Source organism: Littorina saxatilis, linkage group LG8, assembly GCF_037325665.1.
Source record: "Littorina saxatilis isolate snail1 linkage group LG8, US_GU_Lsax_2.0, whole genome shotgun sequence".
Classification (NCBI taxonomy): domain Eukaryota; kingdom Metazoa; phylum Mollusca; class Gastropoda; order Littorinimorpha; family Littorinidae; genus Littorina; species Littorina saxatilis.
In genome coordinates, this window is record NC_090252.1 from 37,200,292 (window position 1) to 37,344,470 (window position 144,179).

Here is a 144,179-nt window from a genome sequence, read left to right on the forward strand (position 1 = left end):
AGAACAATATAAAGCTCCTTAATAATTTGCCAGAAATAACTAACACCATTTCAGTTCTAAAACTAAAGTACACATTTTTTTAATTTTTTTAAAGAAAATTTACTAAATGTGCTATTTTTAGTAACATGAAATATGGATTTGGTTTTGACACAATATTTTCACACACACTCACTTTTAATTTTAGTTATTTTTTTCTATGGTTGATGATTTTTGATCTTGATTCTCAAGTGAAAATATCCAGTAGCCTATAAAAAGTGATATATGTCAAATAATCATATAATATTAAATATGAAAATAAATATATAAAAAGAAACAAAATGGGGTTCTTCATTAATTTCAATCTGTAAAAATCCATATAATTACAAGACTAAACAACATGCAACATTTAAAAGCTCTTTTCATACAAATAATATAATTACAGTGTAAAAAAGGAGCTCATTCATGTATTTTTGGGCAAACTTTCCATACCCTCAAATATTGGGTTTCTTACGTTACTGAGGCTCTTTAGTGACCTGATCGGTGCCAACCTGGTATGGGAAGCCCTCAATTTCAGTAGAAACCGGAAGGAAGTTTGTAAATCAAGGCAGCTTTCATTACTTCATACAAAGAATAATAATTATTTTATGTATGATGCATCTAAATACTCAAAGCAGCAAACTATGTACATTCGTGTCAATAAAGTGATGTTTGCGGAGGCTGACCCACCCACTTCAAAGTAGAATGTAAGAAAAACTAAATCAAATAAACAAAAACGCTCAACTATGTGTGAAAATATAGACATTTTTCTACACAAAGGTAATTGTGTTATATAAAAAAAAGAAAACACGTGTTTATGGTCAATTTTCAGGTAGCACTGGGGCCTTAATATAACCCTCTCTTCAAAAGTGAACTATCTCTGACCAGAAAAAGGAAAAAAAAGTTCAAGAGGACGTCATAACTTAAATGATGGCGTCACATAAAACTTCTTTGGACATGAACGACCAAAGACATTATCATAAGGCCAAAAAAAAAAATTGTCTGTTTAGGGTAACCCGACCGACCCTATCGATTTGGCGCCGACCCAAAAACTTTTTTTTGATTTCAAAAAAAAAAAAAGAAAAAAAAAGAGGTAAAAATGCTAAAAAGAGACATTTGGCGTTTCTTTCTCTCCCTTTCTCTCTGTTTTATTTATACGTTAGTTTTGAAACATGTATTCATCAAATATAAGAAGTGAATGTTCAGCCAACATAGCATTTACAAAAAAAAAAAAAAAAAAAAAAAAAAAAAAACCTACCTACCTACCGACCCTACTTTTTTTGGTCATGTTACCCTAAACAGACAATTTTTTTTTTTTGGCCTAACTAAGTTTGTCAATTCAGACTTTGTCATATCAACAGCAGAAAATCACTGGTCGGGTCACCGCCAGGCTGTGCATGTATCCGCATCCTAAATCATTATTTCTTTGACGATACAGTTGTCAAGCCACCCAGTGTTCTTTGTTTGTTTGTTTGTTTATTTGTTGCTTAACGTCCAGCCGACTACGCAGAGCCATATCAGGACGAGGAAGGGGGGATGAAGGGGGCCACTTGTCAAGCGATTCCTGTTTACAAATGCACTAACCCATTACTTGTGTCCCAGCAGGCTTTAGTAAAACTAAATTAATACCTACTGGAAGATTACCAGTTTCCAGTATGTTAAAATAGGCTTAACCTATCTACTGCTGGACTTACATCAGAACACTAACAGATTAAACTATACATGAATCGCGAGACAAGCGGCAAGAGAAGAGATTTTTGGAAAAAATACAGGTGAATGAGCAAGAAGGCAGAAAAAAGAAAAGAATTCATGAAGAAAAAGAGAGCATGACAGGAAAGAGGAACCAAAAATCTACCTAACAGCAAACTAGAAAGCTCCTGCGGTTCCAAAAACAGGAGGGGCCTTTAATTTCATAACCGCAGTGCCCCACTGCGGGAACCCAGTGTTCAGTATTGTACAAAGAGAGAGAGTGTTTGCTGCAACATCGGGAAAGTCTATCACACAAAAAAGGTAGCAGTGCTCGTTTATGGGACGGGGAGGTAGCTCAGTCTGTTGTGGTGTTGGCTGGAAACCAGCGTGTTGCTACGGGCGTGGGTTCGACCACCACGTTCGGCGAAAGATGTATTTTCCTTAGCAAACTTTGTGCAGACTCTCCTCGGTGTCCGAACACCGCCATGTGCGCACGTATGCGCTCGATAAAGATCTCAAGTTTACAGCGAAAGTCTTCGGGCTTGGACACATGAGTACACACATGCAGACATTATAAAAATCTGAAGAAAACAGATAGCGGTACTTTATGGCAGCTCGTTTTCCCAAGTGATAAAGCAGCTCGATTTCCCATGAGGGTTACCTCACAGGACTCTATAATACCTTATCATTATCGCCCATCCCCTTACATTATGTTATTAAAACAGAGTGCTTCAGCAGTGCTCTTTTAAAGCCCAAACGCTTTTTTCGCAAATTCGTAAAATTGGAACAGAGTTGTAGAGACGTTGATCTTCCCCTTGATCCGACCCTGTGCAAACAGCTCCATCACTTTCATGGCGTCAGGACCGGAGAGGAGGTCCTCTAAGTGAACCGTGATGACAACTGCACATATTGTTGCGCCGGTCCACTCACCCCTTTCCACGACCCCGTAACCTAAATAAAGAAGAGAAGAAGATCTGATAAATAAAGTAAAGTATGCACTCTAAATGTACGACATGTGCACTGTGCACATGTGGCGTAAATGAAAGGATTGTGGAACCAATCTACTTGCACCTGAGAAAACAACAAGCATTGACAATGAAATAGCAACTTTCAGCCTCAGCCTTAGGAAGAGGGAAATTCCAGCATAAATAATCCATCACACCTTAATTGTTAAAATGAAACAAACACAAATATATCTGAAATACCCAGCACATGACGGCTTCAAGCAGACATCATTCTAGGCGCATTTTAATAAATACAAATTAGTGATGAGTCGGCTAAACATATGGGTCTGATCTTCCTAGCAGATGTTGTCTATGCAGGGCTATCTCTCACTCAAGGGATGTTTTACCTCAATCCCCCCCCCCCTTAACATTCTTTCCTTTCGTCTCTCTTATTCCCACATTGAAAACCACAACGCATAAATATGTGACAGAAAAAGCAAGGTGAAAGAAGTGAGTGTGTGTGTGTGTGTGTGTGTGTGTGGGGGGGGGGGGGTCCATTTAGCAGCAAATGGCCTCTCAATTGCATTGCAGTCAAAGACCCACTCAGCAGTATACCTTGTCTGAGGTCGACGAATATGGGATGTTTAACTTCTTCTCCTCCCATGTTCTGCAGAACGTAGATTTGCAGCACACTGTTGATTTCACGGGTCATCTCTTCAGTAATGTGGTCCCGGGCACACTGCAGAACTTTCTCTTCCATTTCCTCGTACGATGCACAGCCTTTTATTTCTGTAAGAGAAAAAATGGGCAGCTATAGGGACGCTTCAACCCTTAATCGCAAAATCAAATTTTGTTAATTCATGGAATTGTCTACGTTATGCTTTTTGTTCTTGGGAATGTTCATTGCATGAAACAAGCACAAATATGTCCGAAACGCCCAGCACATGAAGGCGTCAAACAGATATCATCCTAGGCACATTATTTTGTGACCCTCCACCACGGAATGAGTCGCATGTCACCTTTGCATGATTTTCATATTTTTACATTTTCCTGAAGAGTGTTTAACTTTTATGCTCTATCCAGTGGTGAAAACCGTTTTAGAAAAGAGCGAAAACTTTTCGAGTTATAAGCTAGCCTGTGACTAAGGTGACCCTCACACTGTTACCACAGTCCCCCCGGACTTATATTAAGCCTAGCGCAGAACCGCGCGAGGTGACATGTGACTCACTCCGTGGTGGAGGGTCACATTTTACAAAGTTATTTCTAAGACATTTTAGTTTCATGGCAGCATTAAACCAATAATATCAGATTGTTTGGGCCATTTTTATCCACATTGGGAGATCATGAATTTACTTTTTAGATAGTTCAATTATTCTATTTGAGCATTACGAATGTTGTTGTTTGATGACATGCCTTTTGATGTACCCTAAGCCCTTGTAATGTTGCCGTAGGGTTTAATTTCTGTTACATAGGTGTCAAGTGAAAAAAATCAGCATTTAGCCTAAAATTGCGTATACGTTGGTAAGACTGAAACTTTCATGAATCCTGAAGAATTTTACGGGGTGTCTGGGGGCCCCCAAACGCTGAAAGATTTGTATAATTAACAATAAAAAAACGTCACCAAAGTCTTACGAACCCGGATTTCCGGCATATACCGGAAGAATCCTACCCATGCCTATACATGTTTCAACACAAACGATTTTTACAAAGGCAGCGTACCTTACCTTACTGAAGAGTATTGCAACAATAAACTAAACGAAAGCATTCTGTCGCACGTCAATTTAATTCGACCTTCAATGCCATGTATACACTACGCCAACATATTATTGCAACATTTGTGCACCCAAATAAATGCATGCAATGACAGGGGAATGCATGCTTTTATTTGGGTGCGAAATTGGCTGCAATAATGTTTTGGCGTAGTGTAATTCTCAATTTGGCTATCCTGCACCCTTTTGGAATCAGATACTTTTACAGGGGTCACGTGATAACCGCTAAAAGAGTGTCACCCCAAAATCGACCCGACAACAATGTAATAAAGGTATCACCTAAAAATCGACGAAAATTCAGAATAGGTACACCTTGGCAAACTTTACATACGATGGGAAACTAAATTCCATTGTCTAGCTATCTTGTTTAGATATCTCGTGGGGTCCTGATTTGGCCTATTTAGTCCGCTGGACCCAAAAAGCAACAACTATCAAATCAAATCAAATCATAGATATCTCGTGTATTGTTGTGTCATGCCATTCCTACTGCTGCAGGTACTCATAAGTGGTCGACAACGGGAGGTTTTTGCATCAATGTTGAAGGGTACCACGAGAAAAAGTAGTGTATTTCAGCAAATAACCGCTGAAATGCTTTCAAACTTTAAGGAGTTTATGCCCACATACGTGACGTTCTTTCCGATGTTATTCATCTTCCAGAATGAGTTTTAAAAACGCTTGTAACATTTTTGACCTGCATCCAAAAGTATTCATGACTCTGCATACGTACAGACATATTATTAAGAAAAGTACTGCCAAAGTTTTATTTGAGTATGACTACAGGAATACCGATGTCCTAGGCACTGAGCTGTCATGTCCGTCCGTCTGTTTGATCAATTTGAAATTTTAGCAATTTATATTGCAAAAAGGAGTACTAAAGAAGCGTCTTTCCATTTGTGTCTTACCTTCTAGCGAAAACCTTGGATTCTGCACCTGTTAAAAGACAAAACTGAATAAGTTCAGAGAATGTATTGTTTAAATTTCATCTTGGCATACAACCGTGCTAAGTTCTGAGACTTCCAGCCCCATCCACATTCATCCAAAGCAACCCTGTTTCTTTCTCAAGCAAATGATTTACATACATTGTATTTTGTTCAGACTCTCTTAGCCAAAGAAGGCACCTTGTTGTTGGGCTATTGCTCACCCACTTCAAATTGAGCACTACTGTTACAAAAGAATCGTACATAATGGTGCTGCAATGTACCTATTTTTAACTGTCTTAGACGCCCAAAAAGGTACACAGTTTGGTTTGCCCTTAGACAGATTTTTTTGTATAGCAAACGAATATATCTCAGACCAAAGCTGTGATCGTGTATTCTTTTAGTTTATAAATCTAATAGATTTCGCAGAAATACTAAGATAATGAATTGAAGCCACCTGAGAGATAGAAAGAAAGAAGAGAGAGAGAGAGAGAGAGAGAGAGAGAGAGAGAGAGAGAGAGAGAGAGAGAGAGAGAGAGAGAGAGAGAGAGAGAGAGAGAGAGAGAGTTGGAGAAACTTACAGAAAGGCAGCTAAAGAGAAAGAAAGTGTTGAAAAAGAGAGAGAGAGAGAGAAACAAAGATAGACAGAAATAGAGAGACACAGGGAGAGAAAAGGTCATCCAACAATTGCTGACCGTTGCTTGTTCTGGTCCTCGTGGCGTTGTGATGGTGATCAGCTGGCCGGAAGTCCTGGAGAGAGCGTACAGCCTATCGTAATGCACCAACAGTGAGTCATGTTCTGCAGGCTGTATCCAGGCTACAATCTGAAAAAGTGTGTCATCTGTGAGATTTAGCAAATACTATCCAAGCGCTATGTAGATAATTCGTCTGCTTGTGTGAAATACTTCCGGGCTCCCTTTTTTCAAACGTTCAAAACTTTGAATTGTACTGATTAGCCCAACGAATGGTTGTGTGATGCGCCCGCAGCGTGTTGGCGTACATACATGTGCTTGTCACATCCCGCTTTCAGCCTTCACCGCCGGCTAGCCAAGCTGCTTGCAGCACCGGCGAAAAAGAGAGCAGCCTTGCGTAAGTCTCTCCCTGCCAGTAAGCCTCTCCACAACAAGTCCTATGCAAGCTTTAAAGCAACCCTCCACGAGGTGTTGGGTGGTAACTGGGGGCCTTATGTCCCCAGGCAGAATTGCAAGGGCGCGGAGGAGGTTTGGCCCCGAACATGCGGCAGTGCAGGCCCACCGGTGCGTGGACACGCCCTGGCGCCCATGAACCAAACCCCCAGGTATGGGTTACCTACAAAGACTCTACGTCCCAACGGCTGACCAGGCGGACGAGGAGAGTGTACTCCCAACGGCTGTGAAGGCGGAAGAGGACCCTTAGTCTCACATCCCAACGGTAAAACAGGCGGACGAGGAGCTCCCAACGGCTGTTTTAGCGGATGAAGATGCCCCATGTTTTGCTGCTTTCACAAGCGCCGGGTTGGAAAGACTCGTCAGCCCTGATAGGCAGCTTTCCTAGGAGAAGGACACTCGGAAGTCAAACCCGGCCAGATGAGGGCCGATAACCGTGTGAGGAAACTTGTCTAGGACAAGGAAAAGTCCAAAATCACACCCACGAAGGCCTACCGAAGACGGAAGACACTGACCTTCAGGGTGAGGTGAGAACCGAGTGTCTACGCATCACCGACAAATATGGTTGTGTCTACATCTTCTCATCGTCGAACGCTGAAGAAGTACTGATTATGATTTAAGAATGTTTATGTAACAAGCTGTCAGTTTATTATTTAGATTTTAAAAGTTAGGTCTAGCGCGATTGTAAATCCAGCTGGCCATGCAAAAATAAATTCTTTGAAAAATGCTCGCTCTTTACCGAGGGCACCTAGGATGTTCTCAAGCGGTGACTGTTTAACCGAAAGGCTGTTTGTACTGTGTGTAAAAGCCTGACAGTGTCTGTGACCAGAAACTAATGTTTTACGTGACGCTGTGTGTGCCTTCAATCAAACTCGATCGCCTGATGTCTGGAGGGTAGTAAACCGCGAACGTGCATGGAATTTTAAAGCTCTCAATTTAGCAACGCCCAAATAAAATCCATGTACATATTTTTGTGATTGTTTGGTTTTATTGTTTCGGTGGGTTCTTGTGTGTGTGTGGGTGGGGTTGCTTTTTTTCTGGGGGGGGGGGGGGGTGGATTCTGGGTGAATCATATTTAATTGCAAAACTGTTTCAAACTAATTTTGCAACGTGATTCCAATGAGTTTACAAAGTGTTCTGTATTATTCGCATACATGCATACATGCATACATAAAGACAAAGGGACAGACAGACAGACAAACACGCACCACACCTGCTTACCCGAACCTTTCAACTGGAAGGATAGGGGAAGGGCTCCTAATATGGACCACTTTTGTTTTCATGCTGATAACTTGCTTGATTTTTTGCAAAGAAGTTTAAATTGTTGTTTGGTAGTCCTTCTATTTTAGGTTACCCGTTAGGCCTATAATTCAAGTGAATTAGCTTTAATAGACATTCATCAAAAACTAAATACAGAAAAAAACAGTCCATAAATTATTAACTACCACAAAAAGAAGACTATTTGATATATTTATTTGAAATCTTGCAATGAGGGCTAGTTAATTATAGGTTATTTTTAGCAAGCTTCTTAATGAATTGATGAAAATAGCTTTTAGCTTTTATTTTTTTGATTTGTTGAAGGTGGTCCATATTAGGCAACATACATGTACTTTGAGATTTTGCTTTTATTTGTGTTTGCAGTAGAAACTTGGGGTGAACACTGCTACAATGTAACAAATACGGTCTCAGTTGTCATACATAGCAATGTTTGTGTGATCAAAGCTTTGGTTGTGGACAGAAACGCAGTGGCGTGGTGGTAAGACGTCGGCCTCCTAATCGGGAGGTCGTGAGTTCGAATCCCGGTCGCTGCCGCCTGGTGGGTTAAGAGTGGAGATATTTCCGATGTGCAGACCTGCTAGTGACTTAACCCCCTTCGTGTGTACACGCAAGCACAAGACCAAGTGGGCATGGAAAAGATCCTGTAATCCATGTCAGAGTTCGGTGGGTTATGAAAACACAAAAATACCCAGCATGCCTACCCAACGAAAGCGGAGTGAAGCTGACTATACTCTCAGAGTATAGTTTGGGGAAATCAAATGGGCAAATGAGTTCACACGTAACCAGAAAAAAAATCTGGAACACTGAAGAAGAAGAAGAAGGACAAAAACGAGTCCATTTTAGGCGGCAAATTTAGAGTGAACGCTGCCAAAAGCGAAAAAAAGAGAAAAAGCCTAAGCGTTTTGAGGTTTGTGTATGCGCAAGTTATCCAGAGATAGTAAAAACAGCGAATGAAATAGTTTTGAGCGCTCTAGCGCCGTTAGTTTGTCAGAACAGAAGGTGGTCCATATTTAGAGCTGGTCCATATTAGGAGCCCTTCCCCTACAATGTAGTCCAAGAATACATACACTCGTACATACTTACATTGATACATGTATAAGTTCATACATGCCTGTACATTTTAACACAAATGCACAGCTAACTACAAAAACATATAAAAACATGTATAAACCTAAGTCTTCACTTTAGTAATGTCTGACCTTTCTCTCCAATCCGGTGACATAGCGAGAGTCTGCAGCAATGACACAGTCATCTTGCATGGTTGCCACTGACGTCACAAGTTTGCTGGCCGTATATGTTGCCTGGATACTGCGCAGAAATGTTTTGATCAGGGGCCATGCAATTCGCTCATTTAATGCGCTTTTCGGTGGCCCGCCTCGAGCAACCACGGTCACTTGACGAAGCAGTCGGTCGACTGTCAGTATGTTCACTGCGATCCTATGAAACTGCATTTTGATAGGATCGCAGTGAACATACTGACAGTTGACCAACTGCTTCGTCAAGCGACCGTGGTTGCTCGATGGGCCACCGAAAAGCGCAATTAATGAGCGAATCGCCGTCATCCGCTGACAACCGCAGTCAATAATCGAGATGGCCATGTCGAGGGTTAAATTTACCACTTCTGTTTGCTCAGTCGCACGTGAAAATGATTTTGAAGAAGAAACTCTCGACCCGCTCAAAATAACAATGACAGAGACTTCATCGTCTAGTAATTCCTTTGCGTGACGTCGAGCCCTCTTACGCCATAATGTGACGTCTTCAATACATAACCCTGACTTGTCTCCTAGATAATTGCATCATGATAGATAAATGTAGAAGAACAACCACCAGGTATAATAAAAAAAAAAGAGTGTGAGCATTCTGTCATTGGCTGTGCGAATAACTGCAATTTGTTTCGGATTACCGTGGTAATTCGAACACGGTGTTGGGGGAAGGGCAGCATCGTGGTCGGGCGACTTGCCCACGTAACGACCCGCCGACTGAAATATTTTATGAGAAATCCGATTTGGGCGGATTACTGTGATTCTCTCGGACAACTGCAGTTGATCGACTGTGTTTCGGGCTTGTGAAGCTGGCCCATGGTCATGAAAAGTATTGTACCTAAGCTATGAAACCGTTATGTAGTCCAAACACTCACATAGGTCTATAACTATACAAGGATGAATGATCCTGTCCAAAAATCCTGATTCCAGATTTTGAAAATGTTTTCCAATTGTTCACACACACACACACACACACACACACACACACACACACACACACACACACACACACACACACACAAACGAAAAAAGCTTACTCCAACACAGTTACTGGGACTCCCGCTTGCCGAAGACCAGTCATAATGCCAGGCTTCCCCTCGATGAAACCCAACAGACTCAGCAAGAACACGTCGCGGTAGTGTAAGGGGTCTGGGCTGTCAGATGCTGACGTCTGTTGGTTTGCTTCTGCAGTGGATATAGTTGTGAACCAACAACAATAGTGGGTTTTCACATAAGTCTCTTGGAGTGAAATAGCATAAGATAATATCACAATTGAATGAAATACTATCGACGCCCGTTTTTAACCGCTTGCTTCCCTTTATATGTTAAACCGCCCATAGATCGTCGTTCTCTAACTCCTGAGTATGTCATCGAGAATAGAGGATTTTGGGTAGTTTCAAGCAATGACGTCAGCGCCTTTCGGCGATTGGTCAATGCATTTCGTATCAATGATAATGTCGGTCACGCTTGAAAATATCGCTACTTGATAAAATGTTGCTTTCCAAACTGATACAAAGAGACAGGGAGCGTAGGGTCAGTTATAAACAGTTATAGCCCCGAACAGTGAGACATAGAGAACAGTACACAAATACGAACGGAGAGACTTGGAAACTCGAGTCAGTCGTCGCTACGCTCGAGAACTCAAGTGTAATATTTGAAGTTAAAATCTCCCTCGCCTACAGTGTGACAGAATAGCTCAGTTGATAAAACGCTCGACCATGCCGGCTAGTCCTTACTTGTGTTCGATCCACTTCGACTGCAATTTCATTTTTTATTTTAGTCTGAACTCGTAATCCTTGTATTTTATTCGTTTGCTTCATTCCAAACGTTTTGGATAATGAAATGAATCGAAATAATAAAAAGTTACAAAATTATTAAGTTCTTCCAGCGGAACAATATCATCATCCCCCGAATTACCCATTCATTTTTTTAACATCGGGTTTGGTGAAAACCGATTGCCCTGTAGGCAACACCGCGACGTACAAAACATAACAAGTCGCGTAAGGCGAAAATACAACATTTAGTCAAGCTGTCGAACTCACAGAATGAAACTGAACGCAATGCAATTTTTCAGCAAGACCGTATACTCGTAGCATCGTCAGTCCAGCGCTCGTGGCAAAGGCAGTGAAATTGACAAGAAGAGCGGGGTAGTAGTTGCGCTGAGAAGGATAGCACGCTTTTCTGTACCTCTCTTCGTTTTAACTTTCTGAGCGTGTTTTTAATCCAAACATATCATATCTATAGGTTTTTGGAATCAGGAACCGACAAGGAATAAGATGAAAGTGTTTTTAAATTGATTTCGAAAATTTAATTTTGATCATAATGTTTATATTTTTAATTTTCAGAGCTTGTTTTTAATCCAAATATAACATATTTATATGTTTTTGGAATCAGAAAATGATGAAGAATAAGATGAACGTAAATTTGGATCGTTTTATAGAAAATAAAAAAAATTAAAAAATTTCGAATTGTTTATGACCAAAGTCATTAATTAATTTTTTAGCCACCTAGCTGAAATGCAATACCGAAGTCCGGCCTTTGTCGAAGATTGCTTTGCCAAAATTTCAATCAATTTGATTGAAAAATGAGGGTGTGACAGTGCCGCCTCAACTTTTACAAAAAGCCGGATATGACGTCATCAAAAGTATTTATCGAAAAAATGAATAAAACACGTCCGGGGATATCATTCCCAGGAACTCTCATGTAAAATTTCATAAAGATCGGTCCAGTAGTTTGGTCTGAATCGCTCTACACACACACACAGACAGACACACACACACACACACACACACACACACACACACACACACACACACACACACACACATACACCACGACCCTCGTCTCGATTCCCCCCTCTATGTTAAAACGAACGGAGAAAACGACGAGTCAACAAATGCTCAATTCGAAAACCCGGTGCGCGCACGTGGCAGTTATGTGGGCAGTAGAAGTCTTAGTTTTCACGCCTGTAAGTTGTAAACGTTGTGGCGGAATGGTAAGGCGTTTGCCTCCAAAGCCCGCGGTCTCGACTTCGAGTCCCTTAGGAAAAGACTTTTGTAAAACATGATTTTTCTACTTTTTACATTTAGTCAAGTTTTGACTAAATGTTTTAACATAGAGGGGGAATCGAGACGAGGGTCGTGGTGTATGTGTGTCTGTGTGTGTGTGTGTGTGTGTGTGTGTGTGTGTGTGTGTGTGTGTGTGTGTGTGTGTGTCTGTGTGTCTGTGTGTGTGTGTGTATGTGTAGAGCGATTCAGAGTATACTACTGGACCGATCTTGATGAAATTTTACAAGAGAGTTCCTGGGTATGATATCCCCAGACGATTGTTTTATTTTTTCGATAAATGTCTTTGATGACGTCATATCCGGCTTTTTGTAAAAGTTGAGGCGGCACTGTCACACCCTCATTTTTCAATCAAATTGATTGAAATTTTTGTAAAGCAATCTTCGACAAAGGCCGGACTTCGGTATTGCATTTCAGCTAGGGGGCTCAAAAATTAATTAATGACTTTGGTCATTAAAAATCTGAAAATTGTAATACTTTTATTTTTATATAAAACGATCCAAATTTACGTTCATCTTATTCTACATCATTTCCTGATTCTAAAAACATATAAATATGTTATATTTGGATTAAAAACAATCTCTAAAAATTAAAAATATCAAAAATTATGATCAAAATTAAATTTCCAAAATCGATTTAAAAACAATGTCATCTTATTCCTTGTTGGTTCCTGATTCCAAAAACATATAGATATGATATGTTTGGATTAAAAACACGCTCAGAAAGTTAAAACGAAGAGAGGCACAGAAAAGCGTGCTATGCAGCACAGCGAAACCACTACCGCGCTAAACAGGCTCGTCAGTTTCACTCTGTTTTGCACAAGCGGCGGACTACGGTCATTGTAAAAAAATGCAGTGCGTTCAGTTTCCTTCTGTGAGTTCAACAGCTTGACTAAATGTAGTAATTTCGCCTTACGCGACTTCTTTTTCTTTTCTGAACTTTATATGCTTGTATATTATTCCCAAACCCAGACCTCTGGGTTATGCGAAGGCATTTTCCTGTGTGAACGGTGACATTCCGGAACTAATTTTCGGCAAACTGAGTTGTTTGCAGCAATATATTTCTTTTTTTTTCATTCTTTCTTGAAACTGTTACAGCATGATGCAAAATTACACTATAATAGGTTATATAATACAAAAAAAAACCAAACGATCTCAGATCTCACACGCTAAAAATATGACAAAAACCAGCAGAGCGACATCAATCGCAAACCATCTAGCTTCCGGTGGTGTTATGCCGCTACGGTAAGCGCTTAGTGTGCAGACTGGAGCAGACGATACAACAAACACAGAGTAAAGCAGACGACACAGTGTTACAGCATGATCAAGGCAGCTACGATTTTATTCCCATACCACTCAAGAATCTTTACTTTCGGTTAGATTCTTCGACAGCATGGACACAGCATTCGCAGAGGTGATTGCCGTTGCAGAGGTGAGTAAATCTGACCATCAAAAGGAAAATAAGATTCATATTGGTAATACTAATGACACACTTGACAAGTCGCGTAAGGCGAAAATACAATATTTAGTCAAGTAGCTGTCGAACTCACAGAATGAAACTGAACGCAATGCCATTTTACTCGTAGCATCGTCAGGCCACCGCTCATGGCAAAGGCAGTGAAATTGACAAGAAGAGCGGGGTAGTAGTTGCGCTAAGAAGGATAGCACGCTTTTCTGTACCTCTCTTTGTTTTAACTTTCTGAGCGTGTTTTTAATCCAAACATATCATATCAATATGTTTTTGGAATCAGGAACCGACAAGGAATAAGATGAAAGTGTTTTTAAATTGATTTGGACAATTTAATTTTGATAATAATTTTTATATATTTAATTTTCAGAGCTTGTTTTTAATCCGAATATAACATATTTATATGTTTTTGGAATCAGCAAATGATGGAAAATAAGATAAACGTAAATTTGGATCGTTTTATAAATTTTTATTTTTTTTTACAATTTTCAGATTTTTAATGACCAAAGTCATTAATTAATTTTTAAGCCACTAAGCTGAAATGCAATACCGAACCCCGGGCTTCGTCGAAGATTACTTGACCAAAATTTGAACCAATTTGGTTGAAAAATGAGGGCGTGACAGTGCCGCCTCAACTTTCACGAAAAGCCGGATATGACGTCATCAAAGACATTTATCAAAAAAATGAAAAAAACGTTCGGGGATTTCATACCCAGGAACTCTCATGTCAAATTTCATAAAGATCGGTCCAGTAGTTTAGTCTGAATCGCTCTACACACACACACACACACACACACACACACACACACACACACACACGCACGCACACACGCACGCACATACACCACGACCCTCGTTTCGATTCCCCCTCGATGTTAAAATATTTAGTCAAAACTTGACTAAATATAACAAGTCGCGTAAGGCGAAAATACAATATTTAGTCAAGTAGCTGTCGAACTCACAGAATGAAACTGAACGCAATGCCATTTTACTCGTAGCATCGTCAGGCCACCGCTCATGGCAAAGGCAGTGAAATTGACAAGAAAAGCGGGGTAGTAGTTGCGCTAAGAAGGATAGCACGCTTTTCTGTACCTCTCTTTGTTTTAACTTTCTGAGCGTGTTTTCAATCCAAACATATCATATATATATGTTTTTGGAATCAGGAACCGACAAGGAATAAGATGAAAGTGTTTTTAAATTGATTTGGACAATTTAATTTTGATAATAATTTTTATATATTTAATTTTCAGAGCTTGTTTTTAATCCGAATATAACATATTTATATGTTTTTGGAATCAGCAAATGATGGAGAATAAGATAAACGTAAATTTGGATCGTTTTATAAATTTTTATTTTTTTTTACAATTTTCCGATTTTTAATGACCAAAGTCATTAATTAATTTTTAAGCCACCAAGCTGAAATGCAATACCGAAACCCGGGCTTCGTCGAAGATTACTTGACCAAAATGTGAACCAATTTGGTTGAAAAATGAGGGCGTGACAGTGCCGCCTCAACTTTCACGAAAAGCCGGATATGACGTCATCAAAGACATTTATCAAAAAAATGAAAAAAACGTTCGGGGATTTCATACCCAGAAACTCTCATGTCAAATTTCATAAAGATCGGTCCAGTAGTTTAGTCTGAATCGCTCTACATACACACACACACACACACACACACACACACGCACGCACGCACACACGCACGCACATACACCACGACCCTCGTTTCGATTCCCCCTCGATGTTAAAATATTTAGTCAAAACTTGACTAAATATAAAAAAGCATGTATCTTACAAAACTGTATGGGAGCACAGGGTTGGAAAGGCGTGGTGAAGCGATCGAATCGAATCGTCCGTCTCAGTGCACTGTCTGTATTTAATGTTTTGTATGTAAGCAGAGCTTCCAAACTAGTTAAATCCTGATGTAGTTTACAAAAAGACCTATCTCATTCCTGTTCCATTGTTCTTGTAGTTGTGATATTCTAGTGAAACTGAAAGTAAGTGTTAAAAGCAGAAAAGCCGGACTGAATCAGGTAATTGGGTTGGGAACGTTTTGCTAAAAAATCACCTGTTATTTCCCTGTGTTAATAAGCATCTCTTTGTCCAACTATATTGACACAATTTATTTTACTAGTTTGTGGTTTCAATTGAAAGTATTAATTGTTGTATTTATTTCTAGACTACAAGAACTTGCAGTTGCAGATACATTCATTCATCATTGATTGCATTTCATTGCCACAGCACAAAACACTGAATGACACATACTGATTGACGAGCATGGCAAAAGCCTTCTCGTTTTACAGTATAAGTACTGATAGTTACATGCAAGTGTGAATATCACTTTGAACACTGCCGCATTCAGTTCTTCTCATCATTGAATAATTTTGTTTCAGGAAGCAAGCACCACTTTTTTTGTCAGTTGATGAAAACCCAATAGTCAGAAGTGTGTCAAGCTCAGTGTACTATTTCACAAAAGGTGAGAATTTATTCGTTACATTTGCAACATTTATTGTTAAAAATTATTAAACATGAAGGCAGAATTTGTTTGTCTTGTGATTGTGATGCCTACAACTACACCCGCTTGTGATTTCTTACTGCAGATTTGTGTATATTTCAGTCTCATGTGGTATTTGCCATATTTTTGTGTAAACATGTGTATTTTTTCAAGACTTAGATTCTGTGATAACATAAAATACCATAACACATTTGACACCAGTGCATCATATATATTTTTGGATAATTCTCATTACGCATGATTTTTTATTGTGCCACTGTGTGTACATTTACATGTGTTTTTAAATGTCAACAGGTGACGGTTCCACTTCTGGAAGAGGTGTGCAGTGAGATTGCAGAAAATTAATGCTTGTCAGCTGATCTGCGTACCCATGTTGAAACCTTGGATTGTAAGTGTTCAGTGAAACACTGTATAAATGAATACAATTTTGTTGGAGTAGTGTTTTCGCTTTTGTTTATTATGTAAAACAATTTCAAGTTATTCAGTTACGCTTAGAATAAGCTGTCATATATATACATGACAAGTAAGCAGTGCTCCCTGTATGGCATACGTGTAATTATTGTTGATCATTCGCGTACACATTCCAGACTTGTCAATGTGCAAGTGTTCTTTTTTGATACAATGGTGTGTGTGTTTGCCTTTCTTTTAAAGTTACATGTATATACGAGGCAGGGAATTATCCCAAGATATGGACAAATAAAAATCTATTATTGCATATATACAGTGGACCACCACCCCCCCACCCCAATTTGATAATCCCTCCCTTTTATTATAGTTTTAAGACCTTATTTTGTCAGTTTGTCTGTGCATAACTTCTGTAAATTTGCCTTCATTTTAAGACTGCCTCCTTTTAAAGACCCGCTTTCTCAGATTGTTTGAGGTAATAAAAAGGGGGTTCTGTTGTATGTGTTCAAGTGTAAGACTTTGTGGTCTGTTTGACAGGTGCTGTTCTTCGGGAAAAACTTCAGGTGTTTGAGTCATGCCTTGGTCCACGAGGGAAGTTCCGGAACTCGGCCAAGGAAAAGGCTTACTCAAAGTATTTTGCATTGTACTGCGCAAGCCATGCAAGCATTACAGGGGTCACCAAGTCGACTCATGCATCAGCTTCCATTTGCCTCAGGATGTTTGAAAGGCTGGTCGAAGCAACCTATGGGGTGCAAACAGGAAGACAAAGCGAATGACCGACCGCTGCCAGTGTGCGAGGAGGAGAAGGATGTGATCAGGTATGTTGCTGGGAGTGTGGTGAAGAAACTAAAAAAGAAAGTTTGGGGCCTCAAGAAAGGTGCATACAGAGACGAGAAACTGTGCTGTTTAGAAGCACTGAGCTTCAGTGAGCTGTCAGAAAGTGATTGTGGTTCTTCAACTGACATGACAATGGTGCTTAACCGAGGAGGACTGACATTTGTCAAAGACAACATTGTGCAAATGTTCCTTGACATGGAGGGTATTTTTTGTCGGACTGTGGGTGTCGCTTGCTCTGCCAAAATGAAAGCTGATGACAAGGACTTTCTGCAACAGTGCCAAACCAATGCATGATACAGTGCCTGTGCTTTTTTATGACACAGTTTATGCATTTAACATTTCTTTGAAAGTGCAAGAAGATGTTTTTGAAAATGCTGTCCTGCTTTTTTTTTAAAATCCGAGTCCACCACAAGCTGAGGACAATGATGGACAAAGTGCAGCGCGGGTGGAAAGAGAAGAGCATGAGGAAGAGGTTGCGTACCAGTGACACTAACATTACCAAGGTGTGAGACGGGCAAAGTTAGCTACATATGCAGTTGATCATATCAATTATCATTAGTGCCAGTCCACGGATGCTCCCCCTTGTTTGTGTGCATGTGACATGTATGTGTGCAGTTTTGCATTTCAGTCTGCATGAGGTGAGCGAGAGTGATTTTTAACTGTTGGTGCTCAGTGATTTACAAGCATGTTTTCTGTTGCTATGTAAATTCTCCTGTCTTCCATTAATCCTATCCATGTGTTGCATTGTTGTGCAAGATGACTGAGTGTGTGCAAGAAACCACTTTGACCATTCACCTAAAAATTACATGAAGGAACGTCTGGGAACCTGCTGATTTGAATCAGCAAATTTTCTTGTTTTTACATTTAGTCAAGTTTTGACGACGGTCGTGGTGTATGTGTGAGTGTGTGTGTGCGTGTGTGTGTGTAGAGCGATTCAGACCAAACTACTGGACCTATCTTTATGAAATTTGACATGAGAGTTCCTGGGAATGATATCCCCGGAATTTGTTTTTCTTTTTCGATAAATACTTTTGATGACGTCATATCCGGCTTTTTGTAAAAGTTGAGGCGGCACTGTCACACCCTCATTTTTCAATCAAATTGATTGAAATTTTTGTGAAGCAATCTTCGACAAAGGCCGGACTTCGGTATTGCATTTCAGCTAGGTGGTCATTAAAAATCTGAAAATTGTAATAAATTTTTTTTAATATGAAACGATCCAAATTTACGTTCATCTTATTCTACAGCATTTCCTGATTCCAAAAACATATACATATGTTATATTTGGATTAAAAACAAGCTCTGAAAATTAAAAATATAAAAATTATGATCAAAATTCTGAAATCGATTTAAAAATAAGTTGATCTTATTCCTTGTCGGTTCCTGATTCCAAAAACATATAGATATGATATGTTTGGATTAAAAACACGCTCAGAAAGTTAAAACGAAGAGAGGTACAGAAAAGTGTGCTATGCAGCACAGCGAAACCACTACCGCGCTGAACAGGCTCGTCACTTTCACTGCCTTTTGCACTAGCGGCGGACTACGGTCATTGTGAAAAAATGCAGTGCGTTCAGTTTCATTCTGTGAGTTCCACAGCTTGACTAAATGTAGTAATTTCGCCTTACGCGACTTGTTGATTTATCCCAAAGATTTTGAGTCGTGTATTGAAAATCGAATATAGTGCGTGAGTGCCATTGAAGAGCTTTCCCACAATCCCGTATTCTATTTCTAGTACAGGATATTCCCAAGGAAAGGTCAAAGGGCATATATATATGTGTCATCGCGTGTCGACTGCTGGTTATAGTAGTTAATTACTTCTAGTATAATAGACTTCTGATAATATAGATACGATCATTTAGATAACGATTATTAGATAAGATAAGTTAGATTAATCCGGGATTTTCATAGGCAAACAGTTTTTTTTATTACATCCAGCCCTCGCTCATGAAAAAGACTTTTATAATGATTATATAATACTTATATACTGATATGAATGTTTGAAAAGTCTATAGGATAAGCGCACAAAAGCTTATACAAGTTATATATGTTTTTGTAAAGAATACACATAATAAGATGTGTGTGTGTGTGTGTGTGTGTGTGCGCGTGTGTGTGCGTGTGTGTGTGCGTGTGTGTGTGTGTATATATTTGTATGTGTGTGTGTGTGGGCGGGTGTGTGTGTTTGAGTGTGTGTGTGTGTGTGTGTGTGTGTGTGTGTGTGTGTGTGTGTGTGTGCTAGTGTTTACGTGTGTGTGTGCGTGTGTGTGTGTGCTAGTGTTTACGTGTGTGTATGTGTGTGTGTGTGTATGGGTGTGTGTGTGTATGGGTGTGGGTGTGTGTGTGGGTGTGTGTGTACCCCCGTTTCCACAGGTTTGGTTGCCTAAATCACCATAAGGCAACCATCCACACGTGGATGGCAACCTAAACTCTGGATGGCAACCTAATTGTGTGGATGGTCGCTTCATTTAACACCGTTAAATTGACTTTTTTGACGGAAAGAATGTCATAACAATGTTCAAAATGACATTCTTTCCGTCCTCTATAGGCGACGAAATAGGTCAAATTTTGTGCATTTTTTAGTGCAAAATTCTTCGATGCCGGAGCGAGTACTGCACCCAGTGCTGTTGTAGTGCAAGTGCACTAGAAAGGCACTACACCCAGTGCCGCCTCTTAGGTAACCATCCACACTTTAGGTACGTGTGTGTGTGTGTGCGTGTGTGTATATATTTGTATGTGTGTGTGTGGGCGTGGGTGTGTGTGTTTGTGTGTGTGTGTTTGTGTGTGTGTGTTTGTGTGCGTCTGAGAGAGGGGGGGGAAGGAGGGAGGGAAGGTAGCTACAGAGTGCGAGAGGGAGATGTAATTCCAGCTTTTGCAATTATTTAACTCACCACCAACATGTAGTTCTTTTTTCAGCACTGACGCCAGCTGAGTTCCACAGGCCTCACAGTCACGTGCCATGACGTCATCACGATGACCAAGTCCTTCGTGACGTAATTCACGGATGAGAGGCCCGTCAGTGTGGGGGAAGGCGTTCTGCTGGTACTCCCTCACCTGACCGTACTTGTTGATTATCTCGGACATCAGAATCTGTGGAGGTGATGGGAGGTGAAACTGAGCTAGCATGGAAAAGTATAACTTCAACCGGTCTCAGAGAGAGACAAGACAAGACAAGACAAGACAAAATCGTTATTATCGAGGGTAATAGATAAGCAAGAATATTTGCTTTTTTTGCATCCAGCCCTCGCCCTAATATAGGGTCAACAAGAGCAGAAAAAATATAATCAAAGAACTATCACATCAAACTTAACACATTATATCTGTATAGACAGATACAAATTTAAAAATAAATTGTCATACTGCATTTTAAGTAACATTTTCAATGATAAAAAGTGTCAATTTTAAACATAACTTAATCTAGATCTGAATATTATTATAATTTTGTTTAACATGCACATACATTTTAAATGAATTGATGAAACATTCAGCACATGTTTAGTGTGACATATATATTTTTTTTGAAGCTGTATGTGTTTGTTTTATGTTTAAGAAAAATAGGCAGTGAGTTCCATAGGACCGCACCTGAATAAAGAAGGCTTGATTTGAAAAGGTCAATACGTGGAATCGGTGTTATGATTTTTAGTCTGTTATAGTTCAAAATAAAATTATCACGTAATGTCTCCGGTGCATACCCTGACATCACTTTATGCATTATAACACCTTTATTATACATCAATCTTTTTTGAAATGGTAATACTTGCAAATTTTTATAATCAGATTCTGAAGGAGTGTGATTTGATAGCATAATTAGACTGGCTAAAGGTTTCAATACATTAGCACTTGCACAATCCCATACAGTGGATGCATAATCTATATTTGACAAAATGTGATTGTAAAAAAAGATCTTTCGCAAGTGAAGATAAGAAGTGTATCTTTTTTGACAACTGATTTTTTTTTAAGCAATCTTACAGATGTAATCAATATGGTCATCCCATGACAAATTATTATCAATCTTTACACCAAGTTTTATGGTGAGACACTTCTTCCAATACTTGATTTTTAATATAAAGGGGTGGAATGCTCGATAATAGATTTTGTCGTTTTTGTCTTGTGGTTATGAGCATAAATTGTGTTTTTGTATGGTTAAGAGACATATGGTTTATATATAATTTTATATATATAATTGTTTATAATTAGACATATATATATATATATATATATATATATATAAAGAGAGAGAGAGAGAGAGAAAGAGAGCGAGAGAGAGACAGAGACAGTGAGAGAAAGAGAGAGACAGACAGAGAGAGACAGAGAGAGACAGTCGGTGAGAAAGTGACAGTCAGTGAGAGAGACAGACAGATAGACAGACATTGACAGACAGACAGACACACATAACAAGAGAATGATGAAAATAATTATCAGTGGAGACAGACAGACAGTTGAACTGTCAGACGGTCGTAGGAGCAGGATGGGATACGGCGAAGGAAGCAGACGGTATGAAGAGCAAAGTAGAGGCATAGAAACAAATAGTTGTTTGATGTTTGTTTGCTGTTAAGTTTGCGCTTTTGGTGAATAAGAGTGTGCATACATCGAAAACGCCTCACTTATTGGTAGTTGATGTTTCTGTGCATGCCGATGTGGCATGCATTCACCTACTTTTTGTTATATTTAGTCAAGTTTTGACTAAATATTTTAACATCGAGGGGGAATCGAAACGAGGGTCGTGGTGTATGTGTGTGTGTGTGTGCGTGTGTGCGTGTGTGTGTGTGTGTAGAGCGATTCAGACTAAACTACTGGACCGATCTTTATGAAATTTGACATGAGAGTTCCTGGGTATGAAATCCCCGAACGTTTTTTTCATTTTTTTGATAAATGTCTTTGATGACGTCATATCCGGCTTTTCGTGAAAGTTGAGGCGGCACTGTCACGCCCTCATTTTTCAACCAAATTGGTTGAAATTTTGGTCAAGTAATCTTCGACGAAGCCCGGGGTTCGGTATTGCATTTCAGCTTGGTGGCTTAAAAATTAATTAATGACTTTGGTCATTAAAAATCTGAAAATTGTAAAAAAAAATAAAAATTTATAAAACGATCCAAATTTACGTTTATCTTATTCTCCATCATTTGCTGATTCCAAAAACATATAAATATGTTATATTCGGATTAAAAACAAGCTCTGAAAATTAAATATATAAAAATTATTATCAACATTTTTTTTTGGAAATCAATTTAAAAACACTTTCATCTTATTCCTTGTCGGTTCCTGATTCCAAAAACATATAGATATCATATGTTTGGATTAAAAACACGCTCAGAAAGTTAAAACAAAGAGAGGTACAGAAAAGCGTGCTATCCTTCTTAGCGCAACTACTACCCCGCTCTTCTTGTCAATTTCACTGCCTTTGCCATGAGCGGTGGACTGACGATGCTACGAGTATACGGTCTTGCTGAAAAATGGCAGCTACTTGACTAAATATTGTATTTTCGCCTTACGCGACTTGTTGTAATTACGTTTGCTCAAGCCATTGCACGATGTAAAAAGAAGTAAACCGTGTTTTTATTGTGGCACCTTGTTGTGACCCGTTTTGTGGAGCGTTAATATTTTTACGTGAGATTCACGTGCTCCTTGTTCAGTTGTTGTGACCTGGTTTTGGTCGGAGCGTCACAAACTGCGTCGTTTAGTTCTAGAACACCGTGAGATTCACGTGCTCTTTTCCGTGTCTTGATTTTGGGGTGAGCCCTGCGAATCTGCGTTGCAAGTTTTAGAATACGTGTGACTCACGTGTTTTTAGCTTTGTGATGTCAGCTAGTTCCTTGGTCTTCTTTCTGTTAAATATACCGTTTTAAGTTTTGAGCATGCACGGAGTGCGTGATCGGTTACTGATTGGTTGTAAAATAGTAGTTTCACCCGATTCTGTCTTAGGAATGTTGTTGGTTGGTCAATACAGTGACCTTTGAATAAATATTCCATGTTAGGTTTTTGTTTCCATAAATACCACTGCTTGACTCCTGTCTCGTCAGTCGATCTGAGGGTTTTAGGAAGTGTTTGGTTTTGATCTGTAAACGTATGAAGGTTAGCAAGTGAACCAACGGAGTGTTTCTTGTTATGTTTTAACGTCAACGTAATGTTCTTGGAGAGTTGTTTCTCAAGTGTGAATCGTTTTGTGCCCTTCGTTTGAGAGGCAACACGTTTTTGGTACTGCTGGTCAACCCACACAGCGCATAAGGTAATTTTGTTGTTACTTGTTTGTGTTGTGTTTTGGTCGCCATTTTGTAATGACTTTGTGAGTTGTTTATGTATAACGTGAGTTGAAAGTCTGACTTGTTGTAGTGTTTCTTTATTGTGTGTTCAACTGTTCTAGTGTTGTGAACGTACAGCAATGTTTTGTAGACGCTAGAAAGTCGCTAATGTTTATAATGATAACTTGTGTTTTCTGTGGTTAACGAAGTTCGAAGTGAAACGTTTTCTCCGACTTTTTCAGCCTTACGTTAAAAGAATTTAGGTAAAAGAAGCTTGCGGTCTGTGGTGATCGTTTGTAAACGGGCTTATTTCTTGTAACGTTATTGAGGGAAAGTGGATGAGTAAATATCTTGTTTGTGACTTTGATTAACGCAGGAACGTTGTCGTTAGACTTTTTTGGTATGACAGTTTGCTTTGTATTCCTGGCCTGATGAGTCAACGTTTTGTATTTTTCTGAAAGTAGCCATTCCGGTTTTAAACGTATGTATGCTAAGTTTCTTGAGTATTCCTAGTGCTTATGGTATTGTTGAACGTACGGAACGTAACTCTTTATTGTTGTTGAAGGACTAACCAACGAGTGTTTGGTATTTGTAACTTTCTTGTCTGTTTGTCTTCGCCTGTCTTGTGATTGTTTATTTTTCTTGTTTTTACTTCTCGTGTCTTAATGCATTTCATACTTTTGCCATGTCTAATAATTTGTTTTCTTTTCTCTTTTTCTTTCTGTTCATAAGTTTTTTACCGCAATACGTAGTACTGTAACTATATATATGCATTACTGATACCTAGTGTCAGATGTAAAATAATAAACCAGTACTTTTGCGCGTTATCGCTTGTAACCTGTGTTTGTCATTTCGTATGAACAATATGTAGTACCAGCCTCGGTCACGAAGGCGCGCACAGTTTCACTTTGTTTGTTTGTCAGATGACGTTTTGCTGAACATATACTCTTTTAAAGAATAGGAGTTTGAATACATCAAACACGCCTTACTTCCCGAACGACAGCAGCCGGGGAACGAAGGGGAACACTAAGGGGGAACTCCTTGAAGTACTGCGGGATCATGGTGTGAGTCACTTTGGCTGCCCACAGATGGAGGTTCTTCACACGCCTCACCAGCGTGTCACAGAACTCGCGGAACGCACTGTCAAAATATACAATGTAGAATCCAGATTATTTTGTGCTACGGAAGAAAAAGAAGAAGAAAAAGAAGAAAAGAAAAAGAAGAAGAAGAAGAAAAAGAAGAAGAAGAAGAAAAAGAAAAAGAAGAAGAAGAAGAAGAAGAAGAAGAAGAAGAAGAAGAAAAAGAAGAAGAAGAAAAAGAAGAAGAAGAACAAAAAGAAGAAAAAAAGAATAAAAAGAAGAAGAAGAAAAATAAGAAGAAGAAAAAGAAGAAGAAGAAAAAGAAGAAGAAGAAAAAGAAAAAGAAGAAGAAGAAAAAGAAGAAGAAGAAGAAGAAGAAGAACAACAACAACAACACCACCACCACCACCGCCAACACCGCCACCACCACCACCACCAACAAGTAGGGGAAGCTTTTCGCAAGACTCAATGAAAACACTCATGACGAAAAATTAAGTTAACATGCCGCCATGGAAGAAGAAAAAAGGTGATATAATTATATTGCTGCCACAAACACCTGCTAAAGAACTTGGTCCGTCAAATTAGAAAGAAATGCCTCTTACCTGCTATCCACCTCATCCACTATGACGTACAGATGATCGTCCTTAGTACGCGAGGCTAAATTATTCACCAAGTCATCCATTTGGTGAAAATGGACCTTGTGCGCCTGTGAATAGATAAATAAAAACATAAGATGTTTGATGGGTTGTTGACAGACCAGCTTTTTTGTCGGTCCGAGGGGGAGCAGTCAATAAATATGAAACAAAAGTCGATATGCCCCCTTCGGACCGACAAAAAAGCTGGTCTGACAACAAACCACTAAACATCGTTTTTGTCATCATTTTGGTAGAGCAAAAATAAGTGCAAAATCAACACAGGGAGCTTAGCTTTGAAACGCGAGTTCCGTTATTATCATACATGTTTGGGGGCCCCAGCACGTTGTTACAGTCAAAGCTGGCGTGTGAAAGCAACTTTCTGTGATTTGAGTCTATAAAATGTTGAGACAAGTGTGAGACGATGACTGTCTATTGCATTGTTGATGTTGCGCGCCTGTTGGGTTGTTTGGGGCTTTTGCACTAATAAGACGCGTGGCAATGTATGATCACGTGAGACCGCGAGACTCGAGAAAGAGCTCAGCAGTCGAGCGGAAACCTTTGTGAAGTAAACACCAAGAACTGACTTCGCTTGCTCGACTCCCTTTTATTGCGTGTGACCAGTTTGACTGAGAAGCATTCAACAACCACCCGAGCATAGAACAACAACACCACACAAGTATGTCAGGTTTGATGATGCGAAGTTCTGTAGGTTCCGATTACAGAATGGTGTGTGAAGGCAGCAACTAGTAAACGTCTTTGAGACAAGAGTGCCTGCATCTTGCATTCGAGCGATGGGATTGTCTTATTTCAAACGAGGTGATTTGCTTGCCCGGTCAGCGTTGACATCTCACAACATATCTGTTGATTATCGTGCGACAATCGAGTCGGGGGCAAGGAATAGCAGAAAGCAAAGATGAGTCTGTTTCTACTGTTACCTTTCTTTCCTGTTGCTGGTGCTTGTAATATTGTGCGGACAGATGCGACTGCGAGTGAATTTTGCCCCCAAGATTTTGTGTGGTGTGGGTATTGTTTTGCTCGTTTTATACCCACACCAAAACCTGACAACACACCCACCCCACCCTCTCCCTCCCTTACAATCCACGAACACATACACATCAATGATCAAACTCTCACCCCCTTCACTTGCAGATCACAATTCACACGTGCAACGCAGACGATCATATGACGATCATATTATTGATTAAATATTCATTGCATGGTGTGTCATAGGTCACTGTTGTTTTTACATTTAGACGAGGGCGTGGTGTGTGTGTATAACGAGATTCCGAGAAACTACTGGACCGATCTTCATGAAACTTAACATGAGAGTTCCTGAGTATGATATCTCCATCACTTTTTTCATTTTTTTGATAAATGTCTTTGATGATGTCATATCCGGATTTTTGTGAAAGTTGAGGAGGCACTGTCACGCTCTCATTTTGAAATGTTGGTCAAAAATGCAGTGCGTTTAGTTTCACGTGTCTCTCCATTACATTGTCATCGCCCTACCACCCTGCCCCTCTCAGTATTCCACCCCAACCTCTCGGTTTTATCCATGTAACCTGCTTCCTGCAACTATGGGATCCGGGGATTTATTGCATGGGGAACATGCGATTAATTTCCCAGCTGGTTGTGAAAGAAAACTCGTGAAAAGGATGACAAATACATTTATTAACCATTGATGAATGGATAGATGCATTGAACGATTGGTTGATTGATTGATTGACTGATTGATTGATTGATTAATTGATTGATTGATAGATTGATTCCGACAAAAAAGGAAATACATACAGGTGAATACTTAATTAAGCAATGAAGTTAAGTGGAAATAGAAAACGAGTTGAACGAAGAAAAAATAACACATTTAGTCAATCTGTTCAACTCACAGAATGCAACTGAACGCACTGCAGAATTTCCCAGCAAATTTGCCGATTACCCGCTGATCGCTTGAAGTGGCAATTAAGCCAGTATAGCGCAGTAGTGTAGAGTGCTTCAGAAGAAACCGCACTCTATTCTTTTTCACTTTGTGCGCCCATGTGTGAATTGAACGATATTGTTATCTCATAACTCATAACTCATAACATTTTATTGATCCAACAAAGGAAATATTAAATTGGTCATCAGCACATATAGGTCATTAATTAATAATTATAAAAGAATAAGAGAAGAAAATTCATAAAACCCATGATAACAAAAAAATATCAGTGCTGACAACAAGAGGAGCAAACAAGGGCAGCTCACTCTCAACACCCATCTCATGAGTGGTCTCTCTCGCGTATGTAGGATAATCATAAATAGTGCACTCACAAGTGAAGGGCATTTATTCTGTAAGCTGTGATACAACCAGAGTGAAGCTGCCATGCTTTCGCTGAACATGTTGACCACACAAACATCATGTCCATCTCTCAGCCACTTTTCCGCTTGGAGCATTAATATGACTGTCTTCCCCGTCCCAGGAGGTCCTGAAATGCAGAGATGTGTTTACCACTACCACCCATCTACACTGCCATCATCATATTCATTCCCATCATCATTATTTCATATGAATATTTATTGTCATTAGTGCTCATGCTTAAAAATTAGAAGGCGTTTTGTCAGTTATGTTGTTGCTTGTTTGTTTCCATAAAAACAAACTGAAGAATTTGTTAGGACAGACATAGCTATTTATAATAGCCAAATACTAGACGTATTCATAAAAATGAAGAAAAAAATGGTTCTCGACATGAAAATCAGATAGACAGACAATATATGTTTTTTGTTTTATAATGTTAGCAAATGACGTAATATGTGACAACAATATAAAAACAGATAATGTCCTGAGGACCTTCGTTGATCTTTGGAGAAACACAGCACTTGGGTATTGTTTTCCTTTCATTTCTTATTATATGATTTCAGTTAAAAATACAAATTATAACAAAGTATGACTTTATACCAAAACTGAAAAAAGGGTCTCCACGGGAGGCTATTATCTTGCTGCAAATGCAAAGGGTAATATATAGCGGTTTGATCTTTCTTTAAAGTATGGACCTGATAGTTATTGTGGCAGTCAAGGGGGAGTTTGTCTGAAAATATGTAGGACATCAAATGGAATGTCATCCTGCCACAAGCAATTTGTACACGTTTAGCTTAATTGAAAGAAGAAGAAAAAGAAGAAGAAAAAGAAGAAGAAAAAGAAGAAGAAGAAAAAGAAGAAGAAGAAAAAGAAGAAGAAAAAGAAGAAGAAGAAAAAGAAGAAGAAGAAAAAGAAGAAGAAGAAAAAGAAGAAGAAGAAGAAGAAAAAGAAGAAGAAAAAAAAGAAGAAGAAAAAGAAGAAAAAGAAGAAGAAAAAGAAGAAGAAAAAGAAAAAGAAGAAGAAAAAGAAGAAGAAGAAGAAAAAGAAGAAGAAGAAGAAGAAGAAGAAGAGGAAGAAGAGGAAGAAGAAAAAGAAGAAGAAGAAGAAGAAGAAGACGTAGGGAAGAAGGATCCGAATTCAAGAGGATATAAGAAGCCAAATCAATACCTATGTCCTCTACTATCCAAGGAAATACTATTCTATTTGATTTATCTAAGGGTCGGAGAAAAAAGAGGAAAACGCAGAGGAGTTTGAGTCGGAACAACAATAACAAGAGCAACCAATACCTGTGAGGTAGACGAGACGTTCACCAGAGTTGAGAATCTGGACCTGCCCCTGGTGCAGCACAAAGTCCATGAAGCGAGCAGCAGTCTCCGACACCCCTTCCCCCTCAGTGCGAACCACCTTGGAGGCTTTGCTCACTGCTGACGGACAGAACACCTCCACTGTTGTGGCTGGGCCTACAAATCTGAACAAGCATCGACTGATGTGCATAAAGCCTCAAATTAACGGAGGGAAGTCGACTACGCGAAGTATACTTCACGAAGCTGGCAACCCCTTCCCCTCAGTGCGAACCACCTTGGAGGCTTTGCTCACTGCTGACGGACAGAACACCTCCACTGTTGTGGCTGGGCCTGCAAATCTGAACAAGCATCGACTATTTTGCATTAGCTTCATCTCTTACTAATTTCCCATACGTTACATATTTTCCCGTCCTGCCTCTCCTCTTCTACTAAGCATGATTGTTCTCCGTCGGGAGTCTAGTACTTGGAAGAAGAGGACGCAATCTCGGGGATTTAGCCAGAGGTAGGTCTATCCATACGCGGCAGTCAGCATAATTCTGTTTGAGTTGCAGGTGAAAGAAAAGCTAGGCTCCGGATCTAGAATGTAAAGGGGATATAATTCAAGTTTAATCCTGTGTTTCAAAGTCTAACATGTAGTTTTGTTTAGCAGTTGACTCCCTGCTCATGTAAAAAAATCTACGTCACAAGTATTTGATCGACCTGTAATTGATACATGCTTGGCAGCGTTTGCTTCTGATCGCTTCGTTCAGTAGACTTATTGCTATCACGTATTGTGTTTCTACCTATATTCTACCCTGTTTTTAACACAACTTTAATAAAGAACACTTTTTTTCGGACGTACTGCAGTTCATGTGAATGTACACATACACATACATACGTCAGGATCTGAATTATATTATCTAAACATGTCCAATTCGTTGTTTATTCTGTATGCTACTCTTACACTGTGCCGAATTGCCCTTGCAAATATAATTTTCCAATAATTCGCAATGGTCGCAAGACATTCGTAAATGTTCGCAAAGAAGTCGTATTCTTAACTTGTTCTTTTTGCAAGACATTCGTAATCATCGCAATGTATTTTCGTAACGCTCGCAAGGCATTCGCAACCATTCGTCATGCCTGTCTTACACTGCATGTGCCGAATATCCTTGCGAATATGAACATGTTGTATTTGGCAAAGAAAAGACAAATTCACATGAAAAATATTGACCATTCGAAGCCTTACGAAACCTTGCGAATGTCTTACGAATGGTTGCGAGTGCTTGCGAATGTCTACCGATCATTGCGAATGCATATGCACATTTCTTGCGATTTTTTTGCTAATGTCCTACGAATGGTTGCGAGTGCTTGCAAATGTGTACCGATCATTGCGAATGCCTTGCGATCACTACGAATACCATTACGATGATTACGAATGGCTTGCGAATACTTACGAGTACGTTGCGAACAAGTAAATAATATGCCTTCCTTGCGAATATTAGGAAAACATTTACGAATGTTTTGCGACCATGTCCCGATCAGTACGAATTATTGGCGAATTCTAATCGCAAGGGCAATTCGGCACAGTGTAAGAGTAGCATTACGAACAATGCGAATTGTAAGCACTCTCAACACTCGCAAGGCCACTCGCAACGTTCGTAAAACATCCGCAAGAAATACGTATATGGATGTGTATATGCATTCGCAATGATCGGTAGAAATTCGCAAGCACTCGCAACCATTCGTAAGACATTCGCAAGGATTCGTAAGGCTTCGAATTTTCAAAATGTTGTTCTGTCCATTCGTCTCTTTTTTTTTGGCCGAATACAACATGTTCATATTCGCAAGGAAATTCAGCACAGTGTAAGACAGGCATTACCATTTATGATGAAGAAAAGACACATCACTGCTTATTTGACTATATTCTTAAATGAAAGAATCGTAATTGTCATTATTCATCAAAGACTGTTTAATCACTTACTTTGCCACAAGTTCTTCATACACATCCTTCGTCATAGCGGGGTCCTCGCGTTTGCTCGTCATTAAGGCCTTCCACCACTGATCCATTCCCTTCATGACGTCATCAGTGACCTCCCAGAAACTGTCTCTGTCTGATACTTGGTCGGACGTCAGACACAAACACACGGGGTCTTCCGTACTGGCTATGCCAAAACAAGCACACAGCTCCTGCCATAGAAAGTATATGACATTGTCAAAGGACAGAAAACCAATAAAGCACACTATCTTGTGACAATGCGTGTCGATCTGCCAACACTCTTTGAACATCCCATGTGTCTCACCAAAAACCCTTCCAGTCAAGGAAATAAACTGAACTGATTTTCGAAGGTGGCTCCGGTGTCCAGTTTAATAAAAAGTCTTTCATACTTAACTACCGTTCCTTTGGAGTTGTTGAACTGTTGGATATCAGTGAATATTTCTCATATCTTAGACCTCTTTCTGCCTAAAAACAACACACACAAATCTATGAATTTACCTTTTTGATGGCGGGGTTGTCCTTCAACACCCGCTGTAGCTGAGAAGTGGTGATGTTGGGAAGCATCAGGGTCTTGGTCACCCGAGGTTTGTTTTGCATGTCTCCAGTCACGTGCTTCAGAACGTCCTCAGACTTGTCCAGCTGTTTGATGATCCGCTTGAGTCTGCTTGCCAACGTCTTGTCCTCGCTTTCCTGGGACTCCGGCTTCCCAGTGAACCGAGTGCCCACAGACTTGATCTCAGCGGCCATCAGCCCGTAGCGTCGGTGGATGATGAGGATGTCAAAGTCTCCTCTTTCTTTGTTCTCTTTCCTCAGGTCCTGGGGTCGACGCATTTTCTTGGCTGCAGTAGCGAAGCAAGGCTCTGCCAGGTAGCTGGTGAACTGGAGCTGGGACAGGACTAACATCACCTGCGTCGCGAAGAAATAGATTCGGTGACAGAGACTTCCTATACCCCCCCCACCTCCCCACTCCCGAAGATTTTAACTTTTCAAAGGTGATCGAGATTTTACGTAAAAAGTGTGAATGGACATGCGCTTTTTAGAACGTTCCTTTTACAGAGATAAACCTAAGTGTAAATAGTTTCAAACATAGAGACTCCCGGGTGAACTGAAAAGAGAAACATACTTGCATCGATATATGTATAGTAAATGTTTCAATGGTGTGTAGATGTTTTGTTTTTTCTTGCCAGTTACCTGCTCAAATCAATACCTGACTTAGCCAATTAATAATCTTACTAACATACTATCGATAAAATCAACTATCTAACCAATTGAGTTGCGAACTAACTAACCAACAAACAAACAAATAAACTTACTTCACTGCACCTAGCCTGCAAGGAAAACATAACACAGCAGACCTGGTATGGACTTTAAAAGACATTTCCCTCTTCCTGTACACTATTCTGTAAGTTACCAAAGATCCCTCCAGACATTTTACCCGGGATAAGAGCTTCCGGCTACTTTTGCACATACCAGAAATCAGATGTCAGTTATGAACTTGACACAGAAAAACTTTCCCATTGGAAGCAGCCAAACTCTAAACTTTTGGCATGTGTCTGGTATGTGGAAGGATGCGCGTTTCCCAGATGGACGGATTTATCACGATATACATATATTGGTTAATCCACGTTCGGCGAGGGATTTATTTCCCAGAGTCAACTTTGTGCAGACTATCCTCGGTGTCCGAACACTCCCGTGTGCAGGCATGCGCATGATAAAGAACCCAAGTTCACAGCGAAAGTCTCAGGGCGTGGAAACATGAATACACGCGTGCAGGAAACAAAAACAATTAAAAATGGGTTGCGCCGTATACTGTATGGCATCTCGATTTCCCCAGGGAGAAAGCAGCCCGAATTTCCATGTGGGTAACCTCAAAGGACTATATGAATCTTATCCTGATCCTTACACAGTATAGGAACTGTTTCTTTAATGTTAACTTTGTTTGTGTGCTGCAACTCTCCCCCACACTCGTCGGCTTTTCGGTGTGTGACTATTAAGGCCGTCATTTTCCAGTTTTTTGGGGGGGAATCGAATGCGAACTGAAGCATTTTTCTTGATACGTTATGTGCTGTGTTGTGTTTTCAATGCAGCGCATGCCCATAACAGAATTACGTTGGTAATGTTGATGGTGAGTTGATTGGTTCTCTAACCTTCTCATAATCTGCGTTATCTCCGGGCGCAGATGCGCTACCTCGCCCACAGAACTTCTTGAGACAGTGAAGAATGCGCTGCTGTTCGTGATCCTCCAGCTCGTCGCTCTCGCTCACCTCGAAGGATCCTTTGTCCGCCTCTTTGACGGCTGCTCTGGGCACAGCCACTTGCTGCTGAGCGACGTGCTCCACGTCATAGTTGATGCGCTTCATGTAGACAGGGGGCACGAAATACGCCCGTGTGTCCAGATCTGGGTACCATTTGAGAACGTCTTGTCGCCATTCCTGTGACGGAAAGATTGATTGATTGATGGATGAATGAATGGATGGATAAATGGATTGATATTTGAAGGTTGATTCATTTATTTATTGATTGATTAATGGACGGACGGATGGATGGATGGATTGTTCTTTCTGAATTATCATGCAAAGATACATGTTCTAGGTAGACTTAAATACTATTCATACTTTATATCTGACCGCTCAGAGGGCGTAATTGGCAAATTTGACGAATCTGAAGAATCTGGGGAATACACTTAATCTAGACGCACACGGCACGATTTGCTCGAAAACGCACCACAAGTATGGTAATTATTTAAATCAATGTGAGTGAATGCACTTCAAGACGCTGCTTTTCTCCGGCGTTGGAAACAAAATGTAGTTCAGAAGCGGCGCATGGCGACAAGATAACCGGCGCGATCTATGACCCGGCCCCCCAGTAACCACATCACGTAAATAAAGAAGGGAATTAAATCAGTGGAAGTAACCCAAACATCACTAAGAGTGCTCTTTCTTTGTCTATTCATCGATAGTGGATTAAGCTTTTGAAACACTTACTTGCTTTGTTCAAGTAAAGACAGTCCTCCTGCACGGCAGTATTTTATATATAACACAATATCTTATAGTATAACTTTAAAAACAATCTAAGGGTATCTTTTCTTAGGTATTTTCCCTATAAAGCTAAACAAAACACGTATGTTGGATAATCCACAGTGGAAACAATCAAACAAAGGAGAAAAAATCCATTATCATCAGTGAAAACGTTAATGATGGCTGTGAACACACACACACACACACACACACACACACACACACACACACACACACACACACACACACACACACCTCTACACAACATCCTCATCCTAACACTAACATCATTTCAGTTGTTTAAAGATAGTGTACCTAAGGCGCCATTTTGGAACGTTTTCTGATGAGTTGGACATGTACACATTAAAGGGACATTCGTTTTACACAAAACTTGCCAGAAACTAAGACAAAAAAATTAAATGAATTTTAATCAGCGAGCTGTTTGCTTCGCCCAGCTCTCCTGTCAGGAGTCCGGACTTCCGGTCGTCATTATTATTTTTTTAGTCTTCAAAGATACCCATTCGTCAAAGCAGACTAAGACCGTTGGATTGAGGAAATGCGAGCTTTAGCGAGCTTTTTCATGATCTCGAATTGAGACCATTATTTTTAATATTCACTGAGACGAGGTATGTAACCTCTTTATTCCTCCTTTCTTCAGTTATTAAAAGAAAAAAGAAGTGATACCTTTTGTGAATCGGTAAGTAGAGGTTACATGCCAAGTCTCAGTGAATATTACAAATAATGGTCTAAGTTAGCGGATCATGAAAAATGCGAGCTTCAGCGAGACGAGGTATGTAACCTCTTTATTCCTCCTTTCTTCAGTTATTCAAAGAAAAATAAGTTTTTGTGCTTAAGTTTGATTGAATCCAAATCACTCAACCAGTCTACCTTCGCAGGCGAGTGATTAATGCGCGGTTGTATAGTTCCGTGAAAATCATTCAATTCTGTTAACACTTCTTGTCAGTTTCCCTGTTTTGGACTAACATCAAGTACACAGTTATGTCGTTATACTGCTGTGGCTGTAAAGGCAGATATTTTGTATTTTATTCATGTTTTGGTATCGGTAAAGAAATTGTCTCTCGTTGAATTCAGTAGCAGAGGAACTTTTGCACCAGTGTTCCGACGTTAAATACTGTATGAAATTCGATTTTCTGGGGCAAAACAGTGTTTGACACCGCTTTATGTTCTTTAAATTGGTGGCATGCGTGCATTTAGTTGCGTGTGACCTGTTTATACAATGACATATTGTTGAAAACTGACCGTCGGATTGCAGTCTTTTGTTGATGCAGCCGAAATCTGAAAGGGGAACTACTCGTGTCGCTAGACAAAGTATGAGAGTTACTTGCTATCGATGAACGATTGTGCACGGCAAATCTGAATTCAGAAAACTCGTGGATTTTATATTGAGATTCATGAGTTTAAGCCTGTAGTTGCTGGTTTAAATGCAGTATGTTTGTATTGTTTGCTCCAGAAATGTATATTTCGTACAGTAGAGTGTTCGAAACTTTTGAGTCGCAAAAAATAGATCCACAATGTGTACATTCTCTACCCATGAGCTATCGAATATTCAGGCCCGTTGTTGGGTAAGTGATTTTGGTTGTTGGGTAAGTTACCGAAAAATAACTAGCCCTACAAGTTTACAGAGAGAAAGAAGCAGAGGGGGGAATAAAAAGAAATAAATGCCTTTCAGCGCTCAGATTTTCAAAGGACTTGAATGAAGGCTTACACACCTCACCGACAGATTATAGGACGTAGTGCTGTAAACAGAATATCGAAACAAGTCCCGTGAAGCGATATCAAGACATTTAGTCAATTAGATCAACACCACAAACCAATCATCGCCGAGACTACATTCAAATAGACGGGTCACGCTCGCCGCCGCGAAGCACGCGTCCGTAGTACTTACTGAACCTATTTCCTTTCATTCTGAGGATAGTTTTAGAGTAAATATGACATATATATATCTATATATTTTTGAATTCAGGAGAAGACGAGGAATACAATGCAATCAATTTAAAATCTGTTTGCGTAAAATCGATTTTCATGACAACGTTAATGAGCAAACTCATTAATTATTTTTTAAGCCTCCAAGCTGAAATGCAATACCAAAGTCCGGGCTTCGTCGAAGATTACTTGACCAAAATTTCAACCAATTTGGTTGAAAAATGAGAGCGTGACAGTGCAGCCTCAGCTTTCACAAAAAGCCGGATATGACGTCATCAAAGACATTCATCAACAATAAAAAAAAACCCGGGTGGGGATATTATACTCAGGAACTCTCATGTAAAGTTTCATGAAAATCGGTTCGGTAGTTTTCTTTTAATCGCTGTACACACACAGGCACACACACACACACACACACACACACACACACCACACACACACACACACACACACACACACACACACACTCAACTCAACTCAACTCAACTCAACTCAACTCAACTCAACTCAACTCAATTTTATTAATCCATATGGAAATTAAATTGTAACAATACTCATTTCCAACCAAAGAATAAGAATGCATAATAAAAATAAAAACATCATAAGAAAATAAGTGAGTATGATTATTATGAGTATGATCACAGTCTCACTAACGCAAACAGTCATCCGTCAAGTCAAGTCTGCCAACACACAACTCACTCACACAACAACAATAGCAAAAGCAATACAATTTAACAAAAAACATAATTCCGACAACAAAAAGACGTCCAAGAGTCCACCTCCACATCCACGCACACACAAGGTATACAAAGCACCACATGTCGACTAGAACACCGCACATTTGAACTACGGTAATACAGTTACTAAAAATACATACATTACAGATAACCCAGCAACGGAGTACAGTAATCCTGTACAGTACGACCCTCATCTCGATTCCCCCTCTATGTTAAAACATTTAGTGAAAACTTGACTAAATGTAAAAAGATGAATACAATGGAGGAAACCCAATGTTTTCATTTTTATTTATATCAATAACTTGAGGGTTTTGCAGCTTCAAAACATTTCAACTTACTACATGTATCTCAGAATATAGCATGACTTCCATTCTTTGTCTCTGTTATTCTAGTGAGAAAATATCCAGCGATATTTCTCCGTAGGCCTAAAGTTCGGCCATGACCAAATCAAAATAACTTGCGCAGCCGCAGAAACAAGAAAAAAATAAATATTTTATGAAATGATTGGGAGCCACGCAAATTTGACCTCTTGATTCCGACCATGAACCCGCTGTTGATAATCTGGAAGGTCGTACCAGAAATGCAGATCTATCTCTGGCCGATTCATAGATTCAACCTACAAACTGCGACCTCATCTGTGATCAGATGGCCAAGCAATGCGTGAAATCTTTTATTCTAAAGCCTTATGGCTCGTTTCGACAAGCATTAAACGGATGAAATTAACCACATGCAGTTTATTTCTTCAGAAAATTGCAAACGCATCAATACAGCCTCCTGTTGGGTTCGGTGTTTTGTACAGAAATGTCTTCCACACGATAGATTCGCTGATTTGTCTTTCGAAGCCGTCATCAACACGAACACAACGATTGCAGAAGCAAACTCTGTACCTACACGACCGAGACACAAGACTGGTTATTTCACAGCTGCAATGCGAACAGAGAACTAAAAGACGTTTTGGGTAAGCTTACTCACGTCAAGTCTTCACTGACAAGCTAGGAACAGACGGAAAAGTCCGAACAAAAGTAAATGACGTCAAAGTCTCTTTTGTTTTGCGTGTAACTTTGTCATGACGTATTTTTGTGGCAGTATGCGCGACAATTGTTTTGCTTCCGGTGTCATTTTAGACTGATAAGCAACTCAAAAGAAGTAGCTGAGCCTGTGTCTTGAAACAGCTGAAACACTCTTTTGGGTTGCCGTTTCAATGTTAACCAAAAAGTTAAAGAAAAAAAAACAATGTTCAGTTAAGTTGCGAAATGACAGCGGACTGAGCATTTATTCCGGTTGATGAAGGTACGATTGAAGCTTCTCTTCACTCCGTCAACCAACAAAGCTAGATTTGTAGCAGTCGACAAACAAAGTATGCGTTTTTCCTGTCTTGTGATGACGATTATGCCGTTATAAATTATCTGTACGTTGTGAAAACATTTCAAAACAAAATTTAGCTTTGATGCGTCACGGGATATATACGTTTTCATCCATGGAATTGGTATTTTGTCTCGGCAGGGTGAATGAATTCATGATGTCTTTTCCGGCCAAAACTGGCCTTGCCAAGACTGAAACAAAATATAGTTCTACAACTTCTAGGCTTGCGTTGATTATTCTGCCCATGGTGAATTTCCCATGCTTTGTTTCCACATCCCATGACAAATTCTCCTTACTTTGGTCATGCCATATATACTTTACAGCTCCGTCCATCCATGGTATCGCGTGATATTTTTTGTCTCGACGGGGTGAAAGAATTTCAGGCATGGGAATTGAAAATTGTAAAAAAGGCTGAAAATGTATAACTAAAGACGCGAAGCGTCAAGTCGGCGGCGCGAAGCGCCTAGCTTTACTAGGGGGGTCCGGGGGCATGCTCCCCCGGAAAAAAAATTCTCCAAAGAACCCAGATGGTGCAATCTGGTGTCATCTGAGCTCCAAGTTTGCAATTAAATTCTGTTTTTAGAATCAGAGTTTTTAGTACCAATTTTTGCTTTTTTGAAGAAAAGAAATATATACATGTATTATATGGTGTGCTTGCCCTTGAGTAACTGAAAGATCCTGAGATGACTTATGTGATTTAATGGAGGATGTTATTTGGATGCTGCAAAGAACCGACGCGCTCACAAAGCAAAACGAACACTAGGATTGAAAAGTTAATCAAAGTTATATTGTAGATCTGATCATACAGTAATAGCGAGCAGTTCATCAAAATTATTATATAAAGGGCTAAACAAGCCTATGGAGAGTCAATGGTTTTGTATAGGAGTGTGGCGGAAAAAAGCTAATCTAAGTTTGGAAATTGGAATGATGCTAGGGCGTAGAGTAGACATCACTGGCTTGGGCGGAGTGGGAGCGCGGAGCGGTGGAAACTGATAAAAGAAAAAACTAAACTTAGAATTTGAAACTTCAAACTAAACCTAAAACTGTCCTAAAAACATAAATATCACAGATGGATGCCAGAACTAGAAGGAACCGGAACAAAATGGCGGTCGAAACAAGATGGCGGACCAAAACCAACATGGCGGCAAATCAAGAAAAAATCACTAAAGCTATCATGAAAACCAAGGAAAAATATGTTAGAAAACCAAGGCAAAACTACTACAAAAAATAAACGTATGACATACTAGGCTAACTAGACAAGAAACAACACGCAGTGAAAGGAAAGCTGACCAACATTACAGGACGGAGAAAAACAAATACAACTCACAAACATGAACCAAAATCTTACAAATTGTTAGCAAACAAAACCGGCTCAAGGCCAAATCATAATAAAAAAGAAAAACCTCCTAGGAAATGAGGCCACTACCAACCAGTCTCAGCTCGCCCCTCACATGGATAAAACGTAAGACGAAGACCGGGCCCCGTAGCGCAGTGGTTAGCGCATCGGGCTGCGGGCCGGGAGGTCGTGGGTTCGAATCCCATCAGGGTCATGTGGGTTTTTCGGGCTACAGTCGGCTCCTACCCAGAGTGGAAGTGCTATGGTTCCTATGGGAAGGCTGGGATCACACAGCCGAGTGTCATTCACTTAACGAATGCGACTTTGAGGGTGCTCAGGTTCTGTATACCTGACTAACACCGCAGGTGCGGCAGTTCTCGGGCCTGGTTGACGCCAGGATATATTATGACAGTAAGCGTAGAGTGCTGCCCTGTCACGTAGTCTCAAAAACCAAATTGGAAATCTAAAGCATCATAATAATCATCCTCATCTCATTAATCATCCAAAATATAAATTATCCTTGCTCGTGTGGCCCTTCATGCCCGGAGCTCTCATGGTGACCTTGGTCTCAGTGTTCCTGTTCGATCCTTCCCTGAATAGTAGTTCTGCTGTCAGTCTTCAACGTGTGACGTTCTAGGGGGTCGACGGAGGGACGTGGTGGAGGTCTGCTCTCTGGAGGAGACGCTCACTCAGTCTGGCTCCACGACTTAAAGTCAATGTCGTTTGTAGGGGGCATAGTAGGTAGTGGGCTGCTTCCGTTAGCTCGGGACAGACCCACTACTGAACACCGTCGAAGTGACTCAGCAGAAGTGCAGTGTCATCTTCCGAGGGTAGCCTACCGCAGCGACCCGACATCCCCCCCTGGAGCGTCTGTAAAATCGACAAGTCTGGCAGCGGAACGAAATTCAGATGTGGATGGAGCAGCGAGTGCAGGGACGGGGCGGTGTGAGAGCACAACGGGACAAGGCAAGGACGAAAAAAAAAAAAAAAAAACTAATACAAAGAGAAGGAAAGAAGTCAGACAAACAAAGATTCGAATCGAAATTTCGCGAATTTGGTAAATAAAAGAGCAGAATGGAGACAGAAATGTATACTCGCCTTTGACAGCATTTTCCTACCCTAAACAGGCTCAAGGCGAGCAACTAACGTTAAAATTACAAATTAAACTTCATAAAAACTGGAGGCTGGCAGAAAACTGGGTCCAGGAACAGAGCAAAAAATAATAAATCTATTCTAAAACATGTTGATCCTTCAACGGCTTCCCAGCCGAAGTGACCAAGAATAGAGGTGGTCAACCGCGAAGGTGAACAAGAAATTACTACGCGTGACAGCAAAAACTAGGCTTACAGTTACAAAGCGTGCGATCCGGCCGTGCGCTCCGTGGGGAAAATCTCTATAGGCTTGCTAATGGCGTCTAGCGTAAGCCATACAGCCACATGCAATTACTATCAAAATAACGTAGGCTACACACTCGTTTATAAATTTGTTTGTTACGTTGTTTAACGTCCAGTGAACTGCAAAAAGTCGTACCAGGACGCTCATAATTTATTAAAAAAAATAAAAGATAAAGAGCAAGCTAGACCCGCACGCGAACCTACAGAGGTGGCTGCAAGATGGGAACAAATAGGGGCAAAAATGAGATAAGGAAAGAAAAGTGAAAGAAAGGAGAGGTGAGAAGGAGATCAAAAAAGGGGAAGCCACCACCACGGAAAGTCGCATGCGAGTCAAGCTAGAAGCATGACCAAAAACACAAACAAAACAAAAAGAATCTAAAATACACGAAAGGCTCCTTAGCAGGGGCATTCACATATGGTTTAAATTTGTTAACAATTTGATCTGTTGAGACAAACAGGAAAATGTAACTTGTAACACAATCTGTGCAATCTGGTTTACTTTCAAACATAAAAGTTCAAGTAACTGAGGCGGGCGGTAGCAGTGCGTGAGCAAAGTATGGAAAGTTTTCGCGGGCTTTTGCGCAAAGGCAAAAGTAACCGGTGCTTTTTTTGTGTGCCTCCCCCCTATATTTTTTCGGCGGACACCTTTGCTTTTTCGGCGGAACAAAAAAAAAATTCGGCGGAAATCCGCCGTTCGGCGGACAATTCCCATGCCTGAAGAATATAATGACGTCACTCTCGGCAGAGCCTCGAGTGACGTCATCATATTCATTGACCCAGTCTCGACAAAAAATATCACGCGATACCATGGATGGACGGAGCTGTAACTTATACTTATGTCCACACGTATGTATGGGCTAATCAAGGCAATCCCTCCACTTGGACACCTACCGACTTGACAGCTTTCTGTTGATCTTAGGATTTGTTTATGAATTTAGTTCGACTATTGACACGAGTGTTCGCTTCGAAATTATATCTTCAAAACACTTCCACCCTGCACCAAAAGCACCCGGTTAGTTGATTGTTGATATGTGTCAAATTGGACGGATGGTCGTGTTCGATGTAAAAGCCTGACCAGACCTAATATGGTAAATCAAGTTGGATTTGTTTATTTGTTGCTTAACGTCCAGCCGACTACACAGAGCCATATCAGGACGAGGAAGGGGGGGATGAAGGGGGCCACTTGTCAAGCGATTCCTGTTTACAAATGCACTAACCCATTACTTGTGTCCCAGCAGGCTTTAGTAAAACTAAATTAATACCTACTGGAAGATTACCAGTTTCCAGTATGTTAAAATAGGCTTAACCTATCTACTGCTGGACTTACATCAGAACACTAACAGATTAAACTATACATGAATCGCGAGACAAGCGGCAAGAGAAGAGATTTTTGGAAAAAATACAGGTGAATGAGCAAGAAGGCAGAAAAAAGAAAAGAATTCATGAAGAAAAAGAGAGCATGACAGGAAAGAGGAACCAAAAATCTACCTAACAGCAAACTAGAAAGCTCCTGCGGTTCCAAAAACAGGAGGGGCCTTTAATTTCATAACCGCAGTGCCCCACTGCGGGAAATCAAGTTGGAAGGACTGCGCCTTTCATAGCACCAAACTACCTTTCACACACGAAAATAACAATTCACACTGACAAAACATGCAGGCATGCAGTTTTTAAGCGACCATGCAAAATCAACAAAACAGTTTACTTTACTAAGTACAGATAGACAGCATACAAGAGTCAAACAACAAACTAAAACAAGAAATCAGTTATGAACATGGTCGAATCAATACGGGCGAAATATTCGAATACAAAATAAATACATAAATAAACACAGAGAAGTGGAATCTTTCATTTTGTTGTTTGCCTGTATTTCTGAATCTTGCACGTATTTTGTACAGACACTTCCGCTAGCAGATTGAGCCTACAAAACGTGTAGCTCTGCCGTCTGTAAGTAACGTGGTTTGGTATCGAATCGATTCGACAGGTGTTTTTTTTATTGTTCGTTGTGATTATTGAATGCATGAATTCATTATGAATACACGAAAGAACGAATGTATGAATAAATGAATCAATAGATGAGTGAATGAATGGTAAACTAATCAATCAGCAATTCATTTTCTTTAAAATAAGATACAAAAAGATCCATTAAACAGTCAATCAACCAATCTATTAATACATGTATGTACCGTAAACTACCTTGTAAACGCCCCCCCCCCCCTTATGCACCAAATTCGCTCAAAAGTAGGGAGTGGTCGTTTACTAGGTACTGTCCCCAATGCAGAATCAATTCCTCGTGAGAAATCTTGGTATTTGATTACTTGGTATACAAATGTCAATAGGATGTGTTTCTGTTCAAAATGTCTATAGCTCTATATAATTGTCTTTGTCTGTGACACACAAGCGTCCGTGTGCAAGTGCCTTACAAAAATCCCTGTGCGTGATGGTTAAAAACACAATGTCATGCTCATATCGTGAATGCAAACTGAATGATACTGACTCAGGATCTGCTTTGTATAACCGGCATTGCAGCTCAAGTGTCTGAACAGAAATCCCAAACGTGCACAAAATGAATAGTGTCATAAATGTAAGTTCCCCAAATTCCCCAAAGTCGACCTCTTCAACCTAAGAGGAGTTTCCTAAATCTTCATCCTGTTTAGCATGGCTATTCAGAGACTGCAGTGACAAACGGTATGACCGCATCGTAGCATCTTGTCATTATGCATCGGAATGCTATGTCCGTATTGCGTTTTACAAACAATTAGAACAAATCATTTTTCTCCTGCCATCCTTGATCCAAATGTGGTCAGTGGGAACAAGGTACTATACCGTATACACAGTTTTTGATCCATTAAAGTAGGGGCCGGGCAAGCTAACACTACAAAATGTACTAACCAAAAAACAGCAACAAGAATACAAAAACAAGACCCGGTTTTGATTTATCGTCTTCGTCAGCACAAGTTACAAAAACAATAAGCTAAATAGAAGAGTTGCTGACGAAGACGATAAGTCGAAACCGGATCTTGTTTTTGTATTCTTGTTGCTGTTTTTTTGGTGAGTACATTGTCATTGTTATCTTGTTCTATTTCTCTCACATACAGTCCCTTGTTCTATTTCTCTCACATACAGTCCCTTGTTCTATTTCTCTCACATGCAGTCCCTTGTTCTATTTCTCTCACATACAGTCCATTGTTCTATTTCTCTCACATACAGTCCCTTGTTCTATTTCTCTCACATACAGTCCCTTGTTCTATTTCTCTCACATGCAGTCCCTTGTTCTATTTCTCTCACATACAGTCCCTTGTTCTATTTCTCTCACATGCAGTCCCTTGTTCTATTTCTCTCACATACAGTCCCTTGTTCTATTTCTCTCACATGCCGTCCCTTGTTCTATTTCTCTCACATACAGTCCCTTGTTCTATTTCTCTCACATGCCGTCCCTTGTTCTATTTCTCTCACATACAGTCCCTTGTTCTATTTCTCTCACATACAGTCCCTTGTTCTATTTCTCTCACATACAGTCCCTTGTTCTATTTCTCTCACATGCCGTCCCTTGTTCTATTTCTCTCACATACAGTCCCTTGTTCTATTTCTCTCACATGCCGTCCCTTGTTCTATTTCTCTCACATGCAGTCCATTGTTCTATTTCTCTCACATGCCGTCCCTTGTTCTATTTCTCTCACATGCAGTCCCTTGTTCTATTTCTCTCACATACAGTCCCTTGTTCTATTTCTCTCACATGCAGTCCATTGTTCTATTTCTCTCACATACAGTCCCTTGTTCTATTTCTCTCACATGCAGTCCATTGTTCTATTTCTCTCACATGCAGTCCCTTGTTCTATTTCTCTCACATACAGTCCCTTGTTCTATTTCTCTCACATACAGTCCCTTGTTCTATTTCTCTCACATACAGTCCCTTGTTCTATTTCTCTCACATGCAGTCCATTGTTCTATTTCTCTCACATACAGTCCATTGTTCTATTTCTCTCACATACAGTCCCTTGTTCTATTTCTCTCACATACAGTCCCTTGTTCTATTTCTCTCACATACAGTCCCTTGTTCTATTTCTCTCACATACAGTCCATTGTTCTATTTCTCTCACATACAGTCCCTTGTTCTATTTCTCTCACATGCAGTCCATTGTTCTATTTCTCTCACATACAGTCCCTTGTTATATTTCTCTCACATGCAGTCCCTTGTTCTATTTCTCTCACATACAGTCCCTTGTTCTATTTCTCTCACATACAGTCCCTTGTTCTATTTCTCTCACATACAGTCCCTTGTTTTATTTCTCTCACATACAGTCCCTTGTTCTATTTCTCTCACATGCAGTCCCTTGTTCTATTTCTCTCACATACAGTCCCTTGTTCTATTTCTCTCACATACAGTCCCTTGTTCTATTTCTCTCACATACAGTCCCTTGTTCTATTTCTCTCACATACAGTCCCTTGTTCACATACAGTCCCTTGTTCTATTTCTCTCACATACAGTCCCTTGTTCTATTTCTCTCACATACAGTCCCTTGTTCTATTAGTTTAGGGGATGGGCGTTTTCTCGACACTGGGCGTTTACAAGGTAGTTTACAGTACTGCCACAGACATGCACAGAATAAAGAATATCCTCCAACACATCCCTCCAAGTGGACCTTTGTTCTCGTAATTTTGGCTAGAACAAGGTATTTGTGCTTTGATTTTTAGACATGCTCATCCCATTGACATTGTTTGTGACAGCAGCAAACCTACGAACTAGAGTGCATTATGTTGTTAATATGTGGGTCAACCAGTAATGACAGCGTAATTCCACAAAAATAGATTTGCATTATAAAAATACATACTTAGAGTTATATTAATCACCACACTCGGAATAACCAGAAGTCAGTGAAGAGTACAATGACGAAATGATGACGGAGCAAATACAAAAACTTGTTTTTGATGTGTTTTATTTTTGTAGAGAAAGATTATGTGTATTTAACTTACCTTAATGCTGTCTATTGATCTCTTTGCATTCAAGTAATTGGCACTACAAGAGAAATGGAAAAAAAAGTAGTGTATTTACCTTCGAGCGTCGACGTTTTTAAAATGTGCACAGCGCAAATTAATAAAACCATCTGCATATCACAATTTCACAAGACATGAATTCTCTCGAAGGACCGTGCTTCTTACATAATTGCTGATATTCCATCAGGAAACACCTAAGTGGGGCTGGTCTAATAAGCTTAATTGTTACGCCTATGCTGCAGTAGGCACTTGAACGTCAGAATCACACACGTACAATCTTGCAAGTGTTTGCACACTTGGACTTTCGTTAAGCTTATGGTGAAATCGTAAGTAAGTGACATGGGCTGGGTCAGCTTATGCTGTATTCTGCTTTTTGTGTCATTATGAACCATAAGGGTTGGTACATAGAGCTTAACTCTGATTTCGCGAGCAATTCTGCCCGTCCGTCCGTCCGTCCGTATGTCTGTCTGTCTGTCAGTCAGTATCTTTGTCTGCCTCTCATTGTCTCTGTCTGTCTGTCTATCTGTCTGTCTGTCTGTCTGTCTCTGTCTGTTTGTCTGTCTGTCTGTCTCCCTCTCTCTCTCTCTCTCTCTCTCTCTCTCTCTCTCGTGTGTGTGTGTGTGTGTGTGTGTGTGTGTGTGTGTGTGTGTGTGTGTGTGTGTGTGTGTGTGTGTGTGTGTGTGTTTATTTACATTTTTTATTTCATGTTATGGGGAATCTGATATTAATGTCGACCGGCCAAGCAATGTGCTAAACAATGTCAGAATATAAACTTCTTCATTTTAAAATTGTCTCATGCAACACAAAAAACATAAAAAAGCTAACATAGACTAAACGCAGAATGAAAATAAGAATAATCACGGTGCTAAAAAATGTCAAATGCAGTTTCACAAGTCCTCAAGTCCTCCCTGCTGAGGAGCTTTCAGCAAAAACAACAAAATTGCAAATATCAAATACAGAATTGAAATAACATTGACAGTGTTTGTTTGTTTGTTTGTTTATTTGTTGCTTAACGTCCAGTCGACTACGCAGAGCCATATCAGGACGAGGAAGGGGGGGGGGGGGATGAAGGGGGCCACTTGTCAAGCGATTCCTGTTTACAAATGCACTAACCCATTACTTGTGTCCCAGCAGGCTTTAGTAAAACTAAATTAATACCTACTGGAAGATTACCAGTTTCCAGTATGTTAAAATAGGCTTAACCTATCTACTGCTGGACTTACATCAGAACACTAACAGATTAAACTATACATGAATCGCGAGACAAGCGGCAAGAGAAGAGATTTTTGGAAAAAATACAGGTGAATGAGCAAGAAGGCAGAAAAAAGAAAAGAATTCATGAAGAAAAAGAGAGCATGACAGGAAAGAGGAACCAAAAATCTACCTAACAGCAAACTAGAAAGCTCCTGCGGTTCCAAAAACAGGAGGGGCTTTTAATTTCATAACCGCAGTGCCCCACTGCGGGACATTGACAGTGTGAACAGAACTAATCTATCATACAGTGCAATAAATTGAAGATGTCAAGCCTTTATTTAACATGAGCGAAAGTTGACAGATGTCTGAATATAGTAGTCAGGAAATGTTTTTCATACCAGAACAGAGATTAACAAGTCGCGTAAGGCGAAAATACAATATTTAGTCAAGTAGCTGTCGAACTCACAGAATGAAACTGAACGCAATGCCATTTTTCAGCAAGACCGTATACTCGTAGCATCGTCAGTCCACCGCTCATGGCAAAGGCAGTGAAATTGACAAGAAGAGCGGGGTAGTAGTTGCGCTAAGAAGGATAGCACGCTTTTCTGTACCTCTCTTTGTTTTAACTTTCTGAGCGTGTTTTTAATCCAAACATATCATATCTATATGTTTTTGGAATCAGGAACCGACAAGGAATAAGGTGAAAGTGTTTTTAAATTGATTTCGACAATTTAATTTTGATAATAATTTTTATATATTTAATTTTCAGAGCTTGTTTTTAATCCGAATATAACATATTTATATGTTTTTGGAATCAGCAAATGATGGAAAATAAGATAAACGTAAATTTGGATCGTTTTATAAATGTTTATTTTTTTTTACAATTTTCAGATTTTTAATGACCAAAGTCATTAATTAATTTTTAAGCCACCAAGCTGAAATGCAATACCGAAGTCCGGGCTTCGTCGAAGATTACTTGACCAAAATTTCAACCAATTTGGTTGAAAAATAAGGGCGTGACAGTGCCGCCTCAACTTTCACGAAAAGCCGGATATGACGTCATCAAAGACATTTATCCAAAAAATGAAAAAAACGTATGGGGATTTCATACCCAGAAACTCTCATGTCAAATTTCATAAAGATCGGTCCAGTAGTTTAGTCTGAATCGCTCTACACACACACACACACACACACACACACACACACACACACACAGACAGACACACACACACACACACACACACACACACACGCACATACACCACGACCCTCGTTTCGATTCCCCCTCGATGTTAAAATATTTAGTCAAAACTTGACTAAATATAAAAAGCAGGCACTTATTGGCACAGACAAAGTGTTGGTAGCGATAATAACGGTAGTGGTACATGTAGCAGAAGGAACGAGGTGGAGAAGGAAACACAGACTTGTGTGAACACTACTGGTAAAGATAAGGATATGGAAGACGAACATTGTATCCTCATCTGTCAAAAGGAAGGAGAAGGTGGAGGATGAAGATCAGACTGCTAACACTGTTGTTATGGTGCAAAGAAAGAAGCGTATGAAAAACAGAATAGCTGTGAAAGTAAGAGGGATGTGGAGAAGGAAAAACAGACTTGTGTGAATATTAGGGGTATATAATTATAACGATATGCAAGACGAACATTGTATGCTCAGATGTCAAACAAGTAAAAGGAATGAGAAGCTTCGAGATTCGCTGACTGTTGTAATCAATAACAGTCAGAATATTATGGATGTATTTAGAGACAGGCAGAGTATTATTTGTTCTGATGAAGATACAAAGGTACTGAGCTCAGAAAGTGTGTCACACAGCCAGCCTGTGATGCGTTGCGCGGCCGTGTGTGGGCCAGTCCCTCTACACTGCGACAGGGAGAAGCAAGCAACGACGTCAATGATAACATGATTATGCGCGTGTGTATGATTGAGGAAAACGAATGTTGTGAACGTGTGAGTGTGATGAAAATGCGCTTTGCCTGAATGACTCACATCCTTCTTTGTACTACATCCCCGTTAAAAGGATGTGAAAGCTGTTGATTTATTTCATGTTTGTTGAAATTCCACTGTCATTTGCGACGCTAACACATGCAACGAGGAAGAGCAAGAATGTAATGCTATTGCAACTGTTTTGTGTGATCAGCAACAGGCACATGACAGTAGTCTTCTACGAACTGATATTGTCTGTGATCAGGGACAGGCACATGATGTTAACATTTTAAGAATTGTCACCCAACGCCCCTTCAGACAACGCCCCTCAGGACAATGGTCCTCAGGTTGCTGGCAGCGCTGAGTCATTCACAGGCAAGGCTACCCACATGCACAGCGCTCCTAACATTCAGCCTGACCAGCCTAATGTGGACGGTTCCGAGGCCAGTGGAGCCACAGAGAGAAGTGCTTCAGAAGTGTCCAGAGGATGAGATGTTGCCTGATAGAGCTATTGTTTGGGGCTCACTTGAGTACTTGTGCATTGAGTCATAGTTTTAGCAGAGTTTGACTGTATGGACGGGTGGGGTCCTTACATTAACCTTCGCCAGGCCGGGTTATCGACTACACACGGAAGGCATCGTGGGGCCGTGTGGACCCATGCTTCTCAAAGAAGGAAAAATATGCATACCCCTCTGTAGACGTCGATCGTGGGTCCGCACGGCCCCACGGCGTCTACGGAAGGGTATGCTTATGTTTCCTTCTTTGAGAAGCATGGGTCCACACAGCCCCAAGACGTCTACAGAAGAGTATGCACGTTTTTCCTTCTTTGAGAAGCATAGGTCCGCACGGCCCCATGGCGTCTACGGAAGGGGATGCACGTTTTTCCTTCTTTGGGAAGCATGGGTCCACACAGCCCCACGGCGTCTACGGAAGGGGATGCACGTTTTTCCTTCTTTGAGAAACATGGGTGCGCACGGTCCAACAATGTCTTCCGTTTGTCGTCTAAATTTGACCTTTTTTTTTTAAATACTTCTCGCTGAAATGTAATGATCTTTTAGGACATAAGAGCTTTTTGGGTGCCAGAGGCATTCTTAAAAGCTCATTAAAAAATTCCAACTAGTTTAAGAGATATTTGCAATTAAACACCCTTCTGGGTCCACACGGACCCACGACCACCGGCGAAGGTTTACAAAATATCTAAGAATTCAGGTATGCACATGCATTATTGACGATACAGCTTTGAAACGTCATAGACTTCCACAGTTAGAAGGCCTCAATACATGGTATGAGACTGGTTGACCCTATAGTTAAATATGAATGTCACTGCGAATGTCCCGCAGTGGGGCACTGCGGTTATGAAATTAAAGGCCCCTCCTGTTTTTGGAACCGCAGGAGCTTTCTAGTTTGCTGTTAGGTAGATTTTTGGTTCCTCTTTCCTGTCATGCTCTCTTTTCTTCATGAATTCTTTTCTTTTTTCTGCCTTCTTGCTCATTCACCTGTATTTTTTCCAAAAATCTCTTCTCTTGCCGCTTGTCTCGCGATTCATGTATAGTTTAATCTGTTAGTGTTCTGATGTAAGTCCAGCAGTAGATAGGTTAAGCCTATTTTAACATACTGGAAACTGGTAATCTTCCAGTAGGTATTAATTTAGTTTTACTAAAGCCTGTTGGGACACAAGTAATGGGTTAGTGCATTTGTAAACAGGAATCGCTTGACAAGTGGCCCCCTTCATCCCCCCCTTCCTCGTCCTGATATGGCTCTGCGTAGTCGGCTGGACGTTAAGCAACACATAAACAAACAAACAAACAAACACTGCGAATGTGAATGTCAATGACAGTCACATAATTATAGATATATTGAGAGACAGACAGAGTATTATTTGTTGTCGAAATTACAGGTATGATTATGTGAGCACTTACGATAAGTTTTAAACTTGTTGTGCTCCTTTGTAAACATATTGTTGTAGTATCATGTGTGTGTTTATGAATAAAATACTGTTGTAACCAATGTCACTGTGAGAGATGTTTAGGGGATTATCACAATACAATTCTCTGTTTAATTCCATTTGGGACATGACCCACAATATCCGGACTGTGTTGTTCACTTTACGCTATCGTTTGTTTGTTTGTTTACAAAGAGGATTCCTCACAAAAATAGTTGATGGGAAGGTTCTATGGTGTTTGAGGATTACATGAAGTCTCAACCAAAAACTCCAAATTGTTTTTAAGATAAAGCAACTTCTGTGAGGATCTGGGTCGTCCACGACACAGGAAGCCCTTTTAAGGTTTAACAGAAAGGAGTGTTCCTTTAAATGTATTTTAATAAAGTTTCCGAAAACAGATATTCACTTGAAGGAACTATAAACATACGCATAATGTGAAAAAAGCTAGCAAACAATAAACATTGTAACTGCAACACATTTATTTCAAACTCTGATTAATTATTTCCGTTATGATCAAGGTCAAAATTCCAATTCAATTCAATAATGTTTCTTCTGCATTTTTAATGAAGGAGATCGACACCATAACATGTATTACATGGCAAAACGGAGTGTACATGAATAAAACTATACCAAAGGTTTGTAATTGAAATGCATTACCAAGGCACAAAAGCAGACAACACATTTTAACAGAAATGAATGACAAGGAACATCCACTACAGTGTACAAGCACAACAACAAAACACACACAAACAAGCAAGAAAACAGTTAAATTGGCAAACACTCTCAACGCATCAACATACAAAAACAAAAATCAACTAACTCGAAAAACCATTGCTACAGACATGTTTCACGTCTTACATTATCCCGGCCAACGAATAATCTGTGTTGTCTCCCTTCCTCCATTTTTAGCCGATCTTATCGATTTAATGAACAACCTAAAACGTTAATTTTTTTCTCTTATTTCATCCAAAACAGAATGTGCAGTTCTGAGTTGGATAACATTCGGTTTTCTAGTGTTATGCTAAACACACCGTTCTGTGCTTTATTTCTCGAAAATATGGACATTAGAATTCACCAGCTTCACTTACATATCTAATCAAAGAAGAAAAGAAAAACCACGAGAAGTTATTATTATATACTCTTTTGCAATACAACTGAAAAATCACAAAGAAATAATGCTATAAACAGTATGTGTAATAAATTATTCATAAAGCAAACTGACGAAACGACAGAATGACATGTTTTGTACATCTCAAAATATCTCATTTAGGTTCGATCGGCTAGTTTCATATATTCTCCTCAATCAGAATCACAAAAGAAAGATCAAATGCTGTATGTGCTTTTTTTATGATTGTACAAAAAGCTACCAGATATTTAATTAACTCTTCGAATGTTAAATAAACAATGAACGTTTTTTTGTATACATTACATTAGTAGTCCTAAACAAACCATCTCTCCCTTTCTTTCTAGGGTAATTCCTGAATGTCATGTCTCAATTATGATGTTCGGTAGGGGGGGGGGGTGTCTCTCTAGATAGTTGCCTGCAGCAATACTTTCGCCGTTTATAGTGGAGAACGTACATCTCAACCAACCACTCATTTCGGTTTCTTGAAATGTCGGCTCAATACTTACGTATAGTGTACATTGTAACTCAATTAGGTTTTGGTTGGGAATGAAACAGATTTTGCAATAGGTCAGAGCACCCAAAATCATTAGAAAGTACATGTCACGAATTATGGTAGCACCCCAACCACTGAACACATGCTGGGGTTGGACACATAGATACACACAAGCAGAAATAAAAAGAAACTGGTTGCGCGGTGCTGTATAGCAGCTCGCTTTCCCCAGTGATAAAGCAGCCCGAATTCCCATGAGGGTTACCTCACAGGACTCTATGATACCTTATCCTTACAGCCCATCACCTTACATTCTTTCGTTACAACAGTGTGCTTCAGCAGTGCTCTTTGAAATTTGAAATTTGAGCAACAGCAGACCACCTCGTTCGGCAAGGGATTTATTTCCCAGAGCAAACTTTCTCATCGGTGTACGAACACCGCCCCGTTCACGCATGCGCCCGATAAAGATCCAAAGTTTACAGCAAACAACTCAGTATGTAGACATATGAATACACGCATGAAGGGAGAAAAACATGGGTAGCGCCGTACTGTGTGGCAACTACCCCAGTGAACAATTCCCCAATTCCCATCAGGGTAACTTCACAGGACTATATGATTCCTTATCCTTATCCGCAATGCCCATCCCCTCACATTCTTCCATCACAACATCCCAAATGCTTGTTTTGCAAATTCGTGAAATCTGAGCAGAGCTGCAGAGTTGTCGACCTTCGCCTTGATCCGACCCTGAGTAAAGAGCTGCATCACCTGCATGCCGTCAGTGCCCAAGAGGGTGGGTAAGTCATCTGCATGAAACGTGAAGACACCTGCACATCTTTGTGGCAGGATGCCCTCAACCCTTTCCACGGTACCGAAACCTGAATACAGAAAAGAAGACGATCTGAGAAACAAAGGCACGTAAGGGCTCTAAATGAATGTGACACGTGCAATAGAGTATGTGAGAGTTATTAGACCAATTCTCCTGACACCTGAGAGAGTAACAAGAATTGACAATGAACAGCGACTTTCAGCCTCAGACAAAATGAGGGATGTGGATTGGATATCCTGCTCATAGCAAGAGGGAAAATGCCAGCATAAATCACACTTTGTTAAAATAGAACAAGCACAAATATGTCTGAAATGCCCAGCACATGGAGGCTTCAAGCAGATATTATTCTAAGCGCATTTTGCAAAGTGATTTTTTTATAATAATTGTATGTGATGAGTCGGCTAAAACGGGTTTGATCTTCCCAGCAGACTGTGCCTATGCAGGACTCTCTCACATAAAAGGGATGTTCCATCTTCTACCCCCATCTATCCCACCCTCCCCTTAACTTTCTTTTCCTTTCTACTACCATATTCCCACATTCAGAAACACAACGCATACATATGTGACAGAAAAAGCAAGGTGAAAAAAGTAAGTGAGGTGGGCGGGGAGTCATCTCGCGCCAAATGGCCTCTCATTTACATTGCAGTCAAAGACACACTCAGCTGCATGTTTACCTTGTCTAAGGTCGAGGAATATGGGATGTTTAATTTCCTCTTCTCCTATGTTCTGCAGGATGTTGACTTGCAGCACACTATTGACTTCACAAGTAATATCTTCAGTGATGTGCTCCCGGGCAAGCTGCAGAATTTTCTCTTCCATTTCCTCGTACGATGCACAGCCTTTGATTTCTGTAAGAGAAAACAAGTCGCGTAAGACGAAAATACAACATTTAGTCAAGCTGTCGAACTCACAGAATGAAACTGAACGCTCTGCATTTTTCAGCAAGACCGTATACTCGTAGCATCGTCAGTCCACCGCTCGTGGCAAAGGCAGTGACATTGCCAAGACAGATATAGCACGGTTGTGGTTGCGCTGAGCAGGATATATAGCACACTTTTCTGTATCTCTATTCTTTTTAACTTTCTGAGCTTGTTTTTAATCCAAACATATCGTATCTTTGTTTTTTTTTAATCAGGAACCGACAATATATAAGATTAAATTATTTTTAAATCCATTTGAGAAATGTTATCTTAATCATAATTTTCATATTCGGTTTTTTAGAAACCAAAAGCAAGTTTTATGTGAGACAGACTACATTGCTCCAGCTATAATGAAGCATACCCTCTGGACTAGAAAGCATAATTATCAACGGGAGTATCAGGCAGTGGTAGACTAAATAAGAATGCATACCTACTGTTTAAGCGTGTTATAGTACAAATTATAACAATATAACTTCTTTTTTTTAAGAAAAAAAAGAATTCATACCAATTGTACAGCTTTTTTTAATTCAAATAATATTTATATGTTTTTGGTATAAAAAAAAAGGGTAAATAATAAGATGAAATTGTGTTTCGTTCGTTTTATAACAAAATAATTTTAATTATAATTTTCCGATTCTTTTTTTTTTATTTTTTTTTTTATTCTCTTTTGGTGAATTTTTTTTTATTTTTTTTACATACAATGATACATATAATTCTGTACATTACAGGACATCACTTAACCAAAAGGACAGATCCATATAACCGAAAAACACTTGAACAATTACAACATACATGGGGTGGGAGGATGGGAGGGGGGGGGGGATGTTCAGAGCTTGGTGGTCGCAGTATCAGAAGGTTTTGAAAAAAAAAAACCCCAAAAAAAAAAAATATATATATAAAGGGGTTACATCAAAACATGCATATACAGGCGCCAATCCTTGTAAAATTTATCTACTGTATTATTTACAACTGCGTTATACTTTTCACAAATAAATCTTTGCTTCAAATTTCTACTAAACGTCTGAAAATGAGGGGTCTTTTTGTTCATTTTGGAAATATATACATGGTGTTTGGCACAGATTACTAACACATCAAAAGCTTTATCGGTGACAACATTGTTCGCAACTCCAAGAAGAACCAGTTCTTTAGACAGTTTTAAATTGTCACAATGGGTGCAGTTCGCCTTTAGCCAATTTACAAATTCTATCCAAAAAGTCTGCACTTTATCACACTCCCAAAACATATGTAAAAGGGTTTCTTCATTTCTACCACAAAATGTACACAATGACGTATCCACAATTTTTCGCAAAAATAGAAACCGTTCTGTGGGCAAAATTCTGTACAATAGTCGGTACTGGAACCATCTCAGACAAGTGTCTTTTGTTGTTTTAAAAACATGTTGAAAAATAGCCTTCTTATCTAACAAACAGTCTAAGGATTCAGACCATTTTTGGATACATTTTGGGACCGTAACATGTTCATTCAGCTTTTTGTAAATAAGTTGTGTCTTGCCTTTACAAATACATTTCCACACATTGGGCTCTGTCATAATAAAATGTTTATCAAATTCTAAGCCGATTTTTCTCTGATATTTTTTAACAGCCTGGATTACACCTTGGTACAATACAAAATCTCCTCGCACATTTGGATATTTAATTTTAAATGCATTATAGGATAAGTATCCATTTTGTCCCAAAATATGACCAATCTGAGCAATTCCATTGTCGATCCAGTTTTGAATGTACACTGTCTTTTTATCTCTGCGAATATTAACATTATAATGTAAACATTCTGATACAAAATCGTTAAAGGTTGTAGGGTCACATTTTCCGTGTAGTTTCTTATAATGTTTAAAAACATCGGTCCAAAACGGGTTTTCTATTCTCTGCATCAAAACATTTGCAAATTCCTCTCCTTTCGTATTAATTGTTATAACAGATGGACATGCTTTAGCCAATAATCTTGATATTAATCCAGTAAGACCAACAACTCTTTTTAACCAAACAATTTTTAGAGATGACAGAAAACTTTTCACGTCAACCATCTTTAATCCTCCGTCTTCATAGGATTGGGTGACCGAATTTTCCGATTCTTAATTACCAAACTCATTAATTCATTTCTAAGCCTCCAAGCTGAAGTGCAATACCAAAGTCCGGCTTTTGTCGAAGATTGCTTGGCCCAAATTTCAATCAATTTCATTGAAAAATTAGAGTGTGACAGTGCCGCCTAAACTTTTACAAAAAGCCGCATGTGACGTCATCACAGACATTTATTAAAAAATTGAAAAAAAGTATGGGGATATTATTCCCAGGAACTCTCATGTAAAGTTTCATAAAGATCGGTCCAGTCGTTTACTCTGAATCGCTCCTCACACACACACACACACACACACACACACACACACACACACACACACACACACACACACACACACACACACACACACACACACACATATATATATATATACACCACGACCCTCGTCTCGATTCCCCCTCTATGTTAAAACATTTAGTCAAAACTTGACGCTTCAAACCTTAATCACAAAATCACATTTTGTTAATTCATGGAATAGTCTACGTTATGCTTTTTGTTCTTGCTTGTTTTATTTGGTTGTTTTGCGTTGTTGATTTTTGTTGTTGATTTTTGTTGTTGATTTTTGTTGTTGTTTTGCGTTGTTGATTTTTGTTGTTGTTTTGTGTTGTTAATTTTTGTTGTTGATTTTTGTTGTTGATTTTTGTTGTTGATTTTTGTTGTTGATTTTTGTTGTTGATTTTTGTTGTTGATTTTTGTTGTTGATTTTTGTTGTTGTTTTGCGTTGTTGATTTTTGTTGTTGTTTTGCGTTGTTGATTTTTGTTGTTGATTTTTGTTGTTGATTTTTGTTGTTGATTTTTGTTGTTGATTTTTGTTGTTGTTTTGCGTTGTTGATGTTTGTTGTTGATTTTTGTTGTTGTTTTGCGTTGTTGATTTTTATTGTTGATTTTGTTGTTGTTTTGCGTTGTTGATTTTTGTTGTTTTGCGTTGTTGATTTTTGTTGTTGTTTTGCGTTGTTGATTTTTGTTGTTGTTTTGCGTTGTTGATTTTTGTTGTTGATTTTTGTTGTTGATTTTTGTTGTTGATTTTTGTTGTTGATTTTTGTTGTTGTTTTGCGTTGTTGATTTTTGTTGTTGTTTTGCGTTGTTGATTTTTGTTGTTGATTTTTGTTGTTGATTTTTGTTGTTGTTTTGCGTTGCTGATTTTTGTTGCTGATTTTTGTTGTTGTTTTGCGTTGTTGATTTTTGTTGTTGATTTTTGTTGTTGTTTTGCGTTGTTGATTTTTGTTGTTGATTTTTGTTGGGAATATTCATAGCACGATGGAACATGCCAGTAACAAATTACCTATCACAAGTTTGTTAAAATGAAACAAGCACAAAATAATATGTCCGAAATGTCGAGCACATGAAGGCTTCTATCAAATGTCATCTTGGGCACATTTTACAATTAATTTCTTTATTAAGACATTTCAATTTCATGACAACATTAAACGAAGAATATCAGATTGTTTAGGCCATTTTTATCCACAAGTGACAGATCATGAATTTACTTTTTAGCTAGTTCGATTATTCTATTTGAGCATTACGAATTTTGTTGTTTGATGACAAGCCTTCTTATATACCCTAAACCCTTGTAATGTTGGCGTAGGGTTTAATTTCTGTTGCATAGGTGTCAAGTGAAAAAAAAAATCAGCACTTAGCTTACAATTACGTATACGTGTTTCAACACAAACGCTTTTACCAAGACAGAATATCTTAACAAATAACAAAACTGAGCGGTATTGCGACAACTTTCTTACCTCAACTAAAGCATTCATGTCATTTATAGTTCTCAATTTGGCTATCGTGCACCCTTTTTGAGTCAAATACTTTTACAGGGGTCACATACGTCATAACCGCTCAAAGAGTGTACCCCCAAAACCGAATTGAAAAAATGTAAGGTAGCACCTAAAAGTCGACGAAAATTCCGAAACCGTACAACTAGGCAAATTTTACATACGAGGAGACAGTCAACTCAATGATCTAGCTATCTTGTTTAGCTGTATTACGTCTTGTTGTGTTATGCCATTCCAACTGCTGCAGGTGTTCAAACATTGTCGAAAACGGGAGGTTTTTGTATCAATGTTGAAGGGTACCACGAGAAAAAGTACTGTATTTCAGCAATAAAATAGTGGATTGCTTTCAAACTTTGAGGATATTATGTCCACATACGAGACGTTCTTTCAGATGTTATTCATCTTCCAGAAAGAGTTTTAAAAACGGTCATAAGATTGTTGACTTGCATCCACAAATATCCATGACTCTGCATACGTGCAGATAACTTATTAATACAAGTACTGCCAAAGTTTCATTTGAGTATGACTACTTGAAGACCGATGTCCTAACCACTAAGCTATCATGGCCGTCCGTCTGTTTGATCAATTTGAAATTAAAGCAATTTACATTGCAAAAAGTAGTACTAAAGAGAAGTCTTTCCATTTGTGTCTTACCTTCAAGCAGTGACCTTGGATTCTGCACCTGTTCAAAAACAGAACTGAATAAGTTCAGAGAATGTATTGTTTAAACTTCATGTTGGCATACAACCATTCTGAGATTTCCAGCCTCCACACCCCCACCCCCTCCACCATTCTCACAAAGCACCCCTTTTTCTTTCTCAAGCAAATGATTTACATACATAGTATTTTGTTCAGACTCTCTTAGCCAAAGAAAGTACCTTGTTGTTCGGCTATTGCTTACACACTTCAAATTTGGAACTACTGTTACCGGGGAATCGTACATAACGGTCTGGCAATAACAATAACAATAACAATAACAGCACTTTATTGTCAAAATACATTAAAACGGAAAAATTTCCTAATCTGACTGTCAACGATTATAAAACACAAACCGGTATAGAATTACAAGAAGAACATTCAAAAGAGGCACATAAAACCCGTATGGTTATTGTATTAAGAATATTGTTTACATGTGCCTATGTTCAACTGCCTTAGACGCTCAGAAAGGAAGACAGTTTGGTTTGTCCTTAGACATTTTTTTTTTTTACAGCAACCAAATATATCTCGATCAGACCAAAGCTATGATCGTATATTCCTTTTAGTTTTTAAATCTAAAAGATTTCGCAGTAGAAATAATACGATAATGACTTGAAGCCACTAAAGAGAGAGACACAGAGAGAGAAAGAAAGCGAGAGAGAGAGATAGATGGAGAGAGAGAGACAGGGAGACACAGACAGAGAGAGACAGAGCGAGAGAGAGAGACGGAGAGAGAGAGAGAGAGAGAGAGAGAGAGAGAGAGAGAAACAGACACAGAGAGAGAAAGACAGAGAGAGAGAGAGTGAGAGAGAGGAGAGTGAGAGGGAGGAGAGAGTGAGAGAGAGAGAGACAAACAGAGAGAGAGAGAGAGAGAGAGAGAGAGAGAGAGAGACACAGAGACACAGAGAGAGAGAGAGAGAGAGAGAGAGAGAGAGAGAGAGGGAGACACAGAGACAGAGAGACTGACAGACAGTTGGAGAAACTTGCAGACAGGCAGAGAGGGAGAGAGAAAAAAGAGAGACAGAAAGAGAGAGAGAGAAAAAGGGTGGGAAAGAGAGAGAAAGAGAGAGAGAAACAAGTCGCGTAAAGCGAAAATACAATATTTAGTCAAGTAGCTGTCGAACTCACAGAATGAAACTGAACGCAACGCCATTTTTCAGCAAGACCGTATACTCGTAGCGGGGTAGTAGTTGCGCTAAGAAGGATAGCACGCTTTTCTGTACCTCTCTTTGTTTTAACTTTCTGAGCGTGTTTTTAATCCAAACATATCATATCTATATGTTTTTGGAATCAGGAACCGACAAGGAATAAGATGAAAGTGTTTTTAAATTGATTTGGACAATTTAATTTTGATAATAATTTTTATATATTTAATTTTCAGAGCTTGTTTTTAATCCGAATATAACATATTTATATGTTTTTGGAATCAGCAAATGATGGAGAATAAGATAAACGTAAATTTGGATCGTTTTATAAATTTTTATTTTTTTTTACAATTTTCAGATTTTTAATGACCAAAGTCATTAATAAATTTTTAAGCCACCAAGCTGAAATGCAATACCAAACCCCGGGCTTCGTCGAAGATTACTTGACCAAAATTTCAACCAATTTGGTTGAAAAATGAGGGCGTGACAGTGCCGCCTCAACTTTCACGAAAAGCCGGATATGACGTCATCAAAGACATTTATCAAAAAAATTAAAAAAACGTTCGGGGATTTCATACCCAGGAACTCTCATGTCAAATTTCATAAAGATCGGTCCAGTAGTTTAGTCTGAATCGCTCTACACACACACACACACACACACAGACACACAGACACACAGACACACGCACATACACCACGACCCTCGTTTCGATTCCCCCTCGATGTTAAAATATTTAGTCAAAACTTGACTAAATATAAAAAGAGAGACAGAAAGAGAGAGAAAGAACAAGTCGCGTAAGGCGAAAATACAACATTTAGTCAAGTAGCTGTCGAACTCACAGAATGAAACTGAACGCAGCGCAACGCAGCAAGACCGTATACTCGTAGCATCGTCACTCCACCGCCCGTGGCAAAGGCAGTGCCAGTGGAATTGACAAGGGGAGCGGGGTATTCGTTGCGCTGAGAAGGATAGCACGCTTTTCTGTACCTCTCTTCGTTTTAACTTTCTGAGCGTGTTTTTAATCCAAACATATCATATCTATATGTTTTTGGAATCAGGAACCGACAAGAAATAAGATGAAAGTGTTTTTAAATTGATTTGGAAACAAAATTTTGATAATAATTTTTATATATTTTATTTTCAGAGCTTGTTTTTAATCCGAATATAACATATTTATATGTTTTTGGAATCAGCGAATGATGGAGAATAAGATGAACGTAAATTTGGATCGTTTTATAAAAATAATATTTTTTTTACAATTTTCAGATTTTTAATGACCAAAGTCATTAATTAATTTTTAAGCCACCAAGCTGAAATGCAATACCGAAGTCCGCGCTTCGTCGAAGATTACTTGACCAAAATTTCAACCGATTTGGTTGAAAAATGAGGGCGTGACAGTGCCGCCTCAACTTTCACGAAAAGCCGGATATGACGTCATCAAAGACATTTATCAAAAAAATGAAAAAAACGTCTGAGGATATCATACCCAGAAACTCTCATGTCAAATTTCATAAAGATCGGTCTAGTAGTTTAGTCTGAATCGCTCTACACACACACACACAGACAGACAGACACACACACACACACGCACATACACCACGACCCTCGTCTCGATTCCCCCCTCTACGTTAAAACATTTAGTCAAAACTTGACTAAATGTAAAAAGGGTGGGAAAGAGAGAGAAAGAGAGTGAGAAAAAAAGGTCATCCAACAATTCCTGACCGTTGCTTGATCTGGTCCTCGTGGCGTTGTTATGGTGATCAGCTGACCGGAAGTCCTGGAGAATGCCATCACCCTATCGTAATGCACCGACAGTGAGTCATGATCTGCGGGTTGTATCCAGGCTACAATCTGAAAAAGTGTGTCATCGGAAAGCTGGTTTCACAAGGTCAGTTGCCGACACGATTATCATCTGTGCGGGTTATAGCAAAGACTATCAAATAAGTACATTTCAAAGCATCTGATACTCCCCCCCTCCCCCCTCTTCCGTTTTTTTGAGGGGAGGGGGAGGCCAGGGGGGGAGGGGGGGGGCAATACGATTCCGCCATAACTTTGAAATCTGATCAAGGTTAATAAAACTCGCCTGATGTCTGGAGGATAGTAAACCTCAAACGTGCATGGAATTTTAAAGCTCTCATTTTAGCAACGCCCAAGTAAAAATTCATTTAAATCTTTGTGTGTTTGCTTGTTTGTTTGTTGTTGTTGTTGTTGTTGTTGTTGTTGTTGTTGTTGTTGTTGTTGTTGTTGCAACGTGATTCCAATGAGTTTACAAAGTGTTCTGTATTATTTGAATACATGCATACATAAAGACAGAGGGACAGACAGACAGACAGACAGACACTCATGTTCACAGACCGAAAACAGATCTATTCAGACAGAGCTCCACACCTGCTTACCCGAACCTTCCACCCGGAAGGCTACATGAATACACACTTACATTGATACATATATAAGTTCATACATGCCTATACATGTTAACACAAATGCACAACTAACTACAAAAACATATTTACCGAACATATACCTAAGTCTTCACTTTCATAATATCTTACCTTTCTCTCCAATCCAGTGACATAGACAGAGTCTGCAGCAATGACACAGTCATTTTGCATGGTTGCCACTGACGTCACAAGTTTGCTTGCAGTCTTTGTTGCCTGGAAACTACGCAGAAATTTTAAATCAGGTCATCAACAAATCTTGTACCTAAGCTATGAAACCGTTCTGCAGCCGTCCACACACTCGCATAGACCTAAAACTATACAAGGATAAAAGATCCTGTCCAGAAATCTGGATTACAGAATTTGAAAATGTGTTCAAATTTGTTGGACTTGAAAGACAGTCAGGTGGAAACTTGTGAGGTGTGTAGATTTATGACATTTATTTGCATGCAGTGTCTCCAGATTGTGTCAAAATCAATAAATTGCTATATTTTCACGGGGATCTTGTCCCCTACATCCTAACAAGGTTGCTGCACCCTGATCCCCCCAATTAAGGACCAGGGCTAAAGTATACGAGAAAGTTACAAACCCGCTGAGTGGTTGGATTGGTTAGAATCACAAAACTCATTTTCAACCAATCCGACCCTTGAAGCCGGTTAGTAACTTTCTCGTGCACGTCAACCCAGGTGGCCATCAAGGAATAATTCATTCAGGATTTAAAACACACACACACACACACACACACACACACACACACACACACACACACACACACACACACACACACACACACACAACTTACTCCAACAAAGTGACTGGGACTCCTGCTTGCCGAAGACCTGTGACAATGCCAGGCTTCCCCTCTGTGAAACCCGAATGACTCAGCATGAACACGTCGCGGTACTGTAAGGGGTCTGGGCTGTCAGATGGGGACGTCTGTTGGTTTGCTTCTGCAGTAAATAGTTGCCAAATGAGTCTCTTGGAGTGAGATAGCATAAGGTAATTATAAATACGATAATTTTGATGCAGATTGTTAGATAAGATAAGTTAGACTAATCAGGGAAACTTTATAAGCAAACAGATGTGTTTACATTTAGTCAAGTTTTGACTAAATGTTTTAACATAGAGGGGGAATCGAGACGAGGGTCGTGGTGTGTGTGTGTGTGTGTGTGTGTGTGTGTGTGTGTGTGTGTGTGTGTGTGTGTGTGTTTGCATGTGTGTGTGTGTGTGTGTAGAGCGATTCAGACCAAACTACTGGACCTATCTTTATGAAATTTTACATAAGAGTTCCTGGGAATGATATCCCCGAATGTTTTTTTTTCGATAAATACCTTTGATGACGTCATATCCGGCTTTTTGTAAAAGTTGAGGCGGCACTGTCACACCCTCATTTTTCAATCAAATTGATTGAAATTTTGGCCAAGCCATCTTCGACGAAGGCCGGACTTCGGTATTGCATTTCAGCTTGGTGGCTTGAAAATTAATTAATGACTTTGGTCATTAAAAATCTGAAAATTGTAAAAAAAAAAATTGTTTTATAAAACGATCCAAATTTACATTCATCTTATTTTTCATCATTTTCTGATTCCAAAAACATATAAATATGTTATATTTGGATTAAAAACAAGCTCTGAAAATTAAAAATATAAAAATTATGATCAAAATCAAATGTTCGAAATCAATTTGAAAACACTTTCATCTTATTCCTTGTCGGTTCCTGATTCCAAAAACATATAGATATGATATGGTTGGATTAAAAACACGCTCAGAAAGTTAAAACGAAGAGAGGTACAGAAAAGCGTGCTATCCTTCTCAGCGCAACTACTACCCCGCTCTTCTTGTCAATTTCACTGCCTTTGCCACGAGCGGTGGACTGACGATGCTACGAGTATACGGTCTTGCTGAAAAATTGCATTGCGTTCAGTTTCATTTTGTGAGTTCGACAGCTTGACTAAATGTTGTATTTTCGCCTTACGCGACTTGTTATTACATCCAGCACTCGCTCATGAAAGGGACTATTATAATGATTATATTATACTTATACTGATATAAATGTTTGAAAAGTCTTTAAGATAAGCACACAAATACGTATACTTATACACTCTTTTGAAAAGTATATACATGTATAAGATATGTGTAAATGTGTGTGTGTGTGTGTGTGTGTGTGTGTGTGTGTGTGTGTGTGTGTGTGTGTGTGAGAGAGAGGGGAGGGGGGGAGATAGCTAAAGAGAGCGATAGGGAGAGATGTAATTCCAGCTTTTGCAAATATTTAACTCACCACCAACATGTAGTTCTTTTCTCAGCACTGACGCCAGCTGAGTGCCACAGGCCTCACAGTCACGTGGCATGACGTCATCACGATGACCCAGTCCTTCGTGAAATAATTCACGGACGGGAGGCCCGTCAGTGTGGGGGAAGACGTTCTGCTGGTACTTCCTCACCTCATCATACTTGTTGATTAGCTCGGACACCTGAATCTGTAGAGGTGTTGGGAGATGAAACTGAGCTAGCATGGAAAAGTATAACTTCAACCGGTCTCAGCTCAGAGAATTGAATTGAATTGAATTGAAATTTATTTTACGAGGGTAACAGAATAAGCAATGTATACATGCTTTTTTTCATCCGGCCCTCGCCCATTGAGGGGTAACAAACAAGAAGAAATAGAAGATAAGTTTAACTATAGTACAAATGACATATTTACCATAATTAACATGTCAAGCAACCATAAGACATTTTAAGATGCATTGTGATTCTTTAGCAATGCTTGAAAATTATATATAACAGAGAAATATTTGTTTGAATAAAAAAAATATCCTTCATGCATTATATATAATCATGTTTTTCAATATAATCAGAGAGTACAGTTATATTTTGCCAGCTGCTTGATAATATTTCTTATAAGTTTTGTAACAGAAACAGCATGTAATATTCCTTGAAAGATGTTTCATGAATTCGTAATTTAATTATATTAGGAATGGCATTCCACATAATAGCTCCAGAATATGATAGACTCGACTTGTAAAGTCAATTCTTGGTGTTGGGGTAATTAATTTGTTACATTTTCTATAATGATTTATTTTGATATTTGAGGCAATAAGTGTAGGTGCATTCCCTGACATAATTATATACATCATCACACCTTTGTTATATGCAAATCTATCTTTGATAGGAAGAATTTGCAATCGTTTATAATCAGTCATGGAAAGAGATGGAGAGAGAGAGAGAGAGAGAGAGAGAGAGAGAGAGAGAGAGAGAGAGAGAGAGAGAGAAAGACAGAGAGAGAGAGAGAGAGAGAGAGAGAGAGAGGGAGAGAAAGAGAGACAGAGAGAGACATAGAGAGAGAAAGAGGAAGAGAGAGAGGGAGGGGGAGAGAGTTAGAGACAGACAGACAGACATTGAGAGACAGGCAGACATAGACAGATAATGATGAAATTATCAGTGGAGACAGACAGACAGACAGACAGGACAGACAGGCAGTTGAACAGTCAGACGGCCATAGTAATGAAGGAGCTGGATGGAATACGGCGAAGGAAGCAGACGGTATGAAGAGCAAAGTAGAGGCATAGAAACAAATAGTTGTTTGATGTTTGTTTGCTGTAAAGTTTGCGCTTTTGACGAATGGGAGTGTGCATACATCGAAAACGCCTCACTTATTGGTAGTTGATGTTTGACTTTGTTTGTTTGTCAGATGACTCTATGCTGAAAAGATACCCTTTTAAAAAATAGGAGTGTGTCTACATCAAGCACGCCTTACTTCCCGAACGACGGCAGCAGGGGAACGCAGGGGAACGTCAAGGGGGAACACCTTGAAGTACTGCGGGATCTTGCTGTGATTCACCTTGGCGGCCCACAGATGGAGGTTCTTCACACGCCTCACCAGCGTGTCACAGAACTCGCGGAATGCACTGTCAAAATATACAATGTAGAATCCAGATCATGTTCTAGTACGGAAGAAGAAGAAGAAGAAGAAGAAGAAGAAGAAGAAGAAGAAGAAGAAGAAGAAGAAGAAGAAGAAGAAGAAGAAGAAGAAGAAGAAGAAGAAGAAGAAGAAGAAGAAGAAGAAGAAGAAGAAGAAGAAGAAGAAGAAGAAGAAGAAGAAGAAGAAGAAGAAGAAGAAGAAGAAGAAGAAGAAGAAGAAGAAGAAGAAGAAGAAGAAGAAGAAGAAGAAGAAGAAGAAGAAGAAGAAGAAGAAGAAGAAGAAGAAGAAGAAGAAGAAGAAGAAGAAGAAGAAGAAGAAGAAGAAGAAGAAGAAGAAGAAGAAGAAGAAGAAGAAGAAGAAGAAGAAGAAGAAGAAGAAGAAGAAGAAGAAGAAGAAGAAGAAGAAGAAGAAGAAGAAGAAGAAGAAGAAGAAGAAGAAGAAGAAGAAGAAGAAGAAGAAGAAGAAGAAGAAGAAGAAGAAGAAGAAGAAGAAGAAGAAGAAGAAGAAGAAGAAGAAGAAGAAGAAGAAGAAGAAGAAGAAGAAGAAGAAGAAGAAGAAGAAGAAGAAGAAGAAGAAGAAGAAGAAGAAGAAGAAGAAGAAGAAGAAGAAGAAGAAGAAGAAGAAGAAGAAGAAGAAGAAGAAGAAGAAGAAGAAGAAGAAGAAGAAGAAGAAGAAGAAGAAGAAGAAGAAGAAGAAGAAGAAGAAGAAGAAGAAGAAGAAGAAGAAGAAGAAGAAGAAGAAGAAGAAGAAGAAGAAGAAGAAGAAGAAGAAGAAGAAGAAGAAGAAGAAGAAGAAGAAGAAGAAGAAGAAGAAGAAGAAGAAGAAGAAGAAGAAGAAGAAGAAGAAGAAGAAGAAGAAGAAGAAGAAGAAGAAGAAGAAGAAGAAGAAGAAGAAGAAGAAGAAGAAGAAGAAGAAGAAGAAGAAGAAGAAGAAGAAGAAGAAGAAGAAGAAGAAGAAGAAGAAGAAGAAGAAGAAGAAGAAGAAGAAGAAGAAGAAGAAGAAGAAGAAGAAGAAGAAGAAGAAGAAGAAGAAGAAGAAGAAGAAGAAGAAGAAGAAGAAGAAGAAGAAGAAGAAGAAGAAGAAGAAGAAGAAGAAGAAGAAGAAGAAGAAGAAGAAGAAGAAGAAGAAGAAGAAGAAGAAGAAGAAGAAGAAGAAGAAGAAGAAGAAGAAGAAGAAGAAGAAGAAGAAGAAGAAGAAGAAGAAGAAGAAGAAGAAGAAGAAGAAGAAGAAGAAGAAGAAGAAGAAGAAGAAGAAGAAGAAGAAGAAGAAGAAGAAGAAGAAGAAGAAGAAGAAGAAGAAGAAGAAGAAGAAGAAGAAGAAGAAGAAGAAGAAGAAGAAGAAGAAGAAGAAGAAGAAGAAGAAGAAGAAGAAGAAGAAGAAGAAGAAGAAGAAGAAGAAGAAGAAGAAGAAGAAGAAGAAGAAGAAGAAGAAGAAGAAGAAGAAGAAGAAGAAGAAGAAGAAGAAGAAGAAGAAGAAGAAGAAGAAGAAGAAGAAGAAGAAGAAGAAGAAGAAGAAGAAGAAGAAGAAGAAGAAGAAGAAGAAGAAGAAGAAGAAGAAGAAGAAGAAGAAGAAGAAGAAGAAGAAGAAGAAGAAGAAGAAGAAGAAGAAGAAGAAGAAGAAGAAGAAGAAGAAGAAGAAGAAGAAGAACAACAACAACAACAACAACAACAACAACAACAACAACAACAACAACAACAACAACAACAACAACAACAACAACAACAACAACAACAACAACAACAACAACAACAACAACAACAACAACAACAACAACAACAACAACAACAACAACAACAACAACAACAACAACAACAACAACAACAACAACAATATGCCGCCATGGAAGAAGAAGATGAAAGGGGATATACTTATATTGCTGCCACAAACACCTGCTAAAGAACTTGGTCAGTCAAATTAGATAGAAACACCTCTTACCTGCTATTCACCTCATCCACTATGACGTACAGATGATCGTTCTTAGTACGCAAGGCTAAATTATTCACCAAGTCATCCATTCCGTGGAAATGGACCTTTTGCGCCTATGAATAGATAAATATAAAAACATGTATGTTAATCACTGATTGAGGAATGGATGGATGCATGGTAAAATTAATTGCTTGATTGATTGAGTGTTTGATTGAATACTTGATTGATTGATTGGTTGGTTGAATGATTGATTGATTGATTCCGACACAAAAAGGAATTTCTACAGGTGGACACTTAATCAATAAAGTTAAGTGGAAACAGAAAACAAGTCGAGCGAAGCAAAAGTAATACATTTAATCAATCTGCCGAACGCACAGAATGAAACAGAACGCACTTCGGAATTTCACAACAGATTTGCCGATTACCCGCTGATCGCTTGAAGTGACAAGCCAGTATAGCGTAGTAGTGTAGAGTGCTTCACATGATCTAAGAAAGCGTGCTCTATTCTTTTAAACTTTCTGCGCCCACGTGTGAATTGATTGATAGTGTTGTCTCATGAGTGGTCTCTCTAACCTATGTAGGATAATCATGAATATTGCACTCACCAATGAAGGGCATTTAGTTTGTAAGCTGTGATACATCCAGAGTGAAGCTGCCATGCTTTCGCTGAACATGCTGACCACACAAACATCATGTCCGTCTCTCAGCCACTTTTCCGCTTGGAGGATTAATATGACTGTCTTCCCCGTCCCAGGAGGTCCTGAAATGCAGAGATGTGTTTACCACTACCACCCATCTACACTGCCATCATCATTTTCATTCCCATCATCATTATTTCATATGAATATTTATTGTCATTAGTGCTCATGCTTAAAAATTAGAAGGCGTTTTGTCAGTTATGTTGTTGCTTGTTTGTTTCCATAAAAACAAATTGTAGAATTTGTTAGGACAGACATAGCTATTTATAATAGCCAAATACTAGACGTATTCATAAAAATGAAGAAAAAAACGGTTCTCGAAATGAAAATCAGATAGACAGACAATATATGGTTTTTGTTTTATAATGATAGCAAATGACGTAATATGTGACAACAATATAAAAACAGATAATGTCCTGAAGACCTTCGTTGATCTTTGGAGAAACACAGCACTTGGGTCTTGTTTTCCTTTCATTTCTTATTATATGATTTCAGTTAAAAAAAAATCAATACAAATCATAACAAAGTATGACTTTATACCAAAACTGAAAAAAGGGTCTCCAGGGGAGGCTATCTTCTTGCTGCAAATGCAAAGGGTAATATACAGCGGTTGTTTCCCTTGTCAGCGTTTTGATCTTTCTTTAAAGTATGGACCTGATAGTTATTGTGGCAGTCAAAGGGGAGTTTGACTGAAAATATGTAGGACATCAAATGGAATGTGATCCTGCCACAAGCAATTTGTACACGTTTAGCTTAATTGAAAGAACAAGAAGAAGTTGAAGAAGAAGAAGAAGAAGAAGAAGAAGAAGAAGAAGAAGAAGAAGAAGAAGAAGAAGAAGAAGTAGGAAAGAAGGACCCGAATTCCAGATAATACAAGAAGCCAAATCAATATCTATGTTCTCCACTTCACAAGGAAATATATTTCTATTTAATTTATCTAAGGTTAGGAAGAAAAAAAAAGAAAACGCAGAGGAGTTGGAGGCGGAACAAAAATAAGAACTGCAACCAATACCTGTGAGGTAAACAAGACGTTCGCCACAGCTGAGAATCTGGACCTGCCCCTGGTGCAGCACAAAGTCCATGTAGCGAGCTGCAGTCTCCGACACCCCTTCCCCCTCAGTGCGAACCACCTTGGAGGCTTTGCTCACTGCTGACGGACAGAACACCTCCACTGTTGTGGCTGGGCCTGCAAATCTGAACAATCATTGACTATTGTGCATTAGCTTCATCTCTTATTAACTTACCATACCTTACATATTTTCCCACCATGCCTCTCCTCTTCTACTAAGCATGCTAGTTCTCCCTCGAGAGTCTAGCACGTGAAAGAAGAAGACGCAATCTCGGGAATTTTGCCAGAGATAGGTGTATCCATACGCGGGGATTTTGCCAGAGATAGGTGTATCCATACGCGGGGATTTTGCCAGAGATAGGTGTATCCATACGCGGGGATTTTGCCAGAGATAGGTGTATCCATACGCGGGGATTTTGCCAGAGATAGGTGTATCCATACGCGGAGATTTTGCCAGAGATAGGTGTATCCATACGCGGGGATTTTGCCAGAGATAGGTGTATCCATACGCGGGGATTTTGCCAGAGATAGGTGTATCCATACGCGGGGATTTTGCCAGAGATAGGTGTATCCATACGCGGGGATTTTGCCAGAGATAGGTGTATCCATACGCGGAGATTTTGCCAGAGATAGGTGTATCCATACGCGGGGATTTTGCCAGAGATAGGTGTATCCATACGCGGGGATTTTGCCAGAGATAGGTGTATCCATACGCGGGGATTTTGCCAGAGATAGGTGTATCCATACGCGCGAGTCAACATAATTCGTTTAGAGTCGCAGGTGAAAGAAAAGCTAGGCTCCGGATCTGGAATGTAAAGGGGACATTGTCCAAGTTTAATCCTGTGTTTCAAAGTCTACCATGCAGTTTCTGTCAGCAGTTAACTCCCTGCCCCTATAATAATCTACGTCACAAGTATAACCACGTATTTAATCCACCTGTAATTGATACATGCTTGGCAGCGTTTGCTTCTGATCGCTTTGTTCAGACGACTTATTGCTATCACGTATTTTGCTTCTAACTATAATTATATATAGAGGTTACAACACGAGTGTTTTTTTTATATGGCTTGTATTTCAGTCAAGACCCAGCGGATGAATATCAAGGGACTCACGAGCCTCTGGCGAAAATATGACAGCATCACCACAAAAGAAACTGCAAGAATTGCCAAAAGTAAGTAAAAATATTGACAGATCTATGTAAAAGACTATGTATGAAAATGTAGAAGTGGAACAACAGATATTAAAAAATAACTGGTATATATTTGAACCATTGATTGAACGTGCATCATGCATGAAAGTTGAAAATGGTGCAGGAACTGAAGTCAGATCTCCTCATCAGAAAGATCAGTGCAATATATTAATTTGTTTTCTCTCCCCTCTAGCATAATTCTGTTTTAAAATATATGCTCGATGTCTTCTGTCGTTTTCAAATTCATTGTCACTTCTAAATTGCATGCTTTAGTGCAGGTGACTGCTCATAAAATAAAGAACGCTTGTGCATCTATCAAGAATGACAACTGCCTTCAACCAGAGCTCATAGAGCTTGTCGACCAATTCAGCAATTGAAAAGTAAGTTTTTGAGTGAGGCGGTATAACAAAATATCAGCTGGCAACGTCCCAGTACCTAAAAGGTCACTTTCCATCATAGTTTTCGAGCAAGAGAGGCTACTGTCTAAAAATAGTTTAGGTACATATGCCTGCCACTACAATACTTCATGTTTTGTTTAGGATCATTAATAGCACATGTCATAGTTGTAAGACATGATAAGGATTCATGCAAGTGGTGTGTTAACACGTTCTACAATGACAAATGTTATGCATTCATGTAAAGTGTAATTTGTTGTTGTTGTCGTGTGTTGTTTGTTTTGATTGTGTGCATCTTCGTCTTCAGTTTCACTCTGGGTTGATTTCTGCAATATTTGTATGTTGTTTTAATTATTTTATTTTCTGTGTTTTGGGTGCAGATCTGGAAGAGAAACTTCTGCTTCTCAATGACTGCCTAGTTCCCCGAGGCAAGGTTAAGAATGCTGCCAAGGAGAAGGCGTGGGCCAGGTACCACTCTGCTGTTTCAACCCAGCATTCAGGCATTACTGAGGTGACAGTATCCCCTGCAGCTTCAGCCTTGATTGCCTTGAAAGTGTTTAAAACAGTTGGTGTCTAAGGCCTATGAAGAAAAACTAGAACCAGTAAGTGCATCAGAAATCAAAGAAGATGAAGAGGACAATGCAAAGTATGTTGGAGGATGTGTTGCCAAAAAGATGAAACAGAGAGTTTGGCGTCTCCAAAAGACTGCGTACAGAGACGAGAAATTGCAGTGTTTGGAAGCCCTGACATGTGCACCTGAATCCTAAAGTGAAGAGAGTGAAACCACCCCTGACATGACAAGCATGCTGAACAAGGGCAAACTGACCTTTGTCAAGCCCAATGTATTGCATATGTGTCTGTCCATGGAACAAAAAGAAAAAATCTTAAACAGAATGAGGCAGAGCATTGTTAAGATATCAAATAACCAAAGGGAAGTAATTGCTCTTTATGCAAACGACATGTGTAATAGAGTAAGCGAGAGTTGTACTAAAACCTTTTCTCCTGGCACCTGAGAGAATAACAAGCATTGAAATGAACAAGCGACTTTCATCCTCTCGTGCCAGGAGAAAAGGTTCCGTACAACTCTCGCTTAATCTATTACACATGTCGTATGCATAAAGAGCGATTACACGTCAGAGGCTCGTGAGTCCCTTGATCGATATTCATCCGCTGGGTCTTGACTGAAATACAAGCCATATAAAAAAAACACTCGTGTTGTAACCTTAATATTCGTTTTGAAGTCCTCCATATCTCCCACCCACCTTGTTATCATCCAGGTATTCAACATTGCATTATCTTCAACAATCCACTTGTTTAGAACTAAGCTTATTACTGTCTTATTCATTTTTGGAATTCCGGCACGCAAAACATATTACGTCATGTATAATTACGTCATAGACAGACATTGCGTCAAAGGATATTTGTAAACATCGTGCGAGCTAATTATAGAACACCCTGACGAAGGCCACGAGGCCGAAATATTGGTGAAAACGTGAAGGCTTGTTTTTTTGTTCTCCATATTTGTTTACATATATATATATATCATCAGAAGTTGTGAAAGAAACAATTGAAAGTCAGAAGAGACTTTCTGCTGAGATTTGTTAAAATCTCTTAGCAGAGCAAAAGAGAGAGGAAACAAAAAAAATGTGTCCCTTCACAGACAGCCCTATTGGGGAAATCAGACCCTCCTCGGACGGGACCGAGTTTCACAAAGAGAATCTGCCCCGAGGGGAGAGTATCAAGAGAGGAAACTAGTCCAGAGGAGGACCATTGTTTTACTACCGTGTCTGAGTGGTAGATTCTGTTGGCATGGGAGACTACCCTCATCTGACGATCCCAAGAGGACATCTGTGAAGGGAAACTCTTTGATTTAAGGTCAAAGAGTAAAAACTAAATTTATCAAGAAAGAATTTAGAAATTTAGACAAGTTTTAACCAAATATATATATTAACCAAATATATAGTATATATATATTACACCCTGTTTTTAACACAACTGTGATGAAAAAAAAATTCTCCCGACGTACTGCGGTTCTTGTGAATATACGCATACATACGTCAGGATCTAAATTGTATTCTCTAAGCACGAAACAAGTCGTTGTTTATTCTTTACCATTGATGATTAGTCCCTCACTGCTCATTTTGATATTATTATTAAATGAAATAATCGTAATTGTCATTGTTCATCAAAGACTGTTTCATCACTTACTTGGCCACAAGTTCTTCATACACATCCTTGGTCATAGCGGGGTCCTCGCGTTTGCTCGTCATTAAGGCCTTCCACCACTGATCCATTCCCTTCATGACGTCATCAGTGACCTCCCAGAAACGGTCTCTGTCTGATACTTGGTCGGACGTCAGACACAAACACACGGGGTCTTCCGTATCGGCTATGCCAAAACAAGCACACAGCTCCTGCCATAGAAAGTATATGAAAATGTCAGAGAAGAACTGTTGGATATCAGTGAATATTTTGCGACGGGCGAAGTGGCGTGTTGGTAAGACGTCGGCCTCCTAATTGGGAGGTCGAGAGTTCGAATCCCAGTCGCTGCCGCCTGGTGGGTTAAGAGTGGAGATTTTTCCGATCTCCCAGGTCAACTTATGTGCAGACCTGCTAGTGACTTAACCCCCTTCGTGTGTACACGCAAGCACAAGACCCAGTGCGCACGGAAAAGATCCTGTAATCCATGTCGGAGTTCAGTGGGTTATGAAAACACGAACATACCCAGCATGCCTACCCAACGAAAGCGGAATGAAGCTGACTATGCTCTCAGAATATAGTGTGGGGAACCTAAATGGGCAAATGAGCTCACACGTCACTAGAATATCTGGAACGCCGAAGAAGAAGATGTGAATATTTCTCATATCTTAGACCTCTTTCTGCCTAAAACAACACACACACACACACACACAATCTATGAATTTACCTTTTTGATGGCGGGATTGTCCTTCAACACCCGCTGTAGCTGAGAAGTGGTGATGTTGGGAAGCATCAGGGTCTTGGTCACCCGAGGGTTGTTCCGCATGTCTCCAGTCACGTGCCTCAAAACGTCCTCAGACTTGTCCAGCTGTTTGATGATCCGCTTTAGTTTGCTTGCCAACGTCTTGTCCTCGCTTTCCTCCGACTCTGGCTTCCCAGTGAACCGAGTGCCCACAGACTTGATCTCAGCTGCCATCAGCCCGTAGCGTCGGTGGATGATGAGGATGTCAAAGTCTCCTCTGTCTTTGTTCTCTTTCCTCAGGTCCTGGGGTCGACGCATTTTCTTGGCTGCAGGAGCGAAGCAAGGCTCTGCCAGGTAGCTGGTAAACTGGAGCTGGGACAGGACAAACATCACCTGCGCCGCAAAAAAATAGATTCGGTGACAGAGATTTCAAGTTAAACATCTTCTTATACCCCCCCCCCCCACCCCCCACTCGTGCACTTTTATGTGTGTGGCCATATAGGCCGTCATACTTCCTTTTTTCTTCTTTTTTTTTTTTTTTGGGGGGGGGGGGGGGGAATTAAATGTGAACTGAAGCATCTGTGATAATGTGCTGTGTTGTGTTCTCAATGCAGCGCATGCCAGTAACAGAATTAAGTTGGTAATGTTGATGGTGAGTTGGTTGGTTCTCTAACCTTCTCATAATCCGCGTTATCTCCGGGCACAGATGCGCTACCTCTCCCAAAGAACTTCTTGAGACAGTGAAGAATGCGCTGCTGTTCGTGATCCTCCAGCTCGTCGCCCTCGTTCACCTCAAAGGTTCCTTTGGGCGGGTGTTTGACGGTTCTTCTTGGCACAGCCACTTGCTGCTGAGCGATGTGCTCCACGTTATAGTTGATGCGCTTCATGTAAACAGGAGGCACGAAATACGCCCTTTCGTGCAGATCTGGGTACCATTTGAGGACGTCCTGTCGCCATTCCTGTGGCACAGAGTTTGATTGGTTGGTTGGTGGATGAATGGATGGATGAATAAATGAATGGATAAATGGATGGATAAATGAATTGACATTTGATTGATTGATTGATGGATGTATTGATTAATGGATGGATGGATGGGGATATAGCTCAGTTGGTAGCGCGCTGGATTTGTATTCAGTTGGCCGCTGTCAGCGTGAGTTCGATCCCAGGTTCGGCGGAAATTTATTTCAGAGTCAACTTTGTGTGCAGACTCTCTTCGGTGTCCGAACCCTCCCCCCGTGTACACTACATTGGGTGTGCACGTTAAAGATCCCACGATTGACAAAAGGGTCTTTCCTGGCAAAATTGCTTAGGCACAGTTAATAATTGTCTACCTATACCCGTGTGACTTGGAATAATAGGCCGTGAAAGGTAAATATGCGCCGAAATGGCTGCAATCTACTGGCCGTATAAAATTTCATCTCACACGGCATCACTGCAGAGCGCCTAGAACTGTACCCACGGAATATGCGCGATATAAGCGTCATTGATTGATTGATTGATTGGATGGATGGATGGTTCTTAATCATACAAACATACATTTTCTAGGTATACAGACTATAGATACTATTGATCTGACCATTCCGAGGGCGTAATTGACGAAACTTAAGATTCTCGGGAATACACTTAATCTAGACTCGCACGGCACGGCTCGAAAATGCACCACAAGTATGGTAATTATTTAAATCAATGTGAGTGATTGCACTTCAGGACGCTGCTTTTCTCCCGCACTACTAAACTAAATTCGCTCAAAAGTAGAGGGTGGTCGTTGAATAGGACTGGTACTTTCTGCAATGCAGGATCAATCGACAATTCCTCATGAGAAATCTCGGTATTTGATTACTTGGTATACAAATGTCAATTGGATGTGTTTCTGTTCAAAATGTCTAATCTCTACGTTATTGTAGTGTTCACGCTCCCACTGTGACAGACTTGCACACGCAGGTATTCCACATTGCACAGTCTAGTCATTGCAGAGGCTTCCATGCTCTTTATTCTCCGCATTCAAGCAACCCGGATGTTACATTATCATCGTCTTATTACCATAACGTACAGATATTGGGGACTGGGTGGCCGAGTGGTAACGCACTTGCGCTCGGAAGCGAGAGGTTGCGTGTTCGACCCTGGGTCAGGCCGCAATTTTCTCCCCCCTTTCCTAACCAAGGTGGTGGGTTCAAGTGCTAGTCTTTCGGATGAGACGAAAAACCGAGGTCCCTTCGTGTACACTACATTGGGGTGTGCACGTTAAAGATCCCACGATTGACAAAAGGGTCTTTCCTGGCAAAATTGTATAGGCATAGATAAAAATGTCCACCAAATACCCGTTTGACTTGGAATAAAGGCCGTGAAAGGTGAATGCTCGCCTAATAGGCTACTGAGCTTTACTGGCCGATGTGAATGCGTTATATATTGTGTGTAAAAAAATATCTGTTTGTCTGTCTGTCTGTAAAAAAAATTCCATTTCAAACGGCAGAAATTAATATGTAAGCGCCTAGGGCTATATCTAGATTAGGCGCATAAAAATGATCACAATAATAATAATAATAATATTACAGTTATCATCTCTCTGTGACACACATGCGACCGTGGGTGTGCAAGCGCCTTGCAAAAATGGAACCTGGAAATTAATCACACACAAGGCATCCCTTTGCGTGATGGTTAAGAACACATGCTCATATCGTGAATGCAATATCGATAATGACTCAGGATCTGCTTTGTACAACCGGCATTGCAGCGCAAGAGTCTGAACAGAAATCCCAAACTTCCACAAAATGATTAGTCTCATAAATGTAAGTCCCCCAAGTTCCCCAATGTCGACTTCTTCAACCGTACCTCAGTTGAGCTTCCTAAATCTTCATCCTGTTTTGGCATGGCTTTTCATAGACTGCAGTGACAAACGTATGAAATAAACAGTATGACCGCATCGTAGCAACTTGTCATTATGCATCGGAATACTATGTCCGTATTGTGTGCAGAGTTTTACAAACAATTATAATAATTTCTTTTGTTCTGCCATCCTTGGTCCTAATATGGAGGCTAGGCGTTTACAAGGTACTATATGCCGTATACACGTTTTTTGATTCAAACTAGGGTGTGTGCGTTTGCTCGATACTGGGCGTTTACAAGATAGTTTACGGTACTGCCACAGACATGCACAGAATAAATAATCTCCTCCAACACATCCCTCCAAGGGTACCTTTGTTCTCGTGATTTTGGCTAGAACAAAGTATTTCCTCTCAATTAAGTATGGGATTTAAACAGTGCTTGGATTGTTAGACATGCTCATCCCATTGACATTGTTGGTGACAGCTACAAGCCTACGAACTAGAGTACACACAGTTGTTGCTCATATGCAAATCAACCAGTAATGGCAGTGTAGTTCCATAGAGATATATTTCAGATGTAGAATGACATAAAGTTGGCCAAAATATTATTGCAACAATTTTCGCACGCTAAGAAAAGCATTAAAATGCAATTTATTTTAGTTGAACTTTATATGTCCGAAAAGTTATATACATATCATTTGTCCGATTGATGGTACTTTGTATAGGCATCCCGTGACAGCCTGTCAAACAAGGTCACCCCTAAAATCGACCTAACAAAAACCGTAGCCCCGTATTTCAAAATCTGCAAAAAAATCAGAATATGCACAAACCAAACACTTCTAACAACCGTTGGAAAGGCCGTTCAAATTCCTGTTCAGAACATTTTGTTTTATGCACCTGACTGCTTTAGTCTGTATGTAGCCTTTTGTCAAAGGCGGTAGGTGTCAACCGTTTCAGAGGCCAAAAAAGGCACGTTTTGCGGCCATTTTTGAGGGGGTCCTCTACCCAAAGAGCCATATCTGCTCAAGTTCTCAATGATTTGCTTTGGAAATTTCAGAAGTTATTACCAATACGCTGACCACAATTTGTGTTGCTTTTCGCGAATGTTTATACTTAGCGTGTCGTATTACGTAACTTTTCCGAAAGAACTAAACAAATATTCATATTAATTCAGGTTTTTAGGTTAAAAAAATCGTGACTTTGCAAGCTTAGCAAAAACTGGATGAGGCAATAGGTGCCAAAGTTGGAGGCAGGTCCGAGTGCTGGTTTACATTTGCTGGAGATGGAAACACGCATGTAAAAATTATCGATCACCGTCAGTGGTACTGAGTACACTACCCATGGAGACTAACAGCCCTGGGCCTGTGCTTACTAGCCTGTCTCGGATTGCTGTGCTCGCTGTGTTGCGCTATTGTGACCCGCAGCGAAGGAAGCACAGGCCAAGGACAGTTTATCTCCACAGCTACTGTACGCATTACCAAGGACGGTGATCGATAAATTTTCTTGCGCGTTCACATCTCCAGCAAATGTAAACCAGCACTTGGATCTGCCTCAAACTTTTGTACCTATTGCTCAAACCATTTTTTGCTTAGCATGCAAAGTCACGATTTTTTAACCTAAAAACCTGAATTAATATGAATATAAAATTTTGTTTAGTTCTTTCAGAAAACTTACGTAATACGACACGCTTATTATACACATTCGCAAAAAGCAAGACAGATTTAGGTCAGCCTATTGGTAATAACTTCTGAAATTTCCAAAGCAAATCATTTAGAACTTGAGCAGATTTGGCTCTTTGGCTGGAGGACCCACTCAAAATGGCCGCAAAACGTGCCTTGTTTGGCCTCTGGAACGGTTGACACCTACCGCCTTTGACAAAAGGCTACATAAAGACTAAAGAAGTCAGGTGCACAAAACAGAATGTTCTGAACTGGAAATTGAATGGCCTTGCCAATGGTTGTTAGAAGTGTTTGGTTTGTACATATTCTATTTTTTTTGCAGATTTTAAAATACGGGGCTACGGTTTTTGTCAGGTCGATTTTAGGGGTGACCTTGTTTGACAGGCTGTCACGGGATGCCTATATAAAGTACCATCAATCGGACAAATAATATGTACAGCTGATATTATTACCTTTTCGAACATATAAAGTTCAACTAAAATACATTGCGTTTTAATGCTTTTCTTAGCATGCGAAAATTGTTGCAATAATTGTTTGGCCAAGTTTAGTTAGAGTTATATTTATTACCACACTCGGAACCATTATCAGCATCTCATCCTGAAGAAGTCAGTGACAGTAAACTGACGAAATGTCAATAGAGAAAGTAACAAAGCTGGTTTCTGATGTGTTTTCGTTTCGTAGAGATAGATTAAATGTATTTAACCTAGCTTAATGCAGTCTATTGAGCTCTTTGCATTCGAGTAATTGGCACTACAAGAGAAATGGAAACAAAAGTAGTGTACTTACCTTCGACATTCCGATCCCGTTATCAGCTCCGTTCGAGCGTCGACGTTTTTAAAATCTGCACAGCTCAAAGTAATGAAGACATCTGCATATTACAGTTTCACAAGGCAGGATTTCTCTCGAGAGACCGTGCTTGTTACATACTTGTGTTTCCCGCAGAGCTGATATTCCATCAGGAAACACTGCAATTGCAGTGTTCCTTCCTGGGGCTGGTCTAATAAGCTTAATTGTTATGCGTATGCAGCAATTATCACTTGAACAGACACATCCGTGGGTCAGAATCACACACTGACAATATTGCCATTGGTGAAAGCGTTAGTATGTGGCATTTTAAAATGTGTTATTTTGAACCATTAAGTAGAGTTTAACCGTGATTTCGCAAGCAATTCTGTCTGTCTGTCTAACTGTCTGTCTGTCTGTCTGTCTTACAGTTAGTATCTTTGTCTGCCTCTCCTTGTCTTCGACTGTCCTTCTGTCTGTCTGTCTTTCTGTCTTGCTGTCTGTCTGTATGTCTCTCTCGTGTATGTGTGTGTGTGTGTGTGTGTGTGTGTGTGTGTGTGTGTGTGTGTGTGTGTGTGTGTGTGTGTGTGTGCGCGCACCAATCACGCACCCTTTCTTTTCTTTGACGTTGTTTTTTGGGGTCTTTTTTTAATGTACATTTTTTTATTTTTTTTATTTAAGGGGATGGTGATATTTATGTAGAGCGGCCAAGCAATGTGCTGAACAATGTCAGAACATAAACATTTGAAATTGTCTAATGCAACATTCAACAAAAGACCACAAACAGCTAACAAAGACTAAACGCGGAATCAAAATAACATTAACACAGTGCTAAACAATATCAAATGCAGTGGCACAAGTCCTTGCTGCTGAGGAGCTTTCAGCAACAACAACAAAAACATTGCACAGATCAAATGTGACCCTCCACGACGGTATGAGTCGCATGTCACCTTTGCATGATTTTCATATTTTTACATTTTCCTGAAGAGTTTTTTATGCTCTATCCAGTGGTGAAACCCGTTTTAGAAAAGAGCAAAAACTGTTTGAGTTATAAGCCTGTGACTAAGGTGACCCTCACACTGTTACCAGACACTCCCCGGACTTGTATTAAGCCTAGCGCAGAACCGCGCGAGGTGACATGCGACTCATTTCGTGGTGGAGGGTCACAAATACAGAATTAAACTAACATTGACATAGTGTGAACAGAACTAATCTATCAAACAGTGCAATCAATTGGAAATGTCAAGCCTTTAACATGAGCGAAAGTTGACATTTTGTTCATGCCAGAACAGAGATTAAGAAGCAGGCACTATTGGCACAGACAAACTGTTGGTAGCGATAAGAAAGGTGGAGAAGGAAAAACAGACGTGTGTGAATATTAGGGGTATAGATAAAGATACGGAAGACGAACATCGTATGTTCAGTTGTCAAACCAGTGAAAGGACGGGGAATGTGGCAGATTCACTGACTGATGTAGTCAATGACAGTCAGAGTATTATGGATGTATTTAGAGACAGACAGAGTAGTATTTGTTGTGAGAGAGAAGAGAGAAAGATACAAACGTGCCATACTCACAAACGGTGTCACACGGCCAGCCTGAGTGGCGTTGTGGTTCCGTGTGTGGGCCAGTCCGATACCACTGCGACAGGGAAAAGCAAGCAACGACGTAAAGTTAACATGAATGCGTGTGTATGAGGAAACTTGTGGACAGTTAGTTTGAGTGATGAAAATGTGCTTTGCGTGAATGATCCACAGCCTTCTGTGTATAATTACATCCCTGTTAAAACAATGAGAAAGTTGCTGATTTATTTCTTGTTTGTTGTAATGCCACTGTCATTTGAGACGCCAATAACACGCGAGAAGGAAAAGCAAGAATTTAATGTTACTGCAACTAATGTTTCGTGTGATCAGCAACAGGCACATGACGGTATAGTCTTCTGCGAACTGATATTGTGGGTAATAATTCAGGGAGAGGCACATGATGTTATTATTTCAAGAAATGTTACGCGTGATTACGCAGCCTCCGAGCTATCGTGCATTGCTTTGAATGTTGGTAGTGTATTGTTCAAAATGTGGAGAAAAGCGACTACAGGAATAATTTGTCTTTTCTCCATATGCAATTTTCTTCTTAAAGGTTTTAGAGTGAAGAAGAAGAGAAGGCGTAGAGAGCAGAATATATTATCCAAGTTAGTATTGAAATTGTGTAGAGTTAAGATTCACACTTTAAAATCGGATTTGTTCTTTCCCTTAGTAAAGGGTTTGGAGATAGGTTTTGGTCCAGTCCTTTCTCTTTGTTCTCCCGCGGTAGAATTTAATTCGCTCTGACACGATGGCGCCGAACTGACTGGATTCAAGTTATGGAGGACGGAGGGGCCAGTCTGGGAACCCCTTTCCCCCCTCTCCCCATGTAACCTTTCTGTATTGTCTTGCTAACCCCTCGGTCACCTCTCGTGTCGCTAATCCCCTATACGCCTTTGTTTGTGTGCAAGGGCAGTCAGCGAGGGCATTGTCTTTTCTACATCCATCTCTCGCCTCCCTCCTCCCCAACCCCTTTCTCCTTTTTGATTTGATTCTTTACTTCTAGGTTGCTGTGCTTTTGTTAATAATCCTTGTTACACACAGACGAACACACTCACGCACACACACATTCTCTCTCTCTCTCTCTCTCTCTCTCTCTCTCTCTCTCTCTCTCTCTGTCTCTCTCTCTCTCTCCCTCTCTCTCTCTCTGTCTCTCTCTCTCTCTCTGTCTCTCTCTCTCCCTCTCTCTCTCTCTCTCTCTCCCTCTCTCTCTCTCTCTGTCTCTCTCTCTCTCCCTCTCTCTCTCTCCCTCTCTCTCTGTCTCTCTCTCTCTCTCCCTCTCTCTCTCTCTGTCTCTCTCTCTCTCTCCCTCTCTCTCTCTCCCTCTCTCTCTGTCTCTCTCTCTCTCTCTCTCTCTCTCTCTCTCTCTCTCTCTCTCTCTCTCTCTCTCTCTCTCTCTCTCTTTTCTGTTGCTTTTCTATCAATCTTTCTTTTACCCATGTATTCGATATAAATATGTATTCTATATTCATTTGTTTAGTAGAATGTAGATTTTATGTTTATCATATACATACGAGAAGCCTGTTGAATATACACTGTGTTTGATTGTGGTTAACTTGTAACTGCATACGTTTTTTGGTGTGACATGACTATGTTACGAGGTAAAAGCCAGAGGTTTTGCACTTTGTTCGCAGTATTGATCACATATGAGTGTTTGGTATCAACTGATGCGTTGTAGAATTTGCATTTTATTGATGTATTTCCTTATAGCGTTTTTGATGTAGTTTTCTTAGTGCAGGAGTTTGTGTGTATTTTTGAGGGATTTTAACTGTAGCTTTAAAGGAGGTTGACAGCAGCCTCGAAACTCTCCCCCTCCCTCCCCATTTTGTTCTGTGGTCCCAGAGCGACGTTTTCATTGGTTCCTTAGCTGTGACGTCAGGGACAGTCATGGAAGGTATATAAGCTGTTAGTTTTTGAGGTTCGGGGGAGTCTGTGCAACCAACCTGACTAAGTGTCTAAATGGTATACCGGACTTCCCACTTAGAGTTACAGCAGTACGTCCGGTTGTGGGTGGGTCCCAACCTTAGTACCGAACGGTTGTGGGCGGGTCCCAACCTAGTATTGAAGTATTTGTTGTCAACTCTAAGTTGTCCTCCGGAGTCTGAGCAACCAACCTGACTAAGTGTCTAAATGGTATACCAGATTCCGCCCTGTGGACTGAACTAACAGGGATAAAAACAAACGTTCCGCAGTCCCAGGTTACCACACGGCGAGTAAAGTGGCGTCGCTTTACTCTTTTACTTTATTTTTATTCAGGCCCCGAACCCCTGCCCAAATTTGCAGCCATTTTAGGACATAGGATATTTTTTCAGTAGCGTATTTTTGCTAAGGGTACCTACGGGTCATGCCCAAATTTTCAGCCAATTTAGGACTTAGAATATTTTTTGAAGTATTAGGAAAAGTACAGGAATAGAGTGAACCAATTTATAGATATATTTTCTATGGAAGAACCCACGTATGTTTTATGATTGTTGTTTTTGTCTGAATACAATTTTTAATCTTACTACACTCTTGTTGATTTCACATTTTGTTGTCAGAAGTAGTCTGTTCTTCTGTTCGTCTGGTGCGTGTGGTTTGAATGCCATCCTGACAAATGTCTTTCAAAAACACATGCACGGTAACATCTTAGGCGCAGATACAGGTTAATATTTCCGTGAAGCTACCACCGCTCGGCTTTACACAAATAAAACACCCAGATTTCCTGGAGCTAATTTGTAAAAAAATGATATCATTGCCTTATCCGAGAGTAGGTTGATGTTCCGGGTCATGAGTCCCTCTATAAAAACAGAGGAAAGTTCAAACGTAAAGCAGGAGGAATTTTACTTGTGTGTTGACGTGGTACATGCCCATTCTGATAACATTATGTGTTGACGTGGTAAATACCCATTGTGAGTACATTGTGTGCTGACGTGGTAAATATGCACCGCCTTTTATAGTTAATTAAACTTTTGTATTTGGAATAGCCCATTGCAGTTGGTTTAGGCCTTAAGTTTATTCTAATCGTTTGTCCAGTATTTAATTTAATTCTCAATGTTGTATGAACTCAAATGTTTAGTGTTCTTAGTATGTCTTGCTAGATCTTGCTAGGCTAAGTTCTATTTAATCAGAGTATGTTTGCGTGTGCTTATACCTAGTGATATTGTAAAGCGCATAGCGCTTTTAGTTATGCGCTATAGAAATCTCCTTAATAAATAAATAAATACCCATTGTGATTACATTGTGTGTTGACGTGCTAAATACCCATTGTGATTACATTGTGTGTTGACGTGCTAAATACCCATTGTGATTACATTGTGTGTTGACTTGGTACACGCCCATTCTGTTAACATTGTGTGTTGACGTGGTACACCCTCAATCTGTTAACATTGTGTGTTGACGTGGTACACCCTCAATCTGTTAACATTGTGTGTTGACGTGGTACACGCCCATTCTGTTAACATTGTGTGTTGGCGTGGTGCATATGGCCATTCTGTTAACATTGTGTGTTGACGCAGTACATGCTCATTCTGTTAACATTGTGTGTTGACGTGGTACACCCCCATTCTGTTAACACTGTGTGTTGACGTGGTGCATATGGCCATTCTGTTAACATTGTGTGTTGACGTGGTACACCCCCATTCTGTTAACACTGTGTGTTGACGTGGTACACGCCCATTCTGTATAAATTGTGTGTTGATGTGGAACACGCACATTCTGTTAACTTTATGTGTTGACGTGGTACACGGCTATTCTGTTAACATTGTGTGTTGCGTGGTGCATATGCCCATTCTGTTAATATTGTGTGTTGACGCGGTACATGCTCATTCTGTTAACATTGTGTGTTGACGTGGTACACCCCCGATCTGTTAACATTGTGTGTTGACGCGGTACACCCCCATTCTGTTAATATTGTGTGTTGACGTGGTACACCCCCATTCTGTTAATATTGCAGTGTGTGTTGACGTGGTACATTTTTTGTTTGTTTGCTTAACGCCCAGTCCACAAACGAGGGTTGATATCAGGGCGGTGCTGCTTTGACATTTAACGTGCGCCACACACAAGACAAAAGTCGCAGCACAGGCTTCATGTCTCACCCAGTCACATTATTTTAACACCGGACCAACCAGTCCTAGCACTAACCCCATAAAGCCAGACGCCAGGCGGAGCAGCCACTAGATTGCCAATTTTAAAGTCTTAGGTATGACCCGGCCTGGGTTCGAACCCACGACCTCCCGCTCACTGGGCGGACGCCTTACCATTAGGCCACCGTGTTGCGGTAACGACGTGGTACATGCCCATTCTATCTCAGCAAAGACCGTTGAGGACATCAACACAATTATTTCTGTTATGATCAAGGTCAAAATTATAATGCATTTCATCAATTTTTCTTCGGCATTTTTATCAAAGGAGATCTAGGCATCAACACCATAACATATATTACATGGCAAAACCGGAATGTACATGAATAAAACTATACCAACGGTTTCTAATTAAAATGCATTACCAAAACACTAAAGCAGACAACACAACATTTTAACAGAAATAAATGACAAGGAACATCCACTACAGTGTATACAACTGCACAAAAAAAGAACACACACAAACAAAAACAAGCAAGAAAACAGCTAAATAGGCAAACATTCACAACGGATTAACATACAGAACTAAAAAACAACTAACTCGAAAAAGCATTGCTACAGACATGTTTCACGTCTTACATTATCCCGAACAACGAATAATCTGTTTTGTCCCTTTTCTTCCATTTTTAGCTGGTTTTATCGATTAAATAATCAACCTAAAACATTCATTTCTTTCTCTTATTTTATCCAAAACAGAATGTGAAGTTCTGAGTTTGATAACATTTCTCGAAAATATGGACAACATTAGAATTCACCAGGTTCACTAACATATATCTAATCAAAGAAGAAGAAAACAAGTCGCGTAAGGCGAAAATACAATATTTAGTCAAGTAGCTGCCATTTTTCAGCAAGACCGTATACTCGTAGCATCGTCAGTCCACCGCTCATGGCAAAGGCAGTGAAATTGACAAGAAGAGCGGGGTAGTAGTTGCGCTAAGAAGGATAGCACGCTTTTCTGTACCTCTCTTTGTTTTAACTTTCTGAGCGTGTTTTTAATCCAAACATATCATATCTATATGTTTTTGGAATCAGGAACCGACAAGGAATAAGATGAAAGTGTTTTTAAATTGATTTGGACAATTTAATTTTGATAATAATTTTTATATATTTAATTTTCAGAGCTTGTTTTTAATCCGAATATAACATATGTATATGTTTTTGGAATCAGCAAATGATGGAGAATAAGATAAACGTAAATTTGGATCGTTTTATAAATTTTTATTTTTTTTTATAATTTTCAGATTTTTAATGACCAAAGTCATTAATTAATTTTTAAGCCACCAAGCTGAAATGCAATACCGAACCCCGGGCTTTGTCGAAGATTACTTGACCAAAATTTCAACCAATTTGGTTGAAAAATGAGGGCGTGACAGTGCCGCCTCAACTTTTAGAAAAAACCGGATATGACGTCATCAAAGACATTTATCAAAAAAATGAAAAAACGTTCGGGGATTTCATACCCAGGAACTCTCATGTCAAATTTCATAAAGATCGGTCCAGTAGTTTAGTCTGAATCGCTCTACACACACACACACACACACACACACACACACACACACACACGCACATACACCACGACCCTCGTTTCGATTCCCCCTCGATGTTAAAATATTTAGTCAAAACTTGACTAAATATAAAAACACCCACCAGAAGTTATTATTAGCTCTTTTCTCAAAAAAGCTATTATTTTCAGCTTATATATTCTTTTGCAATACAACAACTGAAAAATCACAAAGAAATAATGCTATATAAATAGTATGTATGATAAATGATTCATAAAGCAAACTAAAGAAATAAAAGATTGATAATTATGTTTTGTACATCTCACAATATCTCATTTAGGTTTAATTCGATCGGCCAGCGCCATATATTCTCTTCAATCAAAGACGCAAAAGAAAGATCAAAAACAGTATCTGCTTTTGTTACTATTGTAAAAAAAGTTACCAGATATTTAAATAATTCATTGAATTTTAAATAATCAATTTAAATTGTTTTAATTTTTTTTTATCTAACGTTACATTAGTAGTCCTAAACATACCGTCCCTCCCTTTTATTGTAGACAGTAGGGTCATTCCTGAATGTCAGGTCTCAATTATGGTGTTCGGACCGGGGGGGGGGGGGGGGGGAGTCTTTACATAGCTGCAGCAATACTTTTCTCATTTATAGTGGAGAACGTATATATATCTCACACAACCACTCATTCCGATTTCTTGAAATGTCAGCACAATACGCACAATGTACATTGTAATTCAATTAGGTTTTGGTTGAGAATGAACAAGATTTTGCAATCGATCAGAGCGCCCAAAGTCATTAGAAAATACATGTCATGAATTGTGGTGGCACCCCGACCACTGAACACATGCTGTAGCTACATTACCACGATATTTCTTGTGAATGAGTGTTAGCTTTGCTCCGGCGTCAATCTCTCCATTGATAACCAAGACATTTTAAATAGAAGCATGTAATTGTATTAGTGACATAATGCAATTATTCAAAATAAATATTTGGACAATTATATGTTTCTGTTGTAGCTTCACAATACTAGGCCTACTTGATTTTTAATAGAATTGAGTTGTGGTCATACAGCACACACACAAATTCGGATGCTCGTTTTCCAGCTAATTGCTCATTCGCTACGTGTCTGAATTGGAATGCTGACAGCTGTGCTTAGCGTTGCCGACACGTCTGAAGTTTAGTTCCGACGGATATCACGATTGTTTAACGGTGTGAACGGCCCCGCTGACAAAGGGAAACAACCCCCGCAATAAACTTCTGCCTGTCTACAGTGGAACCATTCACTGTAAACAGTTCCTTCCCTTCAATTGTTGGGAATAATTTGGGTTTTTTTTTACGGTGTGTGACCCACGTGTTTTGACTTTTCCAAGATGGCGGATCGTTCTGCTACAAGACGTTCTGCAAAGAGGTAGTTTGACTGGATGTGAAGACAACAAAAGGTATGTTCTTTCAAATGTTTCATATATTTTCTAAAAGAGCAAGTTTCAAACTTTGCAAAAATGTAAGATAGGTAAGGTTATTTTGTGTTGTTGATTTTTTTTTTTTTAAATGGGTCAAAATCGTGCGCTGGGAGGGAACACGAGGGACAATTTAGACGCATCCCGAATGAAAAATAAAGAAGTTACGACCAAACAATAATATACCTGTCATTTCTCATCGAAAGCATGACACAGCTTTTATAGATACTGATCAGCTGAGTGGGAGAGTGTTCTCCCACCGCCTGAATTGCTAATACCCCCAACTTGCCTTCTCCTTTTGATCCCCCAGTGTCAGTGTGCGTCTCCTCCTTTCTTTCGTGAGTGAGTGCTCGCCGGCTAATCAGTCACTACACTTGATGCAGAAACAGTTTTTGGTGTCAAAAGTTCGGACATTTCTTTGTCCCCAAATACTGACAATACTTACCACGCCATCATTAAAAACAAGAAGGGCAAAGCCCATACGACTCACATGCTTTACACATTTTTCCTACCAAAATACATGTGACCTTGACCCAAGGTCAAGGTCATCCAAGGTCATGCAACACAAAGCTGTTAATTCAAGACATAGGAAGTACAATGGTGCTTATTGGCTCTTTCTACCATGAGATATGGTCACTTTTAGTGGTTCACTACCTTATTTTGGTCACATTTCATAAGGGTCAAAGTGACCTTGACCTTGATCATATGTGACCGAATGTGTCTCATGATGAAAGCATAACATGTGCCCCACATAATTTTTAAGTTTGAAACAGTTATCTTCTATAGTTCAGGGTCAAGGTCACTTCAAAATATGTATACAATCCAACTTTGAAGAGCTCCTGTGACCTTGACCTTGAAGCAAGGTAAACCAAACTGGTATCAAAAGATGGGGCTTACTTTGCCCTATATATCATATATAGGTGAGGTATTGAATCTCAAAAACTTCAGAGAAAATGGGAAAAATATGAAAAATAGCTGTTTTTTAGGCAACATTTATGGCCCCTGCGACCTTGACCTTGAAGCAAGGTCAAGATGCTATGTATGTTTTTTGGGGCCTTGTCATCATACACCATCTTGCCAAATTTGGTACTGATAGACTGAATAGTGTCCAAGAAATATCCAACGTTAAAGTTTTCCGGACGGACGGACGGACGGACGGACGGACGACTCGGGTGAGTACATAGACTCACTTTTGCTTCGCATGTGAGTCAACAAGAGGCGAAGCCTTCAAGGCTCACGTAAGAAATCGACAAACAGTAACACAAACTCAATCACTCCGTCACACATACACACACACACACACACACACACACACACAAACACACACACACACACACACACACACACACACACACACACACAGTAAGCATAGGTGAAACTGTGCAAGAAAGCGAGACCCTGGATCTGCCAAGTAGTCTCGGCCCGCTCACAATAACAATGACCGAGACTTTCAGTAATTCCTTTGCGTGACGTCTAACCCTCTTACGTCATAATGTGACGTCTTCAAATAGTTTCTATCACACACGTCGAACACTTTTGACCGAGACTGACGTAATCCATAGACTCGGAAATGTTAAAGTTTCTATCACACACACACACACACACACACACACACACACACACGCACGCACGCACGCACAGACAGACAAAGTTTATCATCGCATAGGCTACACTTACGTGAGCCAACAAGTCGCGTAAGGCGAAAATACAATATTTAGTCAAGTAGCTGTCGAACTCACAGAATGAAACTGAACGCAACGCAACGCAGCAAGACCGTATACTCGTAGCATCGTCACTCCACCGCCCGTGGCAAAGGCAGTGCCCGTGGAATTGACAAGAAGAGCGGGGTATTCGTTGCGCTGAGAAGGATAGCACGCTTTTCTGTACCTCTCTTCGTTTTAACTTTCTGAGCGTGTTTTTAATCCAAACATATCATATCTATATGTTTTTGGAATCAGGAACCAACAAGAAATAAGATGAAAGTGTTTTTAAATTGATTTCGAAAAAAAAAATTTGATAATAATTTTTATATATTTAATTTTCAGAGCTTGTTTTTAATCCGAATATAACATATTTATATGTTTTTGGAATCAGCAAATGATGGAAAATAAGATAAACGTAAATTTGGATCGTTTTATAAATTTTTATTTTTTTTTACAATTTTCCGATTTTTAATGACCAAAGTCATTAATTAATTTTTAAGCCACCAAGCTGAAATGCAATACCGAAGTCCGGGCTTCGTCGAACATTACTTGACCAAAATTTTAAACCAATTTGGTTGAAAAATGAGGGCGTGACAGTGCCGCCTCAACTTTCACGAAAATCCGGATATGACGTCATCAAAGACATTTATCCAAAAAATGAAAAAAAACGTTTGGGGATTTCATACCCAGGAACTCTCATGTCAAATTTCATAAAGATCGGTCCAGTAGTTTAGTCTGAATCGCTCTACACACACACACACACACACACACACAGACACACAGAAACACGCACATACACCACGACCCTCGTTTCGATTCCCCCTCGATGTTAAAATATTTAGTCAAAACTTTACTAAATATAATGAACACACCAATACCTGTGTAAATCAGAACGGTGATCGACAATTCCATGGTCAATTCGTTGGGGCAGCCATTCCATTTCAACTTATTACCAGATTCATCTGTGTTTTGGGTGTACCCCTCACATCACTGTTCGAAAAGCTGTGGGTTCACAAGATGGTTCAAAACAGATTATTATAATTATTTTTATTTTATATGGGAGATTTATATAGCGCTTGACGTTCTCTAAGCGCTTTACATATTAATTTCTGCCGTGTGAGATGGAATTTTTTACACAATATATCACGCATTCACATCGGCCAGTAAATCTCAAGCCATTAAGGAGAATATTTACTTTTCCCGGCCCATTATTCCAAGTCACACGGGTATTTGGTGGACATTTTTATCTATGCCTATACTTTTTTGCCAGGAAAGACCCTTTTGTCAATCGTGGGATCTTTAACGTGCACATCCCAATGTAGTGTACACAATCAGTAGCCAAAGTGCTCACAAGTGTTTCAGCTATGTTGATATAACTTAATTTTGTAATGCCCAATAGCTGGGTTGTTTTGCCATTTTGAAAATGTGGCAACGTTCGAGCATGCCGCTACCTCACAAAACAATGAATAACTTTTGTAAAATCCCTCACATAACGGTATTTTAACATTCTGTCTTAACATAAACAGCTTACTGTTTCCAAAGTTTAAAATCGCTTCGTTTAACGAAACCAAATTTAAAAAAATGTTTTGAAGACTAGGTAGAAGTGATTCCTTGAAGTCGTTCAGAGTAAGTAGGGTTGAAAATTGGGTGTAGATATCGACTTCTGTCTGTCGCGCAAACGGAGGAAAGAAGAGAACCGCTGCTACTTGTTGAGAAGACACTGATGGAGTCATACTGAGACTCCGCATCGGGATCATTGGTTGACGTGTGGACATTGCTTGCTTGATTGGCCAAAGTCTGGAACAAAGAGAACAAGTCGCGTAAGGCGAAATTACTACATTTAGTCAAGCTGTGGAACTCACAGAATGAAACAGAACGCACTGCATTTTTTCCCAATGACCGCAGTCCGCCGCTCGTACAAAGGGCGGTGAAATTAACGACTCTGTTTAGCGCGGAAGTGGTTGCGCTCTGCTGCATAGCACGCTTTTCTGTACCTCTCTTCGTTTTAACTTTCTGAGCGTGTTTTTAATCCAAACATATCATATCTATATGTTTTTGGAATCAGGAACCGACAAGATGAAATTGTTTTTAAATCGTTTTTTATATCTTTATGATTTTAATTTTCAGAGCTTGTTTTTTAATCTGAATATAACATATTCATATGTTTTTGCAATCAGTAAATGATGAAGAATAAGATGAACGTAAATTTGGATCGTTTTATAAAAAAATTATTTTGATTACAATTTTCAGATTTTTAATGAGCAAAGTCATTAATTAATTTTTAAGCATCCAAGCTGAAATACAATACCGAAGTCCGGCCTTCGTCGAAGATTGCTTGGCCAAAATTTCAATCAATTTAATTGAAAAATGAGGGTGTGACAGTGCCGCCTCAACTTTTACAAAAAGCCGGATATGACGTCATCAAAGACATTTATCACAAAAAAAAAGAAAAACAAGTCTGGGGATATCATACCCAGGAACTCTCATGTCAAATTTCATAAAGATCGGTTCAGTAGTTTACTCTGAATCGCTCTACACACACACACACACGCACAGACACACAGACACGCACGCACACACACACACACACACCCACACACACACACACACACACACACACACACACACACACACACACGACCCTCGTCTCGATTTCCCCTCTATGTTAAAACATTTAGTCAAAACTTGACTAAATGTCAAAAAGAGAAAAATGAGCATAACATATGGCTATTGCTGCGAGGTATAGGTTGAAGGAGGAAAATAGAAGAGAAAAAAAATAAAATAAGGTGGAGGTATGCATGTGTTAGTGAGTGTCTGCCCTGATGTGTGTGTGTGTGTGTATGTGTGTGTGTGTGTGTATGTGTTGTGTGTGTGTGAGTGTCTGCCCTGATGTGTGTGTGTGTGTGTGTGTGTGTGTGTATGTGTGTGTGTGTGTGCGTGTCAGTGTGACATGTGTGTATGTGCTTTAGGGAGTTAAGAAGTTGTATTGACATTTGTTAGAATGTAAAACCTTTAATACGTACATCATTCTGTCATTTTACAAAAGAAGTGTGTGCATTCCGCAAAGTTGGTATGGGTCTGTTTGTGTGGGAGTATGATTTGAGTGGGTTGCACTGAATGTGGGTGAGTGTGCGACAAGATTTTTGGAGTCGAGACGTCATTTATCGTTGAGTAGGTACTTTAAGCTGCATTTGGTTGTGTTACAATAGTTGCTGTGTACATACCCATCACCTTGCATGGCGAGAGGGACTTCTGGGACTTTAACAAAGACAGAATTAAGCCTTACCCTGCCTGCAGAAGTGTGTTCTCTTGGAAGTGGTCTTTCATTGAGATTCAATAAAGGCCTCAATTCGTGGTCATCAGATATAAGGCTGTAGTAGTTTGAATGTGCTGAACCTGACAAACAGAACGTTTTGGAAGTTAAAGGCACTCTCAGCTTCACGTAAATCATCAGTTTTTGGTCACAGACACTGTCAGGCTTTTACACACAGTACAAACACCCTTTCGCTTAAACACTCACCACTTGAGAACATCCTAGGTGCCCTTCGTAAAGACCTAACTTCTAAAATCTAAAAAATAACTTACCAGCTTGTTACACAAACATTCTTAAATCATGAAATAATTCTTTTTTCATCAAGACAAGATCAGTACAATTCGAAGTTTTGAAAGTTTTAAAAAAGAGAGCCGGGAAGCAGGTCACGCAAGGTCGTGTTTCCCAAGCAGACGAATTTTCTGCATAGAGCTTGCTTCTTTAAAACCAACCGCCGCCAATAAGTTCGTGTGACTCGGAGTTGTTTGTTGCATCTTAGATTCAGAGATACACAATAACGTGCTATTGCAGATACAGCGAGTCGTATTAAAATCACAACCTGACAACTAAATTGTGAAAAAAAAGGAAAGTGGATCACACGGGTGAACGATGGCTCAGGGGTTATAGATAAACCACAAAAACTAGTGTGTGGTTTACGCGAGCTAAATAGCCATTCAAACGAACTGTGTCATCGAATGCTATTAAATGCTATTGCAAGTGTGTTCCATAAGGTTTGAACTGCTCATTTCAAGAGAAGATTTTAATAATTCTGTAAACCATTTGAGGCAGACTGGGGCTTTAAGACTTCGCTGCAATATATATAGTTCTTTATTCAGTAAGTTAAAAGAGGCATGGGCCTAAACGTAAAGCACGTTTAATACATCAATTGAATTATAACAATGTGGAATTGGCAACAAAAGCACCATTTCTTCAGAAAAACAAAACAAGCAGTATTTGAATTAACATTGACATATATATCTGAAAAGGCATTTATTTCTGGTTTTCTGTAACCCTTTTTGAGTTACAGCATTGTGTCAGCATCTAATGATGTCTACAAAATCGGCCAGACCAAAACCTGACTCTTGAATTCTCAAATGGACAGAATCTAGACAGATTCGGCTCGTTTGTCTGAGTTCGGCCGGTCAATTTCTCGTAGTATTGTTCTTTCTATTTAGTTTAATTTCTAATGGGAGCGATTGTCATTACAAGTAGTTAACTAATCTTTCACTTTTAAAGCTACTCCTTTTAAATAATTGATCCTGCCATTCAAGATCCAGGTTTGTTTGTTTGTTTGTTTGCTTAACGCCCAGCCGACCACGAAGGGCCATATCAGGGCGTAAGATCCAGGTCACTGTAAGCTTTTGAATAATTATTCCGACCTATCCCATTTTGCACTTTTTGTTAATACTGAGTTTATATACTTAAGCAATTCAGCTGGATGAATTGGTGTTCTTTTTAATAAAACAAGACTGGAATACGCTGATTGTCATTGTCTGCTGTTAATTGTCTTTATTTCCGTCTGATCAACTTTAAACCATTATCACTTTTTCCTTAAGCTTTATATTACCATTATTTTTAGTGTACCATGTGACTTATTTTGGCAAACAGAGCATCTTAACTGTTGCGACATTGAAGCTAGGAAACTTTTTGTTTATCACTGTTACATTAACCAAGACAAATTAACATTTTTAACTCAAAATATCAGGGTGAGTTTTTTTTCTGAGAAATAACACTGTTATTTGCATTGGCACGTCTCATCCGGCTCAAACAAGTTGAAGCGGCGCTGCTGTGACCGCATTTGTTTTAGTTTTTTTATCAAAATGATTGATATATTTTCAAAGATTTGTTGATCTGGGCAAAATAGAAGATTCTTTTTATCAGGAAAGCTGAACAGTTTTGTAATCTGTTTTTCCATTACATTGTTTAACTGTTCCTGACTCAATAAATATGCGAATAATTATGTTATGTTTGAGGCGTTATTAACCTCAAGGACCAGGAACACCCGTCTCGTGCAAACTAGGTCGATCCCTGTGTACACGATGTGTCTCGGTTGGCGGGTTTTGATCAGCCATCGCCCATGACACATTGTTTCTTGAAGACGTTTTTGTGTTCAGTGTTGATGTTTGTGCGACAAATTGACTAAATGTTTTAATGATGCTTCATGCAACTTGTTTATATGACAGGAGCACATGCTAATGTCAGTAAACTATTAAAGTCTCTATCGTTCTGTCTCTTTCTGTTACTGTCTTCTTCTCTTTTTCTTGCCCGAAAGGATTGAATACATTTTCTAATACACCAAACGCGGTTTGTTTTCCGTTGCGTTCTATGTGTATTTTTGCGTAAACAATAAATAATGAGTATTCACAATTATGCCGAAATTAGAAATTGCAATATCAGATATAAAACTGATTTCATGTATCCAAAAACGAAGAAATATGTTGTGTTTGAACAAAAACATAATATGCAGAACAAATCAGTTTTATGCAAAATATTTTCACTGTTGGTAATTTACCCGAGACAGGTCAGCGAACCTGCTTGGGTCGACAGTTGTCGACCAAATCCTATCGGGAAAGATTGGTAAAATCAAGTGGTCCACACAACCCTCAAGCTTACCTTTTGACATCAAACTCTTAAACAGCATTGGCTCTACCTCTCCTGATCAAAGCCGCATCACTTAAAACGTATATATGCAAATATGTGACCCTCCACCGGGGAGTGTCTGGTAACAGTGTGAGGGTCGATCACCTTAGTCACCGACCCTCACCTTAGTCACAAGCTTATAACTCAAACAGTTTTCGCTCTTTTCTAAAACAGTTTTCACCACTGGATAGAGCATAAAAAACTATTTAGGAAAATGTAAAAATATTAACATCATGCAAAGGTGACATGCGACTCATTCCGTGGTGGAGGGTCACTTATAGCCATTTTCGACATGTATGAATACTGGCGGACGGCACAACAAAAAGGAGAGCGCGTGCGGAAATAAACTTCGGCTAAGAGAGACCTACCATCAGAGAAATTCGATGAAGGCATTGCAGCTGATTCTTGTTTCCTTTCCTTTGATCTGTGAAGCCAACTATAAAAAAAGAATATCCAGGTATGGTGAAGCTAATTAAGTAAGACAAGGTAAGTTTTCTTTCTCTCTCAATTCTCTCTGTCTCTTTCTGATTTGCTCTCTCTCTCTCTCTCTCTCTCTCTCTCTCTCTCTCTCTCTCTCTCTCTCTCCCTCTCTCTCTCTCTCTCTTTCTCTCTCTTTTTTTTTCTCTCTCTCTCTCTCTGTCTGTCTCTCTGTCTGTCTGTACATATCTTTCTCTGTCTCTGAATTCTCTATGTTTCTTTCTGATTTGTTCTCTCTCCCTCAATTCTCTCTGTCTCTTTCGAGTTTGCTCTCTCTCTCTCTCTCTCTCTCTCTCTCTCTCTCTCTCTCTCTATCTCTTTCTGTCTTTCTGTCTGTATATCTCTCTCTGTCTCTGAATTCTCTATGTTTCTTTTTGGTTTGCTCTCTCTGCCTCTATTTCTTTCAATATTCTATGTCTCTTTCTGATTCTCTCTCTCCCTCTCTCTCTCTCTCTCTCTCTCTCTCTCTCTCTCTCTCTCTCTCTCTCTCTCTCCTTCTCTCTCTCTCTCCTTCTCTCTCTCTCTGGACGTTTGCGACTTTGTGTGCGCAAGTGAGAAAGTGTGTGTGTGTGTGTGTGTGTGTGTGTGTGTGTGTGTGTGTGTGTGTGTGTGTGTGTATGTATGTGTGTGTGTGTGTGTGTGTGTGTGTGTGTGTGTGTGTGTGTGTACCAGATTGTAGCAACGACCGCTATGATCAGCAACAGTCCAACAGAAAGGATAGCTCCAACAATGACATAAATAGATTGTCGTTCTGATGACTCGACATCATCTGCACATAAAACAAAGAAAATGTATTACTACACTCTATAGATATGGGAAATCAAAACAACATAATGAAGACATCGTAAAAAAACCAAAATGCGGTTAGCATCCCCTGACGCATTGTAATTATGAACTAAACGTTTACTAGTTTCATAGCTAGGTCTGCTGTTAAATACAGAAACGGGACACAGCAGAGGTACCGCTTTGAGAGAAAAAATACGGCCTTTTAAAGTAAAACGTAGTATATACGAAGAATCCAAAGTTGACTCGTTTGAAAGGAGCATACAATAATAAAACACACGCGGCATATTGGGTTTTATTGACATGCAAAGGGGCAGAATGACGAGCACACTTTACAGTAACTGCCTCAACTGGCATATAAAGTTTGAATGAAACGACACGGGAGTTAATGTTTCAATTTGGGTGCAAAATTTGGCGCAATAATATTTTGATCGAATTATACGGTATATCAATGTTTAGGATATTATTGAAAATTAGTCATACTAGATTATAATTATATATACAAAAATGTGAGGTTACCCGTACCGTTGAAAACAGCACATGCCACGGACCATCCTGTTGTCTTGTTAGAGTTGTCGAGCAGACAGCTTTGGGACTGACATTTTATATCACAACGGTCGCCATACCACCCAGGTAAGCACACTGAAGAGGAAAACAAAAATCGATGTTACAATCTGTTCCATGAAGTGCTCCAAAGCAAGACAACCATACTTTGCCCATTGTCAAAAAGAAGCGACCCTTTCAGTTTTTCCTTGTCTGGGGGTCCTGCAGCTAATACAAAAAGATGCACATTTTAGACTTCTCCCACCATTGTTACGGTCGGCCGTGAGCTAACTGCAGCACATTAATGTATGTCAATTTCTTGTACCTCCCTGTCATGAGAGCAATAAATACTACAAAATATTACGTATGCATAAATTCATTTTAAAAATATAGACAATCTCTTCCTGATCACATGCACTATCATTTTAAATGACACGACCATCAGTGCTGTTGCTTTACTCATGTTTGTGCAGATGAAAGTCCTTGTGCGTTGACACCATGGCTAAAAGTAAATGTCCGGGAAAATAGGTAACAAGTCGCGTAAGGCGAAAATACAATATTTAGTCAAGTAGCTGTCGAACTCACAGAATGAAACTGAACGCAATGCAACGCAGCAAGACCGTATACTCGTAGTCCACCGCTCACGGCATAGGCAGTGAAATTGACAAGAAGAGCGGGGTAGTAGTTGCGCTAAGAAGGATAGCCATTAATTAATTTTTAAGCCACCAAGCTGAAATGCAATACCGAACCTCGGGCTTCGTCGAAGAGTACTTGACCAAAATTTGGTTGAAAAATGAGGGCGTGACAGTGCCGCCTCAACTTTCACGAAAAGCCGGATATGACGTCATCAAAGACATTTATCAAACAAGTCGCGTAAGGCGAAAATACAATATTTAGTCAAGTAGCTGTCGAACTCACAGAACGCAATGCCATTTTTCAGCAAGACCGTATACTCGTAGCATCGTCAGTCCACCGCTCATGGCAAAGGCAGTGAAATTGACAAGAAGAGCGGGGTAGTAGTTGCGCTAAGAAGGATAGCACGCTGTTCTGTACCTCTCTTTGTTTTAACTTTCTGAGCGTGTTTTTAATCCAAACATATCATATCTATATGTTTTTGGAATCAGGAACCGACAAGGAATAAGATGAAAGTGTTTTTAAATTGATTTGGACAATTTAATTTTGATAATAATTTTTATATATTTAATTTTCAGAGCTTGTTTTTAATCCGAATATAACATATTTATATGTTTTTGGAATCAGCAAATGATGGAGAATAAGATAAACGTAAATTTGGATCGTTTTATAAATTTTTATTTTTTTTTTACAATTTTCAGATTTTTAATGACCAAAGTCATTAATTAATTTTTAAGCCACCAAGCTGAAATGCAATACCGAAGTCCGGGCTTCGTCGAAGATTACTTGACCAAAATTTCAACCAATTTGGTTGAAAAATGAGGGCGTGACAGTGCCGCCTCAACTTTCACGAAAAGCCGGATATGACGTCATCAAAGACATTTATCAAAAAAATGAAAAAAACGTTCGGGGATTTCATACCCAGGAACTCTCATGTCAAATTTCATAAAGATCGGTCCAGTAGTTTAGTCTGAATCGCTCTACACACACACACAGACACACAGACACACGCACATACACCACGACCCTCGTTTCGATTCCCCCTCGATGTTAAAATATTTAGTCAAAACTTGACTAAATATAAAAAATGAAAAAAACGTTCGGGGATTTCATACCCAGGAACTCTCATGTCAAATTTCATAAAGATCGGTCCAGTAGTTTAGTCTGAATCGCTCTACACACACACACACACACACGCACATACACCACGACCCTCGTTTCGATTCCCCCTCGATGTTAAAATATTTAGTCAAAACTTGACTAAATATAAAACAAGAAGGGCAAAGCCCATACGACTCACATGCTTTACACATTTTTCCTACCAAAATACATGTGACCTTGACCCAAGGTCAAGGTCATCCAAGGTCATGCAACACAAAGCTGTTAATTCAAGACATAGGAAGTACAATGGTGCTTATTGGCTCTTTCTACCATGAGATATGGTCACTTTTAGTGGTTCACTACCTTATTTTGGTCACATTTCATAAGGGTCAAAGTGACCTTGACCTTGATCATATGTGACCAAATGTGTCTCATGATGAAAGCCTAACATGTGCCCCACATAATTTTTAAGTTTGAAACAGTTATCTTCCATAGTTCAGGGTCAAGGTCACTTCAAAATATGTATACAATCCAACTTTGAAGAGCTCCTGTGACCTTGACCTTGAAGCAAGGTAAACCAAACTGGTATCAAAAGATGGGGCTTACTTTGCCCTATATATCATATATAGGTGAGGTATTGAATCTCAAAAACTTCAGAGAAAATGGGAAAAATGTGAAAAATAGCTGTTTTTTAGGCAACATTTATGGCCCCTGCGACCTTGACCTTGAAGCAAGGTCAAGATGCTATGTATGTTTTTTGGGGCCTTGTCATCATACACCATCTTGCCAAATTTGGTACTGATAGACTGAATAGTGTCCAAGAAATATCCAACGTTAAAGTTTTCCGGACGGACGGACGTCCGGACGGACGGACGGACGGACGGACGGACGACTCGGGTGAGTACATAGACTCACTTTTGCTTCGCATGTGAGTCAAAAAGCAGTACCTTCTTTCGGGGATATATAATGTGATGCCATTTTGGGGGCCTTTGTACAAAAGAGTATTCATAATACAACTTTGAATTGTTTTCAGTTTGTTTGTTTGTTTGTTTGTTTGTTTGTTTGTTTGTTTGTTTGTTTGTTTGTTTGCTTAACGCCCAGTCCACCACGAAGGGTGATATCAGGGCGGTGCTGCTGTGACATTTAACGTGCGCCACACACAAGACAGAAGTCGCAGCACAGGCTTCATGTCTCACCCAGTCACATTATTCTGACACCGGACCAACCAGTCCTAGCACTAACCCCATAATGCCAGACGCCAGACGGAGCAGCCACAAGATTGCCAATTTTAAAGTCTTAGGTATGACCCGGCCGGGGTTCGAACCCACGACCTCCCGCGCGCTCACTTGGCGGACGCCTTACCACTAGGCCACCGTGTTGCGGTATTGTTTTCAGTTCATGTGTGGGGCTTTGTTTACTACTAAAGTCTGAGTCTGGCGAAGAGGCAACTAAAAGTACAAATAGTCTTGGGGGTTCCATTACCGTCATATGCGCAAATGAAACTTCGTCAGTATCTGAATTAATCCTTAATCTGTAGACACGCAAAGTCATGCATTTTTTGGACACAAGTGAATTATCCTAAGACGATTTTAAAAACGTTTTCCTAAAATTTGCGTCACATCTGAACAAACACGTGTTACGATCTGATTTTGCTCGAAGTACGTACGTCAAGTATATTGGTAAAATATTCTGAAAGTTTCAAAGCAATCCACAAAATTATTGCTGAGTTACAGCGCTTTCTGTCATGATACCCCTAAAACAGGAACTGCCTCAACTGGCATATACAGTTTGAATGAAACGACACGGGAGTTAATGTTTCAATGTGGGTGCAAAATTTGGCGCAATAATATTCTGATCGAATTATACGGTATATCAATGTTTAGGGTATAATTGAAAACTAGTCATACTAGATTATAATTATATACTATATAGTTGTATATATTACCGCAATAGGGCTTTTTCTGAATCATGACGGACACCCATTATATGCTGTGTTGGTGAACAATAAAGCTACACAAATAAAACCTAAAAACAAATATTGAAGCAGAAACAAAGCCACAACAATACATTATACTGGACGCTTCTTACTGAAATTGGTTGACTAAACTTTGATAAAAACTGCACAAAACAGCTGTGCAAATTAAACTGCTCTGGTGTTTTCTTTGTGTACGTACACATTGCTGCATTTTGATCAGTAAGAAAGGGTTTTGGGGGTATTCACACGCACAAGAGCAAAAGTCACACAGCGTTAATTGATATATAGGTGTTGCTTGCGGTTACCTGTACAGGTGTCTCCGGCATAACCACCTTTACATGCCAGGCACAATCCTGTCGTCTGGTCACACATGTCGAGTAGACACATTTGGGACCCGCACTCCTTATCACATTGGTCGCCATACCACCCAGGTGAGCATGCTGACGTTGCCCATGAAAAGAAATATCATTTTTGGCTCACGTAAGTGTAGCCTATGCGATGGTAAACTCTGTCTGTCTGTGCGTGCGTGCGTGCGTGCGTATGTATGTATGTGTGTATGTCTGTGGTAGAAACTTTAACATTTTTGGCTAAACACCGAAATACTCATTTCACGTGGTTAATTTTCAAGCACCATCTTCAAATTATTGAAGCAATGATCAACATTGTGTCGGCATGTGTGTAGTTAAAGCGTGTATCCAAAGAAAACGGGTGGTGGGGGGTTTTGAAGGGGTACAAGCAGTTGACTGGTTTGTGTCGTGTTTGGCATGCAGACGGCAGGTCAGGTGTCAAGATCAGGTCAGGGGTCGCGCGAAGGATTGTGGTCCAGTTCTCACCTCGCCGATTCGCCGGGGAAGACGATTTCATGTTGTTCGGTTTCTAAGCTCCAGAAAAGTAAATAAAGAAGATACCAAAGGGAGATTTCCTACAATTTGATCTGCACAGTGTGTTTCCAATGTCCACGCGAGGAAGAGCTGTCGAAAGCGCGGCAGTCAGTGTCGATCTTGCAGCCGTATACCGGTAAGTTCAGAGACAGATCTAGTGTCTCCCACTCTCATAACGTGTCACCTACTGTTAATCCGTTTTGTTTTAATTTCTTTTTATTTCAGCAGACACGGATGTCAAACACAGTGCTAGGCAGTCACCTCTAGTGAAATGAGTTGATCTAAAGTGCCTGTAATGTTTGGATGTCTTTGCTCGTGGTTCGATTTATGTGAATTTCAAGACTTGCAGTAGAGTCTCAAGTTAAGTTTACTCTGCCCGAAAAAAACTGTCCACCATTTACTTGAACATGCAGATATAAGGAAACAGAATGAATCTGTTCTCAAAGTCAAAATGATCACGATTTTTTCCTCAGATTCAAAACATGCACTGTCATGGTTTTGTCTGTACAATTTAGTAAGTCTTAAGTACTTTGCAACAACTTCCTTGAACGTGAAAGACAGTTTTTGAATGCTAGATCTGTATCGCGTTTCATTCCAGACTCGATCCTCTCTTTGATTGTAGATCTACTGTTTGCTGTTTACGCACTATCAGATTCGCTATGTAACGTTTGGTAAGCTTACCTTGCAACAGCTTTCTTGTCTTTGTTGGCATTTCTGGCTGTGTTGACCGTCAGAATTATTTTAAGAACCAGGCTGCTGCAGTCGACATGTTTCGCATATTGTAGGGTCACCATGCTGCATAGGTAAAGTGGCTTGTATTTATAACCTGACTATTCTGTGTGTGTTACGGAGTGAGTGAGTTTGTGTTATGTTACTGTTTGTTGATTTCTTACGGGAGCCTTGAAGGCTTCGCCTATTGTTAAAACTTAATTTCAGAAATCCCTAATGCGCCAGTCGCTCTACACACACAGACACACACAGACAGACACACACACGCACATACACCACGACCCTCGTCTCGATTCCCCCCTCTACGTCAAAACATTTAGTCAAAACTTGACTAAATGTAACAAGTCGCGTAAGGCGAAAATACAACATTTAGTCAAGTAGCTGTCGAACTCACAAAATGAAACTGAACGCAATGCAACGCAGCAAGACCGTATACTCGTAGCATCGTCAGTCCACCGCGCACGGCAAAGGCAGTGAAATTGACAAGAAGAGCGGGGTAGTACTTGCGCTGAGAAGGATAGCACGCTTTTCTGTACCTCTCTTCGTTTTAACTTTCTGAGCGTGTTTTTAATCCAAACATATCATATCTATATGTAAAATAAAACATTAAAACGTTCATAATAATCAATAGTAAACAAGAATTTAAAAAAAAAAAAAAAAAAAAAAAATTAGACCGCCCATGCCGGGAATCGAACCCGGATCACTTGGATTTAAAAAAAAAAAAAAAAAAAGAATTATTTATTTATTTTACACAATTAAAAAAAAATATTAGAGTAAAATAAAACATTAAAACGTTCATAATAAACAATAGTAAACAAGAATTTATAAAAAAAAATAAAATAAAAAAAATAATAAAAAATAGACCGCCCATACCGGGAATCGAACCCGGATCACTTTGGCCATAGACGAATCGCTTTCCACCCGGATCACTTGGATTAAAAAAAATAAAAAATAAATTATCTATTTATTTTACACAATTAAAAAAATTATTAGAGTAAAATAAAACATTAAAACGTTCATAATAAACAATAGTAAACAAGAATTTTAAAAAAAATAAAAAAATAGACCGCCCATGCCGGGAATCGAACCCGGATCACTTTGGCCATAGGCGGACGTGCTACGACAACTTTACTAGAGTTGTGCGCCTTGAATCACTGTGTGTCCCTGTCGCTCTCTCTCGTGCTCTCTGTCTCTCTTTCAGTCTCACCGAGACCAAACACTGCATTGTAATTTCTTTGCCGAGACCAAATCCCCACCCGCTGGCTGGCTTGCAAATCATGCTTTTCTCGTCACTGTGTGACGTGTTCGGCCGTTCTATGAGCCGAACCGCAGTTCTATCCCACCGCGAATTCCGCCCGCCGTTAAAGGCACAGTAAGCCTCCCGTAAACCATCACAGATACTGTCAGGCTTTTACACACAGTACAAACACCCTTCCATTTGAACGCTCACCAAACAGGAACATCCTATGTGCCCTATGTAAAGAGCGAGCAATTTTCAAAGAATTTATTTTTGCGTGGTTTATCTTACCCCTGAGCCATCGTGAACCCGTGTGATCCAGTTTCCTTTTTTCACAATGCAGTCGTCAGTTTGTAATTTGAATGCGGCTCGCTGTGAGCTTATCTGCAATAGCACGTTATTATGTACCTCTGACTTTTCACGAAACAAACGAATGTGGTTCATAAGAACTCGAGCGATGGTTTTTGACTGCCTATAAACCGTCGTCTGCTACGAAAAACCATACCTTGCGTGACCCTGCTTCCGGGCTTTTCTTTTTTCAAACTTTCAAAACTTCGAATTATACTGATCTTGTCTTGATGAAAAAATAATTCTTCTATGATTTAAGAATGTTTGTGTAACAAGCTGTCAATTTATTATTTAGATTTTAAAAGTTAGGTCTAGCGCCAAAACGCACAATCATTGCTCAACGGCTATCGCCAGTTGAAGGGAAGTAACTCATTTTTGACCTGAGTTCAGGATGGGTCCGATTGAGATGGTCTCAATCCGAAAAATTAATTCTTTGAAAATTGCTCGCTCTTTACGTAGGGCACCTAGGATGTTCCCGTTCGGTGAGTGTTCAAATGGAAGGGTGTTTGTACTGTGTGTAAAAGCCTGACAGTATCTGTGATGGTTTACGGGAGGCGTACTGTGCCTTTAAGAGTCGTTTTTGTGGATTATTTCGCATTTAGGTCCCAGGTAACATTATGAAGTTTTAATACGATCAATCGGACCTATTATCAAGTTAGTGTATCAACTTTTGAACGAACTGCGCCCAGTAGTTTCCCAGCAATAAGCTGTTAAGTCGAGACAGACACACAGACAGATACACAGACACACAATTAAAGTCTGCTGGACCCTAGTACTGCGTACTCGGGGATAAATATGTCGATGACCTCTATAAATTATTCAATTGTACTATTGAGATCAAAGACAATGACAAATGACAGGTAAGTTCGAGACTCGGTTGTGATGGATTATCCATATGGTTCTGATGGATTATCCAGAATAATCACCTCCTCAGCTAACAGAGACAAAGAGGCAGGTCATGGGATAAACTGGACGCTTTGGTTTAGGACAAAGCAGTTTCACATGTTGTCATAATCTCGATTTGACGTCGATTATATTCTCAATAGGCTCTGCCTGGTTCGTCTGCTTTAAAAGCTACAGATCCGTAGTGCACGATATCGCTTTTTTTTCTTTCTCATAAATCCATCTGAGCTGTTTTACCAAAGCGTGTATGAGTGTCCCTGTTCCGTGGCACACGGAATTCTCGTTTGATACGGTAAACACGTAACTAACGTTTTCTGGCCACGCCACCTTATAAGTGCCCTTGTTGTAACCCTTTACCAGGTGAGGACAGAATTCTTTATATTGTGTTAGACCATCTCATCAACATGCACCGACACAATAAACACGAAGTAGGATTACAATACGTTATTCACAAAATGTACTACCCCGAATCAAACAGAAAAACATCATTGATAACGAATTTTTCGAAACCTGGTATTTTAGCTCAAACACATCTTTTCTCTTTAATCATACTAATTTATTGAGTGATAATGTTTGTGCAAGCGTGTGATACCCCATACTCAAGTTCCATGCATTGTATTGTAAATAAGGTTTTTAACGATTTTATCAGTGTATTTCTCGCATGTGCAATCTGTTGAAGTACATAAAGACTATCTTTTAAATATGTCATCTTCCTTTGAATAACAAACATTCTCAGGCACGTTTCGTGTTTAAATGGTTATGGGGTAATGGAAGTTCAAACACCGCAGATCAAATTCTAGCACATTATAAGGGGTATTCATATATTGACCGTGTTATTGACGCAGCAGTCTGGTATGTTATCAAGTTGTCAAATAAGGGAAATAACTCAGAGCAAGTATTCCAACCAAACGCAGTCTCTTATGGTTTGAGTTTGGAGGCGATCTGAGGGCCTTTTTTTGCCTAGATATGATCCCTTTAATAACTAGGTGTTGCTGAATTGTAGTTACCTGTACAGTTGTCACCAGCATAACCGCCGTCACATGCCAGGCACCATCCTGTCGTCTGGTTACACATGTTGCGTGAACAGCTTTGGGACCGGCACTCCTTATCACATCGGTCGCCATACCATCCAGGTGAGCATGCTGACGTTGCCCAAGAAAAAACATATATGTTGTACAACGTAATTTCAAGAACATCTGGGCAAGAAACACATTCTGACTACATCTTCGTCAAAGTATATGAGAGCAAGGATTCAAAATACAAGGATTATAAAAACAAGCACATATAAACTTACCATAGGACAATTTCTACAGCAAAAACACACCATCAGAGTGCCCTGTGTTTAAACAATCTGTGTGTAGAAAAAACAATCAGAGATTTCAATGAAGGCTGGAGTCTACCCCTGAGAACACTTAGTAGAACTACAATGCGTCTTTCGCGAAATAGACTTTTCCCAAATTAAAAAGACAGATATCATTGATAAAGATCGTTTTGACACCAGGTATACGATACTAAGATGAGGCAAAAAGCGTGTATGAGCGTCCGTTGTCCGTGGTTCACGGAATTCTCGCTTAATTCGGTTAACACGTAACTAAAGGTTTCTGGCCACGCCACCTTATAACTGCGCTTGTTGTAACCCTTTACCAGGTGTGGACAGAATTCTTTACATTGTGTTAGACCATCTCATCAACATGCACCGACACAATAAACACGAAGTAGGATTACATATAGGTTACACACTCCGAGTTCTGAATATCGTGCATATTTTCCCTAGGGTCGATTTTCAGGTATTACCGAGCCTCTGGCGAGGTAATACCTGTAAATCGACCCGAGGGAAAATATGCACGATATTCAGGACGAGGTGTGTAAGCTTTTTATCCCATTACTCCGACGTTTTCATAAAAAAAACGAACTTTTTGACACAAACTCTGCGAGTGCCTGTTTACTGCTCATCAAACCTTCTGCCACCGAAAATCGTGTCATGATATTCATGTGCGAAACGAGTCCACTTTTGTCTTTTCGTTTCCAGGATTGTGCCGTTGAATGCATTTGATACTGTGCAGTTACCGGCCTGTTTCAGTCGGTTACCCGAGCTGGCATTCGTCAAAACTGCGAAAGACCGCATTCTGATAATCTTCGCTTCACAGCTAGCGACGGGAGAGAATGATACCCGAAGGGAAGTAACTCATTTTTGACCTGAGTTCAGGATTCGAAAGACCGCGTGTGTGATTTTACAAGCGAAGAAGATGATTGCTGAGTTTGTGCTTATTCGAGCCTTTGTGCTTCAGTGTTCAAATTTGGATTACCTACTTCTTCAATCGTCACTTACTGATTTAGGTGAGCCTAACTTTGATGTCTGTCGTTGTTTTAGGCCATTAGGTATCTGTCTGGGGGAAAACGGCGCACCACTGGCGAGTTGTTTGTATGCGAAAACACATGTAGCCTAGTGGTCTCTGTATGTCCAAGATCCGACCTTCTTCGCCACCTTTTATTCTAACAGTATCACCAACTTTAAAAATGGCAATTTCCATGCTGGTCAACTTGAGCCGAATATACTACATGTATAGCAAACGACAGATCCTGCAGCAGACGACAGATCTGTAGCAGACGACTGATGAGACAGCCTTGTTCTATTGAACCATATTTAGCAATCAATGCTCTAAAAGCGATAACAAATGAACAAAACTATAAGCATACTGTTTTAGTGTAAGTTTTATTTTGTCGCTCAAGATTTTGAATCAGGATGTTTTCGGGATTGATCTAAGCGGTTGCCCATGAAGCGTACCTCGTTACGACAACTTTATTAGAGTTGTGCGCCTTGAATCACTGTGTGTCTCTGTCGCTCTCTCTCTCGTGCTCTCTGTCTCTCTCTCTCAGTCTCACCGCGTCGGACAACTCATAATCTTCACTCAGCTCTATTCACCCAAACAGATTATGTACATTCTTTGTTGTTTTCTTTATTTCTTCAATGATAATGTTTGTAGATCGTTAGCCATACGTCAGTTCGACTTTTATACCGCAGAATATCTCAATCGTTTTGCTGAAGAAAAAAAAAGTCCCCGAGTTAACGATAAATATGCAGATGACCTCTTAATTATTCAAATGTACTCTGAAATCAAAGACAATGACCAATGACAGGTGAGATCGAGACTCGGTTGTGATGGATAATTCATATGGTTGTGATGGGTAATCCAGAATAATCCCCTCTACAGCTAACAGAGACAAAGAGGCAGGTCATGGGATAAAATACATTATTCACTAAATGTACTACCCCAAATCAAAAAGAAAAACATCACTAATAACGAAGTTTTTTAAACCAGGTATTTTTGCTCAAACACATGTTTTCTGTTTGATAATACTAATTTATTGAGTGATGATTCTTGTGCAAGCGTGTGATACCCCATACTCAAGTTCCATGCATTATATTGTAAATAAGGGCTTCAACGATTTTATCAGTTGATTTCTCGCCTGTGCAATCTTTTAAAGTACATAAAGACTATCTTTTAAATATATCATGTTCCTTTGAATTTATTTTTTCTCAGGTACGTTTCGTGTTTAAATACTTAGGAGGTAATGGAAGTTCAAACACCGCAGATCAAATTCTAGCACTTTATAAGAAGTATTCATATATTGACCGTGTTATTGACGCATCAGTCTGGTATGTTATCAAGTTGTCAAATAAGGGAAATAACTCAGAGTAAGTATTCCAACCAAACGCAGTCTCTTATGGTTTGAGTTTGGAGGCGATCTGAGGGCCTTTTTTGCCTAGATATGATCCCTTTAATAGCTAGGTGTTGCTGAATTGTAGTTACCTGTACAGTTGTCACCAGCATAACCGCCGTCACATGCCAGGCACCATCCTGTCGTCTTGTTACACATGTTGCGTGAACAGCTTTGGGACCGGCACTCCTTATCACATCGGTCGCCATACCATCCAGGTGAGCATGCTGACGTTGCCCAAGAAAAAACATTATGTTTTACAACGTAATTTCAAGAACATCTGGGTGCGAAACACATTCTGACTACATCTCCGTCAAAGTATATGAGAGCAAGGATTCAAAATACAAGGATTATAAAAACAAGCACATAAACTTACCATAGGACAATTTCTACAGCAGAAACACACTGTCAGACTGGCCTGTGTTTAAACAATCGGTTTGTAGAAAAAAACCTAGAGAATTCAATGAAGGCTGGAGTCTACCCCTGAGAACACTTAGTAGAATTACAATGCGTCTTTCGCGAAATAGACTTTTCCAAAATGAAAAGGATAGATATCATTGATGAAGATCGTTTTGACACCAAGTATACGATACTACCATGAGGCAACCATTTTTATTGATTACTTTTACCGAAGCGTGTATGAGCGTCCTTTGTCCGTAGTTCACGGAAATCTCGCTTAATTCGGTTAACACGTAACCAAAGTTTTCTGGCCACGCCACCTTATACCTGCGCTCGGTCTTACCCTTTATCAGGTGTGGACAGAATTCTTTACATTGTGTTAGACCATGTCATCAACATGCACCGACACAATAAACACAAAGTAGGATTACAATACATTCTGCACTAAATGTACTACCCCAAATCAAAAAGAAAAACATCATTAAAAACGAAAATCTTTAAACGAGGTATTTTAGCTCAAACACATGTTTCCTGTTTGATAATACTAATTTATTGAGTGATGATTCTTGTGCAAGCGTGTGATACCCCATACTCAAGTTCCATGCAATATATTGTAAATAAGGGCTTTAACGATTTAATCAGTTGATTTCTCGCCTGTGCAATATTTTGAAGTACATAAAGACTATCTTTTAAATATGTCATGTTCCTTTGAATACATTTTTTTCTCAGGCAAGTTTCGTGTTTAAATAGTTAGGAGGTAATGGAAGTTCAAACACCGCAGATCAAATTCTTGCACATTATAAAAGGTATTTATAATTATATTGACCGTGTTATTGACGCAGCAGTCTGGTATGTTATCAAGTTGCCAAATTAGGGAAATAACTCAGAGCAAGTATTCCAACCAAACGTAGTCTCTTTTAATGTTTGAGTTTGGAGGTGATCTGAGGGCCTTTTTTGCCTAGATATGATCCATTTAATAACTAAGTGTTGCTGAATTGTAGTTACCTGTACAGGTGTCACCAGCATAACCGCCGTCACATGCCAGGCACAATCCTGTCGTCTGGTTACACATGTTGCGTGAACAGCTTTGGGACCGGCACTCCTTATCACATTGGTCTCCATACCATCCAGGTGAGCATGCTGACGTTGCCCAAGAAAAAACATTATGTTTTACAACGTAATTTCAAGAACATCTGGGTGCGAAACACATTCTGACTACATCTCCGTCAAAGTATATGAGAGCAAGGATTCAAAATACAAGGATTATAAAAACAAGCACATAAACTTACCATAGGACAATTTCTACAGCAGAAACACACTGTCAGACTGGCCTGTGTTTAAACAATCGGTTTGTAGAAAAACACCTAGAGAAGTCAATGAAGGCTGGAGTCTACCCCTAAGAACACTTAGTAGAATTAATGCGTCTTTCGAGAAATAGACTTTTCCAAAATGAAAAGGATAGATATCATTGATAAAGATCGTTTTGACACCATGTATACGATACTACTATGAGGCAACTATTTTTATTGATTACTTTTACCGAAGCGTGTGTGAGCGTCCTTTGTCCGTGGTTCACGGAATTCTCGCTTAATTCGGTTAACACGTAACCAAAGTTTTCTGGCCACGCCACCTTATACCTGCGCTCGCTCTTACCCTTTATCGGGTGTGGACAGAATTCTTTACATTGTGTTAGACCATTCTCATCAACATGCACCGACACAATAAACACGAAGTAGGATTACAATACATTCTGCACTAAATTTACTACCCCAAATCAAAAAGAAAAACATCATTAATAACGAAAATCTTTAAACGAGGTATTTTAGCTCAATTACATGTTTCCTGTTTGATAATACTAATTTATTAAGTGATGATTCTTGTGCAAGCGTGTGATACCCCATACTCAAGTTACATGCATTATATTGTGAATCTTTAAAGTACATAAAGACTATCTTTTAAATATGTCATGTTGCTTTGACTACATTTTTTCTCAGGCACGTTTCGTGTTTAAATAGTTAGGAGGTAATGGAAGTTCAGGGACATTTCTACAGCAGAAACACACCGTCAGACTGGCCTGTGTTTAAACAATCGGTGTGTAGAAAAAAACCTAGAGAATTCAATGAAGGCTGGAGTCTACCCCGGAAAACACTTAGTAGAATTACAATGCGTTTTTTCGCGAAATACCAGGTATTGTTGCTCAAACACATGTTGTCTGTTTGATAATACTAATTTATTGAGTGATAATTCTTGCGCAAGCGTGTGATACCCCATACTCAAGTTCCATGCATTATATTGTAAATAAGGGCTTTAACGATTGTGTCAGTTGATTTCTCGCCTGTGCAATATTTTGAAGTACATAAAGACTATCTTTTAAATATGTCATGTTCCTTTAAATGCATTTTTTCTCTGGCACGTTTCGTGTTTAAATAGTTAGGAGGTAATGGAAGTTCAAACACCGCAGATTAAAGTCTAGCATATTTTAAGGGGTATTCATATATTGACCGTGTTATTGACGCAGCAGTCTGGTATGTTATCAAGTTGTCAAATAAGGAAAAAAACTCAGAGCAAGTATTCCAACCAAACGCAGTCTCTTATGGTTTGAGTTTGGAGGCGATCTGAGGGCCTTTTTTGCCTAGATATGATCCCTTTAATAACTAGGTGTTGCTGAATTGTAGTTACCTGTACAGGTGTCACCAGCATAACCGCCGTCACATGCCAGGCACAATCCTGTCGTCTGGTTACACATGTTGCGTGAACAGCTTTGGGACCGGCACTCCTTATCACATTGGTCTCCATACCATCCAGGTGAGCATGCTGACGTTGCCCAAGAAAAAACATTATGTTTTACAACGTAATTTCAAGAACATCTGGGTGTGAAACACATTCTGACTACATCTCCGTCAAAGTATATGAGAGCAAGGATTCAAAATACAAGGATTATAAAAACAAGCACATAAACTTACCATAGGACAATTTCTACAGCAGAAACACACTGTCAGACTGGCCTGTGTTTAAACAATCGGTTTGTAGAAAAAAACCTAGAGAAGTCAATGAAGGCTGGAGTCTACCCCTGAGAACACTTAGTAGAATTACAATGCGTCTTTCGAGAAATAGACTTTTCCAAAATGAAAAGGATAGATATCATTGATAAAGATCGTTTTGACACCATGTATACGATACTACTATGAGGCAACTATTTTTATTGATTACTTTTACCGAAGCGTGTGTGAGCGTCCTTTGTCCGTGGTTCACGGAATTCTCGCTTAATTCGGTTAACACGTAACCAAAGTTTTCTGGCCACGCCACCTTATACCTGCGCTCGCTCTTACCCTTTATCAGGTGTGGACAGAATTCTTTACATTGTGTTAGACCATTCTCATCAACATCCACCGACACAATAAACACGAAGTAGGATTACAATACATTCTGCACTAAATTTACTACCCCAAATCAAAAAGAAAAACATCATTAATAACGAAAATCTTTAAACGAGGTATTTTAGCTCAATTACATGTTTCCTGTTTGATAATACTAATTTATTAAGTGATGATTCTTGTGCAAGCGTGTGATACCCCATACTCAAGTTACATGCATTATATTGTGAATCTTTAAAGTACATAAAGACTATCTTTTAAATATGTCATGTTGCTTTGACTACATTTTTTCTCAGGCACGTTTCGTGTTTAAATAGTTAGGAGGTAATGGAAGTTCAGGGAAATTTCTACAGCAGAAACACACCGTCAGACTGGCCTGTGTTTAAACAATCGGTGTGTAGAAAAAAACCTAGAGAATTCAATGAAGGCTGGAGTCTACCCCTGAGAACACTTAGTAGAATTACAATGCGTTTTTTCGCGAAATACCAGGTATTGTTGCTCAAACACATGTTCTCTGTTTGATAATACTAATTTATTGAGTGATAATTCTTGCGCAAGCGTGTGATACCCCATACTCAAGTTCCATGCATTATATTGTAAATAAGGGCTTTAACGATTGTATCAGTTGATTTCTCGCCTGTGCAATATTTTGAAGTACATAAAGACTATCTTTTAAATATGTCATGTTCCTTTAAATACATTTTTTCTCAGGCACGTTTCGTGTTTAAATAGTTAGGAGGTAATGGAAGTTCAAACACCGCAGATTAAATTCTAGCATATTTTAAGGGGTATTCATATATTGACCGTGTTATTGACGCAGCAGTCTGGTATGTTATCAAGTTGTCAAATAAGGAAAAAAACTCAGAGCAAGTATTCCAACCAAACGCAGTCTCTTATGGTTTGAGTTTGGAGGCGATCTGAGGGCCTTTTTTGCCTAGATATGATCCCTTTAATAACTAGGTGTTGCTGAATTGTAGTTACCTGTACAGTTGTCACCAGCATAACCGCCGTCACATGCCAGGCACCATCCTGTCGTCTGGTTACACATGTTGCGTGAACAGCTTTGGGACCGGCACTCCTTATCACATCGGTCGCCATACCATCCAGGTGAGCATGCTGACGTTGCCCAAGAAAAAACATATATGTTTTACAACGTAATTTCAAGAACATCACTGACTACATCTTCGTCAAAGTATATGAGAGCAAGGATTCAAAATACAAGGATTATAAAAACAAGCACATAAACTTACCATAGGACAATGTCTACAGCACAAACACACCATCAGACTGCCCTGTGTTTAAAGCTGTGGTCTATTTATGACTTTCCGGGGCTACGAGGTTGAAAAATAGGGATAAAATCATGTACAGAATTCTGTACAGCAAACGCTACCCGAAACCCCACCTATACGGCGTGTATGACCTTGAGAGCTTCAGTCAACGCTTGAATTTTGCAGTGGTAACATCCGGTTTGCTCTCTCAGAGCTGAGCATATTTGTCGAGAAGGATCGAGCAGAAAAAATAAACGACTTGGCAGGGATTCGAACTCAAGGCCTCGGGGCCTCAAAATGTCGGGGCCGATGTCTTAACCGCTAGGCCACTTCACTAGTGTTTTCAAAGATAAAAAAATTGATAATTTTATATCATTCTACGCTTGAATTACCATTCATGCGTTGCAAAATTGTAAAAATTGCTATCAAAATTTGCCTTTATTTGCAAACATGTTTCACGGAATCGCAGTACATGTTTACACCGTCATGCTACACGACATTCGCGCCATGCAAATAGCTGCGATATCTCTATTTACAACATGCAAGAAAAATGACAAGAACAGTAATTGAATCTCTCCAAAACTCTGTGCAGTTGAAAACAGACAACTAAGAAATAGTTATACATGTATTCACTTCTGAACAATGGGCGGATAGAGATATAAATCATGCTGCTTCAAGAATAACATAACATGAATTCATATCAATGTTTTTCCTTCTTTTTCTCGTTTGGCGCAGTAGCCTAGTGGTTAGGACATGAGACACGAAGTCTCGAGGTCGAGAGTTCGAATCTTCGCCGGGGCGTTTATTTTTTCCACTTGATCTCTCTTGAAGATAATATATGATCAGTCTTGAGAGAGCAAACCGGATGTTATCCCTGCAAAATTCAAGCGTTGACTGAAGCTCTCAAGGTCATACACGCCGTATAGGTGGGGTTTCGGGTAGTGTTTGCTGTACAGAATTCTGTACATGATTGTATCCCTATTTTTCAACCTCGTAGCCCCGGAAAGTCATAAATAGACCACAGCTTTAAACAATCGGTGTGTAGAAAAAACAATCAGAGATTTCAATGAAGGCTGGAGTCTACCCCTGAGAACACTTAGTAGAACTACAATGCGTCTTTCGCGAAATAGACTTTTCCCAAATTAAAAAGACAGATATCATTGATAAAGATCGTTTTGACACCAGGTATACGATACTAAGATGAGGCAAAAAGCGTGTATGCGCGTCCGTTGTCCGTGGTTCACGGAATTCTCGCTTAATTCGGTTAACACGTAACTAAAGGTTTCTGGCCACGCCACCTTATAACTGCGCTTGTTGTAACCCTTTACCAGGTGTGGACAGAATTCTTTACATTGTGTTAGACCATCTCATCAACATGCACCGACACAATAAACACGAAGTAGGATAACAATAAATTATTCACTAAATGTACTACCCCAAATCAAAAAGAAAAACATCACTAATAACGAAGTTTTTTAAACCAGGTATTTTTGCTCAAACACATGTTTTCTGTTTGATAATTAATACTAATTTATTGAGTGATGATTCTTGTGCAAGCGTGTGATACCCCATACTCAAGTTCCATGCATTATATTGTAAATAAGGGCTTCAACGATTTTATCAGTTGATTTCTCGCCTGTGCAATCTTTTAAAGTACATAAAGACTATCTTTTAAATATATCATGTTCCTTTGAATTTATTTTTTCTCAGGCACGTTTCGTGTTTAAATAGTTAGGAGGTAATGGAAGTTCAAACACCGCAGATCAAATTCTAGCACTTTATAAGAAGTATTCATATATTGACCGTGTTATTGACGCATCAGTCTGGTATGTTATCAAGTTGTCAAATAAGGGAAATAACTCAGAGTAAGTATTCCAACCAAACGCAGTCTCTTATGGTTTGAGTTTGGAGGCGATCTGAGGGCCTTTTTTGCCTAGATATGATCCCTTTAATAGCTAGGTGTTGCTGAATTGTAGTTACCTGTACAGTTGTCACCAGCATAACCGCCGTCACATGCCAGGCACCATCCTGTCGTCTTGTTACACATGTTGCGTGAACAGCTTTGGGACCGGCACTCCTTATCACATCGGTCGCCATACCATCCAGGTGAGCATGCTGACGTTGCCCAAGAAAAAACATTATGTTTTACAACGTAATTTCAAGAACATCTGGGTGCGAAACACATTCTGACTACATCTCCGTCAAAGTATATGAGAGCAAGGATTCAAAATACAAGGATTATAAAAACAAGCACATAAACTTACCATAGGACAATTTCTACAGCAGAAACACACTGTCAGACTGGCCTGTGTTTAAACAATCGGTTTGTAAAAAAAAACCTAGAGAATTCAATGAAGGCTGGAGTCTACCCCTGAGAACACTTAGTAGAATTACAATGCGTCTTTCGCGAAATAGACTTTTCCCAAATGAAAAGGATAGATATCATTGATGAAGATCGTTTTGACACCAAGTATACGATACTACCATGAGGCAACCATTTTTATTGATTACTTTTACCGAAGCGTGTATGAGCGTCCTTTGTCCGTAGTTCACGGAAATCTCGCTTAATTCGGTTAACACGTAACCAAAGTTTTCTGGCCACGCCACCTTATACCTGCGCTCGCTCTTACCCTTTATCAGGTGTGAAGAGAATTCTTTACATTGTGTTAGACCATCTCATCAACATGCACCGACACAATAAACACAAAGTAGGATTACAATACATTCTGCACTAAATGTACTACCCCAAATCAAAGAGAAAAACATCATTAAAAACGAAAATCTTTAAACGAGGTATTTTAGCTCAAACACAGTCATGTTTCCTGTTTGATAATACTAATTTATTGAGTGATGATTCTTGTGCAAGCGTGTGATACCCCATACTCAAGTTCCATGCAATATATTGTAAATAAGGGCTTTAACGATTTAATCAGTTGATTTCTCGCCTGTGCAATATTTTGAAGTACATAAAGACTATCTTTTAAATATGTCATGTTCCTTTGAATACATTTTTTTCTCAGGCAAGTTTCGTGTTTAAATAGTTAGAAGGTAATGAAAGTTCAAACACAGCAGATCAAATTCTTGCACATTATAAAAGGTATTCATATATTGACCGTGTTATTGACGCAGCAGTCTGGTATGTTATCAAGTTGCCAAATTAGGGAAATAACTCAGAGCAAGTATTCCAACCAAACGCAGTCTCTTTTAATGTTTGAGTTTGGAGGTGATCTGAGGGCCTTTTTTGCCTAGATATGATCCATTTAATAACTAAGTGTTGCTGAATTGTAGTTACCTGTACAGGTGTCACCAGCATAACCGCCGTCACATGCCAGGCACAATCCTGTCGTCTGGTTACACATGTTGCGTGAACAGCTTTGGGACCGGCACTCCTTATCACATTGGTCTCCATACCATCCAGGTGAGCATGCTGACGTTGCCCAAGAAAAAACATTATGTTTTACAACGTAATTTCAAGAACATCTGGGTGCGAAACACATTCTGACTACATCTCCGTCAAAGTATATGAGAGCAAGGATTCAAAATACAAGGATTATAAAAACAAGCACATAAACTTACCATAGGACAATTTCTACAGCAGAAACACACTGTCAGACTGGCCTGTGTTTAAACAATCGGTTTGTAGAAAAAAACCTAGAGAAGTCAATGAAGGCTGGAGTCTACCCCTGAGAACACTTAGTAGAATTACAATGCGTCTTTCGAGAAATAGACTTTTCCAAAATGAAAAGGATAGATATCATTGATAAAGATCGTTTTGACACCATGTATACGATACTACTATGAGGCAACTATTTTTATTGATTACTTTTACCGAAGCGTGTGTGAGCGTCCTTTGTCCGTGGTTCACGGAATTCTCGCTTAATTCGGTTAACACGTAACCAAAGTTTTCTGGCCACGCCACCTTATACCTGCGCTCGCTCTTACCCTTTATCAGGTGTGGACAGAATTCTTTACATTGTGTTAGACCATTCTCATCAACATGCACCGACACAATAAACACGAAGTAGGATTACAATACATTCTGCACTAAATTTACTACCCCAAATCAAAATGAAAAACATCATTAATAACGAAAATCTTTAAACGAGGTATTTTAGCTCAATTACATGTTTCCTGTTTGATAATACTAATTTATTAAGTGATGATTCTTGTGCAAGCGTGTGATACCCCATACTCAAGTTACATGCATTATATTGTGAATCTTTAAAGTACATAAAGACTATCTTTTAAATATGTCATGTTGCTTTGACTACATTTTTTCTCAGGCACGTTTCGTGTTTAAATAGTTAGGAGGTAATGGAAGTTCAGGGACATTTCTACAGCAGAAACACACCGTCAGACTGGCCTGTGTTTAAACAATCGGTGTGTAGAAAAAAACCTAGAGAATTCAATGAAGGCTGGAGTCTACCCCTGAGAACACTTAGTAGAATTACAATGCGTTTTTTCGCGAAATACCAGGTATTGTTGCTCAAACACATGTTGTCTGTTTGATAATACTAATTTATTGAGTGATAATTCTTGCGCAAGCGTGTGATACCCCATACTCAAGTTCCATGCATTATATTGTAAATAAGGGCTTTAACGATTGTATCAGTTGATTTCTCGCCTGTGCAATATTTTGAAGTACATAAAGACTATCTTTTAAATATGTCATGTTCCTTTAAATACATTTTTTCTCAGGCACGTTTCGTGTTTAAATAGTTAGGAGGTAATGGAAGTTCAAACACTGCAGATTAAATTCTAGCATATTTTAAGGGGTATTCATATATTGACCGTGTTATTGACGCAGCAGTCTGGTATGTTATCAAGTTGTCAAATAAGGAAAAAAACTCAGAGCAAGTATTCCAACCAAACGCAGTCTCTTATGGTTTGAGTTTGGAGGCGATCTGAGGGCCTTTTTTGCCTAGATATGATCCCTTTAATAACTAGGTGTTGCTGAATTGTAGTTACCTGTACAGTTGTCACCAGCATAACCGCCGTCACATGCCAGGCACCATCCTGTCGTCTGGTTACACATGTTGCGTGAACAGCTTTGGGACCGGCACTCCTTATCACATCGGTCGCCATACCATCCAGGTGAGCATGCTGACGTTGCCCAAGAAAAAACATATATGTTTTACAACGTAATTTCAAGAACATCACTGACTACATCTTCGTCAAAGTATATGAGAGCAAGGATTCAAAATACAAGGATTATAAAAACAAGCACATAAACTTACCATAGGACAATGTCTACAGCACAAACACACCATCAGACTGCCCTGTGTTTAAAGCTGTGGTCTATTTATGACTTTCCGGGGCTACGAGGTTGAAAAATAGGGATAAAATCATGTACAGAATTCTGTACAGCAAACGCTACCCGAAACCCCACCTATACGGCGTGTATGACCTTGAGAGCTTCAGTCAACGCTTGAATTTTGCAGTGGTAACATCCGGTTTGCTCTCTCAGAGCTGGGCATATTTGTCGAGAAGGATCGAGCAGAAAAAATAAACGACTTGGCAGGGATTCGAACTCAAGGCCTCGGGGCCTCAAAATGTCGGGGCCGATGTCTTAACCGCTAGGCCACTTCACTAGTGTTTTCAAAGATAAAAAAATTGATAATTTTATATCATTCTACGCTTGAATTACCATTCATGCGTTGCAAAATTGTAAAAATTGCTATCAAAATTTGCCTTTATTTGCAAACATGTTTCACGGAATCGCAGTACATGTTTACACCGTCATGCTACACGACATTCGCGCCATGCAAATAGCTGCGATATCTCTATTTACAACATGCAAGAAAAATGACAAGAACAGTAATTGAATCTCTCCAAAACTCTGTGCAGTTGAAAACAGACAACTAAGAAATAGTTATACATGTATTCACTTCTGAACAATGGGCGGATAGAGATATAAATCATGCTGCTTCAAGAATAACATAACATGAATTCATATCAATGTTTTTCCTTCTTTTTCTCGTTTGGCGCAGTAGCCTAGTGGTTAGGACATGAGACACGAAGTCTCGAGGTCGAGAGTTCGAATCTTCGCCGGGGCGTTTATTTTTTCCACTTGATCTCTCTTGAAGATAATATATGATCAGTCTTGAGAGAGCAAACCGGATGTTATCCCTGCAAAATTCAAGCGTTGACTGAAGCTCTCAAGGTCATACACGCCGTATAGGTGGGGTTTCGGGTAGTGTTTGCTGTACAGAATTCTGTACATGATTGTATCCCTATTTTTCAACCTCGTAGCCCCGGAAAGTCATAAATAGACCACAGCTTTAAACAATCGGTGTGTAGAAAAAACAATCAGAGATTTCAATGAAGGCTGGAGTCTACCCCTGAGAACACTTAGTAGAACTACAATGCGTCTTTCGCGAAATAGACTTTTCCCAAATTAAAAAGACAGATATCATTGATAAAGATCGTTTTGACACCAGGTATACGATACTAAGATGAGGCAAAAAGCGTGTATGAGCGTCCGTTGTCCGTGGTTCACGGAATTCTCGCTTAATTCGGTTAACACGTAACTAAAGGTTTCTGGCCACGCCACCTTATAACTGCGCTTGTTGTAACCCTTTACCAGGTGTGGACAGAATTCTTTACATTGTGTTAGACCATCTCATCAACATGCACCGACACAATAAACACGAAGTAGGATAACAATAAATTATTCACTAAATGTACTACCCCAAATCAAAAAGAAAAACATCACTAATAACGAAGTTTTTTAAACCAGGTATTTTTGCTCAAACACATGTTTTCTGTTTGATAATTAATACTAATTTATTGAGTGATGATTCTTGTGCAAGCGTGTGATACCCCATACTCAAGTTCCATGCATTATATTGTAAATAAGGGCTTCAACGATTTTATCAGTTGATTTCTCGCCTGTGCAATCTTTTAAAGTACATAAAGACTATCTTTTAAATATATCATGTTCCTTTGAATTTATTTTTTCTCAGGCACGTTTCGTGTTTAAATAGTTAGGAGGTAATGGAAGTTCAAACACCGCAGATCAAATTCTAGCACTTTATAAGAAGTATTCATATATTGACCGTGTTATTGACGCATCAGTCTGGTATGTTATCAAGTTGTCAAATAAGGGAAATAACTCAGAGTAAGTATTCCAACCAAACGCAGTCTCTTATGGTTTGAGTTTGGAGGCGATCTGAGGGCCTTTTTTGCCTAGATATGATCCCTTTAATAGCTAGGTGTTGCTGAATTGTAGTTACCTGTACAGTTGTCACCAGCATAACCGCCGTCACATGCCAGGCACCATCCTGTCGTCTTGTTACACATGTTGCGTGAACAGCTTTGGGACCGGCACTCCTTATCACATCGGTCGCCATACCATCCAGGTGAGCATGCTGACGTTGCCCAAGAAAAAACATTATGTTTTACAACGTAATTTCAAGAACATCTGGGTGCGAAACACATTCTGACTACATCTCCGTCAAAGTATATGAGAGCAAGGATTCAAAATACAAGGATTATAAAAACAAGCACATAAACTTACCATAGGACAATTTCTACAGCAGAAACACACTGTCAGACTGGCCTGTGTTTAAACAATCGGTTTGTAAAAAAAAACCTAGAGAATTCAATGAAGGCTGGAGTCTACCCCTGAGAACACTTAGTAGAATTACAATGCGTCTTTCGCGAAATAGACTTTTCCCAAATGAAAAGGATAGATATCATTGATGAAGATCGTTTTGACACCAAGTATACGATACTACCATGAGGCAACCATTTTTATTGATTACTTTTACCGAAGCGTGTATGAGCGTCCTTTGTCCGTAGTTCACGGAAATCTCGCTTAATTCGGTTAACACGTAACCAAAGTTTTCTGGCCACGCCACCTTATACCTGCGCTCGCTCTTACCCTTTATCAGGTGTGAAGAGAATTCTTTACATTGTGTTAGACCATCTCATCAACATGCACCGACACAATAAACACAAAGTAGGATTACAATACATTCTGCACTAAATGTACTACCCCAAATCAAAGAGAAAAACATCATTAAAAACGAAAATCTTTAAACGAGGTATTTTAGCTCAAACACAGTCATGTTTCCTGTTTGATAATACTAATTTATTGAGTGATGATTCTTGTGCAAGCGTGTGATACCCCATACTCAAGTTCCATGCAATATATTGTAAATAAGGGCTTTAACGATTTAATCAGTTGATTTCTCGCCTGTGCAATATTTTAAAGTACATAAAGACTATCTTTTAAATATGTCATGTTCCTTTGAATACATTTTTTTCTCAGGCAAGTTTCGTGTTTAAATAGTTAGAAGGTAATGAAAGTTCAAACACAGCAGATCAAATTCTTGCACATTATAAAAGGTATTCATATATTGACCGTGTTATTGACGCAGCAGTCTGGTATGTTATCAAGTTGCCAAATTAGGGAAATAACTCAGAGCAAGTATTCCAACCAAACGCAGTCTCTTTTAATGTTTGAGTTTGGAGGTGATCTGAGGGCCTTTTTTGCCTAGATATGATCCATTTAATAACTAAGTGTTGCTGAATTGTAGTTACCTGTACAGGTGTCACCAGCATAACCGCCGTCACATGCCAGGCACAATCCTGTCGTCTGGTTACACATGTTGCGTGAACAGCTTTGGGACCGGCACTCCTTATCACATTGGTCTCCATACCATCCAGGTGAGCATGCTGACGTTGCCCAAGAAAAAACATTATGTTTTACAACGTAATTTCAAGAACATCTGGGTGCGAAACACATTCTGACTACATCTCCGTCAAAGTATATGAGAGCAAGGATTCAAAATACAAGGATTATAAAAACAAGCACATAAACTTACCATAGGACAATTTCTACAGCAGAAACACACTGTCAGACTGGCCTGTGTTTAAACAATCGGTTTGTAGAAAAAAACCTAGAGAAGTCAATGAAGGCTGGAGTCTACCCCTGAGAACACTTAGTAGAATTACAATGCGTCTTTCGAGAAATAGACTTTTCCAAAATGAAAAGGATAGATATCATTGATAAAGATCGTTTTGACACCATGTATACGATACTACTATGAGGCAACTATTTTTATTGATTACTTTTACCGAAGCGTGTGTGAGCGTCCTTTGTCCGTGGTTCACGGAATTCTCGCTTAATTCGGTTAACACGTAACCAAAGTTTTCTGGCCACGCCACCTTATACCTGCGCTCGCTCTTACCCTTTATCAGGTGTGGACAGAATTCTTTACATTGTGTTAGACCATTCTCATCAACATGCACCGACACAATAAACACGAAGTAGGATTACAATACATTCTGCACTAAATTTACTACCCCAAATCAAAATGAAAAACATCATTAATAACGAAAATCTTTAAACGAGGTATTTTAGCTCAATTACATGTTTCCTGTTTGATAATACTAATTTATTAAGTGATGATTCTTGTGCAAGCGTGTGATACCCCATACTCAAGTTACATGCATTATATTGTGAATCTTTAAAGTACATAAAGACTATCTTTTAAATATGTCATGTTGCTTTGACTACATTTTTTCTCAGGCACGTTTCGTGTTTAAATAGTTAGGAGGTAATGGAAGTTCAGGGACATTTCTACAGCAGAAACACACCGTCAGACTGGCCTGTGTTTAAACAATCGGTGTGTAGAAAAAAACCTAGAGAATTCAATGAAGGCTGGAGTCTACCCCTGAGAACACTTAGTAGAATTACAATGCGTTTTTTCGCGAAATACCAGGTATTGTTGCTCAAACACATGTTGTCTGTTTGATAATACTAATTTATTGAGTGATAATTCTTGCGCAAGCGTGTGATACCCCATACTCAAGTTCCATGCATTATATTGTAAATAAGGGCTTTAACGATTGTATCAGTTGATTTCTCGCCTGTGCAATATTTTGAAGTACATAAAGACTATCTTTTAAATATGTCATGTTCCTTTAAATACATTTTTTCTCAGGCACGTTTCGTGTTTAAATAGTTAGGAGGTAATGGAAGTTCAAACACTGCAGATTAAATTCTAGCATATTTTAAGGGGTATTCATATATTGACCGTGTTATTGACGCAGCAGTCTGGTATGTTATCAAGTTGTCAAATAAGGAAAAAAACTCAGAGCAAGTATTCCAACCAAACGCAGTCTCTTATGGTTTGAGTTTGGAGGCGATCTGAGGGCCTTTTTTGCCTAGATATGATCCCTTTAATAACTAGGTGTTGCTGAATTGTAGTTACCTGTACAGTTGTCACCAGCATAACCGCCGTCACATGCCAGGCACCATCCTGTCGTCTGGTTACACATGTTGCGTGAACAGCTTTGGGACCGGCACTCCTTATCACATCGGTCGCCATACCATCCAGGTGAGCATGCTGACGTTGCCCAAGAAAAAACATATATGTTTTACAACGTAATTTCAAGAACATCCGGGCAAGAAACACATTCTGACTACATCTTCGTCAAAGTATATGAGAGCAAGGATTCAAAATACAAGGATTATAAAAACAAGCACATAAACTTACCATAGGACAATGTCTACAGCACAAACACACCATCAGACTGCCCTGTGTTTAAACAATCGGTGTGTAGAAAAAAATACCAGAGATTTCAATCAAGGCTGGAGTCTACCCCTGAGAACACTTAGTAGAATTACAATGCGTCTTTTGCAAAATAGACTTTTCCCAAATTAAAAAGACAGATATCATTGATAAAGATCGTTTTGACACCAGGTATACGATACTAAGATGAGGCAAAAAGCGTGTATGAGCGTCCGTTGTCCGTGGTTCTCGGAATTCTCGCTTAATTCGGTTAACACGTAACTAAAGGTTTCTGGCCACGCCACCTTATAACTGCGCTTGTTGTAACCCTTTACCAGGTGTGGACAGAATTCTTTACATTATGTTAGACCATCTCATCAACATGCACCGACACAATAAACACGAAGTAGGATAACAAAAAATTATTCACTAAATGTACTACCCCAAATCAAAAAGAAAAACATCACTAATAACGAAGTTTTTTTAAACCAGGTATTTTTGCTCAAACACATGTTTTCTGTTTGATAATACTAATTTATTGAGTGATGATTCTTGTGCAAGCGTGTGATACCCCATACTCAAGTTCCATGCATTATATTGTAAATAAGGGCTTCAACGATTTTATCAGTTGATTTCTCGCCTGTGCAATCTTTTAAAGTACATAAAGACTATCTTTTAAATATGTCATGTTCCTTTGAATTTATTTTTTCTCTGGCACGTTTCGTGTTTAAATAGTTAGGAGGTAACGGAAGTTCAAACACCGCAGATCAAATTCTAGCACTTTATAAGAAGTATTCATATATTGACCGTGTTCTTGACGCAGCAGTCTGGTATGCTATCAAGTTGTCAAATAAGGGAAATAACTCAAAGCAAGTATTCCAACCAAACGCAGTCTCTTATGGTTTGAGTTTGGAGGCGATATGAGGGCCGCTTTTGCCTAGATATGATCCCTTTAATAACTAGGTGTTGCTGAATTGTAGTTACCTGTACAGTTGTCACCAGCATAACCGCCGTCACATGCCAGGCACCATCCTGTCGTCTGGTTACACATGTTGCGTGAACAGCTTTGGGACCGGCACTCCTTATCACATCGGTCGCCATACCATCCAGGTGAGCATGCTGACGTTGCCCAAAAAAAACCATATATGTTTTACAACGTAATTTCAAGAACATCTGGGCAAGAAACACATTCTGACTACATCTTCGTCAAAGTATATGAGAGCAAGGATTCAAAATACAAGGATTATAAAAACAAGCACATAAACTTACCATAGGACAATTTCTACAGCACAAACACACCATCAGACTGCCTTGTGTTTAAACAATCGGAGTGTAGAAAAAAACCTAGAGAAGTCAATGAAGGCTGGAGTCTACCCCTGAGAACACTTAGTAGAATTGCAATGCGTCTTTCGAGAAATAGACTTTTCCAAAATGAAAAGGATAGATATCATTGATAAAGATCGTTTTGACACCATGTATACGATACTACTATGAGGCAACTATTTTTATTGATTACTTTTACCGAAGCGTGTGTGAGCGTCCTTTGTCCGTGGTTCACGGAATTCTCGCTTAATTCGGTTAACACGTAACCAAAGTTTTCTGGCCACGCCACCTTATACCTGCGCTCGCTCTTACCCTTTATCAGGTGTGGACAGAATTCTTTACATTGTGTTAGACCATTCTCATCAACATGCACCGACACAATAAACACGAAGTAGGATTACAATACATTCTGCACTAAATTTACTACCCCAAATCAAAATGAAAAACATCATTAATAACGAAAATCTTTAAACGAGGTATTTTAGCTCAATTACATGTTTCCTGTTTGATAATACTAATTTATTAAGTGATGATTCTTGTGCAAGCGTGTGATACCCCATACTCAAGTTACATGCATTATATTGTGAATCTTTAAAGTACATAAAGACTATCTTTTAAATATGTCATGTTGCTTTGACTACATTTTTTCTCAGGCACGTTTCGTGTTTAAATAGTTAGGAGGTAATGGAAGTTCAGGGACATTTCTACAGCAGAAACACACCGTCAGACTGGCCTGTGTTTAAACAATCGGTGTGTAGAAAAAAACCTAGAGATTTCAATCAAGGCTGGAGTCTACCCCTGAGAACACTTAGTAGAATTACAATGCGTCTTTTGCAAAATAGACTTTTCCCAAATTAAAAAGACAGATATCATTGATAAAGATCGTTTTGACACCAAGGTATACGATCCTAATATAAGGCAAAAAGCGTGTATGAGCGTCTTTTGTCCGTGGTTCACGGAATTCTCGCTTAATTCGGTTAACACGTAACTAAAGGTTTCTGGCCACGCCACCTTATAACTGCGCTTGTTGTAACCCTTTACCAGGTGTGGACAGAATTCTTTACATTGTGTTAGACCATCTCATCAACATGCACCGACACAATAAACACGAAGTAGGATAACAATACATTCTGCACTAAATGTACTACCCCAAATCAAAAAGAAAAACATCACTAATAACGAAGTTTTTTAAACCAGGTATTTTTGCTCAAACACATGTTTTCTGTTTGATAATACTAATTTATTGAGTGGTGGTTCTTGTGCAAGCGTGTGATACCTCATACTCAAGTTCCATGCATTATATTGTAAATAAGGGCTTCAACGATTTTATCAGTTGATTTCTCGCCTGTGCAATCTTTTAAAGTACATAAAGACTATCTTTTAAATATGTCATGTTCCTTTGAATACATTTTTTTTCTCAGGCACGTTTCGTGTTTAAATAGTTAAGAGGTAATGGAAGTTCAAACACGGCAGATCAAATTCTAGCATTTTATAAGGGGTATTTATATATTGACCGTGTTATTGACGCAGCAGTCTTGTATGTTATCAAGTTGTCAAATAAGGGAAATAACTCAGAGAAAGTATTCCAACCAAACGCAGTCTCTTATGGTTTGAGTTTGGAGGCGATCTGAGGGCTTTTTTTGTCTAGATATGATCCCTTTAATAACTAGGTGTTGCTGAATTGTAGTTACCTGTACAGTTGTCACCAGCATAACCGCCGTCACATGCCAGGCACCATCCTGTCGTCTCGTTACACATGTTGCGTGAACAGCTTTGGGACCGGCACTCCTTATCACATCGGTCGCCATACCATCCAGGTGAGCATGCTGACGTTGCCCAAGAAAAACATATATGTTTTACAACGTAATTTCAAGAACACCTGGGCAAGAAACACATTCTGACTACATCTTCGTCAAAGTATATGAGAGCAAGGATTCAAAATACAAGGATTATAAAAACAAGCACATAAACTTACCATAGTACAATTTCTGCAGCACAAACACACCATCAGACTGGCCTGTGTTTAAAACATCTGTGTGTAGAAAAAAATACAGAGATTTCAATCAAGGCTGGAGTCTACCCCTGAAAACACTTAGTAGAATTACAATGCGTCTTTCGCGAAATGGACTTTTCCCAAATTAAAAAGACAGATATCATTGATAAAGATCGTTTTGACACCAGGTATACGATACTAACATGAGGCAAAAAGCGTGTATGAGCGTCTTTTGTCCGTGGTTCACGGAATTCTCGCTTAATTCGGTTAACACGTAACTAAAGGTTTCTGGCCACGCCACCTTATAACTGCGCTTGTTGTAACCCTTTACCAGGTGTGGACAGATTTCTTTACATTGTGTTAGACCATCTCATCAACATGCACCGACACTATAAACACGAAGGAGGATAACAATACATTCTGCACTAAATGTACTACCCCAAATCAAAAAGAAAAACGTCACTAATAACGAAGTTTTTTAAACCAGGTCTTTTTGCTCAAACACATGTTTTCTGTTTGATAATACTAATTTATTGAGTGATGATTCTTGTGCAAGCGTGTGATACCCCATACTCAAGTTCCATGCATTATATTGTAAATAAGGGCTTTAACGATTTTATCAGTTGATTTCTCGCCTGTGCAATCTTTTAAAGTACATAAAGACTATCTTTTAAATATGTCATGTTCCTTTGAATACATTTTTTCTCAGGCACGTTTCGTGTTTAAATAGTTAGGAGGTAATGGAAGTTCAAACACCGCAGATCAAATTCTAGCACTTTATAAGGGGTATTCATATATTGACCGTGTTCTTGACGCAGCAGTCTGGTATGTTATCAAGTTGTCAAATAAGGGAAATAACTCAGAGCAAGTATTCCAACCAAACGCAGTCTCTTATGGGTTGAGTTTGGAGGCGATCTGAGGGCCTTTTTTGCCTAGATATGATCCCTTTAATGACTAGGTGTTGCTGAACTGTAGTTACCTGTACAGTTGTCACCAGCATAACCGCCGTCACATGCCAGGCACCATCCTGTCGTCTGGTTACACATGTTGCGTGAACAGCTTTGGGACCGGCACTCCTTATCACATCGGTCGCCATACCATCCAGGTGAGCATGCTGACGTTGCCCAAGAAAAAACATATGTTTTACAACGTAATTTCAAGAACATCTGGGCAAGAAACACATTTTGACTAAATCTTCGTCAAAGTATATGAGAGCAAGGATTCAAAATACAAGGATTATAAAAACAAGCACATAAACTTACCATAGGACAATTTCTACAGCACAAACACACCATCAGACTGCCCTGTGTTTAAACGATCGGTGTGTAGAAAAAAAATCAGAGATTTCAATTAAGGCTGGAGTCTACCCCTGAGAACACTTAGTAGAATTACAATGCGTCTTTCGCGAAATGGACTTTTCCCAAATTAAAAAGATAGATATCATTGATGAAGATCGTTTTGACACCAGGTATACGATACTAGCATGAGGCAACCATTTTCATTGATTACTTTTACGAAAGCGTGTATGAGCGTCCTTTGTCCGTGCTTCACGGAATTCTCGCTTAATTCGGTTAACACGTAACTAAAGTTTTCTGGCATCGCCACCTTATAACTGCGCTTGTTGTAACCCTTTACCAGGTGTGGACAGAATTCTTTACATTGTGTTAGACCATCTCATCAAAATGCACCGACACAAAAAACACGAAGTAGGATTACAATACGTTATTCACAAAATGTACTATCCCAAATCAACACAAAAAACATCATTGATAATGAATTTTTTTAAACCAGGTATTTTTGCTCAAACACATGTTTTCTGTTTGATAATACTAATTTATTGAGTGATGATTCTTGTGCAAGCGTGTGATGCCCCATACTCAAGTTCCATGCATTATATTGTAAATAAGGGCTTTAACGATTTTATCAGTTGATTTCTCGTCTGTGCAATCTTTTAAAGTACATACAGACTATCTTTTAAATATGTCATGTTCCTTTGAATAAATTTTTTCTCAGGCACGTTTCGTGTTTAAATAGTTAGAAGGTAATGGAATTTCAAACACCGCAGATCAAATTCTAGCACATTAGAAGGGGTATTCATATATTGACCGTGTTATTGACGCAGCAGTCTGGTGTGTTATCAAGTTGTCAAATAAGGAAAATAACTCAGAGCAAGTATTCCAACCAAACGCAGTCTCTTTTGGTTTGAGTTTGGAGGCGATCTGAGGGCCATTTTTGCCTAGATATGATCCCTTTAATGACTAGGTGTTGCTGAACTGTAGTTACCTGTACAGTTGTCACCAGCATAACCGCCGTCACATGCCAGGCACCATCCTGTCGTCTGGTTACACATGTTGCGTGAACAGCTTTGGGACCGGCACTCCTTATCACATCGGTCGCCATACCACCCAGGTGAGCATGCTGACGTTGCCCAAGAAAAAACATATATGTTTTACAACGTAATTTCAAGAACATCTGGGCAAGAAACACATTCTGACTACATCTTCGTCAAAGTATATGAGAGCAAGGATTCAAAATACAAGGATTATAAAAACAAGCACATAAACTTACCATAGGACAATTTCTACAGCACAAACACACCATCAGACTGCCCTGTGATTAAACAATCGGTGTGTAGAAAAAAATCAGAGGTTTCAATCAAGGCTGGAGTCTACCCCTGAGAACACTTAGTAGAATTACAATGCGTTTTTTGCAAAATAGACTTTTCCCAAATTAAAAAGACAGATATCATTGATAAAGATCGCTTTGACACCAGGTATATGATACTAACATGAGGCAAAAAGCGTGTATGAGCGTCCTTTGTCCGTGGTTCACGGAATTCTCGTCTAATTCGGTTAACACGTAACTAAAGGTTTCTGGCCACGCCACCTTATAACTGCGCTTGTTGTAACCCTTTACCAGGTGTGGACAGAATTCTTTACATTGTGTTAGACCATCTCATCAACATGCACCGACACAATAAACACGAAGTAGGATAACAATACATTCTGCACTAAATGTACTACCCCAAATCAAAAAGAAAAACATCACTAATAACGAAGTTTTTTAAACCAGGTATTTTTGCTCAAACACATGTTTTCTGTTTGATAATACTAATTTATTGAGTGATGATTCTTGTGCAAGCGTGTGATACCCCATACTCAAGTTCCATGCATTATAGTGTAAATAAGGGCTTTAACGATTTTATCAGTTGATTTCTCGCCTGTGCAATCTTTTAAAGTACATAAAGACTATCTTTTATATATGTCATGTTCCTTTGAATACATTTTTTCTCAGGCACGTTTCGTGTTTAAATAGTTAGGAGGTAATGGAAGTTCAAACACCGCAGATCAAATTCTAGCACTTTATAAGAAGTATTCATATATTGACCGTGTTCTTGACGCAGCAGTCTGGTATGTTATCAAGTTGTCAAATAAGGGAAATAACTCAGAGCAAGTATTCCAACCAAACGCAGTCTCTTATGGGTTGAGTTGGAGGCGATCTGAGGGCCTTTTTTGCCTAGATATGATCCCTTTAATGACTAGGTGTTGCTGAACTGTAGTTACCTGTACAGTTGTCACCAGCATAACCGCCGTCACATGCCAGGCACCATCCTTTCGTCTGGTTACACATGTTGTGTGAACAGCTTTGGGACCGGCACTCCTTATCACATCGGTCGCCATACCATCCAGGTGAGCATGCTGACGTTGCCCAAGAAAAAACATATGTTTTACAACGTAATTTCAAGAACATCTGGGCAAGAAACACATTTTGACTAAATCTTCGTCAAAGTATATGAGAGCAAGGATTCAAAATACAAGGATTATAAAAACAAGCACATAAACTTACCATAGGACAATTTCTACAGCACAAACACACCATCAGACTACCCTGTGTTTAAACAATCGGTGTGTAGAAAAAAAATCAGAGGTTTCAATCAAGGCTGGAGTCTACCCCTGAGAACACTTAGTAGAATTACAATGCGTCTTTTGCAAAATAGACTTTTCCCAAATTAAAAAGACAGATATCATTGATAAAGATCGCTTTGACACCAGGTATACGATACTAACATAAGGCAAAAAGCGTGTATGAGCGTCCTTTGTCCGTGGTTCACGGAATTCTCGCTTAATTCGGTTAACACGTAACTAAAGGTTTCTGGCCACGCCACCTTATAACTGCGCTTGTTGTAACCCTTTACCAGGTGTGGACAGTATTCTTTACATTATGTTAGACCATCTCATCAACATGCACCGACACAATAAACACGAAGTAGGATAACAATAAATTATTCACTAAATGTACTACCCCAAATCAAAAAGAAAAACGTCACTAATAACAAAGTTTTTTAAACCAGGTCTTTTTGCTCAAACACATGTTTTCTGTTTGATAATACTAATTTATTGAGTGATGATTCTTGTGCAAGCGTGTGATACCCCATACTCAAGTTCCATGCATTATATTGTAAATAAGGGCTTTAACGATTTTATCAGTTGATTCCTCGCCTGTGCAATCTTTTAAAGTACATAAAGACGATCTTTTAAATATGTCATGTTCCTTTGAATACATTTTTTCTCTGGCACGTTTCGTGTTTAAATAGTTAGGAGGTAATGGAAGTTCAAACACCGCAGATCAAATTCTAGCACTTTATAAGGGGTATTCATATATTGACCGTGTTATTGACGCAGCAGTCTGGTATGTTATCAAGTTGTCAAATAAGGGAAATAACTCAGAGCAAGTATTCCAACCAAACGCAGTCTCTTATGGTTTGAGTTTGGAGGCGATCTAAGGGCCTTTTTTGCTTAGATATGATCCCTTTAATAACTAGGTGTTGCTGAACTGTAGTTACCTGTACAGTTGTCACCAGCATAACCGCCGTCACATGCCAGGCACCATCCTGTCGTCTGGTTACACATTTTGCGTGAACAGCTTTGGGACCGGCACTCCTTATCACATTGGTCGCCATACCATCCAGGTGAGCATGCTGACGTTGCCCAAGAAAAAACATATATGTTTTACAACGTAATTTCAAGAACATCTGGGCAAGAAACACATTCTGACTACATCTTTGTCAAAGTATATGAGAGCAAGGATTCAAAATACAAGGATTATAACAACAAGCACATAAACTTACCATAGGACAATTTCTACAGCACAAACACACCATCAGACTGCCCTGTGTTTAAACAATCGGTGTGTAGAAAAAAAATCAGAGATTTCAATCAAGGCTGGAGTCTACCCCTGAGAACACTTAGTAGAATTACATTGCGTCTTTCGCGAAATGGACTTTTCCCAAATTAAAAAGATAGATATCATTGATGAAGATCGTTTTGACACCAGGTATACGATACTAGTGTGACAGGGTGACCAGTCACTAATTATAGAGTAAGCTGTTGTCATTGTCCAGGTTAGTCTTTGTTGCCGATCAGTTTGTGTTTGGTGTCTATTCTTTATCTGTTAACAAAGAGTACTGGTATGTCCAACAAACTTTTGCCTTACAGCAAGTGCCTTAATTTAACAAACTTTCTGCGCCTTAGCAGACGACACGAACGGCTTGTTTACATTCGAGGGGTGGCCATGTTTGTCCCACATAAAATCTATTTTTAGACTTATTGAGTGCACGTGCTATTTTATGCAATCTAAGGCTATATCTTACTTTTAGATGTTAATAATGAATGGATATAGATATTTTGTTGCTGTATGTTCGTGCTTAAGTACTTTTTAAGGCTATGTTGTTCCTTAAATTGCTGTAACGTTCGATCAGCTCCGACCCAAGCCTCCGACGCTATGTGAGTTTTAGCGCCAAGTAGGTGACGTCTGGAATTTCCCTATTATCTCCATAATTGTAACTTTTCCATAAATCTAGCTTAGTGCACTTCATTTCTTGTTCCCTTAAGATACTTTTTGAGTTGGAGTGCATTAATAACTGTTTGGATCGAGTAAGTCAAAGTTTTCCTCTCAGTTCGACCGGTGTCTCGCCGCGTGACGTCACACGCGTCATTTTAGTATCTGTGTTTCTTTATCAAGTTTAACGTCACATAACTCGTCATAAGTTCCATTTTACCGCAAGTATGACACATGTATGGAAAGTTCAGGAGTTCATCTTGTAATGGAGTGAATTGTATTTGATGCAGGAAGTGATAGAGTTTAGCAATCCTTATTTTGCTGGGTTTTGATCGTTAATCGGTCATTCATTCTGAGTAATTAATCAGAATTATCTTTTGGTCTGGACTTCTAAAGTTATATCTTGTAACATGAGTTAAAAAGTATCTTTCACACTGGTTTTGTAGCAACAAACCGATTGCAAATGCATGCATTTTCCGTAAAGTTATCAGTTGTCAAAGTTTCTAAACAAACACAAATTTGGTTATCAGGCAGTGCCAGACGGCCCTTTTGGAAATTGCTGTGAGCCGCTTGCAGTGCAGTCCGCGCGAGCAGTATAAATAGCCTCCGGTACCAGCATAAAAAAAGAGGAGTCAGGGAGAGAGTCATTCAGTGAGGCAGTTCATTGTTCGGCTCCACTGACTGAGGAGATGTAGTTTGTATTGTATGTTGTGGCTTGTAGCCACCGGCTTCTGTCGGGTTGGCGAAGAGGAGGAGGGAAGATAGAGAGTATACAAATAAAGTTCGTCATGCCAGTATGCTGCGGTTGTTGTCACAATGTCATCTGTTGTGTCCGAGAGAGTGAGTCCGTAACACATCAAGAGAAGAGAAACAAAAGAACAACAGAACATTCCCTTCTTTTCCGAACCTCTACAAAATGGCGTCGCCGACAGGATGTGTACTAAAACGGACTCAGAAGTTACTGGACTCGGGAGAAGTGATGCATTGTGACAACTTCATTCTTCAGTACTGGTGATGGCGGATCTTTCCTGCCTGGAGTTGTGTACTCCATGTTGTCTTCGACGATCGGCATGTCCTGTCCTGTGATGTCCTGTACGTTCCTGCGTTGCTGTTGCTGTAAACTACGTTCCTGTGATGCTGTAATCTTCGTTCCTGTCCTGGTAGCTGTGTTCCTGTCCTTTCCTACGATGCCTGTGGTATGCTGTTCCCGTTTCCCGCTGTCATGTGTCATCCGATGCATGGTGTGTGTAATTTCACCATTGGTGTATAGTGCTGTGTTGGTGTTCATCCCCAGCGGAGTGAATTCTGGAATTGAGCGATGAACGGTACGTGGAAGTCTTGAAAAGACTAGTGGATTTGCATTAACTCACTGTAACCGGACTTTTATTCAAGGAACTTTAAGGATCTCGGCCGACCTTGTTGTGAATTAATATTAGTCCATCAAACAAGTGAGCAGTGTATTCCCCGATTTGACGCTGTGTTATTCATCATGTTCTGCTGAGGTGTGCATTATCGGACAGCGAGTCGAGTGACGTAAGTAACGGTTGAGCGCGTCTTGAAGTGACACTGTGAGGCATCGTTTTATGTTTGTGATCTATGTATTTCCATTGTTTTATTTACGTTGAAATGCTTTCATTTTGACATTGTTAAACATGTTGATTTCTAAGCACGATGGATATCTTTGTTCATAGCTTGCAGTGTATGATGTATGATGCTTTGATTCGTGGGATGAGTTGTTTACATTTGTGGTTGAGAGTTGGGCACAGGCAGACAGTATTGAGACTAGTCTGATGGGAATGCCAAGGTGGATGCAGCGAGTCAGTACTAGTTAAAACCTTCCCATAAGGTCTGGTATAATGATTTTTCGCAAGATGTATCGTGGGTTGTATTTGTTTTTTTGTTTTTTTCACTCCTGCAAATGTAACGGTGGTTGATCTAGCCTTGTAACCTATCAGTAGGGCTTGGTTTTTGATCGTTTGTAATGTAAGGTTTCAAAGTATTGTGTCATGTACATTGTGGAATATGAAAGAGAGAATTATGTCATGTGGAGTCAGCTGTCTGTTGTAAGTGTATTGTGTTGTGGTGTGTATCTAACTTTGTTCAGCTTCCTTTTGGTGACAATGTGGTTGAGAGTGAATACTTAAAGTGGTGTATGATGACTTTGAAGATTTTATGATGTTGTAAGAGTGGCTGGGTATACTTGATTCACTGTGTTATACTTTGATGCTTAGATGTTTCGTCAAGAGCGCTAAGTACATATCTTAGTTGACATCACGTCAGCATAGTGTCTGCTTGTTTTGCATGAAGAGTACGGGGAAGGTGTTGCTATGGCGATTGGTAGGTATCTAGTTGCATAGTATTGGGCACCAGTTCTCTCATGTCGGTTTTTGTTTTGTTTATGCCATTTCTTTAGCATCTTGATTTTGTGGAATGATTCTAAGCATTGAGAGAATTCATGTATTTGCACATTGTCACTGTATTGTGAGTGGAGTGAGTGAGTTGTTCATTGTCTGATTTTAGCGTGCCGTGGTGTAGCATTGAAATGCATTTCTTTTAATTTTATCGCTGTTGTTCGTGGTCGTGACACGAGGACGTGTCACATACAAAAGTAGGGGGTATGTGTGACAGGGTGACCAGTCACTAATTATAGAGTAAGCTGTTGTCATTGTCCAGGTTAGTCTTTGTTGCCGATCAGTTTGTGTTTGGTGTCTATTCTTTATCTGTTAACAAAGAGTACTGGTATGTCTAACAAACTTTTGCCTTACAGCAAGTGCCTTAATTTAACAAACTTTCTGCGCCTTAGCAGACGACACGAACGGCTTGTTTACATTCGAGCGGTGGCCATGTTTGTCCCACATAAAATCTATTTTTAGACTTATTGAGTGCACGTGCTATTTTATGCAATCTAAGGCTATATCTTACTTTTAGATGTTAATAATGAATGGATATAGATATTTTGTTGCTGTATGTTCGTGCTTAAGTACTTTTTAAGGCTATGTTGTTCCTTAAATTGCTGTAACGTTCGATCAGCTCCGACCCAAGCCTCCGACGCTATGTGAGTTTTAGCGCCAAGTAGGTGACGTCTGGAATTTCCCTATTATCTCCATAATTGTAACTTTTCCATAAATCTAGCTTAGTGCACTTCATTTCTTGTTCCCTTAAGATACTTTTTGAGTTGGAGTGCATTAATAACTGTTTGGATCGAGTAAGTCAAAGTTTTCCTCTCAGTTCGACCGGTGTCTCGCCGCGTGACGTCACACGCGTCATTTTAGTATCTGTGTTTCTTTATCAAGTTTAACGTCACATAACTCGTCATAAGTTCCATTTTACCGCAAGTATGACACATGTATGGAAAGTTCAGGAGTTCATCTTGTAATGGAGTGAATTGTATTTGATGCAGGAAGTGATAGAGTTTAGCAATCCTTATTTTGCTGGGTTTTGATCGTTAATCGGTCATTCATTCTGAGTAATTAATCAGAATTATCTTTTGGTCTGGACTTCTAAAGTTATATCTTGTAACATGAGTTAAAAAGTATCTTTCACACTGGTTTTGTAGCAACAAACCGATTGCAAATGCATGCATTTTCCGTAAAGTTATCAGTTGTCAAAGTTTCTAAACAAACACAAATTTGGTTATCAGGCAGTGCCAGACGGCCCTTTTGGAAATTGCTGTGAGCCGCTTGCAGTGCAGTCCGCGCGAGCAGTATAAATAGCCTCCGGTACCAGCATAAAAAAAGAGGAGTCAGGGAGAGAGTCATTCAGTGAGGCAGTTCATTGTTCGGCTCCACTGACTGAGGAGATGTAGTTTGTATTGTATGTTGTGGCTTGTAGCCACCGGCTTCGGTCGGGTTGGCGAGAGGAGGAGGGAAGATAGAGAGACCAAATAAAGTTCGTCATGCCAGTATTACTGCTGTTGTTGTCACAATGTCATCTGTTGTGTCCGAGAGAGTGAGTCCGTAACACATCAAGAGAAGAGAAACAAAAGAACAACAGAACATTCCCTTCTTTTCCGAACCTCTACACTAGCATGAGGCAACCATTTTCATTGATTACTTTTACCGAAGCGTGTATGAGCGTCCTTTGTCCGTGGTTCACGGAATTCTCGCTTAATTCGGTTAACACGTAACTAAAGTTTTCTGGCATCGCCACCTTATAACTGCGCTTGTTGTAACCCTTTACCAGGTGTGGACAGAATTCTTTACATTGTGTTAGACCATCTCATCAACATGCACCGACACAATAAACACGAAGTAGGATTACAATACGTTATTCACAAAATGTACTATCCCAAATTAAAAAGAAAAGCATCATTGATAACGAATTTTTTTAAACCAGGTATTTTTGCTCAAACACATGTTTTCTGTTTGATAATACTAATTCATTGAGTGATGATTCTTGTGCAAGCGTGTGATGCCCCATACTCAAGTTCCATGCATTATATTGTAAATAAGGGCTTTAACGATTTCATCAGTTGATTTCTCGCCTGTGCAACTTTTTAAAGTACATAAAGACTATCTTTTAAATATGTCATGTTCCTTTGAATACATTTTTTTTCAGGCACGTTTCGTGTTTAAATAGTTAGAAGGTAATGGAATTTCAAACACCGCAGATCAAATTCTAGCACTTTATAAGGGGTATTCATATATTGACCGTGTTATTGACGCAGCAATCTGGTATGTTATCAAGTTGTCAAATAAGGGAAATAACTCAGAGCAAGTATTCCAACCAAACGCAGTCTCTTATGGTTTGAGTTTGGAGGCGATCTGAGGGCCTTTTTTGCTTAGATATGATCCCTTTAATAACTAGGTGTTGCTCAATTGTAGTTACCTGTACAGGTGTCACCAGCATAACCGCCGTCACATGCCAGGCACCATCCTGTCGTCTGGTTACACATGTTGCGTGAACAGCTTTGGGACCGGCACTCCTTATCACATCGGTCGCCATACCATCCAGGTGAGCATGCTGACGTTGCCCAAGAAAAAACATATATGTTTTACAACGTAATTTCAAGAACATCTGGGCAAGAAACACATTCTGACTACATCTTCGTCAAAGTATATTCAAGCAAGGATTCAAAATACAAGGATTATAAAAACAAGCACACAAACTTACCACAGGTCAATTTCCACAGCACAAACACACCATCAGACTGGCCTGTGTTTAAAAATTCGGTGTGTGCAAATACCCCAGACAATTCAATCAAGGCTGGAGTCTACCCCTGAGAACACTTAGTAGAATTACAATGCGTCTTTCGCGAAATGGACTTTTCCCAAATTAAAAAGATAGATATCATTGATAAAGATCGTTTTGACACCAGGTATACGATACTAGCATGAGGCTTACCTGTACAGTTGTCACCAGCATAACCGCCGTCACATGCCAGGCACCATCCTGTCGTCTGGTTACACATGTTGCGTGAACAGCTTTGGGACCGGCACTCCTTATCACATCGGTCGCCATACCATCCAGGTGAGCATGCTGACGTTGCCCAAGAAAATACATATAGTTATTAAAATTTGATTTCAACAATCCATAGATAAAAAATGAATATATAAGAATAAAATCCTACTGCACCCTTGTTAACTTAAATCGGCACAAGGATTTGAAATACCCGGATTATTATAACAAGCAAATTAACTGACAATAAGGAAAACGTTTACAGCAAGAGCCTGTGTTTTCAGAACACGGTTTTAAGAGAAAGCGGAAGATATATCGTCTTATATGGCGGCCGGCCCATTCCGTCTCCCGTAAATGATCAGTTTCCGATCACAGACACCTCCAGGCTTTTACATACAGTACAAACATCCGTCCGTTTGAACATTTACGGCTAGGGAATACCCAAGGTGGTCTTCATAGAAATTGAGCATTTTTCAAAACAGTTATTATGCTTGGACGTATAGGTATGGATAGGAAGCCTCGATATGACGCTAGACCTACATTCAAAAATTTAAAGAATACATTGACACCATGTGAGACACACATATTTAAAACATGAAAGAATTCTTTCATTATCAAGACAAATTCAGCACAATTCGACATGTTTACAGTTGAAAAAAAGGAAGCCCCGATGCAGTTCAAGCGAGGTGGGTGTGTGAGTTGAATGCCAGAATGGTGCTGGTAATATGCAGCTCTATTCACTTCACACACACATACACACACACACACACACACACACACACGCACACACACACACACACGTGCGCGCGCGCGCGCACATACACACACACACACAAACAAACACACACACACACACACACATACAAACACACACACACAAACACACACACACACAAACACACACACACGCACACACACACACACACGCGCGCGCGCGCACATACACACCACCACCACAACCACCTTCACCACCTCCGCCACCACTACTATAACCAACAACAAAAACATTCGTCCTCTCCGCTTTAATAAATCATTTTCTCAAGTATTGACTGAAAGTAAAAAATAGAACTACTTAAAGAAAAACAATTGCTTGGTTTCTTGGTTAGTTCTTTGCAATTTACAAATCAGCTATGCCGGTATCCAAAGCAGTTAGTAAGCGAATCAGCTGCGACAAAGGGGGTCTTACCGGAACCACTGAGTGCGCACACTCCCCGCTGTGGGTCACACGTGTTGTCCGTACACAGGTTCAAGCAAGCCTGGTCACATTCAGGGCCGTACCATCCTGCTTGGCAACCTGAAGAATATTGTGACTGATCATAACAAGTAACTAGGCACAGTCAACTGTGTATCTGTGTGTGTGTGTGTGTGTGTGTGTGTGTGTGTGTGTGTGTGTGTGTGTGTGTGTGTGTGTGTGTGTGTGTGTGTTCGTGTGTGTTCGTGCGTGCGGGTGCATGCGTGTGCGTACGTGTGCGTGCGTGCGTGCGTGTGCGTGTTTGTGTAAATGTGTGTGTGGTTTGTGTGTGTGTATGTGTGTGTGTGTGTGTGTGTGTGTGTGTGTGTGTGTGCGGTTGTGTGTGCGTGCGTGCAAACGTGAGTATTTGTGTGTGTGAGGGAGAGGGAGATTGTGTGTGAATGTGAGAGATAGAGGGAGATATAGCTCTTTCAATTGTTACAAGCACAAAACCTTTTCAAAAGACGAATAATCAGCGTTAATTATCCGGTCATTTCTGTTAATCAGCCCAAACGCCTGCTTTGTAAGTGTCTGACGAGCATCAAGAAGTATAACATGAGTGTATACTTACTGAGGATTTCTAATTCACAGAGCCGCATCAATTCTACCTCATGAAACGTGAAGAAGACCTTCTGTCCGTAGATAACTGAAAAGCATGCCACTGAGATGTTCCTGTCGTTTGCAGGATCGAAACTCTTGGTCAAACAGTACTCATTGTCCACCATGATGCTGAATTTGCGAAAGTAGTCTGAAACACAGGGCAGAGTTGGTGAGTGAATTGTAAAACTCGGACGTAATACACATATCAAAGCATATTCATGGATCTTCGTGTCACCCTTATTACATTGGCGAGTTAGCTTATGTATAACTTCATTTGAAAGATCTTTTCAGACAATTTAACAACATTTAAAGTTTTGTTTGTTGTCACTCTCTGCGGTCTTTCTCTCGCGCACGTGGAGTGTGTGAGCATTTTGTGTGTGTGTGTGTGTGTGTGTGTGTGTGTGTGTGTGTGTGTGTGTGTGTGTGTGTAACGTTGTGTGTGTGTGTAACGTTGTGTGTGTGTAACGTTGTGTGTGTGTGTGTGTGTGTAACGTTGTGTGTGTGTGTGTGTGTGTGTGTGTGTGTGTGTGTGTGTGTGTGTGTGTAACGTTGTGTGTGTGTGTAACGTTGTGTGTGTGTGTGTGTGTGTAACGTTGTGTGTGTGTTTGTTCGTGTGCAAAGGTGTGTGTGTCTATGTACGTATGACTATGAGTGTATGTTTTGTGTGTATTAAATGTGTGTGTATTAGATGTTGATGTGACGTTTTTTTGTATAGTTTTGTTTTTAACAACAGCAAACACACACTTCCGTTTGACAGGTCAAGCTATAACCCTTGGTTGTTCGACTCCGTTTGCTTTCAACGTGACCAGACAACTTGAAGTGCACTAACAGATACGCAGTTTCAACATACCAAAACCGTTCTTTTTATATTTAGTCAAGTTTTGACTAAATATTTTAACATCGAGGGGGAATCGAAACGAGGGTCGTGGTGTATGTGCGTGTGTGCGTGTGTGTGTGTAGAGCGATTCAGACTAAACTACTGGACCGATCTTTATGAAATTTGACATGAGAGTTCCTGAGTATGAAATCCCCGAACGTTTTTTTCATTTTTTTGATAAATGTCTTTGATGACGTCATATCCGGCTTTTCGTGAAAGTTGAGGCGGCACTGTCACGCCCTCATTTTTCAACCAAATTGGTTGAAATTTTGGTCAAGTAATCTTCGACGAAGCCCGGACTTCGGTATTGCATTTCAGCGTGGTGGCTTAAAAATTAATTAATGACTTTGGTCATTAAAAATCGGAAAATTGTAAAAAAAAATTAAAAATTTATAAAACGATCCAAATTTACGTTTATCTTATTCTCCATCATTTGCTGATTCCAAAAACATATAAATATGTTATATTCGGATTAAAAACAAGCTCTGAAAATTAAATATATAAAAATTATTATCAAAATTAAATTGTCCAAATCAATTTAAAAACACTTTCATCTTATTCCTTGTCGGTTCCTGATTCCAAAAACATATAGATATGATATGTTTGGATTAAAAACACGCTCAGAAAGTTAAAACAAAGAGAGGTACAGAAAAGCGTGCTATCCTTCTTAGCGCAACTACTACCCCGCTCTTCTTGTCAATTTCACTGCCTTTGCCATGAGCGGTGGCCTGACGATGCTACGAGTAAAATGGCATTGCGTTCAGTTTCATTTTGTGAGTTCGACAGCTACTTGACTAAATATTGTATTTTCGCCTTACGCGACTTGTTTCATGCTTCAGCATTTTGGGGGGCTTGACAACTGAGTTACGCGCCCTTACTATCTATCTATGGAGCTAACAGTAAATGGCGCGAGCTGTACAAGTCGTCGTCAACTAAAATGTACACATAGCCCCTTCACTGTCGAATATATGCAGCAACTTTCTATAGTTGTTCTGAAAAGATCGATCACTAACAATTATGTAGAGCTAGATTGTCAGAATAACAGTTGTCTCATGATTTTCCTGGGAGGATAACTTACAGCCATTGGTGACGGATTTCACAACTTTCTATTGATAAACAATGTTGCCTTCACCCCTCCTATAGGGGTGGACACAAACTGATGACGTATTTCACAACAAAATGGCGCTGCCCATGGTCAACCTCGAAACTAACCGTTTGAATGGGGGCCTCCTGGCCCCAATAAAAAGCTAATGTTGTACACAGGGTATTTCCTGCCAAGATCCACTTCAAAAGGGAAATACAACCCTTCGAAATCGACGCATTCTTCCGTCGCGTAGTAGTCGATGCCGAACTGGCTGTAGTTCTTCCCTCTTGCCACGTTCTCTGCAAGCACGCAAGTACTGTATAAATGATATAATGAAAAAGCTGGACTGTATCTCGAAGACAATGACATGATTTGAAAAGAAGAGTGGGGAAAGAAGAAGTTATCAGAGCAATTGACACTTTCTTTTAACGTTGAAGGCACATGCGCAGTTCTTACCGTGAAAAATGTTCCGCCTATACTGACTCACATCTGTCTTGAAGAAGACGATCCCTCCATTTAGACAAACACCAACAATCAACATCCAGAAGTGCAAACCTCCATAAACAAAATTATTAATCATATTTTGCTCATTTCAAAAATGTGTATCAGTAAGTATAGATATGGTAGGCCTATTGATATAAATGTGATGTTAGGATATGAATTAGCGTTGAGATATTTCAGTATTTAGTAAATGTTGAAGGATGAATGATGATACGTTGTGGACGGATGCTTGAATTGTTTTTATTAAAAGCCCCACAATGATGTGCTTGGCAAATTAAAAAAAACCAAAAAAAACCGACACAATCAACATCCTAACTGCTTCATTAAAAGCCGAATTGAGATGTTCTTATAAAATGTGTTTTTAGATTTACAGTAGTGACTCTGAAAAAGTACTAAAAACAAGTCGCGTGAAGCGAAATTAATAGTCAATCTTCCGAGCTAACAAAATAAAATTAAA

At 39.5% G+C, this 144,179-nt stretch overlaps 3 protein-coding genes, 1 long non-coding RNA gene and 1 other non-coding gene across 7 annotated transcripts; 2 read left to right on the forward strand and 3 right to left on the reverse strand.

Annotated features, from left to right (window-relative positions):
• The first annotated feature begins 13,378 nt into the window (after positions 1–13,378).
• Positions 13,379–17,457, forward strand: LOC138973440 (uncharacterized). The gene is made up of 4 exons (XR_011458022.1): positions 13,379–13,515; positions 15,948–16,030; positions 16,364–16,457; positions 17,012–17,457. It is a non-coding gene; the product is annotated as an uncharacterized lncRNA (long non-coding RNA).
• Positions 17,458–27,567: 10,110 nt separating this feature from the next.
• Positions 27,568–33,232, reverse strand: LOC138974628 (uncharacterized). Its single transcript, XM_070347352.1, has 6 exons — positions 33,020–33,232; positions 32,186–32,200; positions 31,371–31,778; positions 30,858–31,063; positions 28,880–29,235; positions 27,568–27,723 (listed from the first exon to the last, which is right to left on the reverse strand). The coding sequence occupies exons 1-5, from the start codon at positions 33,230–33,232 to the stop codon at positions 29,133–29,135; spliced, it is 945 nt and encodes a 314-aa protein (XP_070203453.1). The 3' UTR covers positions 27,568–27,723; positions 28,880–29,132.
• A 6,177-nt stretch (positions 33,233–39,409) lies between these two features.
• Positions 39,410–39,482, forward strand: Trnar-gcg (transfer RNA arginine (anticodon GCG)). The gene has a single exon. It is a non-coding gene; the product is annotated as a tRNA-Arg (tRNA).
• Positions 39,483–51,192: 11,710 nt separating this feature from the next.
• LOC138973441 (uncharacterized) lies at positions 51,193–82,359 on the reverse strand. 3 transcript variants are annotated; one of them, XM_070346161.1, is made up of 16 exons: positions 81,239–82,359; positions 79,667–79,721; positions 75,054–75,338; positions 74,365–74,772; positions 73,647–73,852; positions 69,798–69,979; positions 68,693–68,847; positions 68,097–68,200; positions 65,997–66,147; positions 64,521–64,719; positions 63,045–63,192; positions 62,357–62,465; positions 61,527–61,655; positions 58,617–58,644; positions 53,848–54,021; positions 51,193–53,222 (listed from the first exon to the last, which is right to left on the reverse strand). In XM_070346161.1, the coding sequence occupies exons 2-16, from the start codon at positions 79,673–79,675 to the stop codon at positions 53,008–53,010; spliced, it is 2,502 nt and encodes an 833-aa protein (XP_070202262.1). In that variant the 5' UTR covers positions 79,676–79,721; positions 81,239–82,359; the 3' UTR covers positions 51,193–53,007. The 3 variants fall into 3 exon arrangements, with proteins under 3 accessions (XP_070202262.1, XP_070202261.1, XP_070202260.1); XM_070346160.1 differs by having other exon boundaries at positions 81,235–82,359; XM_070346159.1 differs by having other exon boundaries at positions 79,667–82,359.
• Positions 82,360–85,598: 3,239 nt separating this feature from the next.
• On the reverse strand, positions 85,599–106,728 carry LOC138973442 (cell death abnormality protein 1-like). Its single transcript, XM_070346162.1, has 7 exons — positions 106,602–106,728; positions 101,802–101,936; positions 97,770–97,886; positions 97,131–97,230; positions 96,353–96,420; positions 93,321–93,430; positions 85,599–91,831 (listed from the first exon to the last, which is right to left on the reverse strand). Exons 1-7 carry the CDS (start codon positions 106,666–106,668, stop codon positions 91,628–91,630), a joined length of 801 nt encoding a protein of 266 aa, XP_070202263.1. The 5' UTR covers positions 106,669–106,728; the 3' UTR covers positions 85,599–91,627.
• Positions 106,729–144,179: the final 37,451 nt, after the last annotated feature.

Excerpts from the sequence above, each read along its gene's own strand:
- LOC138974628 (XM_070347352.1), bottom strand. The coding sequence starts at position 33,232 with ATGAAGCGCATCAACTATGACGTGGAGCACGTCGCTCAGCAGCAAGTG. Across the intron at positions 31,064-31,370 it reads ACAACCCCGCCATCAAAAAG|GAGCTGTGTGCTTGTTTTGG; the intron begins GTAAATTCATAG and ends TTTCTATGGCAG. Across the intron at positions 29,236-30,857 it reads TATGAAGAACTTGTGGCAAA|ATTTGCAGGCCCAGCCACAA; the intron begins GTAAGTGATTAA and ends ATGCTTGTTCAG.
- LOC138973441 (XM_070346161.1), bottom strand. Across the intron at positions 73,853-74,364 it reads ACAATCCCGCCATCAAAAAG|GAGCTGTGTGCTTGTTTTGG; the intron begins GTAAATTCATAG and ends TTTCTATGGCAG. Across the intron at positions 53,223-53,847 it reads ATTCCTCGACCTTAGACAAG|GTTTCGGTACCGTGGAAAGG; the intron begins GTAAACATGCAG and ends TTCTGTATTCAG.
- LOC138973442 (XM_070346162.1), bottom strand. The coding sequence starts at position 106,668 with ATGTGTAACCAGACGACAGGATGGTGCCTGGCATGTGACGGCGGTTAT. Across the intron at positions 96,421-97,130 it reads GCGGTCGTTGCTACAATCTG|TTGGCTTCACAGATCAAAGG; the intron begins GTACACACACAC and ends CTTTTTTTATAG. Across the intron at positions 93,431-96,352 it reads TTCATCGAATTTCTCTGATG|GTTCAGCACATTCAAACTAC; the intron begins GTAGGTCTCTCT and ends TCTGTTTGTCAG.